Here is a 122,969-nt window from a genome sequence, read left to right on the forward strand (position 1 = left end):
GTTAGGGACAAAACCACCAGCTAACGGGTCAGGCAGGGCTGTCAGTGGACTGTCACACAGGGGTGGCTGCTTCTGCCCTGGGATCGGCAGCTGCGGGATGGCTGGATGGCCCACCCATGCCCCAGTCAGGGTAAATCATTGAATCATAGAATGAATTTGGTTGGAAGGGACCTTAAAGATCATCTAGTTCCTTAAAGATTCCTTAAATACAGTGGGTAAATATCCTAAAGTGGAATTGCAGGAGTATTTTTCAGCCATAATTTTGTTTGAAGAGTCTAACCCATTTTAAATTCTGTACATCATTCTGCTTTCCTTTTGCAGTTGCTGGAAATGCGATCAAAAGAAAACACGCCACACTATTTCTAGCAGTGTGTGTTTATGTTTTATGGTTTCTTTACACAAAGAGACTCAATCTTTTCAATTTCCAAACTCTTTAAGAACTGATGTCCATTTTCTGCTATAAGGCTTGTAGAGGTAGGACCAGAGGTATAAACTAGAGAGGGACAGATGTGGACTGGACATTAGGAGGAATTTCTTCACTATGAGTGGCGAGGCACTGGAAACTGGAACTGGATCTTTAAGGTCCCTTCCAGCCCCAAATATTCTATGATTCTACAAGCATTTGACCTGGTCTATAGAAAGTTATGCCTTTAAACTGGAGAGGGGAAGATTTAGATTAGCCATTAGCATGAGAATTAATTGATAAGTTTTGCTGCCCTTGGTTTGTATGTTTAATTTTCTTCTCATATAAATCTGTCTTGTAAGATGCAGCTATTTTAGGCTAAGAGATAGTCTTAGGACTGTGAGAATGTATCAATACACATAGTTGTCTTGTAAGATGCAGCTGTTGAAGGAGATAACCTGAAGGGAGTCTCCAGACATGGTTGGATAATCTAAAAAAAAAAAAAAAAAGAGCATTCTTTGAAGATTTATATGGTTCTTTGTCTAAAACTAGTATACCCACTGCTTTTGGAAGATGTTACATCTTTTTTAGAAGGGCATCCAATTCGGCATTGAATTATAAAATAAAAATATTATTGCCTTTGCTTTGAAGACTTTGTCCTTTTTAGTATTTTACCAGGGAAGGAGCATTTCTCACATTCGGCAGAATTTCTTCACTATGAGAGTGGTGAGGCATGGGAAACTGGAACTGGATCATCTTTAAGGTTCCTTCCAACCCAAACTATTCTATGATTCTATAAGCATGTGGCCTGGCCTCATTTAAAGTCATGGCTTTAAATTGCAGAGGGGAAAATTTAGAATCATAGAATCACTACGTTGGAAAAGACCTCTTAGATCACCAAGTCCAACCACTCATAAACTGGAGAGGGGCAGCTTTAGGCTAGCCATGAGGAATTTCCTGGGGAAGTTCCTGAGGAAGTTCCTGGGGAAGTTCCGCTTGACTGGAGGCTGGCTGATATTGTGCCCATCTACAAGAAAGGTCGCAGGGAGGATCCAGGGAACTACAGGCCTGTCAGTCTGACCTCAGTGCTGGGGAAAGTCATGGAACAGATGATCTTGAGTGCTATCATGAAGCACATGCAAGAGAACTGGGTGATCAGGCCCAGTCAACATGGGTTCACGAAAGGCAAGTCTTGTCAAACTAACCTGATCACCTTCTATGACAAAGTGACTCACCTACTAGACAAGGGAAAGGCTGTGGATGTATCTTCCTGAACTTCAGTAAAGCCTTTGACACAGCTTCTCACAGCATTCTGCTTCGGAAACTGTCAGCCTCTGGCCTGGACAGGCACACACTCTCCTGGGTGGAAAACGGGTTGGCTGGCCGGGCCCAGAGAGTGGTGGGGAATGGTGTGAAATCCAGCTGGAGGCCAGTGACAAGTGGTGTTCCCAGGGCTCAGTGCTGCGTCCAGCCCTGTTCAATGTCTTTATCAATGACCTGGACGAAGGCATTGAGCGCACCTCAAGTTTTCAAGTTTGCAGATGACACTAAGCTGGGTAGAAGTGTCGATCTGCTGGAGGGTAGGGAGGCTCTGCAAAGGGATTTGAACAGGCTGGACCACTGGGCTGAGACCAATGGCTTGAGGTTTAACAAGGCCAAATTGCTGGGACCTGCACTTGGAGCATAACAACCCTATGCAGTGCTACAGACTAGAAGAAGTCTTGCTAGAAAGCTGCCTGGAGGAGAGGGACCTGGGGGTGTTGGTTGACAGCGACTGAACATGAGCCAGCAGTGTGCCCAGGTGGCCAAGAAGGCCAATGGCATCTTGGCTTGTATCACAAATGGTGTGACCAGCAGGTCCAGGGTGGTAATTCTCCTTCTGTACTCGGCACTGGTGAGACTGCACCTCGAATCCTGTGTTCAGTTCTGGGCCCCTCGCTACAAGAAGGATGTTGAGGCTCTGGAGCGAGTCCAGAGAAGACTGATGCAGTTGGCGAGGGGGCTGGACAACAAGCCTTAGGAGGAGCAGCTGAGAGAGCTGGGGTTGTTTAGCCTGGAGAAGAGAAGGCTGAGGGGAGACCTCATTGCTCTCTACCTGAAAGGAGGTTGTGGAGAGGAGGGAGCTGGCCTCTTCTCCCAGGTGACAGGGGACAGGACAACGGGGAATGGCTTCAAGCTGCAGCAGGGGAGGTTCAGTCTTGACATCAGGAAAAAATTTTCACGAAAGGGTCACTGGGCACTGGCAGAGGCTGCCCAGGGAGGTGGTTGAGTCACCTTCCCCTGAGTTGTTTAAAAGACGGGTGGATGAGGTGCTGAGGGATGTGGTTTAGTGATTGATGGGAATGGTTGGAGTCGATGATCCAGTGGGTCCTTTCCAACCTAGTGATTCTATGACTCTTCGAGAGTGGTGAGGCACTGGCATGAGCTGCCCAGGGAAGTTGTGGATGCCCTGTTCCTGGAGGTGTTCCAGGCCAGGTTGGATGGGCCTCGGGTGGCAGGTGTCCCTGCCCTTGGGACGGGGGCAGAACTATATGACCTTGAAGGTCCCAACCCAACCCATTCTGTGACTCTATAACTGCAAGTCAACTGGAAAAGCTTCTCCCTTTCCCAGCGAGGAAGGCGCCCGCGCCTCACACAGCACACAAAGCCGCCGCACCGCCAGCCCCGCCCGCCGCGCGTCAGCGCCCCCGGCCCGCTCTGCCGCCGCTCGAAGATGGCGGCGCACCGGTTGCTGTCGCGTCCCGCCCGCCGCCTGCTGCTGCTGCCCGCCGCGCGGGAACACGCGGTGAGGCGCGGGGGGAGCGGGCCGGCGGGGGGAGGGCGGCCGCGTCGATCTTGGGGATGGGCTCTCGGGCTGAATCGCGGTGGTTTCCTTTGTGCCCGTCAGCCCGCGGCGCGGGGGGCGCGGCTGCCGCCCGCGGGGAACCGAGCCACTCGCGTTGTCTCCGGGCGGGAGCGGTTCTGTGGCTTGTCTTGTGTCGTTTCGCTTGAAACGCCTCGTTTGCTCTCCTTCGCGTTCCCGCGTGTAGTGTTATCGTACAGTCGCAGAACGGTTTGGGTTGGAAGGGACCTTAAAGCTCATCCAGTTCCACCCCCTGCCTTGGGCAGGGACATCCCACTAGATCAGGCTGCCCCAGGCCCCATCCAGTCTGGCCTTAAACACCTCCAGGGATGGGGCAGCCACAGCTTCCCTGGGGGGAAGCCTGTTCCAGTGCCTCACTGACCTCATGGTGAAGAAATTCTTCCCAGTGTCTGGTCTAAATCCAACTTAAAGCCGTTCCCCCTCCTCCTGTCGCTACATGACCTTGTGAACAGTCCCTCCCCAGGTTTCTTGTAGCCCCTTTTGGGTACTTCAGGGCTGCTTTAAAGTCTCCCTGGAGCCTTCTCCAGGCTGAACAAGCCCAACTCTCTCAGCCTGTCCTCGTATGGGAGGTGCTCCAGCCCTTTGTCCATCCTTGTAGCCGTCCTCTGGACCCCTTCCAACAGTTCCATATCCTTCTTATGTTGAGGATTCCAGAACTGGACGCAGGACTCCAAGTGGAATCTCACGAGAGTGGAGTAGAGGCGGAGAATCACCTCATCTCCCTCTCCCTGATGTCTTTATGAACAAATATCTTTTTCAGTCTTTGTTTTTCTAAGTTCTATTTTGCTTTTCTATAAAACATACTTTGATTTTGTTGATCGTTCTGGGAGCTCTCCTGTCCCTATGTTGCTTCTTTCTTAAACCTGGGCTCCCAGAATTGCAGCCAGCTCCTGAGGTCTTATCCAGCTGCCCCGGTGTGTGCGGGAGGTTGGGTGAGCCCTGGCACCTCAGCTCTCCGAAAGGCCATTGCTCTCAAACGGCAGAGTGGGTGGGAAAGGGACTGGAAAGAACATATTTAATATAGAGGGGCAGATATCTTCATTATAGACATCCAGCCTGGGAATGCACACATGTAACACACTCTGCTCTGCTGTTCCCCACCATTATAGGCAATTGGGTAGATTAAAGAGAAAGTACCATGTATGTGGGTACAGGTGGCGGTGTGGCCTGACCTGACTGTCGTGCCTGCTTGCAGCTCTTGAGGATGCCAATACTTATACTCAATTTGTCACATGCCTACCAAAAGAGACACTCTTTGCAGTCTTACTGTCAAGAGAAAATGTTACTGAAATAAATAGTCATGGTATAACTGAGCATTAGGAAGGGTCTTTTACTTTTTCTCAGCTGGCAGTGTTCCTTATGACCCATGTGCTGATTTTTGTTTTGTTTTTAGCCCATCAAAACAGAGGAACATAAGTTTTTCCAGTGAGAGGGAGATAAACCTGCATTCAGAAAGATTTTCTTAATATTTACTATGAACTCTCGCAGCATTAATTTTATAAAGAAGGCAGTTTGTGTAATCCTGAAACCAAGCCGAAAAAAAATTGCTATGTTTGTAACTGGATTTTAAGGAAACTGTTTAGAGAAGAATTAGGCTATTGCCTTTGACATGCATGTAGATAAGCTTGTTTTTAATTTACTTATTGTTAATTTACTTATTGTTCTTCTTTTTCCCTAGTTTAAAGTTTCTCATTTCTCCTACCAAATTACAAGTGGAAGCACCACTAAGTAGTAGTAGAACTTCCAAATACTCTGACTTTATGGAGACTATGTCAGTGTGATGACATAAGTGTCAATTCCTCCTAATGCCTTGACAGCATGTGATTGATATTAAAATGTGTGGTAGTATTAGTGGGGGAGAAAAAAAAGGTTAGGGTGATTGTGACCTAAGAATATAATAGATGAATTATGATGTGTAATGACTTTGCACTGTGAAGTCTAGACCTGAGGATGGGATTTGTATAAATTTCCCTCTTGCCCTCCTTATTTCTTCAGTTTTTTTGAGTCTTCCTCATTCTAGGTTGTTCCACTTAGAGCTCTAAGACTGTGTTAAGAAGCTGGGAGCTGAAGGGAGTCTCTGCATGCTATGCTGCTAGCAGCACTTTACTTCATATTGTTCCTTGGTCTCAACTCCAGTTTTGTGGTGGTGTTGGTTCTCTACTTCAGCAGTTTCTGGTTATGTTTGGTATCTGGGTGTCCTTGAAGCTACAAGTAGCAACAGATAGATTAGGGCAGTCTTTGGGCTGCTATGACTTGTGCTGAAGAATTAGACTTGTGAATGTGTTCACAGTCAGTCACAATTTCTCAGCAGCTGAGGATATAATTCAGAAATGTAAATTCTGTTTGGATATTGTCAAATCAATGCAGCTCATATGAAGCCTAAAGCCTTCATAATACGTATGCATTTAATAAAAATAAAGCTACTATCTAATGCTTTTTATTTATTCACTTGTTTCTTTCAATGTTATTCCAGATTTGTGGATGCTATTTTTCTACCAGCTCTCATCGCAAGACCAAATTTTATACTGATCCTGTTGAAGCTGTTAAAGATATACCTGATGGGGCAACTGTACTTGTTGGTGGTAAATATTTAAATTCTTTATGGATGCAGTCATATGATGGATTAGTGAGAAACTTTTTACCATTTACCATTTACTTTACCTCTTCTAATATTAACTAATTTAAGAACCCTTATACTTGTATGGCTATTTTAAACAAGTGATTTCCTACTCTGGCAATGAGGGGCAGACTTTTTCAGTGAGAAAATCCTAGTTCATTTCTTTGGGGAGGGAAGACAACCTTAGAAAAATTGGTCGTTTTTTTCCCCAGAGGTGACCTTGAACAAATCACCTAACCTGTTTCTGGCTGTAGGAAGGGAAGATAATACTTATCAACATTACACTAAGTGCTTATGTGAGCACTTCCAGAAGAGTCAAGAAGTTGTGTCATACTGACTTTCACTGTGACTTTTGAATATTCTAGGTGATTTGCACAATTTCATGCTGTTCAGTCTGTTAAAAGTGATCTGTCCATTTAGTAAGTTGTAGTGATTTTTAGTATTGAGAAAAGTAATGAATGTTTCATGTTATGAAACATGAAAACCCTCTTTGGAGGTGTGTAATGAGGCAAAATGCCTTCTAGGAAGAATTACTGTATTTAAGATCTGAGGCTAAGTGTTTGGGAAGGAAATGATAGTACTTACAGTGTTAGTGCCTGGCCTAAGACTGAGGCACCTCAAACGTGGGATGGGATTTCATTTTAGGCATGCACGGTTCTTACATAATAGGTAGGAGGTGAGGCACCTCAGGCTGTATGGAGATCTGGGTTCCTGTGCTTCCAGTTAACACATTTTCCTGAGAACATTCAGATATCCAGATTTTTATCACCTAATTATAGCCTAAGCTGTACAGCACAACTCCTCCTCACTCCTCCTCAACCGTCCTGTTTGACTTTGTTTTGTGCAGCAAGGACCAGAAGGTTAATTGTGTAAAAAGAGAAGGAGGAATAATGAGAACAGTGGTTAGGAAACTTATCAGGAGAGGCAAGGTCCTGGACCCCTTCTCCAAAGGCCATTTGTGTGTAAACAGACCTCTGATGGCAAAATGGCTTTCATCCAAATTGGGAAGCATCTAGTGGCCGGGAAGTTCCCGTACTAGGATGCAGCTCTTTCCAGAGCGTTGGTTTATTTAGTCAATTAAGGAGCTTGTTCCGTTCAGAAAAGATTTGTAATTAAACAGTGCATATTCTCAGATTTCTGATTAATCTCTGTTCTTTCAAACACTTGTTACATATTCAATTTTCTGTTATTGCACATAGGTTTTGGATTGTGTGGGATTCCTGAAAACCTAATTGGGGGTTTACTGAAGACTGGAGTAAAGGGATTAACAGCAGTCAGTAATAATGCAGGGTAGGTATTCATGTGTCTGTAGTTTTATAAGTACAGATTGAACATTCTGTTAATGTGAACAGGCTTATAGGCATGGAAAAGTCTTCCTTTTTATCATAGGAGTCTTCATATTAACCTTATCACTTTGTTTGAGAGTGCTGCTTTTGGAGCGAGACCAGAACGTACAGAATGTACTCTGTGTATACTTAGCTTTGTCACTGTTGTAGGCTGTTGCAATTATGTGTATTTTTTTATATATATATATATATATATATATAAACTGGTTGACTGTCACTGAAAATTTTGACTTAAATGCTTTAAACGTATTATCAGTGACTTTTTTATGTGTGTGAAGATCTAAATGGGGATTTTTTTTTTTGTACTAGTTTGGTGCTTACTGACCTTCGTACTGTAATTCTGTTACTTTGGAAAAAAACCCAACACAACAGTGGGGAATATAATAAAAGAATGGAGAGCCTCTTTAGTAGATACGGAATTTTTGATTTTATTTTTTTAATGTTTGCCCAGTAAGTAATTCATGTGGAGTTGACAGTAAGAATAATTTTACATTTAATTTCAAAGTTTCTCATTAAGGCTAATTTTTATACAAGCTGTTCACTGTCGTAGACTCTACAATGGCTAATATTTTTCATATAGAGAAATAACTACTGCCACTTCTGTTGAAGTGTATTGGTTATATTGAAATGAAATTAAAGGAAAATATTGATATGCTGCAGAATATAATGACTTGTATTTGAAATCAACCTGGTCAGTAAAACTGATATTCTGTTCCTCGCCATGTTTTTGGATGATTATCATCTGCAAGTGATCTTGACCTTGGTTCAGGGATTTGCCCCATAAAATGTTGTCTTCAGCAACATAATAATTTCAATGTTATTTAGTTCATTGTAGATTTAGAGAATATTGGAAGGCTGATATCTCTTAGTGGTATTGTACTTCCTTTGGCAGATTTTCTTTGGTTAGGAAGCACATCCTAAACTATATTGTCCTGTGAAATAAGTCTTCTCACAGCTAGATGTGCTCAGGTTACATGCCTCAGTGGATAAGGAACATAGCTTGTGAGCATTCTGTTTTTTGGTTTGATTTAAATAGTAATATTGCTTTCTTTCAGTAAGTGGTGATATCTGTGTTATTACATTTTCTGTGAACTTTTTACTTTTGAATGATGTATTTTTTGTGAAATAATAATAATTTTGGATTGTTTTCATGGAATTTCATTAATGCTTGTAATTAGGAGCCTTTTCCTTTGGTTGGAAGTCTCCCATGTATTCTGTAGAAACTCAGCCTTTATCCAGTTGCAGTACAAGAGCTGTAGGGGAATAAAAAAACCCCCAACCATTAGGAAACTGCTTTCTTCTATGCCTATGTTAGAATAAAAGAAAGACAAGTTTATATGAGCCAGAAAGGTTGTTTGGGTATAAAGAACTTTGTTTTCATACAAAATGAAAATAGATGTCAAACCCTGCTCCTTCAATTCCTTCAGCGTTGCCAAATAAGTGAATTAGGTGGGATTTATTTAATAATGCTTTGTGCTATTTTCTTCTCTATCATTGCATCTCCCATGTACTTTGCCTGTAAATTTGTATCCCAGTCTCTTTTGTTTTTAACATAAATTAAAATGAGCATGCTATTCAAAACCCACAGATTTAGTTTTTATATATAAACATGCATACATATGTATATGTATGTATATGTATGTATACAAACACACACACACACATATACACAAATTCACACATGTAGTCCAGTCTGCTGAGGCTGAAGTTCACAATATGTTAACTTTTTTCAGTGCCATTGCACATTCATAGGATAAAAGATACGATTTGTATTGATATTTGGCACATGCATTGTGAATCTCAGACTCCTTAGAGTTGTGGGAAACGATTTCTGCTGGGTGATAAAAAGGAGAGAGAAAGAGACAGAAGTAATTTTGAGTGAAAAGATGAATCACTTTGAGTAGAAGTTATTCACTTTCTCATACTCTTAATTCTAAATGACACACATATATGTAGGTAGGGAATTTGCACAAAGAGATGCTTCTTGGGGGGAAGTGAGAGTCTAAACATGACAAAACATGAAAAGGGAAGCATTATGAAATAGAATATAGAGGACAACATTTTATATCATGTTCTGCACATAGTAGCTAGTGTTATAAGTGAGAGTTATTTTTGCCTGAAATAATGCTTACTTTCCTGAAAATTCTTTGGATTTTGAGACTGCAGCAATTACTGTGAAATATTTGGTTGCTGGCAGGAAAGCAAAATTGAATTCCCTTTTTCTTGAAACAAGCTTTCCATGAACATTTGTGGAAATCTTGGTGAGCTCCTCACAGATAGTGTGATGATTTTGAAGTACCAGGGGCATCTGTGCTTTTCTTAAAGTCTAGATTGTGAAAATCCTAGTTTGGCTCTCATATTTAACAGTACCATTAATTCTGAAATTAAATTAATAATAAAATATGTTTCATCTATGTTTTGTATTTATTGTATTAATGTTATATGGAACTTAGCCTGCAGTTGTTTGGTAGGGTTTTGGAACGAGGATAAAGCAGAAATGTCATTGATAAAGTGAGAATCACAGTAACTGATACCATTTAAGCATCTTTTAATACTGTGTCAAAAAGTATAGTGGTATTTTCAAGTAGTGCAGTACTAATAAATGGATTTTAAAACTGGAATAGCACAATGATCGTATACTCTGCAGCAAAAATATTGAAACTGTGAATTCTTACTGTAATCTTGAGATGTCAGGTGTTTTGTGGGATGGGTAATTTTCCACTGTTCCAAGATACCTCAGGATGCAGTGTTTTGCTTTAGCACTGTTGTACTGCTGGTGATGCTGCTCTACGTTTAGTCTTCTGACTGCGGCTTTTTTCTGTAGCTGCTCCATCATGCAGGAGGTAATCAGTTGTGGTTATATCTTTTTCGTCCTGCAGTGGGATTAGCAGGCAACTTGTAATTGTAGCAGGGAAAGAGCCAAATACATAGACAGACATCCTATTCTGGAGAGCAGTGCAGCTGCATGGATTAAGTAACTTGTCTTTCAAAATGCATGAACCACAAAGTGTGTTGCTGAGCTATCTGTTTATAACTTAAAATAGCAGCAATGGAGACAGTGTTTCACTTATATCTAGGGCAGACCAGTAATTAGGAGGTCCTGCAGTGCTCTTACCTACCCTCTTTTAACTGGAAAGAAGGTTCAGCAAGGCCTAGAAATGCTTGGCAGCGTCTGGTAATAACTTTAAAGGGGTAGGATGTTCTCGAGTTCACACCCTGCTTTTCAGTGCTGCAGTGTAATAGGGAGGAGATTCCTTTTGCAAATCCTTGTTCAAATCACGTAGTTGCTGGCAGGTAAAGTCTTTCTTTGGGCCTTTGAAGGGCTTGCCAAGGACAGGTTGTACAGTAGTGCACGCAGTATTCTTAGGCACCTATTTAGAAACATGATACTGCCAAATTCATTGCCTCTTGCTGAGCATTATGCTATGTGCAAGTTAGTGAAACAGCACCTTTAAGAGTAGTTACTCTTTTGCCAAGTCAAACAAAGCAGAGTGTTAGAAAGAGAAGCAGTACAAATATCCATTATCTCTGGTATTTACACAACTTGCTCTAGGGGAAGCTGAAGCTTGTGAACTAGGGAAATGGTGAAAGATACCGTAGTGGGTGGATGTGCTTCTATAATACAACTTCATACCTTCCTTTATAACTTGTTTTGCATACGTCGTTCATGTTATAAGTATTTCCTTTACACTGTGGTACTATAAACCCTTCAAATTTAGTGGATTCTGTCTTGGTAAGCTACTAAAATCCATATTACTGAATTTTTGTTGCATTATTACTTAAACGTAGTTTGCTTCACATGTGTCAGTAGATCTTTATTTTAAACCTTGATTCAGTAAATTCCCTGCATGCTCTGATTAGTAAATAGTACCTTCTTGCACTTGGATATTTTTTTTCATCTGCTTGTAAACTTTGTGGTATCTGATCACATACTGATTTCAGGCTACAGTGGGCTTGGACTTTTCAGGTCAGCCAATGCTAAGACTTCTCTAAAGCATACTATCAGGTCAGTTGTTTCTGGATCTGTGTTGTAATAAAAACTACACTTGTGTCAACATAGCCAGATATTTAAAATTAAAGTTTTAAGAAATTAATTGGCATAAAACTACTACTTTTAATTTTGCATGATTTGGCTATAATCACATTGTGGGATGAACACTTCGGTTCTGTCCCTACGACCTTGATAGACTGAATTTGTACTTGGTGAAAATGAAGTCTGTTACTTGTAATAGCTGCACATGTGGACTGACTATTGTATCACATGAACTACTTCCCTCTTTCCTTTAACTGTTTTTTGAGACTTTATGACTGCAGTAGTGTTAAACAGCTGGGTTTCACTTACAGTAAAAATAGAGAAGTCACAGTTAATATCTTAATTGCTGGTCACCTGGGTGATCATCTAAGAGGAGATTGATGGCATGCTGTCAGATTATCACAGATTCAGGCTGTCTGCTTACAAGGTATTACCAGCTTTTTGAACCTTTGCTCTCTGTGCTCTTCATGGAGAAGTTCTGTTTATGTTACAACGTTATGCATTAATAGGGAAAAAATAGCTTTGAGGTAAACATTTGCGCTGTTCGTCATGCTGCCTGGATGCACTGTTATTTAGTTCTGTTGAATGTAATACCCTTGTTTTCCTAATGGACTGTCTGCAGTTGCCCAATCTCCATGTAGGGCACCACTCGTATGGCACTAGGTGCAACAGGAAGCTTAACTGCATTCTATATTCTAAAGCACAAAAGATATGTTTATGCTCTTACCAGTTAAATATTTTGAATTTAAGGCAGAATTCATAAATATTATGTATGTTAAAGAAGTTTATTTCATTATTCAGTCATTGCTTTGAATTGTGTCTTCCTGTTAAAATGTCTGCCATCTTTGCCACAGAATCCCTGTTTTTTCTTATGTATATAACTCCTATGGCTTAATTCCATCCTTACTATTACTTTTCTATTTGTGTGCATTTATATATATATATATGCACACAAGTTATCTGTACTTGTATTACTTATACATATAAAAAAATACTAAAAGCTTATATCAAAACATACCGTCACGTGGAAGTTTCATCAAACTGATGCTCAAGACTATCTTCCATTGTGTGTGTCTTTTTTGTATACGCATAAGAAATTCTTTAAAAATCTCAAATTGAATATACTTTTGGAAGTGAAATACCAGGTCACCAATAATTTTTATCTCTCGATGGAGACATTAGAATGGAGTTTGGTAAAATTCTGTGCATTGTAAGCTGGCAAAATAATGAAGCAAGGTATATAAGTTATTTTCAGTTGATTATTTGAAGCAGGTTACTTCTTTTTATTTTTTTAATAATCTCTATTCTTTGTAAAGAATCTAATCAGATGCTTTATTACGGCTGTAATTGGTGACACTGTGTGAACTCCAAATCCCTGAAAATCTGACCGGGTCATCATGCTAATTTTAGCTTGGAGGTTATTTAGGATTTTGGAAGGGCGAATTGTACTAAACTTTGCACTACGTGGAACTATCGAGGAATCAGCTGTGCAGATGACTTTCTGTTTGTGATTACAAATGGAGACGAAATAGAGCCCAGCATGGTCTAGAAACTCTGTCAACTTGATTTTTAAAAAGTAAAAATAAGACTTAAACCTAGCTTGTAGTCAGGAAACTTTTGAAGTATTATGCATTGATGATGGAATTCAAATACTTATTGGAAGAAGTCTATACTGTGTAACTTGCCTGTGAAGGAAAAATGCAGTAGATTTTGGGAGTTCTGAATAGAGTTGTTTTATTTGTTGTAATAAAAACACAATAAGCCATTTCACAGCAGAAGGGAATGTGGAAAGAGAAGACCTTGCTGCTGATGTAACCATACAATGTACAGTATTTGTCCTTTTTGAAAATTGTCTGCATTTGCAGCCTTTCGATGGACTTAGCCTAAGTGCTTGTGTCATGGTTTAGCCCCATCCGACTAAATGTGGTAGCTAAAGCTGTGCAGTTGAGCCTCCAAAATCCACCCCACCCCCATGACATCACCAGAGAAAAGGGAGAGGGAAATGAGAGGAAAAAGACTTATGGGTTGGAAGCTAGAAATACAGCTTTAATGAAATGGTAATGATGACAATGGAAATAACTAGGAAGTAATAAAATATAAACAAATGTATTAGATTGTGCTCCCAGCCCATCCCTCAGTTATCATTCATCACCGTAAATACTGCAGAGCAGACAAGAGGGAATGGTTCCTTGGCTAGGAGGGAGCTGGACTCAGGAACTGGATTCAGGAACACACGGATCTGGGATCAGGAGCAGTCAGACAAACAAGGTCCTCACGAGATGTCGAGGAGATTGAGGCAGTCATGATCTCTCAAATTTATACTGAGTATAATGGAATACTCTGTTGGTCTGTTTAGGGTCACTTGACCAATTTGCCTCTCCTCACAGGTGTGCTCCTTTTCCGCCAGCTAGAAGATGGCCTTGGTTAAGTATAAACATTGGCCTTTTTGCATACCAGCGCCCTGTGTTATCACTTTAGAGAAGAACTCTGTCTCAAAAAGTACGCAGTTAGTTTTCAGAGAATGAAGTTACTTACAGCAAGCTAGTTAGTCATAAAACAGACTCTAATTTACCTTAAACCACAACAACTTGCATTGGTCATTCTTGCAGGAGTGGCACATTGTTTTTGGAGTACGGTGGAGGAAGAATACTGCCATTTTGCTCTGAGTCTGGAGTTGAGATGAAGTCAGCAGAGTGGAGAGTACCGAGTTCCTGTAAGGCTTTAGTAGCAGAGGGAGAAGAGTAAAGTGCAAACACCGCAAGGAAGTTTAAGACTCAGTCATGCCAACTTGCATGCAGGGGTTTGTGATTCCTGGAAACTTGGACTTCCTTATTTTCTTTCTTATTTCTCCCCTTGAAGTGGAAGAAGTCCCTGGCTGCTGAGCTACTGAGAGAGATTCATTGCACTGTTTCCTTTGTCCTTTGCCATGGACTGAAGAGATGGTGAGATGTTTTTTGTGATCTGTGACACCACTGCCTTTTTTTCTGTCCTACATCTTCCTACTCCTGACCAGGACTGTTTTAATGTATGGCAGCACCCACGGTTGTCTCTCCATCCTCTTTGCTTGGTCACCTTCGCTCAGAGAGCTCCCACCTCTCTTTTCTGCTTTCAATTAAGCAGTTCCCAGTAGGACAGCTGGGAAGATGTCCTAGGTAAAAGGTTAAAAAAAAAGGTGTCTGAAAACAGTGTCTCAAGAATCATTAGGGCAAATAAATATTGTACTCTGTCTAATGTATCTTCCTATGAGCTGGATCTATTTTCCTCTCCCTGTTTGTTGACTTGCCTTCCTCATCTTGCCCTCATTCTGTGTACCCTGCTGGAAGTGGGTGGTAAGAAAGGAGGAGAAACAGAATATCGTCTGAACTGGCTCCTTTTAATAATCTTCCAGTGTAACACCTGGGGGATTATTGTGGGACATAGCCTCAGTGTTAAGAGTCAGCAAGAAGACTTTGTTGATGAGTCATCAAGAACTATTATGTGGGTGATTGTCCACATTGATTTTACCCTTGGTGTGTCTGCACTTTTGTTCAGTTTCTTGTGGCAAACACTATCTAGTAAGCATCTACTATTTTTCTGTACAAAGTCTATAAGAGCTCATGTTCTGGTGCTGTCAGGATTATACTTCTTCATTATTTTTGTGGACCTGGGAATGTGTATCAGTAAGAACTCCATCTTCAGCCACATACCTTCTTTCATGTTGGTAAAATTTCATGCTGTAGTGAGGTACGCCTGGACGTCTGAAAGCTTAAGTCTGCTTTACTAAGACATGCCTAACAGGTAATGATTGATGTACTCAATTTTATTGGAAGCGTGTCTGGACTTCCCTAGAAGTGTGGACCCCCTGAGAGGTGTAGTTGCATGTAACTTGGAGCACATCCTTTTGAAGACTGAATATCTAGCGTTACAAAATAAAACAGATGAGATGAAGTATCTTTTCAGTGGAGAAGGATAGAGGAAATTGTTTCGGTCTCCCACTCCTAGCCTCCTGCCAGGAAAATGTCTAACTCTGGAACAGGTCCGTCTGTTTCCAAGTTTTATGCATAGTAATGCAACACTCAGACCTGTGGAATGCCTAGAGAGACTGCTCATGTGTCTCCAGAAGCTGACTAGTGTCTCAAAAAACATTCTCCAGGAGTAGTACTGACCATAAATTTGCTGTTTTTGCAGCAACATTAATTTGCAAGAAGCTATTTTCTGCCTGGGTTGGGGCCTAGCCGTAGGATTCTTACTACATGCTTTTCTTTCTCATTCCATAGTCTTGAGGATTGATGTCATTACCTTTTTAATTATCAAATTAAAAGGTCAGGTAGGGTATCATGTTACTTCCTCTTTAGTCAACACATTCAGATTCTCCAAAACTCCATGTTAATCTTTCATAACCAGTGACTCTTGGTCTTGGTAGCATCTCTCAAGAACATACACTGCAGGTCCTGAAGGATCTTTGAATAAGGCTATTGAGATGAGGATTTCCAAAAGCGGAAGACTGCTCATGTGGAATGAAGCCCTCATGCTAATTGATCCTGCTGACTGTTTGTTTCCAGTTTTCTAAGTAAGGGCAACCTGTCTGTCTTGATCATCCACAGTTTTCTTAGTCACCTATATTTATAGGTCTTTGCACAAGGCTGAGAGAGAGGAGAGTATAATTATCTCTTAAAGAAACTAAATAAAACAAAACCAAAAGCCATCTTATGTCTCTTGCCAGAGCAGTTTGACATTCCAGATCTCCTTTTTTTTCTGCATAAGAATGCAGATTTCTGATTCCTGCTTCATCAGGCTGTGTAAGGCTTGTTGGTGTGTAAAGCTTTTATCAGTCTGGAAAAATAAGTTCTGTCTTCTTTGTGGTTCTGTAGAACGTGTTTTGCTTGAGCCACCACAGAGAAAGGTCTGAGAGCTGCAAATTGCCGTTTTTGTGGAGTGCAACATCAACTTGTTGCCTTTGACGACTTCCAGTGTACCTGAGATATGTAGGCTAGATCTGGCTGGAAGCTATCTTTGTCTAATTTTTTAATTAGAAAAGACAGACATTAGTTTTTGACAGGAAGGTTTCATAGGCCTGATAGGAGCAAAACAATAGGAAGGAACGTGTTGCTAACCAACCAGACCTCCTTAATTCTTACTGTCAATATCAGTAAAATGGGGAACTTGGGTTACCTGCATTCTTGATGAGTGCTGAGCTAGGTCTCTTTTCCTCTGTTTTCCATGTTTTCTGTTGATACAGATTTCATCCTAATACAGAATGGGGAAGCTTCTAGAAATTTTAACAGTTTTAAGGACAAAGAACACATTCTTTCTCTAGGACTAGCGTGTACTTTCCCTCTTCTGACAACACACATAACAGCTATATCTTTTTCCTTCGTGTCTAGGGCAACATATTTTTATTGAACTCACTCTTGTTTAAATTTTTAAAGGACTGACTCCAGCTTTTAGAATAGATAATAGAGGATGTATTCTTTCCATGCATTCAGTAAAGTATCTTTTTTTCCTATTTATGGTTGCTATTTGTTAGGAAGGGCATTGCCTGCAAGACTCGTTTGTAAGGGTAACGTTTTCAGCATAAACATAATTTAAGCTGAAAAATTTAAAGAAACCTTTGCCTAAAGCAAGACAAAGCAGCAAAATGCAGAAAGGGAGAACAAATAACTAACAATAATTACAAAAAATACTAGATTGAAAGAAATTTCCCTAAACCAGAAATTGGGTTTTATTTTTGTTCTGGGGTAGAGGTGTCAAGGAAAGAGGAAAGGGTAGGGAGAATAGTAGTGTGAACAGCACTTTCACAGCTGTGTTAAAAGTTAGTTTCTTAAACATTCAAATACAAGAAACAAACATAGGAAACATAAAATACACTGAAATTCTCAAAATGATTTTTTGGAGGGACATGAAATTAAAACTGATGTGCATGGAAAACAAAAGTTATTTTTACTGGAAACTTGAATGCAGATTGCATACTTGGGTAGCACTATATTTGTTTTAAGAAGTTTACATCTAAAATAATTACGTGAGCACCAGGAACTGGATTTTGTGATGCTGCTCTGAAGATGAAATGAACCCAGAAATTGAAGTAATTTTGTGTTATCAGGCAGGCAGACCCTCTTGGTACATGCCTTTCTGAAAGTAAAATTCCTCTTTTCATTGTCCTAGGAAAGTAAAGTGTGTTCAGTGACCTGTGTGTTCAGTGACCTATTCTCACTGCAAGTTTATTTTTAAATAAATTGACTGCCTTTGAGGTGAGGACGAAGAGTGACTTAAGAAGTGAAGAGCAACTTGGGATGACTGTGACAGAATTAATTTTTGTGCAACTTTCTGTTTAAATTCTATAGGGAACTTTTCTTAAGTTTTATTTGAGAGAAGACACCTGCTTATAGTTGAGGAATTAAGTGTGTCCATTTGGGATCCTGCATGGCATGCTGCAGGGTGATACACAAAATCCTGTTACAGACAACGTGCCCTAGTAGCTGCTTCTGAGACTGTAGGAAAATTGTAGATCTTGGTGAAATGTGGCAGAATTGTCTTTAATCATTATGAATCCACTGTTGAATCTTTCTTGCCGTCCCTTTTTCATGTGAACACGCACTCAGAATTTCATTGCCTGTATGCAGAAATCTTGTGTCTCTCTGTTTTTAGTTGATAACTTGAAAGTTTTGCAATGTTAGGAGCAGTTTTAACCGCCTGAGTGATACACAGGAGTAGCAAATTGGTTTGTAAGCAATTCAAGTCATGCCTGCTTGTTTTTGTGCTGCAAAGCACTGCACAATTTTGTTTAACTTTTATACTCTTGCTGCACTGTACTCTGGTTATACACATACATTAAACTACTGTCACATATGGGCTTGTCTGTTCCATTTGCTTACTACCTTTTATAACAAGAGATTTGATGGTTTTCTTGTGAGAGGGATTGTCCTACTTTACAGGATTGTCCTACTTCCTGTACAGGAAATTCTGGTATTTGTATTTTTACTCATTTTTTCCCATCCCTTTTTCTCCCCCTCACCCCCTACTCCAGCACACTCGTCTTTCTGCTCTGTTCCCAGCTCTTCTAGTTCCCAGCTCTTCTAGTTTCAAACAGGTGGAATTTTTTTTTCCTCTGGGGAGTTAGAAATACAGATTGTTTCCAGGCAGCATGCATCTTATTCTGAAAACTTTGTTGGCACTGTCACACTTTTACCATTCCATCAGAGTAGGACTTTAAATTTCTTTTTGTAGGTCAGAGTTGGAGAGCAGAGCAGGATTTTACAGTAAGTGAAGTTCTTTACATTTAGAGAGCACAGAATAAATTCGGAGAACCAGATCAGAGAGGCTTGTTTCGCTTCCTCTGATGTAGTTTCCAAAATGCCTGAGTACACACAGAAGTGGGTTATCTAACCTTAAAATAGTCTTCATTGTGCATGCACTTTAGAAGTCTTTCTGACTACATGTCTCTCCATGAAGCTGTTGTGGTAAGTGGCGGAGAGCTGGTGCTGGTACTGTTCTGCTCAGCCCCTGACTCAAGCTGTACTATGAGATGTTGATGCTGGCAAGTAAGCAGGTAGTCGTGGTGTTGTAAAAGTGGGTTCATCATGACCGTTTTTATATTTGAATATGAATACTGTATAATACTCAACTTTTTGCATCTGGCCTTTTGAAAGAATGCCAGGAGGTCACTGCTGGGATGTCCTGACACGATCCTGAAGTGGTGGAGGATAAAAATACCCTGAGTGCGGCTTGTTTGTGGCTCAGTGTGTTCTTTCCAATGATCTACACTGATGTATTGTGTGACACACATACCTCTCAACTCACTCAGCATTGTATCTTGATTTTTAAGTTGTTTGGGTTTTTTTACCCTTTTTGATTAAGATAGTACATTTTGTATGGGGAGTATAGATTATACATGTCTCCTTTACGTTCTTGTTTTTCCCCATCACCGTAGCTTAAAAAGCCAGGATTAGAGGATATACTTACTGATAATTTGGATAAAGTATAAAGAGAGAGAATAGAGAGAAGGCAGTCTGATGCTTTACTTTCTCCATCTGGTCATTAGGGAGAAGACATTTTGTTCCTGACTGCCTAGAGGAGGAAGCAATATTGTAGACGTGGTGGTGTAAGAACACCAAAAGAATGAGATTTGTATAGGGAAGGGGTATATTTCATTAAAGCAATTCGTAGGATTTGAAAATACAGACAACTTTCTTTGGAGGTCTTCTTCAGGAGTGGTATTTTCAATTGGATATATGTATTGTAAGCACATCTGTGTGCAAATTACAGCATGCAGGATGCTGGGTTCAATTTCTTAAAGGATTCTTTTAATCTTTTACAGTATTTCTTATCTTGAAATCTCAAGGCATTGTGTGGATAATTAAGCCACATTGAATCGAGACAACTAGTGGTAGATGCGCATCACTTTTTGTGAAGTGCTTTGGATTATGGCATCTTTCCTGTAGTGGAAGTGCAGGGTATGATTTCTCCACTCAGATGTTGCAGACACTAAAATAAATTTAGAGGAGCTTTTCACACATGTACCAGTCTGCTGATATCCTGCCTAATGTGTTTGAAATGTGAAAGAAACAGCCTTTGTAATATCATCTCTGTTTGGTTCCATTTATTATATTTTAACCTCATGCTTTTTTTTCAAATTGGGATAGCTTTTTTTACAGAGCCCTTTTGTCACATGAACTCTTGAAATACACTCTTGTCCCATCAGTGCACAATACAGGATGAGAAACGTCATAAAAATGCTAAAGATTAGTAGAGAGTAGTGGTTTTAGGATGTAAGAATTCAGAAGCACTGGCTCAAGAAAAATCTATGTTCTCTTTGGCATTCAGCTTAAGCTGATATTATGACACAGACAAGAAAATCTGGACTGCAGTGTTGATATCTTTTACTGTAGTAGACAATTTCTTAATAAGAAATTGAATTAGTTACTGTAATAAGAAAATTTAAATATTAATATTCTCTTACTTTATATACAAACTAGCACTATAAATGTGAATGTGCCTTTCTGCTTGACCTGCTTAGTTACGTCACTTTTTCCTGGGGAGCAAGAATTTAAACAGAAAATAAGACTTTGTTCACTCAAAGCCAGGTTGTGCCACGTGTGACTTCATTAATTGGTAGGGCTTTTTAGAGCCTTGATTAGAGCCTGTAGCATTGATTTCCTCCCTAAAGGCTGGAACTTGTTTTTTGTCTCTGAATTCCTTATGTCTAAAGTGCGGATGAGATAACTTTGTTCTACCTTGTTAAATCATTAAAGTTTATTGAATGCTTTGAATACAACAAAACTGTTAAAAATATTGAGTATTGTCTGACTTTTCCTACACAGTGTTGACAATTTTGGACTTGGTCTTCTGCTTCAGACTAAGCAGATAAAACGCATGGTGTCATCGTATGTTGGAGAGAATGCTGAGTTTGAACGACAGTATTTATCTGGGGAGCTTGAAGTTGAACTTACACCTCAGGTAAGGAGTGTTTCTAGAAGATATCAAAAATACTGAGTAGGTTAATGCTTACATGGCGTTACAAAATTATTTTACGGTCCAAATACCCTGCTTGTGTGCAGATGTGTAGTAAAGGCAGATGTTACTTGCCATCATATTATCATGGGCTGTAGTCTGCAACTGTTCTGTTAAGAACTGAGTGGTCATATAGTATGAATGCCTCTTATGGTTTCTTCCATTATATTAATTTAAAGTGTAAACACGTATACACACACATATGTATATTTTGTACAGTGTTAGATATTTTGTAGTTTTCTGCCATTGTAGAAAATCATATTTTCATGACTTTTTTGTACTCATAGGAGAGGGGGAAAAAGTCAGAATTGCTGAGTTTCTGCGTTGGTGGCAGCCTCTGTGTACTTTTGGGGAGGTTGCATGTGCAGTGTCTGCCATCTAGTGGGCAGGAATCAAATTAGAATATTTCCATTCGCTGTGGGACGCAACTCTTTTGGGCTTGTTCATTAAATCTTAACTAAATATCTGCGTAATGTTATGAGACAATGTTTACAGCTTTACTTTTTAGCACCTAGTTTTAATTATTTTAGGACTGCCAAACTGCTCAAGGAGTCTGAGTGCAATGAGATCCTGAAGTCCTGAATATCAGTCAAATTCTATTGAGATATAGTTCTGATAAATTAGAACTACATTATGTTAGTGTGTGGCATCTCCAATGGTGACGCATAAGCTTTGGGCTTTAAACAATTTGTTAAGTCTCTGAGAAAAGCAACAGTATTAAGACTTTAAGGAGAAGAGAATTTAGGACTCCATCTCTTGGGAATGTTTCTTAACATCCAAGGCATGGTCAAAAAAGCTCCTTTTATACCTAGTCAGCTGACGTGAAATTAACCAGGAACTTGTCACTTCTTATGTTGCAAAACTTGCAAGTCTCACGATTAATTTTTCTCTTCTTCCTCCTTAATGTGCATTGCTTACATCTTGAAGAACTTGGAACTCCTTAGACATGTAATTGGCTTTGTGGACTGCAGAGACAAGCTGTGTAGATCCAGCATGAAAATACTAGGTCTGTGTGTGCAGTGGTACACTGTAAGATGAATTAATGAGTTACTAGGAGATGTGGGAATTCAAAATATTTGTGTCAAGATCAAATAGCTTTTTGGAAAATTCCCTTCTAGTTTGGAATGAGTTTAGGCAAAATGGGGACTGGTGTGCTTGTTATACAGTAAGAGAGGTATCATGGTGAGATCTTGAATTCCTGTTTGGAAAACAGGACTTTGTATCAATCCATGGTTTGCATCTGCCTCTTGCCAACTTTTTTAAACCTACCAGAAGTCATTGTGTTTCCTACAGGATAACTGGGGGAAATTCAGCCTGTGTTTTGGAGCCCATCAAGCTAGAAAATTAGCCATGATGGTCTTGTCTTGCTTTGAGTTCAGGAAGGTATCCTAAAGGTTTGGGAAAGAACACTAATGAAAAGCAGGCAGACATATCTTCGGCCATAAACCTGTAGTGATGAGAAATTTGGGCTGTTAGTATCTGTGGTACAGCTGGACATACAGAAGAGCGCAGGTAGGCTGATCAAATAAAGTAGAAATGCTGTGCTGTCAGTTTCTTGGTATTCTTTGCATAGGCAACCCAGATCACTGGGCGTTCTCTTCCTTTATGGATCTGCTATGTGTGGCTGTTTAACTTGGAGTGTAGTATGAAGTTTTTTGTAAGATGTTGGAGAATAAAACATAACTGTGTAGGACTGTTAAAAACCTTCTAGCATGTGCTGCAAGGTGGGAAAGAGAAAAAGAGCTCTGTACAAGCTGATGGAGAGGAGGCATAGCAGAGTGCTGGGGCTTGGGATTTGACAGAGAGTTGTGTGATGAGTGTTGCTCTTGAGCAATTTATGTCAGTGTGTGAAGCAGTTCTTGCCATATCCAATACTACAAAGGAGAGCTTAAATGGGAGGAAGAAAGAAATGTGATGCTCTGCTGAGTTCAGAAGGAGAATCTCCAAATGATAGAATACAAAAATAAGTTCATGCAGGTTATTCATCAAAGTTTGATTTGTTGTTCCCAAGTGACTAGCTCTTAAATATGTTTTTCCGTAGGGTACGCTCGCTGAACGTATTAGAGCAGGAGGAGCAGGAATCCCAGCATTTTACACCAGTACTGGCTATGGGACGCTGGTGCAGGAAGGGGGTGCACCTATCAAATACAACACTGATGGCACCATTGCCATTGCCAGCCAGCCAAGAGAGGTAAGATATCAGTTTGTTATTGAGAAGCCTTCTGCTCTGAAAACTGAATTTCTTACATGTTCCACAGATAAACAGTAGTTTAAGCATCTCCTAGCCAAGTTTAACCTCATTGTATTGGATTAATAGGATGTCTGTGATACCAGACACATTAGTTTTCCTCCCACTGCTTATTTCTGTCTTCTGTGAAGTGTTAGAGAAGTTTTTACAGCTGTGGGGTAACTTATCATCAAGAACTGGTCTACATAACTGCTGAATTCTTTTCACTCGACAGTTCTCTGACCAAGTTTGCTGTGTATTCAGACAAAACCTTGTACCAAGCCACTCCCTGCACAATATGGATTGAGGACAATCTCCTGTTAATGGGGCAGGTGCTCCTTAAATACTGTAGTATTAAGTAAGCAGCCTTGCTGCTGTACGTGCAGGTCTAGCATTAGAAAAGATGGGGCATTTTCCTGTTAAACAGGGAACAGCTCAGTTGACACAGTCTTTCAGGAAACTCTTTTGCCCACAGTTGAAGTGCAGTTTAGTTTGAATACTTGAAATTGCAAAGAAATAATGAGAGTGTTGCTTCTAAGTGAGAAACAAGGGCTTCTTGTTGAAACTGAATGTAGTATTTGCAGAAGAGATTTCTCAGTGCCATAACTGTTCTTGAAGAAATTAATGGGGCTAATGCTGTGTGTCCCAATTAGATGCAAATGACATTAAATTCTTCCTTGAGAAACACTCTAGGGTAAATGTAATTTCAACCTCTACGGGTTCCTTGTATTTAAGATGTGCCTGTTTTCAGCATCTAATCATTAACTTATTCTTTTTTCTCCTTAATTTTCTTACTGAGTGTGCTGTTTCGTGTTTCTGTATAGGATTAAAATACTGGCTGTTTGTCACTTAGATATTCTGGCTTCAGGCATGATATCACTTCAAATATTGATCATAAATGCGGAGAAAGCCAAATGAAATTCAGCCTGTCAGATAGTGCGATTTGACTATTGTATCTGAAATCCACGTTGGATTTGGGGTTTCTGGTGGTAGGCAGTGATTAAGAATTTTTTCAACAGTTCTGCTTTATCACTTCAGTTTTTGGTTAGCTGGTAGATGTGTAGGAAAAAGCATGTGTAATTCCAGTAGATGGAGCAGCGGGAATATGTATCGGATTCTCGTTCTGTTTCACTGAATAGAGAAACTATGATAAAACCAGAGTTTACAGCTTTTCCATGCTTCTCTGTTAATATATAGCTGAGCTACAGTTTTCCAGATAAAACTGTGCATAGTACAAAAAGAAGTCTTAATGAATGTGTGAATTAACCAAAAAATTAAATAATAAATTTCAAAAACTATTAAATCAGAGATCTGTTTGAAGAAACCTACATCTCAATAGTGTACTTTTCTCTGTTCTGTAGGTGCGAGAGTTTGATGGCCGTCACTTTATTCTGGAGAAATCGATTACAGGAGATTTTGCTCTTGTGAAGGCATGGAGGGCTGATCGTGCTGGAAACATCATTTTCAGGTATGACTTGTTTACCAGTGGGAAAAGGTTCTTAATAGTTTGAATAATGAAAGAGAAGGAGAATCCTGTCTCTGGTGTGATGGCAAAATAATGTGTCACTATTTTAATTTTCTTTCATATTGCCTTTCCCTACTGTCAAATTACACTTGTATAGAAAACCAAAATGTATTTGCTTTTCCTAATAACTTTTGAGAATTCAAACATAGCTGAGAAATAAAATATTGTTAGTTAAAAATGAACAGACAGAGCTCATTATGATGACTGTGCAGAAATTTAGTGACATTCTGTTCATTTCAATTTTCATGTTAGTCTGAGTCCTTTTCCTTGCACTATTGAAGGCTGACCGAAGAAGTGCAGGTTCATGTATGTCAGAAGGGAAGGGAGCCAAGTCAGCCTCCTGGCAAGTCAGTGATGGGAAAACTTCCTGTCTCCAGAAAAGTGTGTTTGAATTTGATTTGATCTCAGTGGTGTAGGGAGAGGCATCATATGAATTTAAACATCTTTCCTAGTGAAAAGTTTGGATGTTGCACTAGAGATAACATCATTTGTTTGAATTGCTATATTTATGTTCTGGTTTCTCCTGAACTGAAGCAGGAGAGGTTTGCTTATGTTTAATGTCTGGTTTTTATTTGTTCTATGGCTGTCAGATGAAAAGGTAAACATTATGGTAATCAGTTGCAGTTCAGTGCAAGAAGATGCTGAGTGATGAGGTGTGTCTTTGTATGCATTAAAGCAAAGAAAGAGTTGAAAAAGCAACTGAAAAATATGTGGATAAAATAATGCTGATAATAATAATACTTTCTTATATTATTAAATTAAAATACTTGAAAATTAAGAAAGAATTTTTATTTTACCCAAGTCTTGACATCCTGGCTTGCTCACTGGCAAGGCAACATGGCTTCTGATCGAAAAATGAACTTTCTTGTATGTGTGCACATGAATTTGATGGCTGCTAAACTGCTTTCCTTAGGCTTAGGGACATGGAATACAGGAAACAGTCTTCCTCCTTGGGCTTCTCTTTGTTTGAACTTGAACCTCTGCTGTTTGTGTTTTTACCCTGTATTTGCCTACTGGTTCTTACCTACCTATGAAAAATCATTTCCTTTTCTGTGAAAAAGACTGATTGTGTTCTCTCTTTTTCATCCTCTTGTTTTATGTCCTGTAGTCTCTAGTTATGCCTTTCCCTCTCCCTCCTGTTCCTTTCAGAAGTCATAAGTCTCTCACATTCACATAATACAGTTACAGATACTACTTCACTCTGGAATGAAGACGTAAAAATCTTGTCTCCTTCTTTCAAGTGTAGCTAATCAAAGATGGGAACATCATCATCTAGTGTCTTAGTCCATGCACAGTATTGCTAGCTTAATTCTTGTGCATGATGTCCTCTTAGAAATAAGACATTTGATCTTGTAAAAGACTGCTACTTCTGAAACAACCTTGCTAATGCAAAAGCATTCTTAATTGCACACAATAGAGTCAGAATTAAGTGCATTAACTCCTCTGAATTTGACATTGAAATGTTTTCTTGAAACTTTTTTCCCTTTGTAAAAATAATTTTATATCAGTTTCTTTTAGTGGCAGACAAGCTGCTATGATCTTGACAAATCTTTGGCTCAGAAATGTAGTCACTTGGGATGAAGTGCTGAATTCTTTGTTCCCACATCTGCCTTCCCCCAACATGTATCCATTCCCTTGTTTTAATTCATAGAGTGATAGAATGGTTTGTGTTGGAAGCGACCTTAAAGATCATCTTATTCCAACACCCCTGCGATGGGCAGGGACATCTCCCACTGCCCAAGGCCCTGTCCAACCTGGCCTTGAACACTTGCAGGGATGGGGTATCCGCAACTTCCCTGGGCAACCTGTGCGAGTGCCTCATCACTCTCCTTGTGAAGATATTCCTCCTTATGTCAGCTTTTGTAACTCTGTTTTTCTACTGATTTTCCACTCTACCTAGTTTAGGATAGTTTCCCTTAAATCACTACTAGCTAGCATTGTATTCATACACTAAGTGAAGAATATAAATTCAAGTTCTTTTGACAAAAGATATTGTCCCTTCTGTGGCCTCTGTTGTGTATTTCCAGTTGTGTATTCAGCATTCTGCTGTGTATTGCCAGTAAAAAAGGATTTCCCCAAGATATGTTTTGAGTATAGCTTTGATTCTGTATATTCTTTGATTCTGTCTCCACTAGAAGTCCTGTTAGAACTGCGTGTTACAGGATTTGGCCATTTCAATTCCCCACCTCCTGCAAGACCACGAGGTGGCAGCAGCAGCTCTAATTTCTGCACGTCTCTAGCACTATACCTAGCTGGTCGTCACAGGAAAGGGCGAAGAAAGGAGTTAGGGAAATAAGACTGGAGAGGAAAAGATGCTTCCATGGAAAGGGTGTGGGAGAAAAGCACATTTCGCCTTAATTTGCACCCTAGTTTCATACATTTGATGAAGCATTTTTAAGAATTCTACTTTTTAAAAGAAAAAAAGGGAAGAAGTTATCAGTGGCACCCCCACTGGAATAGACATAATTTTACTTAAATATTATGCCACACAGTTTTGTTTACTTTCTGAAAAATACAGAGAAGTGTTGTGGCTACTAGAATCTTGGTGCAGATGCCAGCACGATTAGACAAGTCATTTGTTACTTTTATTCCCTAGGGGTTCTTTTTTCTTGTTACAGAGATGCTGCGTGGGAATACTTAGGATGAATGCCAGAGCCTTGCAGTGTGTGCCAAAACAGGCACAGCTTTTTGAATCAAGAGAATTGGATCAAGTTCACTACTGTGCAAAGTGCTATCCCAAGTCCTGGTCTGGATTATGAAGGCATATGTGGGACATGAGACATTGCTAGGCCCTATTGTCCTTCTGTGGAGATTAATCTCATACTTTATGTAGTGAAGTAATGGGAAGGTACATTGCACAAAGCCCATCTTGCTGCTGCTCATGGAGCTAATAAATGAAAATATCGGTAGCTTACCCAATTTCAATTGAACAATGTGCTGATGAAAAGTTAAAAGAGACGTAATAAATGCTTTATATTGTAGCAAAATATGACTTCATTTCATATGGATATTACAGAATTTTGTAATACTTTTTCCTCCCTCCTGTTTTTTTTTTTATTATTCTCTAGCTATTTGGGGAAAAGATTTGTGATGTTTATATTACAGAGATCTTGTAGTAGCTTACGCCTGAAAAGTCTTAGCTTGTACTATTACAGCTTTTAATATTTATTTGTTTTCCTTTCTTTCATAGGAAAACTGCAAGAAATTTCAACCAGCCTATGTGCAAAGCTGCCAAGACAACTGTGGTAGAGGTAGGGAATTGAAACATAATAAGCCCTATAACCCTGTTGTCGACAAACCTCTTTGTTTTGCCTGGTATTCTGGGGACAGATTTCTGCTTTTCTTGATTCATTGGCAGATTTCATACCAGGGACAGTCATCTGACCTCTCCTTGAATTGCCTGCTCCTGACATTATGCTTGGTTTTAGTGATTAGTTCACCATTGTTCCTGAGATTTTAAGCTTCACCTGACCCTTGCCAGGACTTTGTGTTGGCTGTAATCAGCCTTTTAAAGGAAAGTAAGGCAACAGCTTTCAAAATTGTTAAATGAAATAATATGTGGATGAAAGAAGAAACAGTAAGCTCAAGCTGTGCTTGAGAAGATTCACATAAGATCTTATGCAAAATTTCCTGGTAATACAGCTAAGTACAAAACAACATAGATTGGGCAGGTCATGGAGCTATCACAGTTGTGGTCTCTAAAATGTAATAAATAACATAAATATCAGTCCAGAATAAGATATAGACATTTGGTTATGCCTTGAGAAAGAAGATGGACTATATGGTCTAGAAGTTTCTTCCAATCTTTTTTTTGTTTTTTGTTGTTGTCTTAAATGACAGTGTTTAAAAGCATGAAGCAGCTTAAGCTGGAAATATATTGGTGACTGGAAAGTTGTAAAGGCATAGCAATATCTAAAAGACGGTCTGCTCTTAGCTTTTTCATCACACTCTGGTAATTTTTTTTATATGCCTAATAGAAGTTATGTATGAGAGTAAGATCAAGACAAATTCTTCTAGACTATTTCTAGTAAGTTCTTTTGTTTCTTCATAGTTTTGGGGTTTTTGTTTGGGGGTTGGGTTTTGGGTTTGCTTGGGTATTTTTTGTGAATTCTTATCTGGAAAATATACTTGTTATATAAACATCTCTGCATAATACCTTTGGGAACTTGAGTTATTTCTTTGTGTTTCACAGAACTATGGCAAAAAATACCATAGAATTTGTCACATTATTTACAATGACAATTCAGAAACAGAACATGAATTTTGAGTTAGTTTTCAAGTATGAAGTAAGATGCTCCAAGTTTAAAGTTTTTTTTCACTTAAAAATACAATAAAGAATCTTTCGTAGTTTCTTCTAGTCACTTGCCCTTCATACTTTGTTCAGTTGGGCGTTTAGAGAATTTAAGTAGTTCAAAGCCTTCCACCTACATTCCATCTCATTCTCTCTTTCTGCTCCTCTATCCATATGTGATAGGATAAAATTTTCTTGTCAGTGAGCAGTAATTATGTGACATCTTCTTGCTATAATTCTACTTAACAGTCTTTAGTAGATCTGCGGTGAACTGTGTCCACTGTAACTCTTGTCGCATTTTCAATAGCATTTTAAAACTGACAAGCTTTTTGCAAGATGCCATACTAATACTACTTCACAAATTTTACTTCTTATGGACAAATTAATGGGTGGAGAGGCATAACAAAGTTTTAGGATAAATATATTGAGCCAAATGCAATGCCTCGTTGGCTTAACTTTTTAAGTGTCTTTCTTCCAAAGTGGAATTCAGAATGTTGTGTTTGGATTTAAGATTTCAAACCCAGGGAATCTGAGAGAGATATCTCTATATGGCATCTAGTACATTTTCAGTACTCAGCACTGTCAGCCTACAGCTGTCCAGAGCTGATTGCTTGGGTACTGAGTGAACAGAAAAGAGTTTTGCCTGACTCCTTAGGTAACATTGTTCAGGGCTGAAGGGTGAAATTCTCAGTCCCACTTACAGAGAGAAGAAAAGAGTTTGTGTAAGACAGTAATTTGGATACTTCCTTGGCAGCAGGGATTTCTGAATTCTGAGGTCTCTTCCAAAGTCTGTTTCTGTTCTCCACCAACTGACTATTTAACTTAAGTTAAGCAGACAGTCTTAGAAGTGGAAATTTGAAGCCATTCCTGTACCTTTCCATCAAACTAGCTATGGGTCAGATTTGTCTTCAGAGTCATGCAGTGATTAATTGGAATTTGCAGGATTGCAGTTCCTGAGTCTAGTGCTTCCATACAAATTTTGAATGTGGACCTTTGTACTTGTTGTGCAACCAATTTTGTATTGCCATCATCTGCTTGTCTTTTTCTGTTGCTGCACAGAAAAAGAGAGCTGTTGATCCCTGTAGCTAATCTGATGGGCTATGTATTTCCCTCTTCTGCTTATTTGTATACATCTAGTTTTATCCAGTTCTTTAGAAGGAATCCCTTTTTCAGGGACAGAACTTCATTTATTAAACTTTGCATTGGAAGGATTAGGTCGTTCGCTTACAACACTGTTGAGGTCAGTAAATATATTCAATCAGAGTATAACTCAAATTTTGAAAGACAGGCTTAATCAGGAAGTTATCCTGCCGTAATGCGAACAAAACAAGAGATGGGAAAATCCATCCTTCTGTTTATGCTTGTTCCAGTGGTTAATCACCCTCACTGGTATAAATATGTCTTTTTACTGTAATTATTTTAGTTTTCAGTTCCATCCAGGTCTTTTACTTCCTTCTGCTAGATTAAAAACCTTTCTAAAGATGGCATTTCCTTCCCACTGGGTGAATTCTCAGTGCTGTTGGTACAATCACCAGATTGAGGTCCTAATGGTTCTGACTGTAAAACTTTTTTTTTCATCTCCCTTATCCTATTTATGTCCATCTCCTTGCTTTGTTTTTGTTCTGAAACTTTATGCCAACTTGAATGTCTTTGGCGTTGTAACACTGCTGCAATGAACATACCCTGAAAAGCAGAGTTACTCTTTTGTCCTGCTGCTTCCCTGTTGCCAAACCTGTACTGTTTGCTGATTATTGTATAGGGGATTCTACAGCGTTAATTGCTTATACCTTATTGATCCATTTCTGGCATACTTCAGGAAAAGCACAATCAGATCTTTCCATCATGTACTCCGCAAGTATGGCAGGTATTATTTGATCACCAGTGTCTAGTTTTGTGTTTTGTTCTAAAACATGTTAGGTTTTAAAAGACAGAGTGTGTCTGGTACTGCTGAATCCTTCTTAGGATTTATTTTTTCACCCGTCTTTCCCCAAATTTATTTTAGTTTCTGATTGTTGATAAAAAACTGGAGTGGATCTTGGCATAGTAAGATCCATACCAAGGGAAATATAAACTACTGTAAATCCAATTTCAAGGTATCTGAATGTGGGAAGTGCACTGGGAATCAATTGGATTTGTTAATTTGTCTTTTGTATTTACCTGAGGAGCTGTGAAACCTCCTGACATAATAGGAGACATCTTTCTCATTAATGTATTACAGCACTGTTCTTTAGTTTAAATCAGTGTGGCTTTTTATACTCTCTTAGCTGAAGTATGAACAGACATTTAATTTTTGTAGCAATTCAGTGGTGGGAGAACTTCACAGCATTTGCAGATGTGGAAGATAGCTGTAGAGACACCCCCTCCCCACAACTTCCCAAACCCATAGACTGATAGCTATTCGTTGCTTAAAAGCTCTTCCATGTTGTGAGATGTGAGTCTGGCTGTGCATAGAGAGGCTTCTGAAGGAGAAAAAAATCGGGCTGTACCATTACCAGTTATGTCTGTGGCATACAGCGAAGAGTTATTGATTTTTAAAATTCTCCTAGAACAAATTTCAGATTTAAGTGTCTGACCTTCAGCCTTGTTTATTTTGACAAAGAAAATGAGCAGAAGTAGCTGCTCAGTACCCTTTCTGGGATCAGAAATACATTGATTGAAAGGTTGTAGTGAAATGCAAGAGGTGTTTACTGACCAGCACAAGTAATTTGGACCATTACACGCATTTCTTCTCTTTATCTAAGCGATAGGAAATAGAACATGCTATCATTTATGATAATAAAGATGTATGTATGTTGAGGCACATGCGTTTGTGAAAATTCACTGATTCCAGTGGAATTCCTACTTTAATTTGAAGATAACCAGTATTAAGAAAAAAAGTTTTCAACTGAGTTCATGTTTCCTGTTCCTTGAAAGGTAGCCTTTGCAGAAGAAAATGTTAAATATTCCAGTATTGGCAGGATTAGTTAATTTGGCTTTGTCTACATTATTGCATTTTAAAAAATGTTCTCTGTTCATCTGCTTCTCAATTTGCCTTGCACAACTTGAAGGAGTTAAGTATGCAGTCAGAGCTGTAGCTTTGTTTGGACCTGAGACGTCATGCACACACTGAGCCTGAGGCTTTCAGTTGATTTTCAGATCTATAAATGCTTTCCTGCTCCTAATTACTGCAAAGTCAGAAGAGTTGGGTAATCAGCCAATCTAAAAGGAACATGGTGGTTACAAGTAATGTATGAGCCAGGAGCTCTTGTAAAGGTGCACAGGAAGGACTTGGAATGTGAAGAAACTTGAGGGCTTGTGTGGTCTAACTGATGTGGTAACATTTCCAGCACTGTTGAATGAAGGGCACGTGCTGAATTCAGCACGTGGCACTGCTGTCAGGCCCCTTAGCAGGCCCATTGAATTTTGTGATGGGAAATGTGTGGCAGCTCTGAGTTACGGGAACGCATCCTGGAAGTGTGCCTACACTGCTAAGGCAAGCACTGTGATATTAGGACTCTACCTAAGATGTGCGTCTTGCTGTAGAGGCTCCCATGAGAAGTGATGGTGATAATGCCTCTTTTTTGAGAGAATCAAGACAACCCAAAGTCATAGGAAAAAATGTGGTGTGACCGAACCAGGCGTGGGTGTCATGACAGCACAGGAGACGTGGAGGGTGGTACTGGCTTGTGCTCTTGCTCTCTGCATTGGAGGAGTATGTAAACATCCATAGCAGCCCCAAACGTCTCTAAGCTATTGTCTCTTTTTCTTGCCATTGTTATTCTGTTCTATGAGAACTACTGAATATTTGTCCCTGGTGAAGTGGTTTGAGATCTCAGCCATTGCCATGATGTAAGTGTTTGATACTGGTAATAGTCAGTATGTTTAGAAATTTTATTGACTGGCTGTTTGAATATCCAGTTTGAATAATCTTCTTGTTCAGATTGTAGAGGATGGCTAAATATATCTCCCTGGGTAAACAGCATTTCCACCTCAAATAATATCAGGGGTGGAAAAAAAGAGTGTACTTTCTCATAAAAATGCATTAAATAAAAATCATTAAACCCTGCATTTTATCTCTGGTTGCCTAGTAACAACACAGCCACGTCAGTGAGCACCATTATCTCAGGCACAATGAACTGCACTGCACTAAGGGACAGAAGCAGACTGAAATAAGCTATTTGTATCCTGTTATCTGTTCTAAATCATGGCATTGTGTTTTATTGAGGAAACTGGAAAGTGAACCTTTTTTTTGGTGTATGTTCCTCCAAGTGACTAAACAATGACTAAACTTCACTCAGATGCATAGCTCTGTTCTGAGGAATTCTTAAAGGTTTTTGCACAGTGAAAGTTTACTGTAAAAAGTAGGCACTATTTTAAAGTGGAAAAATAACCTAAAAGTGTCATTTTCCTTACCTGGATGCCCCAGCCATGGAACTGAAAACTGAACCCTGGTCCAGCAAGTGATTCTGTATTTAGGATGGGCACAGACTTTGCATTAGGATATGTTTGGGGGAAACCACGTCAGGATTTGAGGCCAAGAAGGATAGAGAACTGAGATCTTTCTGTGCAAATGCTGTAACCACTGAGCTGTTGTGTTGCTATAGCCTGTTTCAATATTGTTTAGTTGCTCAGTCATGACTCTGTGTGCACTCAGGGGATGGTTGCTGAGAGGGTGTCTTAGGGATCTGCAGTGAGGGAATGTGGTTTTTTTTAGAGAATCCTGTTTACCATAGGATTGCTACTGAAGCATTTGGTCCTACTATCTTACCAGCAGTTTCTGCCACAACTGACAGTAGAATTCTAGTTGCCATAGTATATTAGTATAACACATGCCAAATATATGTTATTGATATAAAAACATATACTATAAGTATGGAGTTATTTACATTGTAAACATGTAGGTGGTTATTTGGGGCTTCTGACTGCATGATTGAATTTATATGCTTAGGTTTGGCTAAATCCTGAATCCTGCTTGTGGATCTCAATTTAGATAACACAGTTATAAAGACTGTACAATATCCTTTCCCAATGGAACCTTAGATGAAAGATTTGAGTAAACACTTCTCGGAGAGTAACTATGAAACACAAGCTCATGATCCTTGGAAAGCATAGAAGGGAAAATGGTAAAATATCAGGAATGCCTTTTAGGGACACGTATTTCATGAGCTCAAACACTTGGTAGATGAAGGCTTCTAGGAGGTATAGCTACTATGAAATGAAGTTAGGGAGAAACTCTTAAGAGCTTGAGGATAAACTTTTCCAGCATTGAGAAGGTATTGGAAGAGCAGTAGGAGTTTGACCTAGATCACGGTAATTGCAGCCTCAAACACAGAAGAGAAAAATTACGGAAAGTGTAATCAACATTGTCTGAGGCTAAGCATTAGAAAACCCAAACAAACAAAAGATCTTAAATACATAGGAGGAAATTCAGGAATCTCCAGCCCAGTACAAAATAAAGTACTTGAAAGTAGCGTACATACATAGTGGGCTGGGAGGTCAGGGGTGTTGATTCTTCACTAATTAGTAGAGAGAGTAAAAGTACCAATGCAGAGTGCAAAGAAGACTGAAGTGTTGAATGCCCTTTCTGCTTCAGTATTCAGCTGTGTTAAAAAGCAGTTTGGTCGCTATTATGGCACCAGCCACAGAAGGTTAAAGAACATGTGAGAGAGGGATTGTTTTTGAAATGGAGAGACTACCCATACTGATTTGGAAAAGCAGCTCCTGGAAACACTATTACCACAGTAATTTTAGTTTGCCAGAAAGAAGCACACCTTGAGACTTGAATGCACTTCTGTTGTTTTTATTTATCTTAATTGTATTTGATTCCTTGCTTCTGTGTGTGAATATGTCTATTAGGACAGGAAAACAAAACATTTTTACAGCTGTTGTGCAGACCATCTTATGACAACTTGAGGCGTACTGGAATAGACGGGGCTAGAAGGGAGTTCATTAGGTAGTTCTTTTTACATTTGGTTAATGTGCTTCTGATTTTCAAGGGAATAAACCTTAATAGTTAATTTAGATATGTGATTTGGTTTGGGTTTGTTGTTTTTTTTCCCCTGCAATTGCTTTTCTTTTATATATAACCTCTAATTATGTGGGTTCAGATTTGGCACTTCTCTGCAGGAGTAGTGAATGTTAAGTGGTTAAAATTCACAGCAGATCAAATTGTTGCTGACTGCTGTTCAGATAATTTTGCCTACACACAACATTGTGCTGGAAGATTTGAATTTGTTTTTCTTTTATCTGTCTCTCATATTTGATTCCATTCTAAACTGATACTTTATTGCATGAGTATCATGAGCTTTCTTAGCATTCAGATTCAGAAGTTCATTGCAATCTTCAATGAAAAAAATCCTTTTATCCTTGTCACTTACGTTCAGAACAAATAGGACATTCAAAACCAACAAGCTATAGCAAGTCCACTGTTGATCAGTAGATAACTGCAGGTGGCCAGGAAGTCAGTGTGCTGGGGAAACTGATGGAAAGCCTTTGTTTGCTTCTAATGCTAAATTTTAGGTTGTTTTTTTTCATAACAGTTTGTAGAAAGCCTGATATACTGTGCATTTGAAGTATATTTCATTAAGAGTACTTGTCCTGTACCATCACACTTTGAAAATTAATAGGATTTAAAATAATCTAGCTTTAAAATAAATTTTTTTAAAATGATCTAGCTTTAACTTTTCATTTTATGTACTAATATGTACAATAATTAATGGTAATCCTATGCCCTGTTTTTGTTTAAGATGTGTTAATTGATCAATGATTTATCACTCCTTGCATTTTAAATCACGCATGATTATATGATTGAAAAGGTGGTGCAGAGAGAGTTTTAAGAATGATTCAAGGAATTTACTTTTATTTATGTTTCTTAAAGCAATAATTTGGTCTCTGTGCTATTAACATCTCTAATGGAGGTTTCTAGTGTAAAATGAGAAAGATTTGACATTCAGACTGGAACTGTTACAGAAAGTTCACAATGTCTACTGACAGGGTAAACAAATGCATTTTTTCAGGTGGTTAAAATATTGAGATTTGAAAAGCTGCAGCCTTGTAACTATTGCTGCAGTGAGATTTTTGTAGTAGTTGTTTGAATCAGTAGCTCAGATTTTAGTTTTTCTCTTGCAGCATCCTTCTCTGCAAATGGTGTACAATAGGATTGTTTAGCGAAGAAAATGAAGATTTAAAGAAAAGTAAAGGACTGAGGTAGCAAGACTGTCATACCTTCAAATGATGCTGATTTTTCAGGCTACAGAAGATGGTAAAAGAATGGATGAGGACTACAGAGTAGTTTCCTGTTTCTATGTGACAAGCATTTTCCTGATGTTTATCTGCAAGTTGCCTAGTCTTCCTTTTTTTTTACCTAAAAGTTTGTTAAATTGGGCTTTAGAAAACCTGCACTGATGAAGTCTAGTATGTAGAAATGCACTCCCATTGATATTCCCATGAACTCTGTTTCAGGTTCCTTAGTTTACTACCTGTGGTTAAGCTGGAAAAAGCGGTAGCTAAACAAGTCTTAAAACAACTTCATGTGTAAATGAGTGTTTTAGAATTTTTGTTATAGAAAAACAGACTTATTTTTCTTTTTTTCTTGACATGTTGTTAATGTAAGTTAGGTATATTATATCAGTTTTTTTCTTCATGCTGAAAGAAGGGGAAAACAAAGAGGAGAGCTGTTCCTGATAAACACAGGGGAAGTATGTAGCAATGCGCTGAGGAGCCGTTGTTCCCTTTATAACACCTTGGAATGAGGTCAGCTGAGAAACAGGCCTCCTAGCTTGGACGGAAGCTACTTAATGCTGTGGTATTTAGTTACCTGCTTGAAAGCGTTGAGGAGGGTTGCATTCTTTGTGTCGCCTCCATGGACACTGAAGTAGATTATCTTCTGGTTTTCCTGACCTATGTATTCACTTAGCTTCTCCTGGTGTTCATGTACTGAGAAAAGTTTTGGTCTTAAATTTTACAGAAATATGATGTTAGATGTGCTTCATTCATTCGACATTAGAAATAATCTTGGATTTTAAGAAACTCCAGGTTTAAGGGACTAAATTGAGCCATCATACAAGTAGAAATGAATTGCTCTTTGTGATTGATTCCATCAGATTCTATCAAGGTTGAACATAAAGTAGCCAAGTGTATCCAATTTAGACATCTGCCAGGAGGCTTATGGGAAAGGGGAGAATCAGAACAGTTACATGAAGATGACCACCCAATCATCCACTTCAAGATATAGTCTAGACTTTCAGACACAACAACAAAAATTGCTAAATGAATGTTAAGATATCTGAGAGCACTGATTTTTTTTTTCCCCAGAAACTCAGAGGAATCAGAGATAGCACAGAAACTGCTGTATGAGTATATGACTTTATTTTTTGAGGGTGCTGAGGAGGGAAGGGTTAAAAACCGAAACAAACAGTTTGTATTAAAATAAGCTAAATAAGTTGCATAAGAATTCTATTGGGAATTTCAAGCCAATTTGTATTGGCTTGATGTGCTTCAGTGGTTATTCCCCCTGGTTAATACAGAGACAGAATAGAAAACTTGGTATGATCAGGAGATTAGAGGTCATGATTGTTAATGACTTTGAATACTAGATGTGCTGAAGATAATTTTTCAACATTGCTAGGAGGAAAGAATAAGAATTTTATCATTAGGCTGTGATAACACCTTTTTTTCCCTGATGTACAGGACTGATCTAACATGTTTCTGTCAGCCTCAGCTTCAAATAATATTTTTGGTTCTTCAAAGCATGTTATTGTTGTTTTCCATTTCTGCTCATATGAAGTGCTTTCCTCTCCAGGCACCATTCAGGAAGGGTGATTATTAAGTATTAGAGAAGTTTTATTTTTTCTTAAAATTTGTTACAATCTCTTGATATCCACATTTCTTAGGTTTCTGATTAATCTGTTGAAAGTGTCTAAGCCTCATGTCCTACCACCACCAGTTCCTTTTTTTTCTTCCAGTCCTTTCCTTGAAAAATACCAACTACCTTCTTCCATAACACTGTAGAAAAGCTGGAAGTTTGAGGAGTTTAGGATATCTGCTATGATTTATTGAAGGTGAAATAGACCACACTGATTGCTCATTGAGAAAGTGGTAGCATGTAAAATAATTTTCAGAATACTTTATGAACTGCCACTTTCTGTTCAGCGTCTGAATGTCTGAAATAGGGAGGATAACTGACACGTGTGCAAATTAGTTGCCTTTGAGATTAGGTGTCTTTTTATTGCCTTTTCTGAAACTACTTGCTGGGTTTCTTTTAATTTTGGAAGCAGCTACATAATTTGCTACAAAACAGATGCTAATACATTGTTTTACTTTGATAACCTTCTTGTGTCTACTGCTTAACACGCTTTGGTCTACTCCTTAGTTGCAGGTATTCCTTGAACTTGAGTTGGAAATGCATAGCCTGGAAAATAGAAAGAATTCCTTCTTGGAAGGTGCAATTCAATCTCTGAATTAGTTTGGTGTTGGGGTTTTTTTTTCACATTTCTACGTCTCCCTTCAGTACTTAAATTCCTCTTAGTTCGTTTTTGAAAGTAAAAATTCATCTCCTGACCTTTAAGTTATATTTGTTTGAATATGCAGGAGATAAGATCTCTTTCAGGCTCTGATATGAGTAAGAAAACAAAATCTTTAGTTGGAATTAATTTTTTTTAAGTTCTGATCTGTTTTGAAAATAGGCAATAAAGTATTTAAGGCAACATACATTTTATTTACAGAAATGTTAAATGACATCATTCCACTAGAATTAATACTGTTAGCTGCTGTTCTGTCCCAAAGTGTAAAGATCTGAGATGTGGTCAGTTGCCTTACTCAGCAGAAGTACCTAGTATATGTTAGGCAGGTTCTTTACCCATTAGCTAACCTTTAACAGATGAAGACTATGGGGTTCAGAAGACTCTGGACTGTGGGCATTTTGGGGTTTTTTTCCTGGCTTTTCTGCCATGATTTTAGTTATTTGATTGAAATATAATTACATCATGTAATCTAAAAAAAAAAATATTTTCCAAAATCGCCTTTTCCAGATCTGAGAAGGCGATTTTGTTAAGTATTCCATGTGGATAGTTACATTGCATTTTGTGTTAAGAACTTACGTACTGAATACAAATTGGGCACTTTATAATTATAGAGGTAAGTACACAATTATATTCCAAAGTCACAAAGACACAAGTCACAAAACATGGTCACAGCCAGCATGAATTCATTAGCTTGTATCAAAACAACCAGGTTTTAGGAAGGAACCACTTCTTAGTTGTACCTGCTGCAGGAGACTGGGTTGGTTGGTAATATTGGAGCTCACAGGTTGTTGGATCTTCAAGTAATCTCTCATAATTTTAATTTAGGTAATTTTATTATAGAAATTCCAAATGAATGAATTTAAGGAAGCAAGAAAAAGGCAATCATTTATCACTTTAACTTTTTGATGAATGCAGAATTACACAGACCTACTTCTGCAAATCATCAAACAGGCAATTCCATCCATTTAATGTAGGAACTTCAGTAACCAGTAATAGTTAGGAGACTTTCCTTCTTTTCTTCATTACCTGCTTTATAAACATCTTGACAAAACCCAAAGAAGTTTCAGTTAATACTCGTATAATACATTTTTACAGTATGTATTTATTGGCACATTTGATAAGCAGGCATTTATTGTTGAAGTAGCTGTTTAATAAAATCACTTCTATTGTGATTTAGGTGAGTCTGCCTAACTGTCCAGTTACAAGAGAAAAAAAGGGTGAAAATATATGGTTTTGGAGGTGTTACTTTCTTAGGATTATTCCTTTGGGAAATTTTAGTATCTTCTGACTTCGAACATGTTCTTGAAACTGAAGAATTTCGTGGATCGTGGATATGCTAAAATGTGACAACTTATAAATTTCTGTGTATGTGTTAGAAGTTTTTCAGAGGCCTGTGGTTAAATTTTTCATATTTTTTCAAGAATGCATACAGCTTTAAGTATAGCTTTTGCAGGCAATCAAGTATGCTTCCTCCTTTCCTTGCAGTTCTTATCCCAGAGCTGTTATGCATGAGTACCTAAAGCAAGTAATTTAATGCAGACCCTTTTCTTCATTTTTGCTATAAGCAGTACAACATGGAGGAAGAGGTTAAATGTGTTGAAATGAAAGGAGTGGTTGAAGGAAACAGGCAGCAGGTACAGAGAAGTGCGGGAGAAGAGATTAAGCTTGAGGCAGTAGGAGTGGAGGTAATCAAGGAGATTTAGTACAGAGAAAACAAAGGTGAAATGAGCGTAATCTAGCAGGGGCTCCTAATTTATGAAGATCTGTAGCCACATGACAAAGAAACCTGGAAAAAAACTGGGAGATTTATGTCAGCTTTGCTTCCCTAATGATCAGATATGACATACTGGCAATACACCTCACTGTTTCTTTCTGTGGCGTTCACAGAGAAAAGGAGTGTACTAGAAACCAGGGAAAAGATGTAGAAGTACATAGCATCTTCCTTGGTGTGGAACAGGCAGATAAAGAACAGCTGCGTGCTATCCTTGTATTGCAAAGAGAAGGAAGCACACAGTGAAATTATAAGAGATAATGGGAAATGATTTTCATACTAGATGAATTGTAGAAATGCAGTGATAGAGTCTTAGGCTTTCAAGAAAACTATTAGACGAGTTTATGGTCCATTAGAAGCTATGAAACAAGGTGGTCTGTGTCCAACCTCTGACTGAAGACATACTTAAACTGCACACTACTAAAAGCTGGGAGAATATAAGCAGAAGTACCACAATGTCTTCTGCGCTCCTGTTCTTTGCCAAGAAGAAGGGTTACAAGATGAAATGGACCTTCAGCATGACTCAGATCAGTTCCCTAATAAATCTGAAGTAACAGATTTTTAACTGCTCCCCTGCCTCTCAGTATGCTTATGAAGACATTTATTCCAAGTCTGATGTGAGCGTAACATGGTAATTATTGACAAAGCTGTTCCTTTATTAGACTGCTTGGTAGTAGTTCCTTGCTTTTTAATGCTGTAGAAGGATCTTCTTCAGGATGGCTATTCACTGGCTGTTGTTTCATTACTGTAAGAGTGTGGTAGGAGTAGGTCTGGCTGGTCTTAGGAGTCAGAAAAGGACAGAACTTAACTCAAGATCCTCTTGTTTCATCTCCCTTTATGCAGGCAGCACTGAGTGAATATTAACTTGCTTTGTTTTTTTCTGTAGCCCAGTAAGTCTGTATAGTGTATTCTTAATTTTCACTGACCTGTTTTCAGAGTGTATTCCACTCTTTTACTGCTTTTTGTGACATTCAGTCTAAACAATTAAAATTAAGACTTGTTTTTTACTTCTTTGTTTGTTGTTAGCCATGGGGAATGGCCAATCACAGTTTGAGTGGTCTTGAGTGAACCAGGTACATACAACTTTTCCTTGTAGCCCTTATTGTGGTTTTTTTTTTTTAATTTTTTTTATTTTAACTTCTTAAGAATTAATAAATGTTACAATGAATTTTGCAATGAAATCCTGACTCTTCCAGTAGTGAACTGAAGAAGTGCTTTAATGAGTTTGTCTTTCACCTAAGGTGCTAAATTTGATTTAATTCTTCCATTATTTTGGACATTTGACCAGTTGCAATGTTCTGTTCTACTTATGTTCTGCTGGGTATTTTTATTATTTCAGTTTGAAGAACTGAAGTGTACTAGGGTAATTAAGATAGTGATAGAGAGATTTAATAAAGCCAGTCTAAAAATAAGCTACTTAAAAATGCATAGGTTTTGTTAAGCTCGCTCTCTCCCCCAGTCTCTGTCTCTCTCTCACCCACCCACACATGCACATTCTCAATTTTTTTTCCCATAATAAGGAATTATATTGTCACTTCTGGTTATAGCTTAGTTTTATAAAAACTGAGATTTAAAACTAAAACAGCTGAAAACATTTCACGTATCATAAAGGACCTAATTAGGCTGCAGAAATAGGTTAAAAGGTAAATACTCAAAGGAAAGGCTTTTTTATTTTCAAGTGTTTTGGTATAAATAGTTGTATCATTGTAATTTCCTTGCCAATTTTTGGTCAAGAACCAGAGTTCCTTATTTTTCTTACTGGAGGTCAATAACCTTCACGGTTCCCTTTCTCTCTGGAAACCTTCAGAAATTCTGAGATAAAACCATGGAAAAGTAGCTGGATTTTTGTAAGCAAAACCAAATCAAACTACCTTAAAAAGAGAAAAGTAGATGTAAATTATGGAAGGAAGTGATATTGGAAACAAATGTCCATTGTTTCTATGAGTGCTGATACCAAAAGGAATGGCAGAAGGCTCTTGTGAATCATAGCGGAGAACAGCTTTTATGTTCTGGGTGTTCTTGTAGATAAACCAGTATTCAGAAATGATTGAATTTATTCATTCTGCTCCCATTGTCAGCAATCAGTCAAGATTTGCAAGAACATTTGTACCCAGGAAGAAAAACTGTGCTGTGAAACTCTTGAAACAATGAAAGCATTTTTGAATGACAGATCAGAGCCTTCCCAGAAGAGGGAACTCAGCCCATATGGTCTCTTTAAGTTACTCTTCAGCTTTGCCTGTGTAACAAAGATATAAACATTTTCTATCTTCTAACATGTTGATGAAGTTAAAATTTACAATGTACGCATGATCGAGGCAATCTATATTGTACCAGAGTATCATGATCTGCTAATTAAATGAAGTGCAGGAAGTGGTCTGCCCTGATTAGTTCCCTCTTTATGCTTTGCCACATTTTGTATGTCTTGGGCGAGATGCTATGTAGTGGTTTTTTGACATTTACAGAGATTCTTCTGTACATGACAAAATAAAGCCTGAGGCAAGGCAAGCAGAAGAAACAAGGCAAGAAAACTCACACGCGTCCTTTTAATTACTCATATGTGTGCTCTCCTGCATGTCTCTTTGAGGCTTAGGCTGTGGATGTTTTGCAGAAAAGACTCATAAACGTATATGGAGCCTGAAAGGGAAGTGAACATAGCCAGCTATGGATTTATTTCTTCTTGCATTATCATTCTTATCTAGAAAGATGCTTGGGTTATGTCTTGCAGTAATCACAGAATGTTAAGTTGCTAATTCCCATAGCAATAGGATTTCCTGGTTTCACTTTTGTTGGCACAGCTTCATCTGTGGTTGCAGGGCTGGCAATACTGATGGCGGCTGCTGGCAGTCCATCTACAGTTTCTCATTGAGTTCCCTGTCAGAAGAATTGTAGGAGAAAGAGCAGTCAGATGACGTTTGTACTTCCCCTGCACAGATTCTTTCTTTTTCATATAAGCATACTGATGAATTTCACCTAAAGAAGGGGATGGTATGGATTCTTGCAGACTTTACATGCAATTTTTAAATTCCTTGTAAAAATCCCGTTTCATTATTGTATAGGTATTTTAACATACGTAATTTTAATTACATTTGATGGTTATTACATGTAATGGTAGAACAGGGAAATGTGAAACACCAGTAAGAATAGTGGGAGACTGTATGTGAACACAAAGATGTTCCAATCTGCAGGGATCCTTAGGCTCATTTGAAATCCGTATGGCAAAATACAGTTTGTGTTATACTCAGGATAATATAGAGAAATAATAAATAATTATGTTGATGGTTTTTGTGAGGAAAAACTATTACGCGGACTGCTGTTCCCAAAGAGACAAAATAATATCCAGTTAAGGGAGTGGAGTGACTGATAACAAAATCTAATGTTGGATAAATTATTTATTCTATGTATTCTGTGAGGGGAAAGATACAATGTGTAACATTTTCTGACAGCATTGTTCTATTGGAGTTGGTTGAGTTCTGTCAGCAAAGATTTTGCCTTTATTATCTCAGCCACTGCTGCAAGTAAATGTAGTGCTCTCGTGAGAAAGTTTGAGTCAGTAGGAATTAGTATTCTCCAGGCCTAATTCTCCACCTGATAATTGAAGACAAATTTAATTAGAAAAGGTGAATTTGGTAATTCTGCTGGTAGCGGATCATCTGCTTGCATATAGCTTCGTTGAAAAGCATTGTCTCCTGCTTCTTCTCCATTTGATTGTGTTCTGATAGTAGTTACTGCACCAAGATGACAGGGTGCTTCAGCTGTGTGTTTCAGGACTTTTTCCATTTTACCCTGTGTTTGACTTAGTCTCCTTATTAATTTTAAAATTCATGAATAAAATAATAAATCTCAAGCATGGATGTGGTTGCACTGTTTTTTTCTGTGTTTTAAAGGTTGTCTTTATTTTGTCCTTCAGTTTTCTTGATTTGATCCACTGTATCTATAATATTTGAAGTGTCATTATTAATAAAATATCTCATTAAATATTTTTTCTAAATATTTTTACTTCGCCTTTTCTTTCTGTAGGTGGAAGAAATTGTTGATATAGGAACATTTGCCCCAGAAGACATTCATGTTCCCAAAATCTATGTTGATCGTCTAATACAAGGGGAAAAGTTTGAGAAGAGAATTGAAGTAAGTAGCTGAGCTTCTTGGTCACATTGTATTTCAGCTTACGGTGCATTTTAAAATTTACAGGATTTTTGCTCGAGCCAACAAATCTTATCAGTGAGAAAATACTACAAGAAAGACTTGTCAGGTTTTGCTAAGTACAGGAGCTTAGGTAGGAACGCTTCCAAGACTTTTGCAATGTACCTACGTAGTTACGTAGTTACGTAGGTACATTGCAAAAGTCTTGGAAGCGTTCCTTCCTTTTCTTTAAACAGGAACTTTTTTAGCCAGTGGCATATCTGATTTAACTAAATGATGTCAATAGTTATTAAAAACTGCAATGATAATGACTGACCAACGTGATCTCCTTCTGTGACAAGGTAACCCACCTAGCACACGAAGGAAGGCCAGTAGGTGTTGTCTACCTAGACTTCAGCAAATCCTTTGAAATCGTTTCCCACAGCATTCCCCTGAAAAAAATGGTTTTTCATGGCTTGGACGGACATTGTCTTTGCTGGGTAAAACAATGGCTGGGTGGCTGGGCCCGAAGAGTTGTGGTGAATGGAGTTAAATCCAGTCGGTGGCCAGTCACAAATGGTGTTCCTTAGGTCTAAGTGTAAGGACCAGTTCTTATATATCCTTATCAATGGTCTGGATGAGGGGATTGAGTGCAGTCTCAGTAAGTTTGTAAGTGACACTAAGTTGGCTGGGAACGTTCATCTGTTTGAGAGGAGGAAGGCTCTACAGAGGGATCTGGACAGGCTGGATCGATGGTCTGAGGCCAGTTGCATGAGGTTCAACAAGGCCAAGTCCTGCACTTGGGCCACAAGAACCTCATTCATCGCTACAAGCTTGGGAAAGAGTGGCTGGAAAGATGCCTGGAGTAAAAGGAACTGGGATTATTTGTTGACAGCCAGCTGAACATGAGCCAGCAGTGTGCCCAGATGGCCAAGAAGGCCATTACCATTCTGTCTTATGAAATAGTGTGGCCATCATGAGTAGGGAAGTGATTATCCCCCTATACAGGGTGTTGGTGAGGCTGCACCTGGAATGCTGTGTTCAGTTTTGGGCCCATCTCTCCAAAAAATGAAGGGAGGGGCTGGAGCATGCACAAAGGGCAATAAATCTGGTGAAGTGCCTGGATCAGGCTGAGAGAGTTGAGGTGGTTCAGCCTGGAGACTTTACAGTGGTCTTTTACAGCCTTTACAGGTTTTTACAGGTCTTTTAGAGGTCTTCACAGCCCTGAAGAGGGCTACAGGAAAGCTGGGGAGGGATTTTTTTATAAAGGCATGCAGTGGTAGGGCTTGGGGGAATGATTATAAATTGGAGAGGGGCAGATTTAGAGTAGGCATAAGGAGGAATTTCTTCACCATGAGAGTGGTGAGGCACTGGCACAGGTTGCCCAGGGAAGCTGTGGCTGCCCCATCCCTGGAGATGTTCAAGGCCAGGTTGGCTGGGACCTTGGGCGGCCTGGTCTAGTAGGAGGTGTCCCTGCCCATAGCAGGGATGTTGGAATAAGATGATCTTTAAGGTCCCTTCCAACTCAAGACCATTCTATGATTCTATGATTCTGAGATCAGAAATCTTATGAGGAGCAGCTGAGGGAGCTGGGGATATTTAGTCAGGGATAAAGGAGGCTGAGGGGAAACTTTATCACTCTGTAGAATTCCCTGAAAGGAGGCTGTAGCAAGGTGGATGTCAGTCTCTTTTCACAACTAACAAGTGATAGGATGAGAGGAAGCGGCCTCACCTTGTGCCAAGGGGAGATTTAGGTTGGGTGTTAGGAAATCTTTCTTCATGGAAAGGGTTGTCAAGCACTGGTGGTTGAGTCGCCATCCCTGGGGATCTTCAAAAGTCCTGTAGATGTGGTGCTTACAGAGGTGGCTTAGTGGTGGACTAGGCAGTGTTATATTTATGGTTGGACTCAATGATCATAAAGGTCTTTTCCAACCCAAACAGTACAGTTATTCTGTAACAGTCTATCACTGAAAACATTCAAGAAAATGATGATTATGTAATCATTTTTCTTTGTTTCTGTGGCTTTGTATCACTCAAGCTGTGTACCTGTATTTGGTTTTGTGATGTGACAATGCAATTGAAAGTTCTGTATTTGTCTGGTGTCTCCATACTCTGGAGATGGGAAATATTCAAAATGTCACGAAAAGACCTGATGGAGTGGTAGATTCATGGCACAAGATAAAAAAAAGATCTTGAAAAAAAAAGTATGGAAAGGAATTGTTTGAAGTTTCATTATCAAAATTAAATCACTAAGTCTTAGAAAGTCGTAGAAGTAAAGAGTAAACTCTTTTATGAATTTTAAGGTTAAAAACCTTTTTTCTTCACCTTTCCATCTGTTCATTCTGCCAAAGCATAGGGCATATTTTTGAGTATTTGACTGAAAACAGATGTGTCAAATCTCTTCTTTTTTAATCCTTTATTCTTTGTCTGGGTGTGTTGTTTTAGACTGTGATTAATGGCCTGTTTTCTTCTTCTGCATGGATGCAATGTCTCACAGAAAACTTCTACTTTTCATGAGAGAAATCCATTTTGCATTTATTAAGCTGCTGTTCTTACAGCAGTTTGTCAGTGGATGAAAAAGTGACTCTTCGTCCAGGGAAGACCTTTATACAACCACCTGATTTTCTTTGGCTTGGCTGCATAAGTGAATACACATACCTAGTCCTTTACCTGCTTCTCTACATGTTGAAGAAAGAATGCAGGGAGGGAGCTACTGCATAGCAAAGTTGCAACAGAGATTTAATTTTGTGTGTGTAATTTTGTAGTTCTGGCAGCAGTGCCTCTCATAAATAGAAATATAGGAAGGAAATGGAAGATTTATTTACTCCTCCGTAGAAGATTATATATGAGTGAAGTAGCTGTACATATGAAAGCATTGAGTATGGTCAGTGGTAAGAGGAGAGATGAAGGTTAAAGAGAACAAGGAGAAGCTAGTCTGTTATAATTTGTACTAGCTTTAAACAGCAGTTCCTGCCTAATTTGGCTCAGATGTGACCCCTCTAGTACAAGTCATAGTTTATATCCACTGTGCTCTTTGCTGCAGAGAAACACTCAGTGATCTTATTTTTTCTACCAACTTGCAAGTGAAGCAATTCTAGGGAAAACAGCCAAGGCATAAAAAGAAAGTTGCCAGGAAATTCAAGAGGGTCGATACTGACTGTTTCTGACTGCCTAAGAGGAAAATGACTCCCAACGTGGGGGGACAAGACACTGTAAAGATTTTTTTGTTGTGATGAAAAGGAACAGAAGATATAGTTACCCCTGATGTGTTCATCAGGCATAGATGAACCGAAGATATAGTTATGCCTGAAGTAGGAGAGGGTGTGAAGACATTTGTGGGTGCAGGATATGATGTTGTCCAAAGCAGTTTTATGTACATGGTAGAGATGTACAAAGAATATAATCTAAGTAAACAAGAATACTAAAATGGTCTTAGAAACTTCTTGAATGTCACAGCATTTTCACCTAAATGTGATTTAGAAAGCATCAACTTAAGGCCAGGAAATATCAGGAAACAACTTCAGGCAGCTTTGCGCAAGATAATAAGAGATCTACGTTTGAAAACATAGTTGCTTAGCTCACAGTATTTTTAGGTGAATGGCATTTATCTGTCTCATGCATGTAAATCTAGAATAGCACTGCTGAATTGAGTGAATGCAGAAGGAGAGCAGTATTTGTATTTTAGGCTGACATTTTACAAACTTATTTAGGTTTCTCTGAGGTAGCGAATCTCATATTTGCTAGTATTTGCACTAATACTCGGTGCCTACTTAAATAGTTATTTATCGATTACTCCCTCAGCTTCAGCAATATAGACAAATAACATTTTGCTTTAAGGCTATCATTGGGGATATTTGATGGCTCTGTTGGTTTAGATAAGCTTGAATTGATAGTATAAAAGGTTGGTTTTTGTAGGAGGTGGATAAATTATGTTATTCTTGGATCAAATAGCTCAGTGCAATCACAAATCAGGCTTTTGTGTCTTGAGAAGCAAGAATCTGGACTCTAATCTTGACTTATGATTACTTCTTTTGCAGCGCTTATCAATCCGAAAGCCTGAGGACTCAAAAGCCAAACAAAAACAAGGAGACAATGTAAGGGAGAGGATCATCAGACGGGCTGCTTTAGAGTTTGAGGATGGCATGTATGGTATCCTTCAGCTGTGGTATAAATTAAAGTGAAGGCTCACTACAATAACAACCACAGCTGCTTTGTTTAAGAGGTTAATTATCATGCTCACTGTCTTTCCCAGAGCCTAGGATTCTGTCATTTTATTATCACCCTATTGAAACAGATGAGATGTTAAGACTTAAGGTGCCTGGAGTTTTTATCCAGAGGTATCTGGAGAGTTTGTTAGCTGTTGAAAGTTTTGCAAGAGTTTCTTGGAAAAGTTACATATGTTGTAAAAGAAGCTTACTTGTACTGTGTGTTTTTTGTCATGTAAAGCATTTGACAGAATGCAGGTAGGCAGTCTACAAAGCAAAATAATCACAAATATGAGGCGTCTAACTAAAAGTGAATGTGCTTGTGAAGAGAACAGTTCTAATCATAGTACAATTGTAACTTTTAAAAATGTGCTTGTTTGCTGTAACTGTGGTCCTTTTTGTGCCTTAACTAACTCTTTTCAGCTAATCTGGGTATTGGAATCCCACTGTTGGCCAGTAACTTCATCAGTCCAGACATAACTGTTCACTTACAGAGTGAAAATGGAGTCCTGGGTTTGGTAAGAGTATATCTTGGTCACTTTTTGCAGTGTAGTTCCCATGCAGTGGCTGCATTTTATTCCCTCCCAACTCCCAACTTCATTAAAATTTTACTAGAAGTCTTCTTCAAATCTATGTCTGATTGCATGATCATAATATTCTCTTTGTAGTGCAGGAAGTTTTTTATCAACTGCACATTTCAGTATTATAGTGCTACTTTGCTAAGTTTGTTACTAAGTATGTGTTTTGCTGGAAGATTCAGAACCTTCAGTAGTTTGCAAGACCAAGCCTTGCAAGCCTTTTCAAACCTAATTTTAAATAAATCTTGAAGTGAGTATTATTTTCACTGTTGTATGGCTTTATAAGGTTTCAGCTACATAACTTTTTTCCCAATAAATGTCTTCCGGTTTGGCTACAAGCAAAAAACCACCAAAAACCAAACCAAACAATACCACCTCTAACAATATGTTTGTCACTCCTGATATGTTGGTTGGTGTAAATTGTAACTTGTCTTATCAGGGTTGTTGTTCTGCTAAAGATTAAAAAAATGCATGTCTGTGATCTGTTTTCAGTAATAAGTATTAGAAATAATAAAGCAGTTAATTAATTGTACTTGAAAGGTATTTTAATGTAAAACTGACATATGTCTGTATTGTTGGTAGGGTCCTTATCCACTTGAAAATGAAGTAGATCCAGACCTGATTAATGCAGGTAAAATCTATTAAATAAATTTAATTTATGGAAAATTATTATTCATTGCTAATCTAAAAATTTTCTTTTGATTCAGTATTTGAACTCAGACTGCTGTTTTATTTACTTACAAATATTAATGTATTTGCCTTCTTTTAAGTGAAGGCTCATTTTGGTCAATTGAGATGTTTATTATTCTCTTCAGAGAGTTTATGCTTTGATAATTTTAGTAGCTACTGAAGGAAACTCTTCCAGGCTGGAAAATGAAGGATCAAATTGTCCTGCTCAGAACTGAGATTGTTTGGTGAAGCCTGTATGCAAATTTGGATTTGATTTCCTTCTACTTTTCACATTCTGTCTTATAGAAAATATTTTTCAATGATGAATGTCTGGGACGTGTTTTAAAAAAGTCCGGTGTATAGTGGTCCAGTTTATTCCTGGCTAGTAAGTTGCCAGGAGGGCGGTGTATTTGCATTTGGAGAAGGAGCACTGGGGAGCTCTGCTGGGGATGGCTGCTCATGCTCCTTTAAGGAGCCCGTCCTCACATACTGTTCTTGCCTAGTTGTTTTGAGGGCATTTAACCTCAAAAGCAGATGTGCAGTGTAAAAATTTAAGCTTTTTTTTTGTTTAAAGCATCTGCCTGATTTCTGTTTTCTTCATGAAAAGTTTTGCCTGTGCTAATTCTCTGATTCCATTTAAAATTACACTTATATATTGCGTTGTGATAAGCAGAAGTAGACCTTGGCACCATATAAATTTTCATTGATGTTAGTACTATAGGTTATAACATCTTAGACTTGTTTTTTCATATGGAAAACCTATGCATTTTGTATTTTTATTTATGTATACATATATACACATCTATGTCTGGTGTATATGTATGTATTTAGAGACACTATCTTTCTCTTTCACAAAACTGCTTGCAAGTACAATTAAGCTGAAAAGTCAAAGGAGATAAAACACTGATGCCGAACAAACTTATAATTTTGTATCAGGGTGCAGTCTGGCAATTGTTCACTGACTTGAAACATTTACTACCTGACTTAACTAACTGTTACCATTCTCATAGTGCTATATTATTGCCTCTGTTTCAATATTATACTTGAAATAAGGAGTTCTGATTTGAAGGACAAGATTGTTAATGAATTGAGTCTAACATTACATCAGTATCTAGGTAGCTGTTGTGATACGCTGTATGGAGGAAAATTTAAGAGGCACATAAGAGATGTCTTAATGCTTGAACAGAAATTGAAGTGGATGTAAAAATACATGTATTGCAAGTGTCACTGGAATGAAAAACTGTCTAGAATGGAAAACATTTATTATAAAAGGTGAAATTATATGCATACACATTAGAACTTAAGTTCTAATATGAGTGCATTAGAAGTGAACTTGCTAGTAGACTGATAATAAAAATGCAAGAACTTGATAAATTCTTTGAAAAATCAATGTACATTTTTATGGATATCAAGATGATCTCGAACTGTTATTTATTGCTCATAAATACTTCTGAAGAGATAACCTTGCAGAGATGAAGCTAAACTTTAAGAGGTCACTGTGCAACATGGAAATCAGATTATTCTAGTATTGGTAATTCTTTCTTAAGCACATCTTACTCTGAAGCTGCAGTAGACAGGACACAGGGTACGCTAACCTCAGCTCTACCACCAAAATTATTGTTAGCTGAAACATTCAGAAGGTGCTAAATCCCACTGGCAGTTTGTTGGATTAAGACCATTCTAGGTGCTTTCCAGCCAAATTTATAAAGTCACATGACGAAAATAGAAGCTAAATGGCAAAGGAATATGATCTCATTCTGTCCACATTCATTGACTAGAATGGTCCAGTATCAACCCCCAGAGTCCACATTTTCAAAATATACTTCTGGTTTAGGCTCTTGCCAAATTTTTATCTGAAAACTTAATTTTACTTCTCTGAAGTACATATAGGGGTTTTGTTTGTCCTCTTTTCTGAATGTCTCGCATGAAGTTTATCTTCACTGTAATTGAAAGGCAGGCTTCTCTTTTAGCAGCAGAATTATTTACTCTCTTCCTGAGAGGATTTTCAAGAAGTGGGTAATACAGTTAGATTATTCTGTGGTCTTCAAACTGTCTCTCTCTCCTCAGCATCGCCTTAGCTTGTTACTTTATCCCAGTGTTCTCGTTCCATTATGCTGCTTGCAGCCCGTATTGCCTCTCCCACTGCCTTGAGTGGGTGCCTGGTAGGGAGAGACAATACAGGCAGTCTCAGCAGGTCTGGGTTAGCATGGTGATCTGACTCAAGACCACTTCTATGATGTTAATGCTACACTATTTTGTGTGTCAAAATTTAATTTCCGTACAGTATCTTGACATATAGTATACATCAAATGAACTCAATAAATTAAAGCAAATAACTTTGGTCTCTCTTTCAACTTTCCTACAGTGTTTCCTTCCCTCTTCATACCCTCTTAGTAAGTCTTATTATCCCTTTTCCCCTGATTTCTGGGAAATTTTTAATTATGTCCAATTCCTCTCCCCCTACTAGTTGTGCACCATCTGGTGCTAAAGTATATATTTTTTTATTTCTCCCTAGTTTCCTGTGCTTGGTTTACATGGTTTATAATTTAACCTTTGTCTGTGTTTCTTTTGACTTTCCAGAACCACTTTGTATATGTGGTTGTTGCTTAGGCTGGTTTGAAGTCCTGGCAGGAAAGGAAAGGAAAGAGAGCGCTCTGGATAGAGTGAAAAGAAAAAAGATGCTTTCTTGTGTGCTTTCTAGCTTGACTCAACCACTTTGCAGAGCACAGTACATCACACAGAACATTTTTTTCTTGTGCATTGTTACAAAGCAGGAGTAGACTAGTTCTGTCATTTATTTGTCTTTATTGTACATAATTATCACTCTAGGCTGTTCAGTCTGGTCTGCTTACTGTTCCTGGCATTCTCCTGAAGATGCTCTTTCTGTGTTTCAGAGGAGAGTTGTTTCTTGCTTTTTCTGTGGATAGAGCAGAAAGCTGAAGTCCACAGACATTTCTTAGCCTCTAGTGTCAGTGCTGTTTTGCCTGAAACTGCCGGTGGTCAAAAATCTGGCAATCCTGTTATTAAAAACTGAAATAAACTGCTTCAACAATTCATTACGATTGGTTAGGTTTGCATGTGACAAAGTAAGATCCATAGTTGTTCAGAATTCAAAGGTAAAACCCCCTTATTTCTTGGTTAATAGCTGTGACTTCGTTTGTCAAAGCAGCAAATTACATACACACTATTTCTTTTATTTCTTTTACAGGTAAGGAGACAGTCACTGTTCTTCCAGGTTCTTCTTATTTCTCTAGCGACGAATCATTTGCCATGATAAGAGGGTATGTAGCAGCATAAATCCTGATTTTTTGAAACATGAAAAGAATAAACTGAGTCAGTGACTGAACTCATTAGCAATTCTTTGAAATGTGGTTAGCATCTAAAATGATCGTGGACATAATCACTCATGATTTACAGAGGATTAAATCTAGCTATTGGAAATAGGGAAACACTAATGGATACTATAGTGATGTTTATGTCTACCACCACCTGACCATATATAAACCCATTTATAACTATGTTTTAACAACTACTTTTTGGTTGTTTCCAAGTATCTAATCTGTTCTTGCACTCTGTATATCCTTTTTGCACAGTTTGCAACTGTGATCCTCATTTGACCTCCCTAATGGAAATTTACTGTCTGCACCTGTTTTTTGTTTGTTTTTTTGGGAAGGGAATTGGATGCAAACAAACACTAAATCCTAATGGCTCTGAAAAGATAATGAGTGCATGTAAATAAGTGAAGGAGTGCACTTAAAAAGTATGAATTCAGAGCTGATTGACTGCATGCAATTAACCAAAAGCAGACGAAAGTAGTAACATTTTTGAGGCTCAGTAGGCAGACAGAAAAATTTGCATTAGCGGTACATCTAGAGGGAAGAAAAACCCTACTACATGTGTGACAAAGTAGTTGCCACTTCTGTGATATGCTACCAGTTTTGTATAGATGTAATGAGAATGTGAACAAAAGCTTGTTAAGATTTGTAGACTGTTACTTGTACATGATACACTAATTACACACTTTCTGTTGCCAGAGGCCATGTTGATTTGACAATGCTCGGAGCTATGCAGGTGTCTAAGTATGGTGACCTGGCCAACTGGATGATTCCTGTAAGTAAGTGTTTGTACTACTGTCAGTGCACTGTATTTAGGATAATATAAATGTAGCAAAGGGTCAGGCAAAGAAGAAAAGGGCTGAAGCAGAATAAATGTTGTGAAGTTCAAAGCATTAGAATAGAGGACATGGGCAGCTTTAGGGTTGACAGGTTTTGTTCAGTGCTGCTGACAACAATCAATTATCAGACAACAACCATGTAAAATTAAGGTTGTGCGAAGCATTGCGAAGAACTAGGCATGATTTATGTATGCCTTTTTCCTTCCTGTGCCTTTTAAATGTCACTGTTTTTTTTCCTGAGGACTGATGCTTTTTCTTGAAAGTGACAATGCTTGTATAATTGTATGTGGAGCAAGAACTTGAAGGTGTAAAGTAGCGTGTAAATCATCATAAAATTATTTTAAAAGTCTGCTTTGTTTTTGTCAGTGTTCCTTGTCAAATGATCACAGCACTACCATTTTGAATACATCTAAAAGGACACAATACTATTTTATCTACCTGAATAGTCCTACAGTTTTCCACTGTAGAAATATAAGTTAATCCCAGTATTATTTAAGCAGCTGAAGGCATGAAGCCATTCTTTGAACACATTTAATGTTTTGACATGGAACAATTCATGTCTTTCATGTGGTTTACAAATTTGATATTTTCAATGGCTTTCAATGTGGTACTTACCTTTTGTATCAGGGGTGTCTAGAAACAAATTTTAGCCTTGTTTAAGGTAATGAGGCTTTTTTCTATCTGTCTGAGCAGTGCTAAAAGTCTTGGGAAGTCTTTGAAAGCTGGGTAGAAGAGGAAAAAAAAAAGAATGTCCTATCTCTTGGGGAGGTGTTCATTGAGTCCAGCAGTCTGTGTGACTTCATGGAGCCATGGCTGGAGAATCAGCTGGTTTTAGTGAGAAGAGGACAAAACCAGGGTCTGTACAGGCAGATGTGGGAGAAAGGTTTATTTGGACTATTCCAGATGTCTGTGAGTGTTTATGGGGGATGTGGAGGGGTTATGTCTAGGTTGGAATATGGCACATAGGAAAAAAATACTTAAGGAAACAGCACAACCTGAGTTTATGATCGCACATCTGAGGACACAGACCACTGCTGACTATATCTTTTCAGACCCCACTAATATGCATGCTTGCTTTTTCAAGACTCTCTTCTATTTGGAATGTTATCCAGTTAATATTGTGAAAAATGGGATCTGAAAATTAATACAGGTGCATCACTCTGGGATCCTGGGCACACTCTTCCATTGCTGTTCTATGTCTTTTGGTAGAAATCTGTGTTTGAAACAAAATCTGATGGTCAGACATACTATAGCAATCCAAGTATGACATTCATTAAGGTAATACTGGTTAGCTTTGCATTTCCCAGTGGTTTTTTTTTTGTCCTCAGTTACAAGACGTTGTCACTAGGACTCAGAACAATGAATGCAGCCTCTATGGATGAACCTACATACACTTTGAAGTGATAAATCAAATTATGGTTTTAACCCTGAGTTGTTTGTTTGAGCTGTGGTAAAAGCATAGTAGTGTAAGTTTCGAAGGAGTCAAAACCTCTAGTATCTAAAATTGGAGTTTATCCATGGCTCTATATCTCAAAGGCATGATATCACACAACCTCTATATATTTTAAATAGCTAACTTTTTAAAACTTACATTTAATAAATATATTTTTTCATATGATTGATATAAATAAAGTAAGTAATGGTGTAAGTAATCTATACTGTCAGTCCAATAGTGCAGTTTTATGTCACTGAGAAGATGATTGTGATGTTTTTTTCCTTCCTAGCAGTCTAAAAACTACTCTTTTCTTATACTGTGTTAAGTAGCTCTGGTTTTGTGAAAACACTTCCTTCATGTTAACTTGTGGCTGTGTATTGTCGTAGTCAAGTAGAAATTACCAGCTTACAAAGTGACTTTTAAAAATTATTCTAAATTACTACATTCTCTGTCAAAAATTCAAAATAGACTGAAAAACATTTAACAAGAAGTTATACTATAAACTCAATTGGTTCTAGTAAATAGTATGTAGAGATTTTCTAATGGGCACGGTTGGAGGTTGTTTTAATCTATACATCTTTTTATTTCAATTGTCAGATAGATTCTAGATTTTACACTGATATTCTCTTTATACTTGTACAAAATGAAGGTCAGTATATAACTGTGTCCCTAGACTGTCCTTTACATTCAAGATTACATAACTTAACTTAAAGGTTTTCTCTTTTAACAGTCTTTTGGTCCTGCAAAAGCAGTATTAAATGTTCCTGCACCAAGTAAAGCCTTCTGTTTACCCAGCAATTTTCTAAAAGGCCTGTTAGAAAGCAAAACAGGGTGGGTTGAATTTTAGGTAAGATTTGCTTTGTTTTCTTTTACAATGATTTTGTAAATTGAAGCAGCAAGAGAGGTATTCTTCAAAATATCTGAGTGAACAAGTAATAAATAAAGATCCCTGGTGTAAAGTAGTCGTAGTAAACCAGCAAAAATTCACCTCTAGGAATAGCTCATGAAGCTGAAGTGTTTGGAAAAAGGCACTCCTTTTCAGTAGATAGATTTTTAGGGCCAAAAAATCCCAGTAATTTCAGCTGGTGGTGCTGGTATCTCAGGATATACAATTTCATGCAGTTGCATCTGTACTGAATCTGTGTACTGAACACTAGTGTACTGAACACTAGTGTGTTCGTTCTTGAAAAACAATGTCATGAGCTGAACCGTTCACCACTTCTTTTCTTTCTTGGCTTCATTTTACTTGGGGTGAGGATTGTTTTTTTCTTTTTTCTAATTTTTTTTTAAAGATCATTTTGCTACAATTCCAGTTTTATTTTTATTTTGATCTCCGCTCCCATTTGCTTCTCCTAGGACTTTCCTGCTATGGTCCAAAGCTTTTTAGTAAGCTGTATTTGGAGTTGTTACTCAATATAGTATAGAGTTGCAGGACTTCTTAAATTAAAACATGCTGTCAAAGGTAACACATATTGCTGTTTTCTCATGCCTGTTTTTGTTGGTTTTCATAGTTCTGTCTTTTCTGTGTTTGACAAAGTTAGTCATGCTTAAGAAATACTTTTCTAAACTTGATAAACTACATGTATTTTTATTATGTTTTGATGTTGTTGGAATATTGAATAAAATATTAAAATTTTGCTCAGGGAACGTATACAGTTATCTTTAGAGAAAGGAGTGAAAAATCCAACCTTTCTGTATTTAGATAAACTTCAAAATGAAGACATTTTCCATAGATATTTTCCCAGTATATTTAGTTGACTGTCCAGAGCTTGTTTGATTTCTGTTAGCATCAGTTTCCAAATGTATGTCACAATTGGAGACTATCAGAATTTTTTTTGTGCTTTTGCTAATAACATCTGTGTTGAAGCAGAACATTTGGCAATTTACGTTGCTTCTAAAAACCCAACTTTAGCTTCTGTCCTAGACTTAGACTGAACAAAAGCACAGCATGCACAGACACTGCAGGCACAAATAATACTTAGAATACCACACAATGCTTTCAGGGACAAAGTCACTTCTTTTTTTTTCTGTGCACTTGCTTTCTTTCAGAATACTTTTTGCCACATAGAAGTTAAGTTAAACTCATTTTTCTATTCATGATGTTCAGCTTGTGTAATTGACAGTTTTTATGACTTATCTTTCAAGATTTGAACTACCAAAAGATGAAGCTAGCATTTTGCACAAATAAAACAGATTCATTGACAAACATATTTCTTTTGAAGTGTTGAAGCTTAGGTTGTATTCTGAGTTTTTCTCAAAACCATGCAAACTTACATAATACTTCCTTCAATGTTCTCTAGAAAACTGCTGATTGTAGTTTTGTATCCTATGAAGGGCATTTTCCACTTCTGAAATTGCTAATTTGGTTTATGAAGCTGCCACTTTGTACTATTCAGCACCAAATTTATAAATGACAGGTAAGTTTCCAAAATGGCAAAGTATAGAATAAAACTTTGGGTAGCTTTTATTTGTCTTTTACCTTTGACGTGTACCTTTTTGCTAGCATACACCACATGGATCTGTGTGACTTTTTGCTGTCCTCATTTACTACTCTTACTAACCTTAGACTGCAAATTTCCTTTGCAATGATTTTGTATTTACTTCTGAGTAAATATGCCTCATGACACTCCATAAACCTAGTCAGGAGCCTTTACAATCAGCAGTTATTTTGTTTAGAGATCCATTGGTGAGATGATTCTTAATCTCCTTAACTGCTGTATTGTTACTGTTCTATGGAACAGATGCTTTAAATGGGACTAACCAGCATGTAGGCAACACAGATCATCTTGCTTTTCCTGTTAATAAGATGATATGCTATCATCAGTTGATTTGAATTGTCAGTGAGATGCATCTTTTTTAGTCACAAGATTTGTGTGGGGTGATACAATGATTAACTTTGCTGAAAGCTTATAGTGTAAGGAGACTTTAAGTTGTATAATATTATTCACTTAGCTTTGCATTTGGGTTTGGTTTAAGTATTTCTTACAGGCTATAGCTTTTGGGTTCATGTATTAGTGGTGTTTACAGTTTTTTTCAGAGGAAAGTAATATAATAGCTCCAAATTTCATGTTTTGGATAAGTACCATCATGAAGCTAACTTTTCTGTCCCATACAGCTTGATAACGATTGAGCCCTAGTGTGTGCACATCTGTTTTTACTTGCACTTACTATTAGGAACTGAGCTGAGGAACCTTATTGCAATAATTACAGCCCTTTCTTTTCTCTTGACTGCTTATTTCTAATGGAGAGGAGAATCCCCTAAGTAAAGGAAGACAGGGAGGACAGTATTTTAAGCACATGCAGTAAACGATACTGTTTGCTTAGGCAGAAGTTACGTCCAGTTACATCACTGCTAGTTTCATTCCATAAAGCACTACTACTTTATGACTTTTCAGTCTTCTTCCCTTTAGTATTTCTCCAACTAAGAAGAGGGTTCCTGGGGAGGGGGAGGAAAAGGAGGTGGCAAATTCCTGAGGAGCCCCTGGGAACAGAGAGCAGCTGGGAGAAAGGTGGCCAAGAGAGGTGGAAGAGAAACACTGAAGAAACAGCAGTGGAGTAGGGCAGACAGGGCAGAGCAGGTGGGAGCCCATGGCTGCTGGAACATACCAGATGGAGCCATGTTTCACTTCATGAGCGAAGGACACCATCTGACCTATCTGTGTCTCTCAAGGTACTGTCAAATTGCTGCTAGCCAGGTAGCTTCGCTGCATCTATAGAGCAGCAGCACAAACCTGCGTTGCCACAGCAGTCCTGGCTCCTGTAGTGGTTTAAATTGTCTCACTTGGGATTTTAAAAGTTGTGGGACTGACTGCATATCTCCCTGCCTGTACTTTATTTGTAGTTCTTTTCTGCCAGTGATGTTTGAGACCCTCAGAGCAGAAACATTTTATGAAATAGTTTCTGTTATCTTTCTAGTGGCTACACCTTGCTACAAAGTACAACCTGATTTTCTACAGCCTTCCTGATGGAAGGCACATGACTGGTTGCTGCTGTGATGTATATCATAGGTTAGACACGGGACAAAACAATACACCAGACCTTCTGAAAAGTTCTCCTGTGATACCAGGGATTCTATCTTCTCAACATGCATTTCTGAACATCTCTTAGTCATTGAGCAACACTAATAATGTAACTACTGATACTGATGACATGATGTACCAGCAGGAAAACAGTTGAATGACTGTGAATCATATAATTAATGAGAAGATAACATACTTCTGGATGGAGTCTGAGGTACTCATCATCTTTGCCTTAGACTTTAACAGCATGGTTGGTGGTAGAATTTAGGCAAGGGCTGATAGTACCCACCAGAGAAGAGGACTGATGACTCATAAAATAACCTGGGCATATGTAAGTTGTTGAGGGCAGATAGGATACATCCAAAGGTGCCAAGGAAGCTGGCTATTTGTTAAATTACCAGGCTTAAAGCTGCTAAGCTAAAAGCAGCAGGATCGGGGATAATATTGGGGCTTATACTGTTTAACACGTCTATTCTCTGCAAACAACATAAACCCAATACAATATTGAGCAAGAAAATTAACTCTAGCTTTGTATATTCTTCTGCTTGAGTATAAAATTCATGTTTTGATAGCTAAGGTAATGCAGTTACAGGGGTGAGCAAGAGAATGATGTAATCTGTGCAGGGTGATGCAGTCTGGGTACATAGCTCCAGATTGTTCTTAGATATAAATAAACAACAGAATTTGAGAAGTAGTGGCCTTATTTTTTAATGCTTTGACTTTGCATTGCTAAACTTAAAGGATTAAAGTGTAAATAATGAAAAAGAATAATAATACAAAAATTTTTAAGTTTTGTCAAAGAAGATTATCTGAAAAGAACATGAGGAAACCTAATTTACCATCTGTAGAGGTCAGTATAACCTAAGGTGTTAGGAATATAGTTTTAAACATAATTGTTAGTTTTTCTACAGAGCTTTGAAGAACATCTTTTGCACAGTTTTGGACACTTTGACCAGGAGACGAACTGCATGTTCATTTTAAGAGACATTTTTTAAATTAAAGTAAACCACCAGATGCCAACTGAGTGTGTGACTGTGGGAGGGTGTTTTGGGTTTGGTTTTAATTTGTGTTTGTAGTGCCAAACCTGAGAGCAGAGTGCTCCACAGCAAGAGCTTTTCTGAGTTGAAATTACAGTTTTTAATGATGAGTGAAAGGACACATATCCCTGAATGTCTGAGAGCACTCTAGTCCAAGGAGGCCTGTTGCAGGCTATTTGCCACTTTGCTTGAGTAGATATGTCTTTGCACAAGGTTTGAATTCAAACACACTGTCTAGTAACTCTCTTCTGGTATTTCTTTTGCACTGAGTGCATCAACCTCTGTTTTGTTTCAAGTGTACAGTACTGCAGGAAATTTTAAGAAACATGTTTTGATGATTAACTGTAAAATGAATGAAGCATTACAAATCAGTATGAATAGAAAATATGCAGATTAATTATGTTCCATGACTTGGTTTCTCTTAGTAGTAAAGGGAAATTGTCCAATATGTAGGTCATGACTGAGTAAGGCTTACACAGGAGTAGCGGAACGTAGTGGAAGGACCTGCAGTTACCTAGAGTCTCCTTGGAAATCTGCATTTCAGTGAGATAGTATTTTAATATGAAGAGATATTATTTTTTTCAGACACATGTCTTGGAATCAAACATACTGCTTGTCTCCCCATAAACACGTGTGGAAGCCCTGCAGAGCCCTCGCAGCACATAATTACCACCGCTGGAAGAGTTTTGGAGCCACAAAGAAGAAGCAGAGTGTATTATGTTAGCTCTATGTCTTCCACTTTTTTTGAGGGCTTTTTAAATGATTTTTGTGTGTGTTTATTTTTTTTCAGACTGTATGGAAGGAATGTAGGAGCTCACTGTTGGTGTTTTATTCCTGTTCTCTCAAATTTCCAATGTGGGAATTGGCAGCTATGCATTAGGCATCTGTATAATGAGAGCAGCTGAAGAAATTCTGCTTGTCTCAAAACTACAAGGGAATGTCAAAAGAGTCCTGATCTGTGGGTTAGTGGTAACAATCATGACTGCAATATGGAACTATAACTTTCAAGTGAGACAAGTATTATGTTGGCAGTAATATTTAATTATTGCATGCTGTGCTGCATGTTTTGGAAATTGTATGCAAACATGAATACTGGAATAACGTTCATCACTGTAAAGCAAATCCATTTCAATGAAGCATGTCACAGATTCTTTTGAGTTGCTCCTGAGATGCTGTTTCTCAGTGTTTTCATTTGAATTTCACTCAGTCATTTGAAGCTGTTGCCAAGTTATATGGAAGAATAGTAAAATTTGACCAACTTTCTTGGCACATATTTTATGATGCCTAAATTTTGTGATAATGGAAAGTAAAAAATGTGGTTTACTGCACATATTTATATATGCTACATCTTAGGGAAGAGTTATTAATAAATTTTGCAAAGAAGTGTCAGTCACTGAAGAACTTAAGTTCCATTCTTTCAAAAATTATGATTTTTAATTTTGCCTTTCATTTTGTGTGTTAGGAAATATCTGATTAGAATTCTTGAAGATAGGTCATTTTCTCTAGGCCATCTAACTAAATCTTTTATTTTGGACATTCTTTAAAAAATATCTTGACCCTATAATGCATGTACAGCGTGCTCAGCTTTGATACATTCAGCCAGTATTAACTCTTTGTTGATTGTTGCATTACCGACTCTACTGATTCAGAAATCCCATTAATGATTTCCCAGTCTTTCTTGGTAATGTTTATTCAGTCGTAGAGTAAAATCTAATCTCGCAGTCATAGTTGACAGTATCATTACAATCACTGTGCCATGTAAGTACATAAAATCAGTGGAAAATAGGACAAGGAAGTATATTTCAGAACATTTATCTTCAGCTTTATGTATCTTTTTTACAGTCTTCATCCAGTCTTTCTGTGAAGAAATGGAATGTGACATCTGGAAGAGCTGTGACTGTCATTTTAGAATGAACTATAAGCATACCTTTCCTGTAAACACTGGGCAGAACTGTTAGCAATGGGCAAAGAGTTGTTATCTACCTTTTTATGTAGTTCGAGCAGATCTGTGTGTATGTATTTTTTTTACTATTACCTTTTGATTGGTATCTTTTTTGCACAAAGCTAAAGGCTGTGCTACTATGCACCCCTTCAAACAAACAAAAAAATCCCAAACCAACTGCACCTAACCCACAACAACTGATAAGATGTTTTTACTGAATACTTATATATGACTCTGATAACCTTACTTGTGCTGGAAACGTCATTTCAACCTGGCACATCTGTAAATACAGACAGTGCCTATATGGAGAGGGAGACAGGTGTGGCTTGTGTGTTAGCAGTGTGTACATGCCAGAGAGGAGCAGAGCAGATTATTTTGAAGGGGTCCTAAGTTCATCCTTTTTGACTGCAGCATTAGTGCCACTGGTAATCATGATGGAAGTATCCTGTATCCATTGCATTACCTTCATTTAAGCTTTTCTCTGTGGGGTTCACACTGTTCCAGTTGCTCTGAATTTTAGTAGCTGTCCCTGGCATGATGTAATTATTTCCTTTCATAAGGAAGCTGAGTCTGATGATGGATTCTGTACCTGTCACCAAGCCTGTGGCTGTCAGAAACCATATGGACACTTTTAAAATTTTACTGTCTTTCCCTAGGTAGCTTGTTCAAGGTATTCCAGGGGGATGCCTGAAAATTCATGTGGAATGGGAAGCCTGCATGAGTACTGTAGTTTAAACTGGAAGAACTGGTTGTCTTCTGCATTTTTGAAATAGTAGTTTTACTAATTTTGAGTATAGTATGAGGCATATATATTCTTTTATTTAATGAAAGAAAAGAGACATTTCAGACTGATGCTGTTTATTCAATACAGTAGTTGGCAGTGTGGGCAAGGATTCTTAACAGGGAAGTAGGTAATTTTTTTTTTTTTCAAACAGCTATACATTTTCACCTTGATTGTCCTTTGGTATACGATTTTAAATTGAATTAGTGAAACTTTTATTTCCATCTCTGTTCTAATCCTTAAAACTCTGTGCTTAACACTGATGTTTTCACTGTTTCTTGAACATGTTGCAAGCATCAGGTTTGCTTTACTGTTGATATGATATGTTTGTCTCAAAAGATGATGTTCCTTTAACCTAACCAGATCAGTTTAAATGCATTTTACCTGTGACATTGAGAGTAGCTATAAAATTCAGCTATGGAAGTAAAGTCCTTCCAGTTGACACTATAGAGGAAAGGTGCTAGGCACCAGCATGGATTCAAACCTTAATAGTGTTTGGAGGCTCCTGAGTTTTTCTCTTTTTTTGTCAGCTGCCTCTTTGTAGTCTGTTTGCGTTTTCCTATAATTGTTCCTTGCTTGCTATATAGCTTCTTTATAGCTTGCAATACCATTGTGCAAAATATCTTGAAAATATGTTGACTGTCTCGACCACCTTGGACCTCAAAAGGTTCTGTTGGAATGCTACAATTTGCTTCGGATGCCACAAGTGACCAAACCGACAGGAAGGTTTCTGTTTATGAATTACTGTTAGGCTAAATTAATTTCTCAGGGTCTTTAATATCATGTTTTCATAGAATTGTAGAATCACGTGGTTGGAAAAGACCTTTGAGATCATCAAGTCCAACCATACGTGTCCGCTTAAATGGCGGTTAGATATGAAGACATCAGATGAGAAAATATATACTCTTCTCTCATATTTTCCTAAAGATGTCCCATCAACAGAGTAACAAAATAATTAATTTTACAATAAGTAGACATTATAAAAAACTCCACTAATTTTGTGTGGTTTGACAGCTGTAAAGAAGCAGAAGAACTTAATTAAAAAAAAAAAATCTTATCAGGTCCATGATTTTCCACCTCTTGCATCCCAAAGTTATATGGGTGGAAACTTAGCAACTGCTGATGAAGCACAATGGGAAAAACAGAATTTCTCCCTGCATTAGAGATGTTGTAATGGAACAAAAGGGCTGCAAGGAAATTGTTGTTTTTTTCCTGTCTTCTACTTAACCCTGTGTATAAATATTGCCAACATTGAACCTCCCAGGAAGCCCATGTTCTAATCAAAAATGACTTTTCTTCTCACTTCAGGTTCTTGTTGATGAAATGGTCTTTATAATAGTCCTTCACAATACCAGTGCTCTACCACTAAACTACTTTGTTCTTTGTGGTTTCTTAAGCTAGGAGCACCAACGTAATGGAAATAATCTTAAATAAATAAATGATGGCATGGGACATGCAAACCCTGTGCCTTGCTGGCATGGTAGGACAGAGCAGGATGCTGTAACGTATGTTTGCAGCTGCTTATTTGAAATATCCTCTCCCCCCCTTTTTTTTCTATGAATGTCTAAAGCAATTGAGCCTTGTATTGGTTATTACTTTACACTGAAATGCCTTATCAAGTATCCAAGGGTCAACAGTTTTACTGTCTGCAATTTGCCTTCTTCAATAAAATAGAAGTAAAAATTAACACAATATTTTTAAGTGAAATGTGTAGTTCCCACTTCAGTTAGTATCCAGCACTATAAACCTAATTTAGTTTTTTTTCAGAGATTTCACAGTAGAGGTGGTTGTGACAAGTGGTCTTCAGGAGAAAATGTCTGTTTTTATGACAAGCTGCCTATTACATGCAATAAGTGTTCAAATAAAGCAGCCTGACATGTCAGATGCAATTAAACACACAATTAAAATTTCAAAGAAATGGAAATTGCTTGTTACTTGTAAATGTGCGGTGGTTATAAATATCAGAACTGTTTGGGTCTGAATGCTTATCCTAGGCAAAACTGAACAAAATGTCTTTTGGGCATCACCTTTTAGTCTTGAGCATTTTAATTCAAATTTAGGATGTAGCTATTCCCTATGCCAGTATGGTATGGGGAAAAGTGTAAGTTGTAGGTGCATTGTAGGTGCATGGAGACAGATGTAAGACTTTTCTGGTTTGGATATTCATCAAAATAAAAGCATATAATAACCTAGCTATCTGGAGTTAATGCTTAATTGATTTGCTTTACCAGGCACCCTGCAGCATTGAGTATCTTTGCCTGAAGAGGAGGAGCAGATTTAAAGGTCCCTAAGTCCCTCTCTTCAACTTAACTTGCATTTTCCTGCTTTTGTGTATGCAAGGGGGTGAAGTCTCTGTCCTGACTGGCAGCTTCTTTGGCAGTAGATTTGTAGTTGTCCTTCATCAGTACTTATTTCTTCAGATATTTCCTTATTACTGTAGGTCTTTACTAATTCATAGAACTAAAAGGCCTGGGAAATGAACTAATGGCATTGTCAGGTCAGGTGTATTGATAGCATAATCCTCAGTGCAAACATAGTCTGAGTTACTTGGGAGATAATTCATCATCTTCAGCTACCCTGCATTATCTGCGTTTAACCCCTCCCAGGAAGTGTTCAAGGCCCTGCTGGATGGAGCCTTGAGCAGACTGTTCTAGTGGGAGGTGTCCCTGCCCATGGCAGGGGGGTTGGAACAGGATGATCTTTAAGGTCCCTTCCAGCCCTCGCCATTCTATGATTCTGTGATTTTGTCAGTGAGCCTCTGGCAGGTTGTTGAGAGGTCACTGCAGTCTCTTTAAGAGCTCTGTAATTCCAGGTAGGATGGAGAATGATCTGAGCAGTGCCATGAAATTAAAGACAGAGATAAAACCTCTCATTCCTTTTAGGTTTGTATTTGCAAAGAAATATTTAGCAGTAATTTTAATTAATGTATTTAATATTAGATATTAATCTGACCTGAGAAATTCCAGAGGGTTTGTTTATAGATGTAAGAAGGCATGATTTATTCTTTGCTGTGCAAATCGTATGAAAATATGATCTTGGAGGGGGCATATGTGCATGTGTTCCTTTCATTATGGTCAAGAGACCAGTAAGTTGCTGGCCTGGCAGCTTAGTGGGATAGACCTCTTCCATATGTTTTATGTCAGTGGACAATAGGTACTGTTACTAGTAAGGGAGTGAATCACATAGCTAATAAAAAGAAATATAAGTGAAAACCCTTTATACTAGGAAGTTTTCTAGTCAGTTAGCTGTATACTTTTAGGTTTTATTTATAAAACATTGTGCATTATATTACTGTCCATACTTTATTTTATTTACAAATAATAACCAGGTAAAATAAAGCAAGTACAGAATTCTTGAGACAGAAATTAATTTGTATTAATCTGGTAAAATTCCTTGCCTTGTGTTTTCTATTAAACTACCCTATCATGCATGTACCTTGATGTACCACTCCCATTTCTGTCCACCTCGCCAGCTCTGGAGTGGCATATGAGGTTGTTGCCTTGTTTGTTTTTCAGGGCCTAGAGCTTGTTGTCCGAAAATGACTGCTCTGCTCAGACTGATAGACTTGTATTTATGGTCATTTACTGTCAGAAGTTCACCAGGTCTGGACCTCTTACCTTCCGAGATCAGATACGTTCAATTTAAGGTGGTGGAAGCAGCAGGTGGGGGCAGCTTTACAGAGAGTAGATGTTGACGTAGTTGAACACCGAGCCACAGTATAGCTTCTGTGATAAAAGGTGCAATTCTGACACTCTTTAAGAGGAGAATGAGTCACAGAGGCAGAAAGCATTGCTTCTTTTGAGTGACAAAGAGAAGTGAATACTGATGCACATTCATTCATTTGTCCATGTTCTGAAATGACATCCACAGACATCTGGAATAGAACAAATAGATCAGTTTGTACTGATACAGTGATAAGAGCCCATGGCTTTCTAAACTGGCAGGTGGGGAGTACTCAAATGTTCTGGTTGTTACATTTCATAGGCAGAGTTTTCTTTGAGGAAGTAATGATATTTCTCTTGACAGGAGAATGAACAGTTTGCATTTCTAATGCTAGAACAGTTGGAAGTAAATTTATCACGCCTTAGTGTCAGGGCTTCTGTTAAGACCTATGCTACTACTCAGCTTTAAGTTAAACCCCAGGGCACCAGCCATGGCAGTGGATCCTTATTCTACTCGTGATTCTTCTGTTTACATCATACAGAGCCTAGAATGAGACAGCTGTTTTTGCTCTAGTGAAGCTCTGTTAGCTTTTGAATATAGTGGCAGTGAAATAGGTGCAGGAAAAGGTGAATATCATGTCCTGTAATTCCAGGCAGTAAGCTCCTTTTTTTTAATGCTGAACATGTTACATTTCCATTAAAAATTTAATTTTAGGGTAAGATGGTGAAAGGCATGGGGGGTGCCATGGACCTGGTATCAAGTGCGCAGACCAAAGTGGTTGTTACCATGGAGCACTCAGCCAAGGTAAGGCTCAGCTGCTTCTTTCTAAATAAGAGTTTTGTCCCGTACCAAAAAAACAAAGAAGAAAAAAAGACATCTTAAATTCGTTGTGCTGCGTTGTGGGGATTTGATAGTTTTGCTGTTAGTTATTATGGAGGTGCAACAGGAGGCTAGGTTAGTATGGTTCCTTTCCTCTTGTAAGTGAATAATTCACCATGAAATATTAACTTAATGTTTAAAAGCTGTATACGGTTTTTAGTTACTTCATGCAAATTTAATGAGTGGCAATTGCCAGAGCTACAGCACTTGCTATCCAAAAGATATTTCTCTTCACCTTAGAATGATTTGAGAAATGAGGTTTGCCGGGGTTAAATACTTGTTATGATAGAGAGGTATTTGCCTCTGAAGTTGCCAGTCAAATTGGTGCTGACAGATTAATAAACCAGATCTTTTTGGCGTAATGAAATGCGGGCTGCCTTACATCATTATGTGATAGAGTTTGATCTAGAGACTTCTTTGTTTGGGGTTTTATGGATATAAACAGCATCCCACAGAAGGTCATAGGAAACTTGTAATCTGAAACTTCTAAAACAGGAGTGGCTGTGAGAGAGAAGTATGGACTGACTATGAGAAAAATGGACTGCTGGACAAAAGTCTCTGTTTTCAGAGAATTATACCAGGTGTTTTTAAAATAATTTTTTTAAAAATTTCTGTGTTTCTGTTATTCCAGATTTGTTAGATGCCTGCAATAAGAATTAGTTGTTTATTGTTCAAGATAATATCCCTGTCAGAATATGTAAGGGGAAAACATAAAGAATTTACATGGTAAACTGTAGTAAATATGAAAATAGGAAAGCTAAGTATATTAACAGTTGTGTGTTTTTTAAATGTGATTTGAATAATGAATTTTCACTTAAAAAAAAAAGTTGAAAAACATCATAATTTCACAGTTTGGTAACAGAACTGAGCCTGACCCAATAGATTTTGCATGTATATGTGTAAATAAGTAAACAAAAAGCAAATTCATCTATATGACTCGCATACCTATCACAGCCTTCCCAAAATGGATATGCAGTTGTGCATTTGCTTAGACACAAGCTTCAGGTATTAATGTGATCAGAGTAATATGCTAAATTTCTAATTACTGTGGAATTTAGTTAAGGCTCGGAGTCCACACACAGTGTAATTATTCATTCTGGTTTTCTTCTTGAAAGTATTATTACTAAAAATTGTTTTTCACTATGGTGTTTGAAAGTTGTTTGCATAATGGAAACAGAGCTAGGTTCACTGTTAGAAATAGCTCAGGCATAGACAATAAATTTATTAATATTCTTAATACTTCGATATATGCATATATAAATCGGATTCTTATGTACTCGGTGTGCATGCATACAGAGCCATTTACAACTTTTATAAATTATTTCCCCCGCATTTGTGAGAAGGCACAGCAAAACTATTTTATTCTTGTTTTAAAATGGATAGTGTTCTTGGCCACTCTTTCATCTTGCCTAGTCTCTTGTTGTGGTCTCCTTCTTGTTTGCTCAGGAGTGAAGGTGATAAAATATGGAAATCTAATGTTCGGAAGTCAGAAGCTGCTGCTATGCATTTTCAGGTTGTCCTCTTTTTTTTTTTTCCTTAGTACGCAACCAAATATGGCACCCAGCTCTGAAAGTCAGCAGCCATTTACTGGGATGACTGCTTTTTACAGAGCCAATTTTATATTCACACCTTTTAATTCTTTACACCGAAGTTTTTCTCACAAACTCATTTAATCTGTATCTGTGCATCACAGGAACAATCTTTTGTCCTGCTGAAAGCCCAGTGTGCTACTGAGTGAAGGAAATGTCTGCACATACTGTGACAACCTGTTGTGTCTGCTGGCTTTAAAGTACAGGGGCTTTTATGTCATCTTATTCCAAATAAATAATAAGAAATCTATCATTAGATGCCAAAATCTCCTGTAAATCAACAGTCAACAGGACTTATGGATGGGAGTACTGTGGAAGTGTATAGGATATACACAGTACCTGCAGTGGACATGTTCAAGAGTTGCTGAACAGGTAGTTCTTGCAGTAATTTTGGTCTGATTTGTGATCTTATGATGAGTCATTTAACCCTTTTCAAGTTTTTTGTATAGAAAGGCTGAGTCCTTGAGGTGCAGGCAAAATGTACATAAGTCTGAGTGTACAACTAATATCTATCTTAACATTCAAACAAATACTCAAAGAATTTTCCTCTTTTTGGATGCTGATATACAGTATATTACAAATAAAACAAAATACTCTCTGCCCCTATTATTTACATTTTTTAATTTCTTAAAATTTTTTGTGTAGTGAAAAAGAAAGGTGACAACAGGAGTTTAGTTTTGCAGAAGACTCTTTAGCTTAAGAAATGCTATTGAGGAAGGGGAATATAGAAGTACATAAAATAATAAGAGCAAGGAGAAGTTGAATACAGAATGGCTAGTCACTGCCTTATAAAAGAGGAAGGTGTAGCCAAGTGAAATTGACAACCAGCTTGTTTAAAACAAGAAGAAGCACTTTTATAGCCAGCTAATGTAGTTGTGGGTGATGGGCAGGATGGTGCAGGAGCTCAAAGAATTAAGTTTATATGAAAGGGACTAAACTGTTTCATGAGGTGAAATTCTTCGGTAACAACTAAGTAGCATTGTCCAGGAGCAGTCTCTAGCTCAGGAAATCTGTACATCACAGCATGCCAGGAACCAGGAGGACATATCCATGGAATGATGGATCCATTTTTGCTCTATATACTTAGCCCACTGTGAGACAATTGGCAAACGGACCTTATGTCTAATTTGTTATGGTATTTCTTAATGTGGTTTTTTCTAAATTTTTTTTTGTCATAACCATGAAGAAAAGTAATAGAAAGTAAGGTTGTTATTTAATCTCTAAGTAGTCACTGTGCCTCTGTGCCTAATCTGCTAAATACTAGGAGAAATAAGTCAAGCTCTTACCTCTATACCATCATTGACATGTTTTGCAAAACATAGTAAAGTAACGGCTCATAATTGTTCCGTGTGAAATAGTTGTTTATGCCATTCACAACAATAGAATGGAAGCTAGCTCTAAGTACTTGCATTTGGCCATGATTGAAACATGGAGCACTGAATTGCAGACTCCTTTCTATCAGTGCGTTGTGGAAGATTAAGGACATTTTTATTCTTCAACAACAGATTTTTTTATTTAAAGCAGGCTAAAACACGTTAAGATTTTAGCATCTGCACAACATTTTTTTTCCTTTATCTGAACAAAGCCCATATCAATTCAGACAGTAAAAATCCATGCAGTTCTATTTGGATTCCTATTCTGATAGTGCCCTGATTGATGTCTTCCAAAAGACACCTTTAATACCCATTCGTAATACAGTAATCCTCAACTCAGTTCTTAAGAAGCTGGAATATATCAGTTCTCAGGGTCACAGAAAACATTCAAGCTGTCACCTCTGAAATTCCATGCGTTTCAATCTCAGTCAGGTACCAGTAAAAGATACTTCATTTCATACTGCTGAGAAGCATACCTGATGTGTTACTGAAGGTATTGCAAATAGCAGAGATTAATATTGGCTCTTGGGCAAAGTGTTGCAGTAAGGTCCTCTGGATGGATGAGAGATAAATAGATCAATCAAAGTTAACACTATCACTAGAAATTATTTTCACTAACAGTGGGTGTGTTTCATCAGAGTAGTTGCATCATGACAGATGTGGATTTTGCCAGCAGAATTAAAATTATGATGAGCAGTTCTCCATAGAAAAAGATCAATCCAAAAGGGCATGGATTGCTCATTTTATTATCACTCAAGAGTCAAAAAGGCTGAGTGATGTTTTCTGAGTTTATATTAGCTCTTAAGGTAGACTGATGACATGCTTAACAGAAAATTGATAATTAGATAAAAAAATAAAATCATGATAATGGGAGAAGTGTGCACTTAATGCTATCTATGTAAAATACCTACAAATACTGTCTAAAAATGTAGGGATCCATCTCTTTTATATCCATTCAGAGTTCTTGCAGACTACATTTAGCAGTATGTAAAGCATTTGTGAACTCCTATTTGAAAAATTGTAAAAAAAAAAAAAAGGAGAAAAAAAAATGAAGGAAAAAACCAAAAAAACTTTCCACCCAAACCTTACACGGTCAGCTTCATGTCAGAAGCTGTATCTTCTCATTAGCTAGTTTTTTTCCCCGGAATTTAGAGTACCTGGTATTTGAAGCCCCAGAAAAGGGAGTATCTTAAAGTAAATGCGATTTTTTATATATACATTTTCTTCTACTATATTTGCATGCTAATGTGTTCTGTTGAAAACACAGATAATGTAACTTCTGTTTATCATGGGAAGGTGTGCATATTGAACTCATGTCTTAGTCTGCTTTTGGGCTTTCCTGGAGATATAGAGGGAATGGGAAATTAATGTGTGTAAAAAACTAGAATTACTCTTGTCAGAGCGTGAGTATGCGCTTGAGGTCTGGGCATCTGAAATGCCTGCATATATGTCTGACCCTGCACATACCAGTTGTGATAAACAATTAACACTGAATTGCTACAGATGTAGTTTTCCTTTTTTGTGTACCTATTTGAATTCCAAATAAGTTGTGTTGGTTTTGAAAATTAATGTTTGCCTATATATTGTTAAACACAGGGCAATGTCCATAAAATCTTGGAAAAGTGCAGTTTACCACTTACTGGAAAGCAATGTGTAAACCGCATCATCACAGAGAAGGTAAAATACTTTTCTTGAATCTTTGTCAATACTTCCCTCCTCTATCCTTAAGAAAGGGCACTCAATAAAATTAGTAAAGCTTAGTAAAATTGAAAATTATATTTGGTATCTGTTGCCAATGAAGGGCAAAGATTCCCTTGGGGTTCAATCCCAGAGGTCAGAAGGCTCCTACTTTTTCTTTAAGAGCTTTGACTGTTGACATCTAGCATACTGGACCGTGCTCTTACACACCTTCAGAACAAAGATGCCACGCATGAGAAGTATGTGAAGTGTTTATCTCCTTGTTTTTCCCAAAGTATTCCTGAAAATTTGCCATATGAGATACAAATCCTGAAGTACAGTTGTGCTCACAGCTCATTTCTTTTTCTGTAGAGCAACAACTGTGTAGCATGTATATGTCAAACAATTGGCATTTTTCTTGCTGTATACTACAGACTTTTTCAGAGAAACACAACCTATGACTGTATTGGGGCTTCATTTCTTTTGTCCTTCCTTGATTCCATTTGTGAAGCAATTTTCTCTAGTGCAAGTAAATGTGAGCATCTGATATTGGTTTTGCTCAAAGTACATTAGTGGATCTTTTCAGCAAAGGATAAGTGACTTCAGGTTTTTGCTGTAATCATACTCCTTTTATTATCAATGTTTAGATTTTTAAGGGCTTAGAGTAGTCCCTCTGTGAGCTATCTGTCATACTAAGTAGAATGCATCAAAGGTGCTGATGTAGAATTTGCTTTCTGCCAGTGGTATATTGCTACTGTAACTTAAAAGGGTTTTTTCTCCACAAAGTAAGGGAAAATAAATGGAAATGTGGAAGCATTTCTAGTTTTCTACTAACTAGCCCTATACAAATGTAACGTACAAAAAAAAGGAGACTGAACAAGGACTGATATAAAATTTTAAAAAACCAGAAATTTCTCTTAAGAGTTACCACTTGTCAGATCTGGTTGCTTTATTAGGAGTTGACACAAACCTGCAATAGTACTTACCTGCTGTTGCAAATTCTGCTTCCTTTCTAGCTTGTTAGTGTGTGTGTTCCTTATGCCCAGCTTCTTAGAGGATCTATTATTTTTCAGTCCTTTAAATTGGTCTCAGGTAGCCAGAGGACAGCTGAACATTGGTATGCCTCTGTGATGAGCTAAAGACTTCACTTGCATTTCAAGTTCAGTCCTCACTGGTCTTTTACTAAAGTGCACATAATTTTACAGGTGTTTTTATTTGACATGCTTGTGAGCCCTAGAAGTGAAAAGCATATCTAATGAAGACATCAGAAAGAACTGCCTTTGCCTCTTTAGTCACTTCCTCTGGTCTTTCTATTAATAATACAATAACAAATCTTGGTTTCTATTGCTAGCTTCTGAAAAGACTATAATTTGCACTGGGTGTCCAATAGCTATTTGAGAAGCTTATAATCTGGCGAAGGTGGTCAGCCGCTCTTTACCTCTCTGCTGGCCTAATAACTAAATAGAAGAGTTAGAAATCCATTGTCTTTTCCTGCTTGCTTTCATGATTGCTCTTGGCGAGCATTGTCTTGTAGCAAAGAATAACTCAGTCCTTTCCTTGGACCTCACAGTTCTCACTAGGTTGGAAGAGGAGGCATGGTCCTCATTTCATGCACTGAAGAACAGTTGCACATTTTTCCCACAAAACTTAACACATCTCATATTTTAGATTCTTCAATTAAATATAGCAGAAATCATTACTGGTCAGTCAGAGAAGTGAAAAATGAAACCAATTGGTAATGGCATCTTTTGTTACTGAGGGAATGCTGACCACTTCAGCACTTCATTTTCTACAATATTACTACTTACATACTCATTCTCTGATAATAAAAAATTAATTGTGTGCTCTTTTAACCTGACAGGCTGTGTTTGATGTGGACAAGAAAAAGGGGTTGACCCTTGTCGAAATCTGGGAAGGACTGACAGTGGATGATATCAAGAAAAGCACTGGCTGTGACTTCACAGTAAGTCATCTTACAAACAAATGTAGTTAGTCTCCTGTTAGAACAAATATTCTCTACAAATACTCACCACATGAAGGCTTGTAGATGCAGTAAGTTTCCTCCTTATAAGTGAGGGCTGCGTGGAATGCCTGTAGAATTTACAGTTAAAAAAAAGAAGGTAATTTAGGCCTAATGCTTAATCTAGTATGATTATATTGGATGAGTTAGAAGCTAGGAAATCGAGAAGAGATGGAGAAATGACTAAGAGTGGAAGGGCAATGTTGAAAGGGAACTGTTATGATGCATTGAGGAGGAGAGCTGATTCATTTCTGAAAGGTGGACAAATATTTATTTTTCTGTTGTACAAGTTAGTTTACCTAATTCTCTGTTGCTAAGTTTTCCTCCTATCTTTAGGTGGGGTTTTCTGAATCTTTTCAACAGGGGTAACTACACAGATCCACTCTGTGTTACTAGTGTAAATCAATTAAACGCTTTACTGCTGATATCTTTGCTTTTTCTCTCTCATTGCCTTGTACAAATGAAACTTATGCTCTGCATTGATCCAGAAAGCCACTGCCTTTTGACCTTCACATTCATTCCTAAGTCTTATTTAATGTTAACACAAAACTGGCTTGTTAATGGAAAGCTGTAGCACACTAGATCGTAACTGATTGTGTCTGTGTGGTTGATAACAAATACAGATGGCCTTCTCCTACATGCACATTATGCATTTTTTTTTTCTTCTGTCTTGAGAGGCCTTTCAGGTCATGTCAGCCTTCCTTTGGCAGGGGCAGCAAGTAACACATACAACTTGTGCTGTAAAAATAGTTGGGAATATTTGGTAAGGAAGTGCAATACTCTTTCTCTTTGCAGGGTTTCATGGTAGGGGTAGGGCAAGTGACTGAAAGACTGCAGAGCAGTTAGTATGAGAGTTTCGTTATTAAGTCATTGAGCATCCTGTGGGCAGTGAGTAAAACTTTCTGCACAATGAGCCAGTTGAATTTAATTCGTTCTCTGTGTCCATAAGAGAGCCATTGTGATAATGAAATATGATCGTAGGTGTTTTTCTTGTGGAATTTTAAATATTTTACATAGAGAGCTGTTCGATTCTGAAAATGAGTTTGTTTAGCTGAGAACAATTGTTTGGTTAAAGATGAGTGACCTGCAACTGAAAAGTGCAGCAAACTCTACAAAATTACTTTGCTCCATTATTAATTTTCTGTGTAACATCTTATGGAAGGTGATGTTATTATTTAATTTGTTATGGAAGCTACCTTCCATATTCAGTGTTCCTGTGTTGAAAAGGAATCATTCAGCTTCTGACTATGGTTTAGGAAAATATGATAAATTTTTTAAAACTTCTGTAATGTCAGGACTTCTATTTCCTTGGCTCATCAGCCTGTCAAACAGCTAGCATCCTTTTAGCTTTGTGTGTACTGCAGTCAGTCACTTTGATGGTTCTTGTATGTTTAATTTGGGGGTTAACTTCATGATAAATTGAAGGTGCCATGTTTAGTAAGCATGTTTAGTTAGTAGACTAAAGAAACTAAAGGAAAGGACTTTGTTGTCAGAAGACGCTGGTCCTTACGTGTTCCAAACCTATTTGTCTGAAAGGAGTTGGTTTCTTTGTGGTTCAGGTGACCAATACATATGTGTTTAAATGAGCGTGTGTTACCCAAACTAAAGTCCAGCATCCTGTGCTCAAGCCAGTGAAAGAAAAAATAACCAAAGAATTCAAGGAAAGTGATAAGCTTAAAATGATAAGTAGGTTCATGGCGGTTATGATAAGGCAAGGTCAAGGACCAAAGAAAAGATTAGAAGCACTCACTGTTCCTTAGTGTTTTCCCATCCTGTCAATGTCACAAAGGACTAGTGAACATTTTGAATTTTTAGGATAGCCTGAAGTTATCAACTGATGGGAGGTTTTGCAACCATGCACCATCTAGATCTCTGAGATCTGTCTCATTGAGATCAGAAGACAGTTTACAGGCACCATTTCCTGGTTCTCCAGAAGGCAAACTCTAGCGCAGTCAGCTTTGTTCAGCTGCTGTGGTCATGCATGAAATCACACACTGCACTGAAGGAGCTGTGGGCAAAGCATTTACCTCTGCCAGGCTATGTGTGTGGGTCAGCATTACCCACTAATTGGTAGTTCCAAAAGTGCCTGAAATCTCCATGTCACTGCAGAATGGGAATAATGAACCACGAAGAACGCTGCTCCTTCCTTCCTTCCTTCCTTCCTTCCTTCCTTCCTTCCTTCCTTCCTTCCTTCCTTCCTTCCTTCCTTCCTTCCTTCCTTCCTTCCTTCCTTCCTTCCTTCCTTCCTTCCTTCCTTCCTTCCTTCCTTCCTTCCTTCCCAACCGTTACATAATATTGGATATTTGATGAGCTGATTTCCAGATATAGCGAACACCTGCTAGATTTGGACTTAAGAAAATAAGAGATTTGAGCATTGTGATAAGCAGTTATTCCCCATTTCAGGACTATGCCTCAGGCTTTCTTGCCAGAGTAACAATTGTGCTTGTGATTATTTATGTTCACTTATGAATGAGAGGTCTTATTCTTGTTTATATTAGTGATAAGAACTTCAGTGAAATTGTATTGCTACAGTATAAGCATTTTTTTAGATCATATTGTTTTGCTACTTTGAAACTGAATTCATGGGTGGAAAATAAGGAGTTGACCCTTTATAGCAGCTTTTTTCAGTGGCTACAGTGAATAGGTTGAACTAAAACATTTCTCTAGGTTCATTACAAGTAAGATTTTAAGAAATGACTGTACCTTTATATATAACTGTCTGTCCCCATGCAGACTACTCCATTTTTGGAGAGGATAACTTTGTAGCCTGTATGGCTTTCTTTGAGACACATTTGGCTATACAGTCCTGTTTTCACAGTCTGCTTACTTTTATGGGAAAACATCTCCTAAAGGACATTTGCAACAACAAAATGTCAAAGGAAATGTGATTTAGAGGCAATAATCTTCATTATAGACTGGCACCATGTAAAAAATAAACAAATTGCCCTCGATTTTACTGTGCTGTGAAGACAAATTGTTGGCTTATCTTGCATGCTTAAATCAGATTTACCGCTGCCCAGCATATAGATCACCTTGGCAGGTAATCTGTTTGGGCTTGTACTGGTTTACACTGTTGATGAGACCATGAGAGAACAGACTGAGAAACATACTTCTGCAGATGTATTTCGTTATAGAAATAATCAGGATAAGTCTGTCTGGGTAACATTTCCCCTTCACTTTTTTTTTCTCCCCTTAATCTAGAAGCTTGGTTTTACAGAATGATCTTGAAAGATAACATGGAATTTAGGAAAAGCATCTGCTGAAGAAAGATTTAAGTAGTTGAGTAGTGGTTGGCTAGTGTATATTTAAACAGAAACTAACTCTCTAAGTTTGAGGCAGTGAGTACAGAATAATAGAGGATTTGGTCTTATTTCCCAGAAGTACATTTTCCTTTGGGGAAACAGGCTGCTACAGGATTGAATCCATTTTTAAATGGATGTTGCATTTTAGCCTGATCAATCACCCCCACTGCAAAAGTCATAATAGGAACAGATTTTTGAAAAAGTAGCTGATGCTGGAATTGTGGGGGTTTTCATCTGCAGTTTCAAATAACTAGGAATTAGCAAGGGATAAGCAACTTCTATTATTTTAACAAATATGCTTACATTGATTAGAATCATAGGATGGTTTGGATTTGAAGGGACTTTAAAGATCATCCAGTTCCACCCCCCCGGCTGTGGTGGGACACCTCCCACTAGATTAGGTTGCTCAAAGCCCTATCCAACCTGGCTTTGAACGCTTCCAGGGAGGGAGCATAGTTATCTTTGGGGTTTTTTTTGAGGGGCTGTTTTTACGTTTTTGAACAATAACTTGCTTTTGCATACTTGATAAGGTCACTGGAGTTACTAGAACTCAGCATCATTCAGAATCAAGCCTTGAAACTGCTTACTATAAAAAAACCCAAACAGATAAATAAGCATAGGTCTGTTTGTGTAGTTGAAAAGGGTAGCTGGGTATTGGAAATCAGAGAGTCAACAAGCTTGTATTGCAAGGAGTCCCTGAGGCTATGTGTCCTCTTACCGGTTCAGAGACTGTATGCAGGGCTGCTGAGGCAAACTGCTTCCAGCACACTTACATGTTCAATGTTACCAAAATATTTTGAAGTTTCCAAGATAAGCCTTTTTTCCTGTCATTGAAATAATATTAACATGTTTTTTGGGAGGTACTATAAGAAGCTTGTAACTCTGTGTCTGCCCACTGTAAAATAGTCCTCATTAAGCACATTCAGTCCTTATCAAATGCTGTGCTCTTAGCACAGGATAATACTGAATTAACTGACTCTGCTGGGACTTAAAGCAGTGAGCTCAGGGGGCTTTCTGTATTTCAGACTTGATTACTCCTCGTTTTCCAAGCACAAACCATCCCTTTTGTTACGTTAGCATTTTTCTGCTCATTTAATCACATTTATTTAGAGAAACAGTTGTATTTGGGTCCAGTTCTGAGTGGTGCTGGGCTCTTGCCACCTCTGTTATCTTCAACAGGCATTGTGGCACTTCAGCACTCACGGGGATCAGGCCCTTTCTGAAGCGGATGATGGTACACAGAAATGAGAGCTATTAGCATCAGATGTGCAGACATTACATTTAACATAATATGCTCATTCAAATGTAAAACACTTGAGGTTTTGATGGCACCAAAATCTACCACAGCAGAAAAACAATAATCTCCATAATTGCCTTTTGTCTTTATTTGCAGAATACAGATTTTAATGGTGCTATCTTAATCCTCCAGTTTTTGCCTTTGCTTCAGTGTAACCATCCCTGGGTGAGGCAGAAATAGGCCCAAATTAAATGAAGCACTTCGAGTCAGAAATGCTGAGACATTTCTGGACCTAGTCCAGGAATGCTGGTGCACTCGGGGAATTTCTCCAGCTCCTCTTCTCTTGTACCTATTACATCCATTTATTTTCCTAGTTCAAATGCAACTTTGAAAAGTCAATGAACGGGTTGCATCCACTGAAAACATTTCATTAGCGTTTGATACATCAAACACACTCTTCATGAACTAAGCTTTCCTTGGTGGCTTTTCTCATAAGGTTGTAAGCGATGATAAGTAATAGCTGGAGGAAGGAGAATGTAGAAGTATGACTAGTACAGGAAATACAGCCCTGTACCTCTAAAAGAAAGAGGCTTTACTGCTTGGGAAGGCCGTTGTATGTCATTCTTTCATGTGTTAGCCTGACTGGTATAGCTAAATGAAAAAGATGGCAGAAGGAATATGGTATGTGATGTTTCAGTGGAACACTAGAAGCCAGACAACTGTTTAGCATCCTGAACAAGTAAGATTACATGAGTTATTTTTTATCTTCATTCCGGGATGCTTATTTAAATAGGGCTGGGAATTGGAGATATGTAAAGACGCTTGGATATGTCTATGGAGAGCTCCTCTTCTGGGTATTTGTGTAGACTGATGGTTAGGGTTCATCCAAAGGTTAAACATTGCTCCCATTTACACCTTCCTTCCTCATCTAGTTTCCAACTTAGGCCTATTGTGTTTTATGTTTGGTCTGCTGGATATCTTATAATATCACTAATTTATTTTCGCAAATAAATGAAATAAAAACAATAGAATATGTAAGAGTGTTCTTACACAAAAATGAATGTGAAGGGAAAAGGTAAGTTTTAAAAAAGTAAAATTAAAAGTATTGAACTATATCATCACATTCAGCTCCCCAAATTTAATCTGCTTACACTCTTAAATTGATAACCCAACTCAAAATAAATTATTTTAGAGGCTGGATACTAGCATCACACATATCTTGTATTCCTGCATTACAAAATTTAGTTGTGGGATTGTTTATCTTTGAAATACCGCAAATACATCAGTTTAAGTAAATGATGTGTCTCTAGTCTTCAGTAGCACACAGTTGTTAGAGGTGGAAGTGAATGATGGGTTGTACTGCTATATCTATATGCCAACTGTTGTGTTTTTTACCTCCTTTTTGCTAGGTTTCACCAAAACTGATGCCAATGAGGCAGATTTAAATATGAAATACAGATTGGGCTTGACTTGCCAGAAGGCTTCTTTCCAAATGGGAGCTCAGTGAAGAGAAATCAATGACTGTTTTGCAATTTTACTTCTGTCTTTTTTTTTTACAAGGGCTTTGTAAGTAGTGTGCAGATAGTTAAACTCAGGTTGTGACTATGAGTCTAAATTGTATTTTACTTTCATAACCTTACCAGTTTTAATGGAAGGGTGAATTCATTCCCTGAATTTTGAACAATGTTATACTAAATGTTAATGAACATTGTCAAAAAAATGCCTTGTAGTCTCCCTGCCTAATACTACACTTTTTACACAGGTTCAGAAAATGACCATGCAAAACTTGCCTCTGCTTTGTCTAAGTAATTAAACTTACACATCTCTCCATTTTTCTGGAACTGTAGCACTTATCATACCCATTCTCCTGTGAAGATGTGGGGATTTTTCTGGAGGGGTCTACAGCAAATGTATGTAGCAGTAGAGAGGTACCAAGAGTATATAGACTTCCCTTACCCTGAACTTTTTAATGAGTCTCTGACAAAACTGTTTATACCAGTGGGAGTAATTGAGTCCTAGCCCTGAATGTATATGCTGTTTCCATGATGTGTGTCTGTTGGAATTAAAAAGCTGACACTTCTCCAAGTCCAACTCTGTATGTAAGTCATACAAACTAAAATGGGGCTATCATGAAAGAAGTAGATGAAAAGGTTTCTGTCCCCATGCAGACAACTGGTAGACACACTGTTGTCCCACGCATATCACTCTTATGCTCTTATGCTCCATAAACCCTGATCAAAAGCAAATGAAGATTGTTTCTGGAGTGGTCTGTGCTGCTACTGTTACACAGAGAAACAGGGGAAGAGAATGTTGTGGGCACTTGGAAGATTTCTTCTGAAGGGAATACAGTTAGTTGAGGGTACAGTTAGTTAAGGGATCACCATTTGCTGATCAAGGCATCGTCAAAAACTAAAAGGTTTAGAACCCAAACTCATAATAGCTAGAATTAATGCCGTGAGGCAATCAAAATGAAATGTCATTCGCTCATACTGGTTCTGATCTTCAATAAAGATCTTCCTTTCCCTCTTATTAGTTTCAAAACAACTGTTATTTTTGCAGATAGGTAATATGAAAGCATTGGATCTTACATCCCAAATCCGCACTATATATCTTTATTATACAGAGCGTGAATCGACTGGAAAATATAGTGTGCTCTTCAAGTGTAATAGTTTCTGTAACTCATATGAATAGGAACATTTAAAATCACAAGTGCTTCCCTTTCATGGGACAGTTATAAAATCTGTCATTATCCATACATGGGTTTTATAGCAATAAAAACTGTTCTGATTAGGAAGATTTACTCTAAACAATTCTTTTATAATCTCTTGTCAATACCAGAAAAGGGTACTCTTCTTCTAACAGAGGAATAAACAAAATGCCTTTGTAAAGCACTTTTATGCTAGTACAAAATTACTCCCATAATACTAAGTTATATGGCTTGAACTCATGGGTGGTAATGTGTGGTATAGCCTGAATGTTTAGGCAAGACCTGATGCTAAGCCCACGAGAAACAAACGTGTTATACAATGACTAGTGGTAATTTAATGATAAAGCATACTGGTTGATAGATAGTTTGCATGCAAGATTTGAAACTGCATTGATCAAAGTGCTCCAGAATATCTTAATCCAGGAATAGCACAAGTTACTTTTTACCTAGCTTTAGTTTTCACCTCATTTCTCTATTTTGGTATATTCCCTATGTTATTCACTCATTCCAATCAAGTAAGTTTCTTAAGATTTGGCTGTTACTACTGCTGTGGAGGTGGGGTGAAGTTCTGCTCACAAAGGTTTTGCCAGGAGGAGTCTGAAAACTATTATACAAAGGAAAAGAATTACTATTAAGTTATACAGAGAAAAAAAAAAGTATATTTAAATAGCTAGGGAAGTCTTAAATAAATCTGTAAATGAAATGTTGATCTGTTGCAATTGCCTGTGCTACATTAGTTGTAGGACTGATTAGTTAATTGCAGCAAACATTTACTGACAGATATAAAATACAGGAGAAGTATCTGAGGGCAGCATCAGGTGTGTGCTGCTGCTGCGAAAGAACTTTGTTTTGCTGGCATACGCACAGAAGCCATAGTTGTCGTTAATGTATGGCTACTGAAAGTCTAATGACCTAGTAATGTCTGGGAGTTCAGCACCTTGGTTTCTGAGGCAAAGAATCAGGAGCCAAGGACACCTGAGTTCAGCTTTTCCAGTTCTCCACTTACTGCCTTGAGAAATGTATCTATTCTTTCTGCCTTGTCTCATGTTGGTGGAAAAGGGGATGTCCTTCTTCCTACCTCACAGGGATGTTGTGAGGAATAACCAGCTAAGGTCTGTGCAACAGGATATTTCTTCTGTTCAGCTTGGAGATCACACTTGATCAAGAGTGTGGAAGAGTACTTGAAGACTGTCATATATGCTGAATGTTCTGTGTCTTCTCTTACTTGTATCAGTGTTAATGCAAGAGAGAAAAAGTCAATATGGTACTGAAAACTGGGGAAGAAAGGAGAACAGGCTCTGTCTGTATACAACAGTGGTGCAAATACCTGTATGTCGCACTTGAATTTTTTTAATCTTGAGGGCAATGTATTGCAGTAGAATATTAGTATTGTTTTGAAAATGTCACATGTCCGCACAAGCTAATGCAACAAGCTGCGACTCCATTTTTTTTTAATTGATTCCTAAAGCAGGATTAAAAGTTAAAACACTCCTAAGTATTTTCTTCTCTGTGGATGCAAGTGTGGTTCATATGTAAGGTATACTCTGAGCAGTGGTTGCTGTAATCACTATTACAGAAATAAGAGCCTCTCATTTCTCTTCCATCATTGATGGTATGCATGGAGGTTTATTTGGACATCACTGAGATCATCCCCTGCTTGTCAGCCCTTCACAACAAAAGTACAGTTGATGCTCTTTCTCCTGAAGAGGATGACAAATCTGCTATGTTATCACATGGGGCTTGTTTCACTTTATATTTTATTGACTTTTTGTCCCTAAAAAGCAAAAAAAAAAAAGAAATATTATAGAAAATGTAGTTGTACTGTAAACTCTTGTAACCAAATGTCTAAGTCCTTCTATGTATTTGCAAAACAATCAATAAAATGAAGGCTAAAAATTCTAGGTTTCATGTATTGTTACCATTTTTCCTGGTGTTCTGTTCTGCCATAAGAGCAGCACAAGGTTAGCTTGTGTTCACACCATCACGTCACCCCTCAGTGCATGCAAAACCCTTGAGGTCTTGGGTGAAGGTGGACAGATTTTATAAACAGAAATAATGAAGCTAATCTGGATTCTCCCGTGTTCTCTCTTCTCCCTGATGTCTGTGTTGGGTCAGTCTCAAAGATAATTATCACATTCATTTTCGTAATGTCCTGTTTTTCAATCAAGTCAAATAATGGATGACATATTTAGTCCTTAGAGAAGTTATCTTTTACCTTTTGGATTAAAATTGCTGTAGAAATAATAGCATTTGAGGTGTTAATCATAGGTGTTGGTGCACCCTGAAAACAGTCTGAGTTGACATATGAAGACAAATTCCATTAACCACCTGGTGAAAGATAAAGTAGAGGATTGCAAAGCAATGAAAATGCTTCTCTGTGGACAGTGGGGTCATCCTTCCATACATGCCATAAGGTCACGAGTACATATGTCATAGTATTTTATCTTCAGTATCACAGGAAAGCAGGTTGATGAATGTGAAGAAAAATGTTTGGACTAAGAAAAAAAACATTGATTATTTGCTCTGAAATTAAACTCTTCGTACGTGTGTATTCAAAATGCCAAAGTCTGCCACCCCTGTGAAGAGGGGTACAAGCTAATTGCCAAAAATGACTGAGGTAATACACCAGTCTTCCAACTCTAAAATCCACTCATGCAAATGTAGAAGCTGAGATTTTCCTCTGACAAGAGGAGGAATTTGGTTGCAGGCATATCTGAGCAGTTTTGTGGCATCTTCAATACCTACTGTTCATTTTACAATGTCCCATTGTTTCTTTGATGCACTGCAGTATTCTGACCCCCTTTTTGGCCCATATCCCTCTGCTGCAGCAGATGTCATAGCTCTGAATATACTTACAGTGCAGTATATGTGGCAGTTTTAATGAAAAACTTCAGGGGACAACTTAGGGGTAAAATTCCTTTATTGAATGTATTTACATAACATCAGATTTTGAGGCTTCAGCAAAGGTAAAAATAGTTGTTGCGTTTGTGTTGCAGAAATTTGCTGTGCCTGATTCACATATTTATTTACATACTTAGAAGAAGTGAGAGCATGGAAGAAATTCTTGCCTTCAAGGCCAATGTGTTCTCTGGCTCCCATGATACTTATATTTTATTTATAGTATTATTGTAATGGGTTGTAAAAACAAGTAGAACAGTACGTATTTGTGGGAGAGGTAGAAGCTAAGAGTAGAATTTATATTTTCATGCCCTTAAAGCTGTCCCCTGAGCATGCCATCCAGAGAAAAAATGTTACATTTGTGTGAAGCTGTGATAGATGTATAGACTACAGCTGCTGCAATACTTTCAGGCATTGCCGCTGCTGCTTTGCACAGGGAGAGAAGTGCCGCCCTTGATGCAGGGCAGATCATCACATTTGTCTCCAACTTGTGCTTGTATGGGATCACAAACTGGTGTACGTCCTCTTGACTGCTGCAGGGTCGTACCAAGTGTGTAGGCTTGTGCAGTTTTCGCATAGAAGTGGTACAGCTGCAACTCCTGTAAAAAAATGGCAGTGATTCTTCTTTCCCTGTATTAATTCAGCCTGGAGAGTGTTTGTAAAGGTTAAGTTCATAACTCTGCCAAGAAAGATTCAAAGCCCACGTCACTTGTGCTGGGAAAGCCCATAGCCTGCCACACTGTAATGTGAGCTGGATAAGAGAGATGCTTCAAGGGAAAACAGGTTACTTTGCAGGAAGGATTGCAAGCGCTACAGGCACTGTAAATAAAGAAGTCAAGAAAGAGCAGGAGGTGGTCACCTAGTGTGTAAGTCATTCACCCAGGCCTGAATTATCCTTTGAAGAATGCCTTTTGTTTTATTAACACGGGCTGTAAACTGCATAAGCAAATCACTCCCACTCCTGATGGCTCCCCTGCTTGTAGGCACTTCCCTGCATTAAGTCAGGTGTTTCTGGGAAGCTCAGAAGAGAACATAAAGGCAGTCACAGAAGTAGCAGGCCAAGCACTGAGAAGCCCTGGCACTTAAGAACATTGCAGAGCAGTATTTTCTCTCTTGAGATTACATTGCCTAAATTAATCTAATTTTTTAGTAGCTGCCTATGTCAATTTTTTTTAATAAGTTTGAAAATACTCTTATTTGTTATGTCAGCTGGAAAGTACGTGATACATAGGTAGAAAAGGGAATTGAAAACTTGCATAAATGTAGGGAAATCTTATTACAAGAAGCACAAGTATCTGCAGCCAGGAGGAGTATTAGTTTGTGTAAACTGAGAAAACAACATGACAAGCAAACTCATATGTTACCCAAAAGAAAATAAAGGTAAGCCATAGAAGCAGCACAGTGATATCACCTACAGAAAATATACATTAATTCTAGGACAAATTCAGTCTCATCTGTTCAGGCAGTGAGTGAATAAAGACTATAAATTAGATCCAATGCCCATATCCCGCAAAATAGGGCTTCCCCCACCCTTTTGCGAAAGCTGGCAGTATGAGCAATTAACACTTTCTCTCAGATCTGTCCAAGAATAAAGCAAGCTGTGTAAGGCCATAGCAGGCAAAGCTATCCTGTCCAATAAATATTCCTAAAAATACAAACTTTAAAGCTATAATCAGGATCTCTTGCCAGTCATTGCTGTCTAGTTCCATAAAACCCATCACCTGTGCTTCCCTCTTTCTGGCAGCCTCCTAGTCCTAAAGGAGCAGTTCCCTTTGTCCAAATTACTGCTGGGGTGTGCCCAAATTTCAGTAGTATTCCTGCTTGCCTGGGCTCATTCTCACATGAGGGCAAGAAAGCAGAAGCCTGTGTTCGTGCTTCTGAGGTGTGCCAGCTGGGGAACCAAGACCAGCAAAGCAGAGCTGGTGTGCTGTGTGCTTGGCTGGTGGCTGCAGGGGAGCACTGGTTGCTCTGGCTGCTGTCAGACAAAATGTGGCTGGAACAAATGCTGTGGGCAGAGGTTGTGCTGTGGAACAACGTTACAGAACTGCTGCTGAGTATCAGCACATCGGGTTTGCTGGGCTCTTTCTAATGCACTGCTGCTCATGCACTGTATGTTTTCTCTGGTTTTTATTTCATTTCAATTTGAAGATCACATGGATGCCTGTGTTTGAAAAACAGTAATGGTGCACTCCTGTGCGGTGGACACATCTTAGCAAAGAGCCCGGGACTGGCTACCCTAAGCCCTGGGTATAATCCTTGCTGCAACACTCCCTGGGGCAATAAGGAAGGCATCGGTCTTGGACATGACTCTCCTCAGATCTTTGATGCTCATCATGTGAGTTGTGCTTACACAGTGGCAGGGGACGGGGCTGTGCCACCACATCTGCCCGACTTGGCTGAGAATGACTCGGGTCTTCTTTGGAGGAAAAGGCAGGGCTGAGATCCAACACTGAAATGGCACAAAATTGTTCTGTGTCTTGCAGCAGAACTGGTGCTGAAGCTGTAGGTTCCAGAAGAAGATGCCCCATGTGATGTTGCTGATAATTCCTTCTTCTTCAGGCTTACAGACTCGTATTTGTTGATTCTCTGCTGCTGTATTGATTAATACCGGCATTTTCAGATTCTTTTCTTCTTCAGGCAACCTGCAGCCTTGGGGTGGGGGTGGGAGGAGAAGAAAAAGCCAACTGCATAAATCTGCTAGCTATAAAACTGAAGGATGGTGAAATTAGTCTGCAACAGCATATCCATGTTCTCATTAAGAGCAATTCAGCATTTTTAGGACATGTTAACTGCTGCAGTGCGGAGAAGAGGCTGCAGATCAATAAAAAATAAACCACAGCCTCACAAAACCCCATTTATAACTTCCAAAATACTTCCCCTCAGTTGTGCAGGAAAGTCATTTATGATGCATCAGAGGGTCAATAGCTACAAAGAAAACATCACAGACCAGTTTGGATTTGGAGCTGCAAAACATCCAATCTGAAAAAAAATCTCCATATGTTAATGAGGACAGTCATCTAAAGGTAATCTGTATTGTCACAGGGAAACGGAGAAAGGGTGACAATCACTGGTAGCTTCACTTCAGAAGTGGCAGAGGTCGTATGGTCATTAATTCTACAAATCACCATTGTTATATGTTTCTACCTAACAATCTGTTTGACCCTTTGCAGAACAATCCCTCTGAGACCATATCAACTTCTTTCTATGGGGATTTTAATTGTTTGGCAGATTATTTTCATGGCAGAGCTGGAATTGGTAGAGGGACCAGGGAGCAGCAAGTGAGGAGCTCGCAGTAAAATAGCCTCATACCTGCAGCCCTACCCCTGAACCAGGCAGCAGGAGTGCTGCCCAGCAGGTTTTCATTATGTTTGCAGGATGGAGAGGGAAGCAGTGGAAGAAGATCAAATACAGAAATTTCAGGGTTCAGGAAGGACTCCCTCTCCAGCCACGTGGCAGGCGCAGGAGCAAAGCCCTGAAAATTAGACTTCTGATTTGATCCCATTTTTTTGTCATATCCAATTTCCAGAGAATTTAAAACTGAATACAAAGTTTCAGAGTTTCTGGATGTGTTTAAAATTTATGTTTTAGTTATTATACAGCAGCTGACACCTTTATACTAAAAAAAATCCATGCTATTACACTGCCCCACAGAATCTCTCATCCCAGGAATATCTAATCATGTACTAGGAGTTCAAATTAACATACTAGGATTCCAGATTCCACTCACTGGGAGGACAGTCTTTAAGTAAATAAAATATTTTTGTCAGACTGTCCCTTGTTAATTCAGCACATTTTTTTTCCTTTCATATCCTAACTGCATTACTGAATCATAGAATCACAGAATCATAGAATAGTCTGGGTTGGAAGGGAACCTTAAAGAACATCTAGTTGTGTCCCCGTTCCCCCCCCACGCCAGTCAGCAGGGATATCTTCAACCAGATCAGGTTGCTCAGATCCCCATCCAACCTAGCCTTGAGTGTTTCCAAGGGTGGGGCATCTACCACCTCTGTGGGCAACCTGTTCCATGTCTCACCACCCACATCAAAAAAAATTTCTTCTATCTAATGTGAGTCTACTCTCTCCTAGTTGAAAATGACTACCCCTTGTCTTATTGCTACAGGCTCTGCTTAGAAGTCTGTCCCCATGAGGTCCCTCTGGATGGCATCTTATCCCTCAGGTGTGTGAACTGCAACACTCAGCTTAGTGTCTTCTGCAAATTTGCTGAGGTGCAACCAATCCCACTGCCTGTGTCATGGGTGAAAATACTAAACAGTGCTGGTCCCAGTAACCCCTGAGGAACAAGAGGGGTCACCACTTTTGAGTTATCTTTATAACCGCATGTTTAGTTTAAGCATATATTGAAATCTAATCAGATTTAACCATGTGCTTGGTAACCCCTCCAGGAGCACAGAATCACTAGGTTGGAAAAGACCTCTTGGATCATCAAATCCAACCATTCCAATCAACCACTAAATCATGTCTCTGAGCACCTCATCCACCTGTCTTTTAAATACCTCCAGGGATGGGGACTCAACCACCTCTGCCAGTGCCCAATGACCCTTTATGTGGTAAATTTTTTTTCCTGATGTCCAGCCTAAACCTCCCGGGGTGGAGCTTGAGGCCATTCCCTCTTGTCCTGTCCCCTGTCACTTGGGAGAAGAGGCCAGCACCCTCCTCTCTACAACCTCCTTTCAGGCAGTTGTAGAGAGCAATGAGGTCTCCCCACAGCCTTCTCCAGGCGAAACAACCCCAGCTCTCTCAGCCGCTCCTTGTAAGACTTGTTCTCCAGCCCCCTCACCAGCTTCATTGCTCTTCTCTGGACTCGCCCCAGAGCCTCAACATCCTTCTTGTGGTGAGGGGCCCAGAAGTGAACATAGTATTTGAGGAGCGGTCTCACCAGTACTGAGTACAGAGGGAGAATAACCTCCCAGGACCTGCTGGTCACACCATTTCTGATCCAAGCCCAGATGCCATTGGCCTTCTTGGCCACCTGGGCACACTGCTGGCTCATGTTCAGTCGCTGTCAACCAACACCCCCAGGTCCCTCTCCTCCAGGCAACTTTCCAGCCACTCTTCTCCTAGTCTGTAGGGCTGCACAGGGTTGTTGTGCCCCAAGTGCAGGATCCGGCATTTGGCCTTGTTAAACCTCATGCCATTGGTCTCAGCCCAGCGGTCCAGCCTGTTCAGATCCCTATTGCTGGTACAATAGCTTTCCTGTGCTTTTAATACCCTTCTCAATGTCCGATTTTGCTATGTGGTGCTGCACGAAAAGGGGAACCGCTTCTGTTTGTTTGCATCTTTTCCCTGAGGTGCTGAGTGCTAAGTCCTGGCTAGCATGGGGCACATCCGAAGGCTTTCATACACAGAACAGTTCTAAATTTTGGCACTAGCTGACAGTTTTAGAGAGACTAATTTTTAGTTTGGGATACTCCTCTACACAGCGTGATGCTCTGGCTGAGGTAGACATGTGGAGAGTGGAGGGGTGGAGGTTGCCCAGCACAGTTTTAGCTTGTTAAGCATTAAATAGTAAACATGTATTAATTTAATAAAATTGTGGCCTGAGGATCCTAGGATTACTGCCCCCAGGTGAGATCTCTCACCACTGAGTCACAGTAGATATTTTAAGCCTGTGGCTTTCAAGTACTGAGATGGGTTGTGTTAAAACCTGAAAATAATCTAGTAATAATATAATCTAACAACTGAAGTTAATTTGAGAGGTTTGGTAAATATCTAGTAATGAAATTGTGCAGAAGGAGAAAGGCTTTCCTGTGACTTTCTTGCCACTTAGCGCTTAAAACCTCATACTGCTTCATAGTTTAACAGGACCTGGGACAATTGAACCTGCACCAGCCATTCATCTGCATAATTACTGAGGGCCAGATAAGAGGAAACAAGCTCTAAATCCACCAGGCTTACTTGCAGGTGAATCCTTGACAGTAAAAAATGATGCAGCTTGACTCTCACTGGTTACATTGAAGGTTTAAGGTGGAAAATGAAAAAAAAGAAAGATAACTTGGTTTGCTGAATAAATTGGCACCATTGCTTCTGCTGGGGAACGGGCTGGTTATCTGTATTATGGCAGGAGGAGGAAGGAGATCAGTGCCCCGTGGCCAGGCTCTGTGCAGTCACCGGGTTGAGCAATGCGGGGGGGCTGCAAAGAGAGCTCAGCACATCCTTACCCACAGAGGAGTAGTATCCAAATGGGCTGAAAAGACAGAAGAAAACGTCACTTAGCTGGTTTCTGTCACAAAAGCCCAGGATTGCAGAGAAGGAAAGCTGCTATGTCCTCTTAGGTGAATTAGATTTGCAGCCTAAAATGAGCATTAATTCCTCTCCAGAGTGGGGTTCACTGCTGTGGTGTGGGACTGAGCTTTTGTCACTGCTCTCAGCTGTGACAGTCTCTGTGGCAGAGAGCCAGCCTACAGCCACCTTTCCATGAATTTTGTTGGCATTACTATTTTTTTAAGGCATCACAAAATAATGGAGGTCTTTAAGTATGAAACAGAGCTGTAGTGGAGATACTATTCAAAGCAGAAGGCTCTTATTTCTGTTCAAGTGGTTTAAAGTGAGATAGCAGAGATCTGCTAACCCTAGTAAATGAAAAAAAAAACCCTGCAGCTAAGAACCGTCTCCAGAAAGCACTGGCAGAGTTGGCGCTCCCATGGCACCCCCTACGGTTTTCCTTCCCTCTCAGCTAGGTAAAAACACAAGATCTGTTTTTTTGCCCTTTGCCCTGTGTGAGGAAAAGAAAATAATTCAATTTTTAGGGGTTTTTTGAACAGGAGATTTGTTTTTTAACCTTTTCTTCCACAGATTCTAACAGGATAGTCTCAGGAACCTCAGCATGTGTGCATCTGCATGTGTAAGATAAATGGGGAGAGGATGGCAGTCGAACACATCACAGAGATACTAAGTGGCATGAGGTGAGAAATACTGCAGTTTAGGCACAATTTAAAATCTCTTTGGCCAGGTCACTGTCTTGTTACCAGTCCTGCAAAGGAGACCACAGGTCATGTTATGACCATACTGCCTGAAAATCCTGTGACATGCTGTTGAATTCACTTTAAAATGAGGGGACAATGAGGGAACAGGTGAATGACTGGCTTTCAGATTCTCAAAGCATCTTTGGTAAATAAAGAGCATAAAGATTGTCTATTAGTATTTCCTAAAATGCTAGAGCAGACAGAGCACATGAAATGCTGGCAGGGCAAGATCTGGTTTCAACAGTGGTGATGTGCATTACATCACCTGGATTATTTTTGGGCAGGCAAAAGGAACTATTTCTCATTACAAAATGGATAATGTGTGTGACGACAGGGATGGGGGCACTGGTGTGAGCCTGAGGCCACTGCTGCCCTTGGGGCAGCTGAGCATGCAGGCAGGAACCTGCCCGGCGACCAGGTTTTGAGTTGAGGATGCTCTGTGTGTGCTCAGCTGGGGCTTTGGCTCTAGAATAGTGCCCAGAAAATCTTGGTGCAATAGAAAACAAAGGACAGTGTGACAATATCAGGGAGAACCAGCTCATTTTAAAATTCAAATGCAGTTTTGGAGAGAAGCAGTTTTCATACTCTCAAGAGCAGGAGAATGACTGGTTTGTTACCTGTCTCTGTGGGTGGTAGTTTTATGAAACTTGTTCTAAAGGACAATTTTGGCCAGTGATGGTAGTTTTTCTGTTACCAGAAAAGCTTCCCATTTGACAGGATCATTAGAAGTTCACCCTCTCACTTCACCTTCACTTAACTCATAATGAGCATAAAGTAGATTTGACCCTCCATATAGTTACCCTACTAAATGCTACAATAAATGTACAATAAATTGTACAGTAACTCTCATGGGGTTGTAAGTCTGGCACAATAATAGTTTATTCTAATGCAACCATTCTTTTGATGAGATTAAAACTGTTCCAGGAGAGCAGCCACAAAGAGATGGTGCAGCCTTCACCTGAGTCCCTACTGTGGGCTCATTTCTCTGCCATTTATGGCAAAAGGGACTGGATAGTTTTGTTTGAGACAATTTCCCAGTCTACTCGCAATAGAATTCCTTAGGTAACCCTGAAAAAAGATGAGGACATTACATGACTATTTCCTGAGACTTGTCATGCAGGACCAGAGGGAAGTTCTGCATGAAACACAGGGGAAGGGTACATGTTCCTGAAGTATTAGCAAGGAGGTGTTCTTGCAGAGAAGGAGTCAGCCATGCTGCAGGATAACATGAAACATCTCAGCCATAACTGGGGGTCTCATACCTCTCCAGCACATGATTCAGCAACAAAGAAATACTCCCTAGGAAAACTGCAACCCTGGTCAATGCCTAGGAACAAGTACTGAAGTAAAACAAATGGAATTACAGATCTGTTAATTCCTTCCAGTAAGAATCACTGGAACAGTTGAGCACCCTCCCATTGGCTTCATAGCAGCTGGTCCAGAACCCTCCTCCATCACCTATGCAGGGCTTCACTGCTATTCTCTTCTGTGGTGATGCTACAAAGGGCCAGTTTCATTGTTTTTCTCTCAGTGGTCATTCAAGAATTTATGTTATTTATAGCCCTATGTCAATTCACAACATCTTTAGTCTCTAAAAATAAACTTAACAATGCATTTGCAAGCCTTTGTTATTTGCTGAATGCTGTGGGTGCTGTGTTTCTGTGCTAATATGCACTTTAAAGAGCTTATAGTTTGTCTCTTGGGTATGTTATCTTACCGTTAGCTGTAAATAGGGATGTAGATAATGTTTTACATCTGTACCATTAAGAAGCAACAAATTGACTCCTTCCCCTAGCTCACAAACCTTTGTTAACACCAGGATATATGGAATAAAAAAAAAAATCATTGTTTGTGAACATGCAGACAAAACTCTTCTATTCATATGCTTGTGAATATGACAACTGAGATTTTTAACAAGGTCTGGTTGAAATTCAATATTCCTTTTCCTGGGTAACCTTCAAAATGCTGCTGTTTAGTTTTGTAGCAAAATGAAAAGAAAGCCCAAAGCATCAAAGTTTCCTTTACAAAATGAGATAGGAAGCAATTAATTTCAAATCAACCATTTAGAACATTTTGTTTCAATGAAATAGATTTTCTATTTTTAATAAGGTGCAGCACATAACAAAACACTTCAAAAATGAAAAGCCACTTAAGAATAACAAGTATCAAAATGTTCCTTCTCAGTGCAACTGAAACATTTATTTTCATTCTGTTTGCAAAATAACATAAACAGCTTCTTAGTATTCTCTGGAAAATTTTGTTTCAGGAGGCTGACCGGGCAGCAGCTTTCAAGCTGCCTTCTCCCCAGGCAAATTTCTCGTGCTTTCCCGTGGACTCCCTCCACAGGCAAATCAGAGGGCAAAGACAGGTAGCAAATAGTTGCAGATGCTTGAACAAAAAATGCTGAAGTTCTCCCTCTCCAGTGCTGGGAAGAATTTGATCAACTCCCAAAAGACAGGGAAACAAAACTGCAGTCTTTTAGCTTCTTTAAAGCAACGATTTGGTAGCAAAGATTTTGAAGCTGAAAAGCATGGCTTGGTTTTGGACAGAGAGACTTTCCAGACAGGTAGCCCATGCTTGACAGTGGTTGGACTGACAAATTCCTTGGGTTCCTCATTGTCCCGCAAATCCTTGCCCTCTCAAGATAGCAATGCTTTGCAGGCCCTCTCCAAATACGAGTCTCACTCAGTGTATCAGTTTCAAAAGTGATGTGTTCAGAGGTCTGAGCACTTTGAAATCACATTTAAACACCATGGATATCCTTTGGTCATCAAAAAGGGTTGATGTTGTCTCATTGCCTGAACTCCAGTTTCTGCCATAATTCCGTAACACGTCTTGCTTAGTTTGGTAAGGAGTCCATTTCAGCCACACTGATGTATCTGCTGGCTGATGTGTGTTTTGCTTTAAAAGAAAAAAAACAACAACAATAAAGAACACGACTATATCAGGAGTCTTTCTAGAAACCATGCAAATCTGTAAGAGAAAATCCCTATACAATTAAAACCACAACCAGATGATGCATTTTTACTCCCTCTTGTTTAAATCTTTAGTGACTCCAGCTACTCGGTTTTTGGTTCATGAAAGTCAGCACTTGGAAGAGTTGCCTGTTCTTTCTCTTCCCTCATATCTGCTGAAGTGTTTCTGAAAGAAGCAAGCTGTGCCTGTGGTGTGGCACAACTGCATGCAGTAAGAAAAAATAATAGCTTTTTCTTCACAGAAATATTGTCTACTTCATCCACAAGGTGAGTTATTGCACAGTGACAAAATGTGCCACTGAGTTTGCAAATATGGAAACTGCAACCATGATTTTTCTAACTGAAACCCAGGTCTGGGTGCCACCCTGCAATTGCTAGATGTGTTAGAGCAGAACCAACTGGGCAGATGCTCTTGTTATTTTAACAAGTTCAAATAGCCTTCTTCAAAAAGAAGCCATATAACACCTCAGGGAAGCAGGAGTCAGGACAGGTACATAAATAACTTGAGGTTTAGCTACTGCCTTGTCCATATTTGAAGGCAAGAGCATGACCCTTTTCTGTATCTTTTGTTTCTTTTTTTCCTACCTTCCCTTGTAAAACTGCTAAATGAAAAGATTCCCGCAAGTTCAAGGAGGCAAATAAAACCACAGCAAGAGTTAATGCACCAGTTGGAGGCTGAAGCATGCTGGGATCTGGTGGAGGTTCTGTGCGTGTTCCAGCCTCAGCAGCCCAAACGTGTGGGGCAAATGGTGCCACATGTTACTGCTCTGCACCAGTTTCTGCACTCCAGACCCTGGGAGGGCTATTCTGCAAGCCGAAACAGCAGGAGCTGCCACAGGGAAAATGATGTTTATTAACATGCAAGCCTCGCTAGGGTCACCTGTCATCTGTGTTGGGAAGAAGCTCCTTCTTTTGACTTAGACCTAAAACTCAGCAACTTAAAGCTCTAAGTCAGGAGCTGCACAGTCCTGCATATCTGTCAGATGCAGCACAGATGTGCTGGTGAGCAGTGAAACACTGAGAAGTTTGAGCTCTCCCTCGGTGTTCACCTAGGGGTGTTCACGTGAGACTCAAGCATTTAGACAGAATTATTAGTGAACTAAATGAACACCAAAGTGGATTCTAGGCAGACTAGCTGCATTTGGTAACATAAGGGTAGTGACAACACTGACTGGGTGCAGGAGGACTGCTGTGGTTGGAATGGCCCTGGGGAGAGCAGTAGAAAGATGGATCGGTTGACCCTGCTGTGCTTCTTTCTAGCATCCCTTCCCCTGCAGCTGAAAAAAGGAAGCAAAAAAGAAGCAAAGACTGTCCTTAACCCAGGGACCTTGCGTTTACTGGGTGTTAGCCCACTGCAAGGGCCATGTCCAGGCTCTGCGCTGATATCCAGGCTGTGAGCTTTGCAGACAGCTCTGTCCAAGCAGCTGGTCCTATGGTGGGGATACAAAAAGCAGTGGGGACCTGCCAGGAACACTGTTAAATGCCTTTCCTTGTGTCTGCAGGAGTGCTGCTGCTGCAACAGACTGTGAAACCTCAGCTTGTAAGTCCCCTAAGTGCTGCTTTGTGCAAAACCAGGAACGGTTGGGTGCTGCAGGGAAACCAACAGGCTTTGGTCATCAGCAGGGGCAGATTTACTGGGGAGGCCAGCAAGTCTGTAGCCACCAACCACTGCCAGCAACAGCAATGAGATGGTACAATGCTCAGATTTTCCTGCTTGTCCTAAAGGTGTAGAGCTGGTCCTCCCTAGCTGGTACCAAGTAGAATGTTTGTTGCTGTTCAGTATTCATTGTAAACTAACTTACTGAATATTGGAGAGATTTATATTTGCAATGCTTAAGCCTGAGCAAAAGACAAGATGTCTGTGTTGTCTTCTTTTGCTTAAGAAACTTATGTCTAGGATCCCAACGAGTCGTGGTGATATGCTTGAGTGCCACAGAGCCTGTGCACACAGAGTAGGGAGCCGGGCAGGCAGCTCTCCTCCAGGCTGGGCTGTGCTCAATTTGAGTGTGCTCAAGGTGTCTGCTGATGTGCTCAAGTTGAGTATTTTCATGCAAGGAGAATTATGGATTGCATACAGCAGCAGACAATTTTTAGTTCTTTGAATTCTTTCATCTGTGTCTCTTGCCTTAATTTAGGGGGAAATATATTTAATTGGACACATCTGAAGTTGCTGGAAATTTACTTTTGTAGTGAAATGCTGACACTGGTAGAGCATTGCTGGAGAAGACCTTTGCTGAAGAATGGCTGTCATAAATGTGTAGTGAAAAAAAATTTGATTGATTTGTTACAAAGACTGTTTTAATATGCTTAAATTACAGTGTTTTCCAGTCTAACCTGTCACTTCTTAGAAGAAAATCTTCAATTGAAGTTTCTAATCATTCATTTATTGCCTAATCTGGCTGCATATGAAAATTCTGCTTTTCACAGGAATTTACTTAGAATAACCGCGGTTTGTAGTGTGTTTCCTTTAAGTTATACCTCAATGTTTCTCTTGACATCATTAGGGGGGTATTACTCTGTTGTAGCACTTCTCATGTGAGTCCCTTTGTGGTTGAAGAGAAGGCAGGTATCTTTTTTTGTACTTCAGGATATTTCCTCAGGGATTCATCATCTGTATAAAACTGGCAGATCTTCTCGCTGCAGAATGTGTGCTTTGTGGGCAAGGCAGATATCACATCAGATGGAGCTAGGATAAATCAGCAAGGAAAGACCTGCAGGGATTCGCCCCACAACATACATGAGCAAATCCTGGTCCTCGCGTGTGCCCCTGGGCTGCTGTAGCACAAATTGCCCAGAGCAGCTCCTCCCTATGCGTGTTGGTGCACAGCAGCTCAGGCATTGTGCTGCAGGCGAGCCACCTCCATTCATCTGCACAGCACCCTTCAGCCATATGGTGACATTTGCATCTTCATTCATCACTTGGTATAATGAAAATACAGGCATTTGTTTTGCTGCAACACTTGTCTTCCATGAATGTCTTGACATTTATGCACCACCAAGAGACATTATCTTATGTCAGGATTTTATTCTTTTGGCATTATCTACCCTAATTAAGGCTGTCCCTACCTGTTTCAGCCATGAAGCAAAGTAATAATGGGGTTGTTTTAATTTCTGAGTCTTCTGAAGTTGTAACAAAGGAGTCAGTCCATGTCAGGAGGGCAGGCACTGCGTTTCTGCAGCCTGCCTCCAACACAGCTTAATATGGTGACATGCAGAAAAGCTCTCTATCTTGTTTTCAGAGTAAACCTGTCTCATTTGTGGCTGGTATCAAGGATGTGTTTGACAATGGGGATGTATTCCTGAGCCCCTCTCTATCTCTGTTGTAGAGCAGCTACTGTAAAACAGAAGTACTGTGTTTATATGATGCTTATCAAAGCGACCTTTCTGGAAAGCTAGGAAAGAGCAAACTTCAATCAGCCTGAGCAATGGGAAAAGCATTCACCATGCAGATGAGCACAGGCAGCGTGCATGTGTGCATAAGACCTTTTTCTTGCCTCCATCTGCCTTTCCTGGTGTGCAGCCTGGGCAGGTGACAGATGAGGCAGCTCTGTGGAGATGCCTCAGGCTATCTTATGGTTCAAATATGTCCCAACGCCTCCTGCAGACAACCAAGGCCTGTCATCTGGTGCCATTTGCTCACCTCCAGCCTCTGCCGAGTGCTGCAAGTTGTGTCCTCTCTTCTATCCTCCCTGAGGTCCACCAGGGCCAGAACAAATACCCATAAGGACACATAGAGGATGTAAACCCTGTGGTTTTACTACCGAACATCAGCATGTTTTTGCTCATGGGGAACAATGTGTTGATTTGAGGAAAATGAAATCATGGGTGGGGAAGAGCAATAATCTCCTACAGCTTTACAAGTTTTATCAGACTGCAGGGCAAGAACATTTTTCTTCCTCTATGCAAATAAAAGCAGTTTCCTCTAGCATTTATGAAAGAATCTTTTATGCAGATGCATATATTTGTCTGCATATAATGCAGCTCCTTGACACTTAGAGATGCTGTAAGAGTCATCGGAATTCAAGTACGAAGAGGCAGAGTGGGTAGAGGGTTCATCAGCTGATTAATCCTTCTTGCTGGAGTAGGTTTGTATTAATGAAGTGCCCCTCACCCCTGCAGGGCTCTAATTCAGACAAGGAGATGAGTGGCTCCAGGATGCCCTATCAGAGCCTCTCTTCCCAGACATGCAGTGAGTAGTGCCGCATTCCCATCATAGCCTCATGTCTATTCAGCCACTGACTTTTTGGGGGAGACCATCACTAAAATCTGAGACATTTTTTCTGATATTCTTTCTCAGAGACTGTCTGTTTGGCATATGTAGTGCTCCTTTTTTAATGACAGGACTCTACCCCAACATCAGGCCAAAATTCCTGGTTCATCCACCTGCCACTCAACCTCTGACATGGCAAAGTATGAACATAAATGTATTTAAATCATAACCTGTTTAAAGAAAAAAAGGATTTTTTTTCTTTAACAAAAGGTTGAAAAAACGACTTGATTGGAAATGAGCCAAGTAGGTGTGTCAGTCTGTGTCAGTGGAAGACAAATTCAGCAATAACTTGTCAAATGATCACTCGGAATTCTGCCTCCCACTGCAGCAAACGCACTCGCTGCCTGTATCGCACTGGAGAGTTCTCCTGAGACCCACACTGGCAGGACCAGAAGATGTGACAAGAATTTTTCCAGCTCGAGGCTGGCTGGATGCTGGGCAGGTTTGATATTGTGGACTGTAAATTATCCTCATCTTCAGTAGGAGACTTGTTCATTGCTGTGTGTCATGGGGAAATATATATTTGGGAAATTAATTATTACAGCTAACACCTCTAAGGCAGGTACCTGCATGTTTTAATTGTTACAACTGAAGTCCCCCTGACTTTGTAGCCTCTCTATTCTCTCTCTTTAGTAGCACTGGTAATTGTGTTTTAAAATAATTATAATGTTTCCTCTGATAAGCTTAGCTCATTTAGCCAGGCTGAACAAAGGTTAAAATATGTTGGGTTGTAAATACCAATGAAAGGAAAGAGCTCTTTGACAGTTTCTGGGTGTCTGAAGAGGCAAGTTCAGAACAGCTCATTGGGCCTGGAAAGTGGGAGATTTGGGCTTCTTAAAACACTTCATGACTTCGTGCAAGGGGCAGAACAGGTAAAGGAAGGAATCCTTGGAGAAAACAGATGAGATTTGTGCTGCGAGACCTTGGATGCAACAGATAAAATCCAAAAGGTTTTTGAAAATATACTGGATTCCTTGTCAAGCACTGTGCTTGTACTGTCATTACCTCATGTTTCAGCTCTCTGGGGTGCCACAAGGGACACATCTCCTTGGCCTCCCTCAGCACTAGTGAACCAGGGTTATGGCAATATGCACGGTTGCTGCTGGGGCATTCACTTCAAGGAAGTCTCAGTGCATGTCCTCTTCCTTACTCTGCCTAAACCCATCATCAGAACTCATTTTAGGCAGAAGGGACAACTGAGGTCTTCTCATGTCTGCTCTGGTACCATGGTCCATCTAGGATTTTTTTCTTTTTTTAATATTTTTTTGCAGTAGTACATCAATGTTTTAATTTCTGTTTGAAAAACTTTGTGCGCAAACCACCACAGACTGAGAGCTAAACCTGACCCAGGAAGCAGCACCTACAACTTCTAGCAGTCTGGGGAAATACAGATCGGTGATATGTCCATTTTCTCACAACTTATCCTGCTGTTGCATATGCTTTGCTCACTCTGTGCAAAAGACTCCTGTGCATGCAGGAAAACTGTAATGATTCCCACATGGCATCATAAGTGTGCAACCCCCACTTAACCCCTTATCGTTCCAAATCAATCTTTTTTCCTTTTTTTTTTTTTTCTGCATGGTAGGAGGATAGAAAATTAGATTCACTGCAAGAAAAATATCATAAAAGAAGTGATTCAACATCTGCATCCCCAGTCAGTCAATAGCTAATAGGTCTTCAGCTTCCTGCTGCCTAGCTCTTTCCTCCTCTGTTGGAGCCAGAGTATTAAACTTAAGTGACCATATTTGATTAATAGAAGATGAAAGCCCAAACTAGCTTATCCATCAGGGAGATTCTTTTTTTGGAAATGCCAGTAGGGTCAGAGTGAAAGTGACTGGGTCAGTAAGGAGAAAATTCTGAGGAAGACGGTCTTTGGGGAATTCCACTATTCCAAACCCTGGAGCCACATAGATGTGACTATGTATGACCACACAGGTAAGTGTCGTGTGTCCATGTCAGTAGTCGTCCTTTTTTCAGAACATTACCTACTAATGTTTTTATCTTTCACTAGGGAAACACAACATGGAAATTATTAGCCTTACTTTATATCACAATTCTAATTGTAAGCACTTTGCCATGGGCAAGTTAATGAATGGATACCTTAATAAAGAAATCCAATAGGTCAATAAATTGTTCATAACTACAACTAATAATGATCTACAGTCTTAGATGTGCATAGGATCATCTGTAATGGTAGACACGGGAGGCTGGGACAGTACTTGTTCATTATTTAAGGACTCTTTACAAGCAGAGTCTCTGTAAAAATTGTGACCAGGGTTTATTATATGTCATCCATTTCCCAATCTGCCACCTCTCTAAATAAGTAACATGTGGGTCTGTAATGACAGCATCCTCTATGGGGAAACACAGTTACTTTCATGTGTTCATGGGGCTCTTGTGTCCTAAATTAGCAGAACTTGCAGTGCCAGCTGAGGTTTTTCTGGTCAGCTCTGTCTTGTCTATAAAAAAATCAAACTACATGAATGTTTAGAAGTACTTTTGTCACTTTTCCCAGTTTACAAGAATCCTGCACATTCACTCCCTGAAAGAAGAATGATTTTCTTTTCTTTTGAGGACAGTCTTTCGTTACACAGAAGCTAAGATGTGCATGCTTTTTACTCTTAAAGTGTAACTCCCCCTTTCTACTCAGAATATGCAGCAAAGTTACTCTGGGAAGAACAATCTTACTGCCATCATTCAGAGACCTTAGAGTGTCTACTGTAAAATGAGGGCTTCTCTGTACTACCTAAGCTGTGGATGCAGCCATGTGCTTGTTTATTCTTCAACATCTCCTGATGTTTTTGGCTGATTATTCTTGTACACTCAATGTCATGCATGAGACACATGCTCACTGCAGCTTATGCTAACAATCCCTAGAAATAGCAGCTGACCAGGAGCTTTCATATTTACTATAAACACCTAGGTTTTGCTGGTCCTGTTGATCACCCTGACTCTTTATGAATATCCACCTAGGAACAATCATATAGTGCTCAGTGCCAGCCCGAAGCAGGCTCTGAGGACGGTGCTGTGAGAGGCCTGTGGCTTTTGAAATGATGTGGCTGTAAAAACATTTCAAATGTAGGCCCTTGAGCCTACAGAGTTTGACTGGTTTATACAAGAAACAGTGGGCTCTTAATTCATTCTTATACAACATTAATGACATTAAACAATCTTTTCCCAAATGATCTGAACAGAGATTATTATTTCCTTCACCATATTCTGATTTACAGCAGAGAATAAACTTTAGAAAGCAACACATAAAACAGTTCACACTGTGCTTCTGCTTAGTGATAACTTTACCTCTCCCTCCTATGTACACATATCTAATCAGGATTGTGCAATTTTTGTACAGATTTTTACAGATCCCCCGTTGCTGTAATATCTGAAGAGTTTCTGTGGTACTTAGTCAAGCATGGGCCATTTTGTTATATGTCTTCAGAGGGGAAAATGCAGTTGTAGAAGAGCATTTTAAGAAATATTTTTGCTTAAATATTAATCTTTTTGAGTTTCAGGACCTATTAATGTTATGTTGCTATATTTCTGGTGACAGTAACAAAAGCTTTGAAACCAGCGCTGGGCCATGTGTGAGAATGGGAAAGAACCTCTTACAGACATGGCAATACCTGGTATAAGCAGCATGAAAAAACTGCAGATATCACACTGAACCTATGTTACATGCAGATGTGCAAACAGGAGCCAAGCCTTTGTGTGCTATCAAGTCTAATCTCATACTTTTCCATCTGCATATCTGCCAAGCCTCACTTCAGCATGCCCAGGCTGAGAGGCTGCTCCAAGGCCTCATGCTGTTGGGAATAAGCCTTATACTATAAGTGGCAGTTTGTACCTTTTGCTGTGGTGCCAGATGCATGTCTTGGCCTTAATGATACTTTTCTCTAGTTTATCCTATATCCAGTATTTAAGGAGAAAAATCCCAGCTCTCCTTGTAAATGGTTTCCACAGACAGCTTTACAGGACATTTCATGCCCTCGCAGAGATCAGCTAGCCACATTACTCATTTTGATGTACATCTGCTGGACATTCATTCTGCAGACAAATGATTTGCTCTGTATGCCATTGCAATTAAAAATTAGACTATGGTAGCAATTTGTTTTCTGTATTTTGTAATAGTTTTGTTTAAGGTTATTTACTGGATGAGGTAAGCCCATAGCCTGGTGGATGGCAGCTCTGACCACACTTCTGTGTGCGGTCACATTCATGCCTGCTCCGTTTTTCACTATTCCTTGCAAAGCAGTGCTCAAACAGCTTCCCTCCAGTATTCTGGGCACTCAGGTATGTGCTGTGGGCTCAGCCCCTTCTTGGTGAGGTTTCCTTGTAGAAATCCTTGCTATGGGGATCTGGGCAGGACCTTTGTGTCCACACGGTCTTTCCTGGGGACAGCAGGAACACAAGGTATTGACACAAGGCATGTGAGGTCACCTGGGAGTCACAGGCTTTGAATTGGCGACTCTGTTTGCTGAAGTTGCAAGTCAGTAGTTTTGGTGGTCCAGCGATGGGCTGTACCATGAGCTGTGCCTCATTGGCGCTGGTTCAGCCATGGCATCTCATACACCTTCGCCTCTGTAGCAATATATATGTGTGTGTGTGTAAGTATATGTATATATCTACCTGCCATGGGCTGGAAACTCCCCAGTGAAAGGCATGGATGGCAGGGAAAGGATTTTTGTTGCACCAAAGCCACCAGCAGAGGGAATATTGATGAAACAAGATGAGCAAGTGGTTCGGTGCTACCTGAAATATTTTTGTAGAAACCATGGCAACAGTATTCCTCAAAATAATAGCAGCTTTGCTGTCTGTGAGCTCATCCTGTACCTGCTTAAGCTGTTACTTGTGGTTAATCCCTTTTCTTCATGAGGGCTGCCTGAGCAGGTGAAATTGAGCACCTGAGTATATGTTTGAGAGTTTGGTCATTTAAACATTATGCCTTCAGCAGAAAAGCTTGAAAGCAATTTTCCCAGTGAAACCTCTGTCTACGCATATGAGTGCCCGTGCCTGTGTATAATTTCCTTTTCCACCTAGGTCATTTTAATTTAACGATGCACAAAAGCTCTCACAGTTTGCTGTTCACTCTGTATTTTCCTTTCATATGGACAAATCACTCTTCCGCACTGTGTCAGAAACAATTCGTTATGACCCGAGGACAGTCTCATTTTTCATTATATTTTATCATTCTGCTTTATCCTAATTACAGAGTGGAACTGTTTGTTTGTTTACTCAAACCATGGTGGTTCGGCAATGTTTCTATGTACTTTGCAAGGCAATGCAAAACACAGAGAAGAGAGTTCTTTCCAAAAGGACTTGTTTTCTCCATGCACAGGGCTGCCAGCTTTCCAGATGCATAGAGGCACCATATCTTTGCTTTTTCTAACCATTTATGTGTATTAATGTTATTTAATGTTCATTTGGAGGAGGGTATTTTAGAGGACTTCTAAGGACCAATTTGATCTCAGAGCTCTTTTGTTTGATGAGGTCTGTTTCATTTGATGCAGTCTGCAAAGAGCACCTCTTAAAAGAACATCTCTTGTTGCACCAAAAAGGCAGCACTCTACTATGCTGGGGCTGTTTTTTGTACCTTGGGGGTGTGGCTAACAGTGTATTACTGTGTGGTGATGCAGGGTGGCTGCATGGAGGGAGCGGGGCTATGTGGTGGTGGGTCCTGTGTTAGTCACTCATCTCCTGCAGTGGGACCAAAACCATAAGGAACCCAATGGGGAAGAGGCTACAAGCCCCCGTGCTTCTCCCCTCTTTTGCTGAAACCTCCCAGGCAGCTGATTTCTCTGCTTACCTGAAGATGAATAGCAACAACATCAACAACAGGACTATTTCCAGAGGTTTCTGAACTGTAGTGTCACACTCAAATGGGAGAATAATTAATTAAAAAAAAATAAGGAAAAGAAGAAATGCAAGCACTTCAAACCTATTGCATTGAGTAATTTTTATTAACATGAGTATCTGTAAATTGTTATTAAGATAAAAACTGTTGTCACAGTTGTTGCTAACAAAGCCAATGTCTTACAGCAGAAGCTCTTTTAGCTGAAGCTACATGGAGCTTGGTGATTTTAATTGAATCAGAGAGCGCCAGGATTTGAACAATACATTAGTACAAAAGGAAAACCTCATAATTTTGTTGCTTGATATGGTGATCCATCTATAATTCAATATCATCAGTCTTATATCAGATGGTAATAAAATTATTGTGAGCCAAGGTACAAATCTGATGGTTATTTTTTTTTAAACTGAAAGGAGGCCTTTTCAGCCATGTCTAAGGAGATCTCTTTGTTAAGAGTACAGAAATTGCTTTTACTTGATCTAATTTCATGTTAGGACAAAAAGTAAATTTCATGCTACATTTCATTTTCAGATGCAGGATACAAAATCATGAGCCACAAAAGAAAGTTGTGCACTGTTTCCTATCATTTGTCTCATAATAAAACAACTAAACAATAAAAAACTGGAGAAACTCAGAAAGTTTCCTAGAGGAAAAAAAGCCTTACCATCTAGGGATGAAATCAAGGTTGCAGGCACCTTCCTACAGAATATGTTGTGGCTTTATTTATTTAAGGAGCAACGATTTGCCTACAGAAAGGTCCGGACATTATATCCCCTGCCTACCTCAGCTCCTGCCTGTGGTTCCTACTGAATGTACTATCTTTCGTGCGCTGATCTGATCGGCTGACTAATGGATTTTAAGGCTGGAAGATAGCTCTAGTTATTTAGTCTGACCCATATGCCATGTACTACAGGGCTTCACATTGGCCCATTAATTTATCATTTTTTTTCTTTTCGGAAAGATACCCAGCCTCGATTTGGAGCGACTAAGTGGCAGCTGAACATTAGTGTCTCTTGGTGCTTTGTTCCAGCTGCCAGCATCCTCACCTGCCAGATTTTGTGTCCTCATATCTTTAATAGATGTCTGGCAGATGTCCGGATGATAGATGTGGAAATGTCTGCCATCCATTCTTATTATTTTCAGACTGTGACAGAGACGACTTGTCTTTACTGATGGTTGTACTTCAATGGGTGGTAAAAGGACTCTTGATTCACCTTTGTAGCCCTACACTTCTGGGAAATTCTATACTTTTTAATCTAACCCTATATATGTAAGTATATATACAAAAAAAATTATGTTAAAGAGATATATTTATATATGTATATAAGATACACATATGTATAATATATATTAATGTATATTTTGTATATATTTTTTAACATGCATATGTATTTTAAATATATAAATATATATATTTATAGATAAATACGTAGATAGATAGATAGATAGATAGACAGACAGACAGATAGATAACCACATAGTATTTTTTTGATTTTACAATTAATGTATTATGTTAAGACTATCTAGCCACAGACCTTATTGAAACAAAGACCTGCCCTCTCAAACAGAAACCCAGAAGGCTGTTCGTGGTCTGCTGAATCTTAGTTTCTCCACAGGAGGCCACAAGTCTCAGTTGACTAAAAGTACCAATACCTCTACAGAAATCTGTGATGGACCTGTCATCTGTAAACCTATAATTGTTACTATATGCAGGTGGAGCCAATGACCTGCCACAACTGCTGAAAGCCATGCTGCCATCCCTGCCACAGTGACAGCCCAGTGTGAAGGAATATTCATCTTCAGGATCCCAGCTCTTGCCTTTGGATCAGGATTTCCTGGTGTCACAGGCTGCCTGCTGCTGGCCTTAAGCTGGGGTCACTGGGAGCAGGTGCTTTGAGAGGCTTCTGGTAGGATTTTGATATCAGAGAGTGGTAAATACCTTATATGAGGACTTACAGACCTCCATGCACAGAGGTGTATTTGGATCCTGGTTAGGCAGATACATCTGGCTATATAGGTCTGTACATAGGTGAGTCACTCAGGCTCACTGTCTCCCTTTGTTCCCTCCCTCCCATTGCTCAGCCTCAGGGAGCTTCTGAGATAAGATATTTATGTCATACTTCTGTAAAGATAACAATGTTTTTCTTTCCTTTCCTTCTTTTTGCAGAAACTCCCGACCTTGGAAATTATGAAATGATGGGCAGAGAGCAGTTTATTGAGGTTTTACCCAGTCAACACATACATAAGCATCCGCAGGCTACGGGGCATGCCCTCCTCTTGCACTGGTATCGGACCCCAGTGGGGAATTCACCTGTAAAAGCTGTGCTCAAGTGAAGGAATTCCTCTGCTTGGAGATGGAACTCAAGGAAGACGTGAGCAGGCTGAGGACCATCAGGGAGTGTGAGAGGGTTATTGACCACTGGAACCACACCTTATGCTCCCTGTCTCAGACCCAACAGGCAGGTATGCCTCATGCAACAGAGGACTCCCCATCCTCCCTCCATTCAGCTGAAGAGAGAAAATGAGGAGATGGAGGGGAATGGCAGCAGGTTCCTGCCCAGAGCAGCAAGTCTGTCTCCCCTGTGCCAACTGCAGCCTCTCAGGTTCCATTGCACACTAGATATGAAGCTCTGCAAGTGCAACTGAACCTTAATGATGATGATGGTTCTCACAGCCTAGAAACATTCCCAAGGTGAAGAAACCCTAAGCCATTCATCAAAACAGCTTCTGCAAAGAAGGAAAGGTGGATCATTGCTACAGGGTCTCCCTTCTGAGGGGAAGAGAAGGCCATGCAGACTGGGCTCATTACACAGGAAAGTCTGCTGCCCACCTGGGGCCTCAATTAGAGATGTGAAAGAAAACTTCCAGCTCTGATCAAGGCACATGGATTATTATCCACTATTGATTTTCCAAGTAGACAGTAATGAAAACCCAACAGAAATTTGATGGCAATTAAAAGGGACTTCAGGGCCTTGGGATGAATGATGAAAGGATCACATGAACAGGTAGTGTTCTTCTCTGTCATTCCTACTACTGGGAATGATGAAGGAAGGAGTAGGAAGAGTCACGAAATAAATACCTGGCTCCAAAACTGGTGTGAGTAGCAAAATTTTGACCATGTGCTGGCCTGCACAACAACAGGCGTGCTGACAAAGAAAGGGGTACACTTGTCCCCAAGGGGCAACAAGATGCTTACCAAGAAGCTAGCGAGAGCTTTAAACTAGGTGTGAAGAGGGAGCAGGACAAAATCAGACTTGATACAAAAAAGCCTGGGAATGGCACTCCAGTGTCTGGGAGATGATGTGCCAGCAAGGCCTTTTGATCTGGCACCTCAGAGGAAGTGGGTGATAGCACTTCAAGTGGCAGCAAAGATGCAAATGTTGTTGATGGGTTAGAAAGTACAGCGACCAGTCACTTAGGAATTAAGACTATTCCTCTCAGAAGTGTAGTGGGATCAATAGCCCAACTGAAGTGCATCTACACCAATGCACGGAGCATGGGCAGCAAACAGGAGGAACTAGAAGTCATTGTGCAGCAAGAAAACCATGATACAATTGCCGTCATGGAAATGTGGTGGGACAACTCGCATAACTGGAGTGCTGCCATGGTTGGCTACAGACTCTTCAGGCAGGGTAGGTAAGGAAGAAGAGGTGGTGGGGTAGCCCTCTGTGTTAGAGAGTGTTTTGGTTGCCTTGAGCATGATGATGATGATAGGGTTGAGTGTCTATGGGTAAAAATCTATGGAATGTACAATAAGGCAGGTATCATGGTGGAGTCTGCTATAGATCAGGAAGAAGTCTGATGAGATATTCTGAAAGCAACTGGGAGAAGTCTCACGATCACTAGCCCCTGTCCTTGTGGGAGACTTCAACTTACCAGATGTCTGCTGGAAGTACAGTAAAGCAGAAAGGAAACATTCTAGGTGCTTCCTAGAGTGCGTGGAAGACAACTTCCTGACATAACTAGTCTGACCAGGGAAGGTGCCCAGCTGGACTCATTGTTTGTGAACAGAGAAGGCATTGTGGGAGACGTGACAGTTGGAGAATGCCTGGGGCATAGCGATTATGAGATGATAGAATTATCAGTTCTAGGAGAAGTTAGGAGGAACTTACCATCACCTTGGACTTCCAGAGAGCAGGTTTTGGACTGTTCAGAAAGCTGCTCAATAAAGTTCCTTGGGAGGCAGTCCTAAAGGGCAAATGCCCAAGAGGGCTTGCTACTCTTTAAGAAGAAAATTCTATCGGCACAAGATCAGGCCATCCCTATGTGCTGAAAAATGAGTCGGCAGGGAAGAAAACCTGCTTGGCTGAGCAGAAAGCTTTAGGTCAATCTCAGAGAAAAGAGGAAAGTATATGAGCTTTGGAAGAAGGGGCAGGCATCCCAGGAGGACTACAACAATGAAGTGAGATCATGCAGAGAGAAAATCAGAAACTGATTAGAACTTAAATTGGTCAATTCTATAAAAGATAATAAAAAATGTTTATACAAATATATCAAGAACAAAAGGCTAGCCAAGGAGAATCTCTATCTTTTACTGGATGCAGGGGGAACAATAGTGACAAAGGATGAGGGTAAGGCTGAGGTACTCAATGCCTTCTTTTCCTCAATCTTTAGTAGGGAGGCAACTTTCTCCGGGTTCTCAGCCTCCTGAGCCAGAAGACAGAGAGGGAGAGCAGAACATAGCTCCTATGATCCTAGAAGGAATGGTTAACAAGTCTATGGAGCCAGATGGGATCCACCTGAGGGTATTAAGGGAGCTGGTGGAGGTGCTCAGCAAACCTCTTTCTATCACCTGCCAGCAGCTCTGGCTGATTGGGGAAGTCCCATTGGAGTAGAGGCTGGCAGACATTGCACCCATATACAAGAAGGGTCAGAGGGAGGATCCAAGGAACTACAGGCCTGTCAGACTGACCTTGGTGCCAGGGAAGGTCATGAAGCAGATTGTCTTGAGTGCTATCACACAGCACACAGAAGGCAACCAGGTGGTCGGACTCAGTCAGCATGGGTTTACAAAAAGCAGGTCATGTCAAACTAACCTGATCTTCTATGACAAGGTTGGTTGACCTCCTGAATGAGGGAAAGGCTGTGGATATAGTGCACCTGGACTTTAGCAAAGCCTTTGAAAACATTTCTCACCCTTTCTGCTTGAGAAACTCACTGCCACTGGCCTGGATAGACATACCCTCTGCTGGGTTAAAAACTGGCTGAATGGCCAGACCCAAAGAGTGATGGTGAATGGAGTTAACTCCAGCTGGAGGCTGGTCACAAGTGGTGTCCCCAGTGCTCAGTGCTGGGTCCAGTCCTGTTCAATGTCTTTGTCAATGACTTGGATGAGGATATTGAATGTACCCTTAGTAAGTTCACAGATGACACTAAACTGGGAGGAAGTGTCATTCTGCTGAAGGGTAGGGAGGTTCTGCAGAGGGACCTGAACAGGCTGGATCAATCGGCTGAAACGAACGGGATGAGGTTCAATAAGGCTGACTGCTGAGTCCTGCACTATGTACACAACAACCCCGTGCAGCACTACAGGTTTGGGGAAGAGTGTCTACAAAGCTGCCTGGCAGAGAAGGGCCTGGGAGTGTTGTTTGACAGCCACCTCATTATGAGTCAGGAGTATGCCCAGGGGGCCAAGGAAGCCAATGGCATTTTGGCTTGTACTAGAAATAGCATGGCCAGCAAGACCAGGGAGGTGATTCTGCCTCTGTAGTCGGCATTGATGAGGCTGCACCTTGAATACTGTGTTCAGTTCTAGGCCCATCACTACAAGAAAGACTTTGAGGTCCTGGAGTAAGTCCAGAGAAGAGCAGCAAAACTGGCAAAGGGTCTGAAGCACAAATCTTATGTGGAGTGGCTGAAGGAACTGGGGTTGTTTAGCCTAGAGAAAAGGAGCCTGAGGGGAGACCTTATCACTGTCTACAACTACATGAAAGGAGGTGGTAGAGAGGTGGATGTTGGTCTCTTCTACCAGTAGGATGATAGGAAATGGCTTCAAGTTGCACCAGGGGAAGTTCAGGTTAGACATTAGGAAAAATTTCTACACTCAGATGGTTATTGGGCACTGGAACAAGGCTACTGAAGGAGTTAGTTGAGTCACAATACCTGGAGGTATTTAAAAGATGGGTAGATGAAGTACTTAGTAATATGATTTGTAGTGGACAGGTACAGTTGTACTCGATGATCTCAAAGGTCTTTTCCGACCTAGTGCTTCTATGATTCTATGATTAGTAGTTTTGTACTAATATTTGGAAACACTTTAAGGTTCAATTTAAACTTTTAGTCTCACCACTATTTTGAGCACCTTGAAGCAAGCTAACAAAGTAGAGTATAGCATTGCATTCATGTTTTGTGTTTTGGTCAGAAGTTTTCAGGCGGTCCAGAAACTTTCTCTTTTCCAAACAAGGCAGCATCTCTTTTAAACCACATTTATGTAATGTCTAGCATAGACTCACAAATCCTTTTTCCTCTGTCTTAATATGAGTACTACAAGAAGCCTGAGATTGTACAGCATGCGGCTACTTGCTTCATAAACAGTGATGGCCCATGTAAGCAATTCACATCTGTGCTTTTGAACAGAGTTAAAATTCCTCCTCTTCATCTGCAAAGTAATTTCTGGAATAATGATGAACTTTTTGCCTTAGCGATTTCTCCATTCTCCAGATACCTCCATGCTCCAGGGAAGGTAATTCTTCTGGAACACATTCTTGGTTGTCTGAGATGCACAGGGCATTTTCAGTTGAGTGTCCCTATAGAAAGACGGGAGAGCAGGCTGAGCATGAAGGTGACTGTGAAGATATAGAAGTTCATGGCATAGTCTTCTTTAAGAAGACCATGTATTTCTGATAATGTCAGTACCATGGCATGAGGATTGGAACTAGATGATCTTAAAAATCCCTTCCAACCCAAACCGTTCTATGGTTCTAATATATTCTTAAAAAATAGAACATGACACCTATCCTCCTTCAACATATATCTATTCACACACTGCAACAGGGCAAGGGAATTGGCCAGGAAAGCAGGAAGTTGTGGTGACTTGTGATTAAAGTGTTGCCCACAGTCTTTACCTCTGAGGCTCCTTTTGCCCAATTTTATATCTTTCTGGACCTTGTTATTTCATCTGTAAAATGATGGCTTGAAATACTGATTTTGTCTTTTATCCAGATAAAGTAAGATTATATTAACAAATGATTCCAAGGGACTGGGATAATACGATGATAGGAAAAATACCATTCACTTTTGAATCTGTGGTCCTGCTTGGATAAAATCAAACAATGTGTAAATTTCATATATTATTTCTAAAATTTCAAATGGTGGACAAATAAAGAATCCAAAGCATGTTTAATTAAAGTCATCAGAGCAGATTGGGTGAAAGTCACCACAGCAGCTTGGGTGAAAGTCACCATGAAAATGCTCGTTTTCATATTTCTACACTGGACTAAAGAGTAGAAGCTTTCCCAGATATTTCACTCAACTTTGCTTTGTTTAGAAGGCATGTTTGATACTTTGATACCATTTCTTGCTTAAATGAGAAGACCATTGTTTCTACAAAATGGCTCAAATTCAGAGCACATATCCTACTTGATCTTTACTATATAGTTATCATGATGGTGCCACACCATGCTTACAAATGTGACTAAGCCGCTGCTGCCAGTAGCAGTACATGCCCTGGTTAAACTTCAAATAATAGGTGATGCTGAAAAATCCACTGAGCTGAAGAAACTACCCCTTCACACTGCGTATCACATAACAAAGCCATTATATCTAGTTTTACATGTAGCAGCACTAGCAGTGTGTTTCAGGTCTGAGGGGATATATATCTCCTTTTATTTTGTCTTAGAAAATCACATTGTAAGAAATTACTTAGACTGGCTGGGATTTAATAAAGCAGTTCTGTTATATTTTATGTTATGGAAAATTATGATGAAGGAAGAACACATTCAGTAGGAATGAGGCTGTGCCCATTCCTAATGGTTGTCTCCTTCAAGAAATAAAGCAGTCGGCTCTGAGGACTTGCTGTTCCACTGCTTTCTGGGAGCTTTGTGGTTACAGTTCTCACTGGTATTAATTGATGGGAGTGACTCCTCTCTGTGAAAGCAAGCTGTGCTAGCAGAAAAAAAAAAAAAAAAAAAAAATTCATTCCTTTCCTTCCCTTCTTCAAAGTTTTAGTAATTTTGTGAATGACTGCAAATACTATTTAGAAATCACTGAGCTCCAAAGTTGCCAAATTATGTATATAACACTGTTAAAAAAACCCAAAGAAGACAAATAGTAGCAATGTGAAAGAGTTACTGGTAGTAAGTACAGTGGTGTGAAATTAAATCAGTCATGTTATTACTGGAATATCTGTTGTGATTATCAAGTGAATAGAAAGTTCAGGGATTATTCCCAATTAATTTGATATGCAATACTCTTATTCTCTTTGCTGTACACACAAGCTATTTTTACATTAGCCAATAAAATTAAGCTATCCATAAACCTGAAGGCTCTGTTCTCATATGCAGTTTAATATGTCAATAAGGACAATGCAATTTCCTGCGGATGAGTGTGTAGGAGCTTTCTGGGAGCTAATGGGCCAAGGTGTGCAGAGAGACAGCCAAACCTTTCTGGTCATTAATCCTTGGGATCGGCATGTTCTGATTATTACTGTATAATTAGTTAATAAAGCCCTCTTTCAAAGCAGATGAGAACCACTTTCTCAGAGCATAATGTACATTGCATCTATCATGGTTTATTCTTTCTGGATGAATTTGATTTTCATCTAAGAGGATGTATTCTGGGAACTCAAGATCTCTATTGTGATGTTTCTGTGGTTTCCAATACTGAAAAAAATAAAGGATGGTGATGATTATTAATTATTTTGAACTGAAGCAAAATTTTTAAGAAGCAACTTACACTGGGAATAGTGTTTTGGGGTGGGTGTATAAAGTAGAGATGAAGGGGGGAAAATGATATTTCCGAAAGTGACATTTCTGTGAGTGACTTGGAGAAGACGGCTTATGAACAACAAACAGGTTGAGTTTCAGTTTCAGTTTCTGTGGTCTGGAAATCAAGTGATATTTCATTTACTCTTAAATTACTATTTAAGATTAAATTACTATTTAACACTATGGGTGTTTTTTTTAATAATTGTTTTCCAAAGTAGCTTATCTTTAAAAATTATCGTGAACTGTTTTAATTTAATGCATGTGTTGCATGGCATTTAAGTGTAAGTTGCTAGGCCAAAGGTTTTGGAACTCAATGTAATTTAACAGTAGGCTTTTCCATGTCAGATCATAGAATATATTCATTGAACAGAATATTCACAGAAACAAATACAGAAACCTCATTGTAGTCAGGTGAAATGATTGTAAAGTCTTAGATAAATATTCATAGATAGGGGTTGGGGCTCTCTTTTACCCTGGCAGTACCTGGCGCAGGTTATACGATCAGCTTCTCAAGTTAGAAAGCAGGTCTTTCCCATGCCCCTGTGAAAGTTTGATGAGTTCACATTCTGCTCTAGAAGACATGGTGAGAATCAAATCTGGCTACAATCTTCTCAGTCCTTTATCAGTTGCAGCCTGATCTTCTTCAGTATTAGAAGTGCCTTTTCAAAATACAAATACCATTATCAGCATCCTGAAAAGGGAATGTTGACTGTCTTACTGATACCGCTTGACCAATGGAGTTGTTAAGAGTTGGTATAAGCAATGAACAAAAATCCGATCAATAGTATTCTATTTTAATACCAATCTCTGCTAGGGAGGCCTTTGTGGCCTTTTATTGTGTGACAAAAGATGTTGATTAGGTAGAGTGGGATCAGCGGAGAGCCGCCAGGATGCTCAGGGGGTGGAGCATCTTCCATGTAAACAGACCCTGAAGGACAGTGCTGCTTCTTCCTGGAGAAGGGAAGGCTTTGGGGGCACCCCAGAGCAGCCCTTTTCTGCCTACAGGCAGGTCACTGAGAAGACAAAGCCAGTCTCCCCACAGCAGTACAAGGTAGAAGGATGAGAGACTATGGGTCTAAGTTGAAAAAGGAGCCCACGTTATACATAAACAGAAACCTTCTTCTCTATGAGGATAGCCCAGAGTGAAGCAGGTTGCCAAGAAAGGCAGTAGGGTCTGCATTCTTTGAAAGTTTCAATACAGGTCTGGAGAAAGCCCCAAGCCACACGGTTTGACCTTCATGCTGCTGCTGTTTTGAGTAGGTGATTGCACTGGAGACCTCCTGCCATCCCTTCCAGACTGTGTTACACAAGCCCTTTCAAAGAGAGACCAGGGACATCTCTATGCCATGATTATTTGCTGGTGTGCTAAATTTGATAAAATATACAGTCTCTTCTGGTCCTATCCCTGTAAGAGTTTCACTTATTTGTTCACTCTTTTTTTTTCAACCAAGTCTGTAGTTTGAAACCCTTGCTAGCCCTTTTTCCACTCAATGCCTGACTCATGTTGTGACACACTTGTGCTGTACGTTTCTGTATCTCAGAACTTCCTATTTTAAGTAACGGTTCTCTCTAGCAAGCTAAGAAGCTAACTTAAAATGATTTATCAAGTGCTGTGAACCGTCATGCTTTTATTATTTTTTCTATAGATTTCTGACTGTCCAACATGCTCTCCCTTCTATAGCTGCATCTATGTGAGCAGTCTTTAAAAGTTAACTGGATCTCTGGGCGCAACAGAGCTCATACTGCATATGCAAGGTTGGTACAGTCTGTATTTGCATTTGTAGTTAGGCCAAATGAATGCTTCTTCTTTTATGACTGAGTTTGCTCAGCTTGGGGATTATCTTTGTAAGGATTCTGCTCTGCATATCTGCTCTCTGCTAATTTCTCAAATGCATCGTATCTTATTTACATTCTTCTGCAGCTACCATGCAAACTTTCTGTATAATTGAGTTTGTTTCATGTTTTAGCTCATTGCTTAGATTATGAGAAAGCTGTTGTGTGGTGGAGTTCTAGAAACTATAGCTGACAATGGTTTTTCAAATTTCAGGCAACATTGTTCTCTATTATCTTGTAGGAAACATTCCAACTCATTAGCTAGTTCATGTGCTTTGAAGATATTTTAAAGCACTCATTTTTCAGTCATTACTTTGTAAAGAACAAAGTCAAGTACATGTTGCTACCATTTGAAACTTCAAGACAGTTACCTTCCGCCATTGAATAAATGAAATAAAATGCCTGGCATGATTTTCTTCTGTAACATCACGTTGACTGAAGTTAATTATTGTCTTCCTCTAACTCTTTATCAAATAAAAGCCTACAATAGAATAGATAGACTCTACCTACTAGCAGTCAACAAAGGTTCAATGCATAAGCTGTTTCTCCAGCTACACCTAAAGAGTATTGACTCAGGAAATAGAAGACGGATAGCAAGGAACAAAGAAAAGACAGTAAGATCAGGATAAGTCTAAAAAGGGCTTAACCCTAGAGATTAGCTGTATTTTCTTCCTGCCTAAAGAGCAAAAACCTTCACTAAATGTTTGGGCAGCAGTGGCAAATGTGTTGCCATGGCAGACGTAAGATGGTTCATTTTCTGTCAGTTGAATCTCCTGCAATCGATTATTTAATTTCCCACTATTTTGCCTGAGATTGCTGCCAGATTAAGCCACCATCTGTTATTCTTTTTGCTCTTGCTGAAGTGTGGACAATGTTGCAGTTCTTCCAGTCATCGAGTATTTTCTCTGGCCCGTCCTCTGGAATCTTCCTTAGAAAAGTAATTTCAAGACTTGTGAAAAAGTTACCTGGCCCCGTTGATTCAAGTGTTTATCCACAAAGAGTTTGGTACCCTTTGGTTACTGCTGGCCTCAGAATCGTTTCATCATTGTAATGAAAATACATTGTCTACTACCTCATTTTCCTTTTTTTCCAGATATAAAGCAGTAAATTGTTACAGAAAGGCTGTTACTAATGAGTCAGAAAGAGCTGTTCAGTAAAAGGGTGCTCATCTTGCTTTCCTTATTTTTTTCTCCTTAAAACACTTCAATGGAAATTGCTTTGTTCTTTGCTCTACCTGTCATGGATTTTTATCTAGCATTGATGATCTTGTGGGTTCCTTCCAACTCAGGACATTCTATGATTCTATGATCATTAGCTTCTCTTCCTATACCCTGAGCTAGTCATCATATTCATTTTACTTATACCTCCTTGTTTCCTTATCACACATCTCACTATATCTGGTCTTCTTATCCAATGGGGAGTTTTGCTCACAAAAAAATTCTTTGCTTTAACTGTAGCTTTTTGACCATCTAAAACTTTTCTTAAACAACTACAATATTTGTTCTTATTCCTTCTCTTTTGTCTTATCTTCTCTTTCAGATGAAATTGCCTGAAACTTTCCTTGCATAAAAGAAAAGAACTGTCTTCTTTTTATCAGTACTGAAGCTAATCCATGAATCCTGAAGGATTCAGAAAGAATTGGAACAGGTAAAACTTTTAGACCTTGAAAGACTTCTAAATGGGCATGTAAATAGTGAAACTTCTGGAGGAAGAAAACAATTTTGTTCAATGATCTTTTAATGCTCAATAAAATTGCATGACCATTACAGGAATCTTAAAAAAAAAACCCACAGAAACACCAGTTACCAATCTGAAGGGATGAATAGATAAGAATAGCATCCAGAAGCATGCTGGGTAGCATCCAAGTCAAAGATGCACATTTCAGAATAGCAACCTGACTAAGACAACAGTCTTATCATCTACGTATATACTCTTCTAATTGGTTTACCGTGTTCGGTCTATTTGTATGTGTCAAATGTGGAAAAAAGGAGCTAAAAAAGAAGACCAAACCACTTGTAGGTGGTGCAACCCGCTTTCAAGCTGCTGTCCAGTCTTTTCTCGTTTTCTCGTTGCTATTATGATTTGTGCTCTGGACTGTAATTTCAAGTCCCTAAGGTGATCAATGGTGCCTGTAATACACGATGTGACTCTTCCACCTACATCATACCTACTTTATTCCTCTTAACCAGGTTAAAAGCAATATTTTTAACATTCCAAACATGCAAATCCTCCCACTAGATTTCTGTAATGCCAATTATATTAAATGTCTTCTTGTAAAAGAGAAATTTCCATTTCTTTTTGCTTCTTACTGAATGTTCTAGCAATTGGAATGCTATTTCTTTTCACTTTTTCTGTCATTGTAGGTCAATTTTTTTCATGATTTGCTGAGTTAATGTCTGCTTTACATTTGTGTCCTTTGCATAATCCCTTATATATTTAAAGTACTGCCTTCCTTACTGCTTTTCTTGCCTCCGTTCTCAAAAATTATTGCTGCAACACAGGAGACATTTATCACCCAGGCTTTCAAAAAACCCTTATCACAGAATCACAGAATCACAGAATAACCAGGTTGGAAGAGACCCACCGGATCATCGAGTCCAACCGTTCCTATCAAACACTAAACGATACCCCTCAGCACCTCGTCCACCCGTGCCTTAAACACCTCCAGGGAAGGTGACTCAACCACCTCCCTGGGCAGCCTCTTCCAGTGCCCAATGACCCTTTCTGTAAAGAATTTTTCCTAACATCCAGCCTAAACCTCCCCTGGCGGAGCTTGAGGCCATTCCCTCTTGTCCTGTCCCCTGTCACTTGGGAGAAGAGGCCAGCACCCTCCTCTCTACAATCTCCTTTCAGGTAGTTGTACAGAGCAATGAGGTCTCCCCTCAGCCTCCTCTTCTCCAGGCTAAACAACCCCAGCTCTCTCAGCCGCTCCTCATAAGGCCTGTTCTCCAGCCCCTTCACCAGCATTGTTGCTCTTCTCTGGACTCGCTCCAGAGCCTCAACATCCTTCTTGTGGTGAGGGGCCCAGAACTGAACACAGTATTCGAGGAGTGGTCTCACCAGTGCTGAGTACAGAGAGAGAATAACCTCCCTGGACCTGCTGGTCACGCCGTTTCTGATACAAGCCAAGATGCCATTGGCCTTCTTGGCCACCTGGGCACACTGCCGGCTCATATTCAGTCGGCTGTCAACCAACACACCCAGGTCCCTCTCCTCCAGGCAGCTTTCTAGACAGACTTGTCCTAGTCTGTAGCACTGCACAGGGTTGTTGTGCCCCAAGTGCAGGACCCGTCATTTGGCCTTGTTAAACCTCATGCCGTTGGACTCTGCCCAGCGGTCCTTATGTTTAAGGCCTGCAAAAAGAACACCCATTTCATTCTAGTAATACGACTAAAGGTATATCTCTGCTGTTTTTACCCTTTTCCCAACTCAGTCACGGGAGAGAAATAATACGGGCATTTTTTTTCTCTCACCTGTCTAGTTTTGTTTGATATCATATTAGTCTCAGACTGTATCACCATTAGCAGCCATTTTCTGGATATCTTCACAATTCTATCCCATTCCTGCAGTTCAAGTGGAAAAAGTTAGAATTTGTGCTCTTCATCTCCAAAGAGACAGCCTGCACTATCCTGTTGTTCCAGTGTCACCAAGACAAATGATATATAATCTTGGTATTGATGATGGTTGCCCATAGTCTTGATATGGCTGATGAGCTTGTCTTCGTTGAAATTTACTTCATACCATAAGGATGTCTATCAGACAACATCCTTTGTAGCTGAGTTTTTCTTCTACACAGACAGATTTCTTGGCACTGGACTTGCCAACAATGTGGTAACCATCTGATGTTTCCACCCACATTGAAGTCTGTTTCTATTTTTCACCTTTGACTGTCAGTCTCCAGTCTGGACTATGCATAAGTATGAGGACTGGGACATGTAACAGAATAGTGGCTTTTATCCAGTCTTGTAGAAAGTCCTGAATATCATCAAGAACTTGAAGTGACTTTATTTTGACATTTCAATTAGACATGTCTTGAAAGGGTCATTTGATCTGGACCAACATTGTTACCTGTCTAGTTTTCTAGAGTGAAGGAGAATTTAAAACTGACAAAGGTCTTAGCTGAAGTTTCTTCACAACTTTTTTCTACAGCTTGAGAAACGTAAGGTGCCATTGGAGTTCCTTTCACAAAACTGCAGACTGCATCTTTGTTATTTATGCATAAGCAAACATAGGGATGCTAGCAGAGTTTAATATCAAATCATGTGAAGCTATAGAGACATTTTGTTCTTATTATTTTGTTCCTACCAGTGGATAAACAAGTGTAATCATAAGGAAGAGAATGTTGAAAATTTCTATATTTGGACAATGATTGCTAACTACTACTTAGAGCAAACTCTCCCTTCAGAGGGGAGGATTCTAACAACTGCTTTCAAGACATATACAGGGCAATTTTGATTTTAGTTAATATGATGCCACCTTCATCTCATACACCTGAGTGTATAAGAAACCCTTAGACCCATGTCTATTTTGTAGGCAAATAGTGATATCGCAGCCCTATCTGTGAGTCTTGGTCTTGAGCAGCATAGAAGAGAAAGGTAAAGAATTATGCAAAAATGAGTACAAAACGCTGAAGTCTTAAAATTACTCTGCAGTAACCAAATTATGTTTCATCTGTGCGAGACTGTGCTATGTATTTTGACTGATAGTCTGCGTCCCTTTTTACACATGGAAATGGAATATGTACACCTGATGCTGTAACTACTGAAAACTCTGAGTCTCTCTCCCCTGAGCCATGCTGCTATTCTGCCAACTTCTGAAAAAGTTCTCAAAAGCTTTCAGAAAGAAAAGAAAAAACAGGCACAGGAGTTCTTCAAGACCTAGAAGCTTACCCCTACATGCTGGTATGAAGATTTCCTCAGGTGCTTGCTTACAAACGGAGCAAGAGGTAGCCTTTGACCAGCCTGGGATCTTCGAGGACCACAAAGCTGAACCGAACTGCTTCCCTTCGACCCAGTGTACGAAGGCAATAGTACATTTGTTTCCTTCTTGCCTGCAAATCTTATGCCTTGTGTATTCCTTGGGCAAACCGACCATAAACACAACTGTACTGGAGAGCAAAACAGAGAAAATGGGTCCCAGTGAGCTTCTGACTGATTTAAGCAGGACACAAGAACAGCAAGCTGGAGGCAGAGTGCCTTCGTGCCTTCCTCGGCATAGCAGTGTGGCCAAGGGACTGGATATTGATATGAATGAGAGAAAGGAAAGATTAAGAGAAGTTGCTAAGCAACCAGGGGAAATAATTCTTGGGAATGACATTTGGACTGAAATGGGCCAATGTCTGATGTAAACCTTCCTGCTGCAGAGGGGTTAACCTAATAAAAGTGCTATGCGCGGTTATCTACAGTGGGCTCTTCACTGTCTTAAATGGAAGTTACTTAATAGCAAGAGAACTAATTTGAAGATGGAAGAGCTGTAACTTGCAAAAGTGAAATGGGCTAAGATAAAACTAAGTGGGAAAGGTGGAATAATAACTGCTTGCAATGACAGAAGGAAGGGCCTGTCATAGCTGCAGCTGGAGCACAAAGAGTAGTGTTAGAAAGAGCACATAACTGGCATGTTTGGTATTTTTTATTTAAGAATACAATATGACAAAATAATAATATATAGGAAAACATGACATGATGCAAAAAAGCAACAACATTATAATGGGTTTCAATAGTCACTTGTACACTAGCCTCCTGAAATCATGCTCAGTATAAAGAACGTATATAGCTCGTTCCCAACAGCAAAGAAGGGTGGGACTAGTCCCCTGGTAGAACCACCCTGATAGCACCACATAGATAAATGGATCGTGCAGTCATATATGCCTGCGTGCAGGTATGCTACACACAGGATTTTTCAGTGCTGCACTGACAAGGCAAACATCTTTAAAGGTAGCATAGGATCCCATGAGATTCACAGCAGTGACAAGGAACTTAATCTACCACTAATTTCAATGGGAAATCGAACATTTAGTATCTCCGAGATCTGGCCATGGTTACAAAAAATAGTTTAGAATTTAATCTCCAGTTCTTGACAGACTCAGGTGTACAGGAATGAAGGATTTATTTCTAAGAGTCCTAATGATCAAAATGCCTTACAGACAACAGTGTGAGCTTGCGATGTTTTTATATTACTGTAAATTACCTTATGGCACTGTGAGGGCAGAATTAGTTTATACTTCCAGAAGAAGTGCAAGAGAGGTGAGCTGAGTTCTTACTTTCATTTGGGCAGAAGGATGCCGTGGGCAGTCCCAGGGAGCAATGAACAAGTTCATGGCTCATGAAAGATCCTCTTTCTATGGTGGTAACTAACATTTCTGATTTTACCATGTTGTTTTGCACCATCCATTTAATCTAACTGCATGTTTTGGGCTAAGTAATGTTAAGTTTTATACTAAATGGAACTAAGAACTAAATTTTTGCCTTTCTCTAGTATCAACATTTTGAATTCTATTAAAGAACCATATAGGTACAGATCCTTCTGGTAATTTCAGTGAAGTAAGAGGTGGTGGCCTCTTGTTAAAATACCATCATGCGAGCATCAGCAAGCAAAAACACACCTTTAAAAACATAGAACATTTCAGTGGTTTAACTCTGAAGTTGATCTCATTGAACCTGAAGGTCTAAATGAACTGGCATCATCTCATGCCCTTCTATCCCTGAAGCCTCAGAGACAGACAAGGGAACACAGCATCTCCAATTCTTGAATTTCCTACATTTCTTCCTCACCTATCTTCTGGTTCAGCATAAGTTACATGCTTACATTTCTACTGCATCAAGTAAAATAATGCCAAGCAGTATATGTTTACTGTCAAGATTTTAAAGCATGTTGAAATCCTGAAATATTATACACCTTCTATATTTTTAGAAAAAAATATTTGAAATGATGAACCAGCTTCTGACAGAAATAGTCTGGTTTGCATCTGTGAAGACTAGTTCAGTTTCTTCAAGTAGTTCTACCAAAGATTATTTCCCTCAAAGAATGGAAAGCCTGTTGGGAGTAGAAAAAGTAAGCAAGCTTGTTTTCCACATTATGAATAAAAATGAAATATGGAAGCAAAATTGATCGGTTCTAAAATCTTGAAGGATTTAGCCACCAGAAACAATATATTCAGTTCTTTGTATTTCTTAATAAGCCATTTTTTAATGTACAGTATGACTTGATATGCTTATTTGGTCTTTTGTGTCCAGCAAAGTCAAAGCAATTTAACAAATTAATCTACTCTTAAATTTTGCTGCATGCAATTTAGCTGACTTCCAATTTACATCTAAATGTTGCTTTGACATATCACAAATATGAAGTTTCTCAGAGACCAGGCATACATTGTTCACATTTATGTAAGCAGCTATTGAATTGTAAATCGTTATGTAGCTTAACATAGTTATTCAGTCTTATTTAATCTTGTGAAGACATTTTCTGCATCCTTGTGTTATCAAGAATTATGAAGACTAGTGGAAGAATTGTAATAGTTGAAAGAACTGTGCCACTAGAAAATTCACATAGAACTTCCCAACCTTAATCAACTTTTTGTTTGCAAAATAAAAAGGCAACAAGATTAAAATGCACGACAACATAAACAAAGACCTGTTCCATAGTACATCAAATTTACATCAAATTATCCTGAAATTCTGTGTAGATCAGGCTTTTGGGTAAGTCTGGCATAATTTGAGCATTATGAAATGTTAGATACACTAAAGGTAGCATGGTAGGATGTGTCTTTGCTTTTGC

The 122,969-nt window shown here is 39.2% G+C and overlaps 1 protein-coding gene across 1 annotated transcript; it reads left to right on the forward strand.

The window, feature by feature from the left end:
* Positions 1-3,097: 3,097 nt before the first annotated feature.
* On the forward strand, positions 3,098-83,369 carry OXCT1 (3-oxoacid CoA-transferase 1). Its single transcript, XM_069880116.1, has 17 exons — positions 3,098-3,188; positions 5,740-5,848; positions 7,083-7,173; positions 20,559-20,694; positions 22,790-22,939; positions 24,337-24,443; positions 27,691-27,751; positions 44,080-44,187; positions 48,219-48,330; positions 48,810-48,904; positions 49,547-49,595; positions 52,842-52,914; positions 53,668-53,743; positions 67,399-67,488; positions 72,122-72,202; positions 74,064-74,165; positions 80,171-83,369. The coding sequence occupies exons 1-17, from the start codon at positions 3,117-3,119 to the stop codon at positions 80,204-80,206; spliced, it is 1,548 nt and encodes a 515-aa protein (XP_069736217.1). The 5' UTR covers positions 3,098-3,116; the 3' UTR covers positions 80,207-83,369.
* The last annotated feature ends 39,600 nt before the right edge of the window (positions 83,370-122,969 follow it).

Source organism: Phaenicophaeus curvirostris, chromosome Z (genome assembly GCF_032191515.1).
Source record: "Phaenicophaeus curvirostris isolate KB17595 chromosome Z, BPBGC_Pcur_1.0, whole genome shotgun sequence".
Lineage (NCBI taxonomy): Eukaryota > Metazoa > Chordata > Aves > Cuculiformes > Cuculidae > Phaenicophaeus > Phaenicophaeus curvirostris.

Bases quoted from the DNA above. Each gene is read 5' to 3' on its own strand.
- OXCT1 (XM_069880116.1), top strand. From the start codon at position 3,117: ATGGCGGCGCACCGGTTGCTGTCGCGTCCCGCCCGCCGCCTGCTGCTG. The intron at 49,596-52,841 runs GTAAAATCTATT...TTTCTTTTACAG, and splicing joins TCCAGACCTGATTAATGCAG to GTAAGGAGACAGTCACTGTT. The intron at 74,166-80,170 runs GTAAGTCATCTT...CCTTTTTGCTAG, and splicing joins GCACTGGCTGTGACTTCACA to GTTTCACCAAAACTGATGCC.